General features: G+C 35.3%; 8 protein-coding genes across 10 annotated transcripts; 2 read left to right on the forward strand and 6 right to left on the reverse strand.

Annotated features, from left to right (window-relative positions):
* Positions 1 to 209: 209 nt before the first annotated feature.
* LOC120634273 (RNA-binding protein FUS-like) lies at positions 210 to 3546 on the reverse strand. 2 transcript variants are annotated; one of them, XR_005659239.1, is made up of 2 exons: positions 1674 to 2414; positions 210 to 810 (listed from the first exon to the last, which is right to left on the reverse strand). XR_005659239.1 is itself a non-coding variant. In XM_039904763.1 (2 exons), exons 1-2 carry the CDS (start codon positions 3236 to 3238, stop codon positions 422 to 424), a joined length of 1203 nt encoding a protein of 400 aa, XP_039760697.1. In that variant the 5' UTR covers positions 3239 to 3546; the 3' UTR covers positions 210 to 421. The 2 variants fall into 2 exon arrangements, 1 of the variants encoding a protein (XP_039760697.1); XM_039904763.1 differs by lacking the exon at positions 1674 to 2414 and adding an exon at positions 2425 to 3546.
* A 9500-nt stretch (positions 3547 to 13046) lies between these two features.
* On the reverse strand, positions 13047 to 19550 carry LOC120634386 (ubiquitin-like domain-containing CTD phosphatase 1). Its single transcript, XM_039904909.1, has 5 exons — positions 19332 to 19550; positions 18579 to 18760; positions 17563 to 17698; positions 15734 to 15945; positions 13047 to 13816 (listed from the first exon to the last, which is right to left on the reverse strand). Exons 1-5 carry the CDS (start codon positions 19501 to 19503, stop codon positions 13496 to 13498), a joined length of 1023 nt encoding a protein of 340 aa, XP_039760843.1. The 5' UTR covers positions 19504 to 19550; the 3' UTR covers positions 13047 to 13495.
* Positions 19551 to 21299: 1749 nt separating this feature from the next.
* On the reverse strand, positions 21300 to 27924 carry LOC120634385. The gene is made up of 12 exons (XM_039904908.1): positions 27919 to 27924; positions 27510 to 27609; positions 26934 to 27006; positions 26739 to 26799; positions 26279 to 26403; positions 25633 to 25662; positions 24985 to 25088; positions 24587 to 24694; positions 23818 to 24243; positions 23322 to 23362; positions 22242 to 22310; positions 21300 to 21351 (listed from the first exon to the last, which is right to left on the reverse strand). The coding sequence occupies exons 2-12, from the start codon at positions 27592 to 27594 to the stop codon at positions 21325 to 21327; spliced, it is 1149 nt and encodes a 382-aa protein (XP_039760842.1). The 5' UTR covers positions 27595 to 27609; positions 27919 to 27924; the 3' UTR covers positions 21300 to 21324.
* Positions 27925 to 29938: 2014 nt separating this feature from the next.
* LOC120634086 (DC-STAMP domain-containing protein 2-like) lies at positions 29939 to 40382 on the reverse strand. The gene is given in 11 exon segments (XM_039904479.1): positions 29939 to 30065; positions 31315 to 31428; positions 31571 to 31670; positions 32056 to 32199; positions 33163 to 33330; positions 34429 to 34597; positions 35067 to 35220; positions 35544 to 35757; positions 37366 to 37525; positions 39222 to 39372; positions 39958 to 40382. Coding segments are annotated over 11 exon segments (1926 nt in total).
* A 1693-nt stretch (positions 40383 to 42075) lies between these two features.
* On the forward strand, positions 42076 to 71653 carry LOC120634200 (rho-related BTB domain-containing protein 1). Of its 2 annotated transcripts, XM_039904662.1 has the most exons (21): positions 42076 to 42104; positions 42252 to 42286; positions 45466 to 45648; positions 47399 to 47502; positions 50475 to 50558; positions 52957 to 53070; positions 54567 to 54774; positions 55501 to 55593; positions 56210 to 56365; positions 56673 to 56758; positions 57037 to 57163; positions 57764 to 57901; positions 58670 to 58693; positions 60507 to 60620; positions 61901 to 62071; positions 63077 to 63264; positions 64187 to 64244; positions 67470 to 67603; positions 68529 to 68650; positions 69625 to 69724; positions 70928 to 71653. In XM_039904662.1, the coding sequence occupies exons 3-20, from the start codon at positions 45469 to 45471 to the stop codon at positions 69705 to 69707; spliced, it is 2184 nt and encodes a 727-aa protein (XP_039760596.1). In that variant the 5' UTR covers positions 42076 to 42104; positions 42252 to 42286; positions 45466 to 45468; the 3' UTR covers positions 69708 to 69724; positions 70928 to 71653. The 2 variants fall into 2 exon arrangements, with proteins under 2 accessions (XP_039760596.1, XP_039760597.1); XM_039904663.1 differs by lacking the exon at positions 58670 to 58693 and having other exon boundaries at positions 42090 to 42286.
* Positions 71654 to 78289: 6636 nt separating this feature from the next.
* Positions 78290 to 80018, reverse strand: LOC120634201 (H/ACA ribonucleoprotein complex subunit 2-like protein). The gene is made up of 2 exons (XM_039904664.1): positions 79668 to 80018; positions 78290 to 79080 (listed from the first exon to the last, which is right to left on the reverse strand). Exons 1-2 carry the CDS (start codon positions 79904 to 79906, stop codon positions 78849 to 78851), a joined length of 471 nt encoding a protein of 156 aa, XP_039760598.1. The 5' UTR covers positions 79907 to 80018; the 3' UTR covers positions 78290 to 78848.
* Positions 80019 to 80528: 510 nt separating this feature from the next.
* LOC120634294 (ADP-ribosylation factor-like protein 3) lies at positions 80529 to 84754 on the forward strand. Its single transcript, XM_039904785.1, has 5 exons — positions 80529 to 80588; positions 80745 to 81005; positions 82016 to 82148; positions 82920 to 83023; positions 84424 to 84754. Exons 1-5 carry the CDS (start codon positions 80583 to 80585, stop codon positions 84466 to 84468), a joined length of 549 nt encoding a protein of 182 aa, XP_039760719.1. The 5' UTR covers positions 80529 to 80582; the 3' UTR covers positions 84469 to 84754.
* A 4367-nt stretch (positions 84755 to 89121) lies between these two features.
* LOC120634289 lies at positions 89122 to 123472 on the reverse strand. Its single transcript, XM_039904778.1, has 8 exons — positions 123098 to 123472; positions 109002 to 109265; positions 107188 to 107355; positions 105954 to 106515; positions 93650 to 93839; positions 92821 to 93034; positions 92094 to 92221; positions 89122 to 89473 (listed from the first exon to the last, which is right to left on the reverse strand). The coding sequence occupies exons 2-8, from the start codon at positions 109255 to 109257 to the stop codon at positions 89393 to 89395; spliced, it is 1599 nt and encodes a 532-aa protein (XP_039760712.1). The 5' UTR covers positions 109258 to 109265; positions 123098 to 123472; the 3' UTR covers positions 89122 to 89392.
* Between the last annotated feature and the right edge of the window lie 5956 nt (positions 123473 to 129428).

Consider the following 129428-nt stretch of genomic DNA (forward strand, 5'->3'; position numbering starts at 1 on the left):
TTCCAACCCCATAATGGCCGACTTCGATTCCCACAACTGGAAAATGTTTGTGTGATGAACAAGATTGTTTTTTAGTGTCTGGCTGTCTATCTGTATATTATAAGTATTTATATGTATTATATTCATAAAAATATTCAACAGCTATCTTAGTACCCATAACACAAGCTACGCTTACTTAGGGGCTAGACGGCAATGTGTGTATTGTCGTAGTATATTTATATTTATTTTATTTATATAATAAATGAGGGTGAAGAACTCGGGCAATGTGCAATGGCTAAATTAAGGTAAAAGTCATCAACCATTAGATAATGCGCTTAAAACCTACAGTATAACAAAAAATACGGCTGTATGGATACGTGGTAATGGGCACTGGTCAAATGATAAATTAATTAATCCTATTTGGACCTGGCTTTAGCCATTTTTAGTCTGAACAGTCACAATCACAGCCCGTACAGTCACAATCGCAGTCACAGTCACAGCCACTGCAAGCTGTACATACTTCTGCTAAACACTCACAACATCCTGTACAGCAGCATTCTATACACTCTGCACAGTTCGCAAAGAACCATGAGAAACATTCGCAAAGAAAAAATATATTGCAGTTATCATCATCATCGTAACAAGATACACAAGTGTGGTCGCTATTTTTCTTTTTTTTCTGTTGATCATTCAACTCTTCTGCGACAGGTTCAATAAGTGTCTCTATGTTCTCTTTAGGTTCTAAATTCAAAAAAACATCTGCGGACTCGCTGCTTTCATTTGCCGCTCTTGATCCAGGTTGTGTGGTAATTGCATCGGACATTGTTGATTCTGTTGTATTGAAGAGGTAGTTTATTTAGCAGCTGGAAAGATTAACTCACAATATGGTTCATGGTGATCATATTAGTATGACACGTTTTATTCTCAAAGTTTATAGTCTGTGTTGCGGAGCAGGAAGATTCAGAGAATTTAAATAATTTATTAAGGATATTTAATGCTTTAAAATGAAGAACTCGAGAAAATGTTATTTGTCAATTTTTTAAATTCTGAACGAGCCTAACTTTAAAGTTACAGGACAAGAATAAAAAAAGTTGTTTGTCATTTGCCATTTGACATTATACCACAGGTATGGCTGTGGCACACCCAATAATAAAATTATTGTTATTATTACATAGATTTTCATTAGTTTCACCGATCAATCTCCTTCGTGCCTTCTTCATCTACAAGACATTGGCGAAGTACCTTGTGCCCAGTTGGCACAGACAAAAGCCATAAACAAGAATTGAATTGAATTGAATTATTACATAGAAATAATTTTACTATTGGATGTGACCACCTGAGCTTGACGCTTGTAATTATTTCACGGGGGATAAGGATAGTATACTATAGATATACTTCATAATAGTCTGCAAATTAGTTGAATTTGCTGACTATTATGAATTTAAACAACATTAAATAATGGATTGAATAAAAAGGAGAGTTTTTTTGCGATGGTTTTTGTAATAATAATAATAATAAATAATAAAGTTTTTATTTAAAGGCATATAAACCCATATATCAGCTTTTATATACAAACGTAATCACGCGCCCATAACCTAATACCATAATTGTAATGTAACTAAATAATTCATGTTAAGGGTCACATAACACCTAGAGGAAAAATGAAAATGCAAAGTAATGATAAGTAGTCCTACCTAGATATTTTACTATAGGTGTTTCTTTAGAACTTCTGAGTTAAAGTTTCTGCTGTCACGAGATGATGTCACGTTCTTTGACATTTCACAAAGAGTAAAGCATATGTAGATGCACCGTAAACCCATAACATTAATTATCAGTCCTACCTAAGTTTAAACGGACAATAGCCGCGCCCAAAACACGAAAGCCCGAAAAAAATCTTAAAGCAACAAATGAGGGTTAGTTCGATGCAACGCTCTCGTGGACGACCTTCCGTGCGCAACGGTGAGCGCTGTGAATTTAAGTAGGAAGAAGGTCCCAGGTTTCGTTTTCCGGCAGGGGCAATTTTTGAATTTTCTCTGTTCTGCTCTGGTGGGAAGCTTTAGGGACGGCTAGTTACCACCCTATCGAAAAAGACGTGCCGCTAATAATGTCGTTGAAATCGGTTATGGAGTATCGGTTATGTATATGCGTAATGAAAAGTTCTGGGCACATAACACACAAATGCATGCAGCGATAATAAAATTTGGCAGCAGTATCGTGTCCCTAGCGTCTCATCTTTTACTGCTGTAATATATTAGTTTAAGAGCGCTACGAACCTAGAATTACTATTCGATCTTTTGTGACTATTATCACCGATTTGAGTTTGTCTACATTGCATTTTTTAAAAATAAAGATTCAAATTGTCCGTTGTACATTAATTAATAAGACCAAACTATTACTAAGTAGTAAGTACATCATTTCCATTTGATAATCACTAATCATATCCACCTCCACCAGTGTCTCCACCTCCTCCACAATCACCCCCAGTGTCTCCACCTCCTCCGCAATCACCACCAGTATCTCCTCCGCCGCTATCACCCCAACCACTATCTGCACCCCCTGAGTGACCCCCACTATGACCACCAGAGTAGTCTACGCTCCCAGTGTGACCACCAGTGCCACTATGACCACCTGAGTGGTCTATGGTCTCAGCGTGACATCCACCGCCGCCGTGACGAACTGAGTGGCTAACGCCACCAGAGGAATCTTCACTCCCAATATGTCCACCTGAGTGGTCTATGGTCCTAGCGTGACATCCACCGACGCCGTGGCGAACTGAGTGGGTAACGCCACCAGAGGAATCTCCACTCCCAATATGTCCACCTGAGTCGTCTATGACCTCAGAGTGCCCTGCTTTTCCACTATGATCACCTGAGCGACCTTCCTCACAACCTGATAGCGCTTTGCCTTCAGAATCAACGATAGAGTAGCTATCATTATCATTCCGTCCGTCACCTACAGTGTAGTCGCTGTATGGCTGTGTAGGATAAGACTCTTCATTTAGGAAGTATGTTGTATTGTTGTCATCATTAAACTTATTATGATTATTAAATGCACTTCTTTGGGGTATTCTTCTCTTCCGTTTTTTATCATCGCAACAGCCAGAACAGCGGCACCAGCTAAAGTACAAATTGTAAAAGTAAACGAAACAACATTGGTCATCGGCTGGCACAATGCTTTCATAGCTATTTGACAAAGGAGGCTCTGCAGAATTAGTCTTTGCCTCTGTCCTTGGCTTTGACGTTACCACATATTTTGACATTGTACAGAGACAAATCTATTTTTGTTCATTAATCCGATTTTTACAGCCTCATTGTTATATTTTAACACCAAGTCTCTCAAATTTGATAATTTTATGCAGACAACTCCTTAACAAATAACAGGGCAGCACTAACAACACTACACTTTGACCACTTAGAACTAGTACGCTGTGGTACTTATCGCACATACACTAGCTTGATAATAAATAATATTATTGACTATAGCTTTTAATACCCAAACAACTGCAATAAAAATAAATCTTGAAGTATGAACTACTGAGACTGTTATCTAGTGTCTCGGAAAGCAAAATTAACACTATGTTTTACTCTAGCGAGAGCTTAACTCTATGCTAATAATTTATGTTATGGCTTCAGAGGCAGCTTAGTAGCGTCGTGTTTATATCCTCATCGAAGCAGACCGCTATAGATTAGTTAAAACTTTAACGTGATTTTCTTCCTGCTATGGCTAATCGCGTACCTATTTATTGTTTTTATCGTTTGCTGATTCCCACTTTCCTACTGCGGTATATTTTTTTGTACTTTGTACGTAGAAATAATAATACTATGGAGTTTGTATGAAATTAACTGTGGTACCATTACACTTACAAACCATTTTTTGTTTAGTTTTCATTTTGATCTAAAGGCATGTCGATCTTTAATTTTCTGTTTTTTAGCGGGAAGATTTACAGCAGTTCCACAAAATAATAGATTTCGTTGTGAATAAATAAACTTTCGTGTACTTTCGAGAAGAGGCTAAAACCAATTTAAATCAATAAACATTAAGAGCTTTTCATAGTTTTCACAGAGGTTTCTAAACCTATTTCTAAGCACGCCGCGCACAAAATAACACTCGAAGATGACGGCGTTTTTCACAACGCCCGGCGAGGCCCCGGGACCAATCGGGCACAAAATAATGTCACCTCGAGGTCTTGAGCAAATCGTCACGGCGTAACGTTAGGTGCGAATTTGAGTGGCCCTTATTTAGTCCCGATACCTCGGCGGGAGCTTCCAATGCTTTCAAATCTCGTGATCGCTAGAGTCCTTAAAAAAGCAACGTGACGTACAGGAACCGAACTTCCACTGGGCTATTGGCTTTTTGAGGATTTCTACGTCCCTTTTCGAAATGGCTTTTGGAAGCATTCTTCTTCATATTAACTAGTAAGTTTTGAGTTGTGACCTAAGTTTTACAAAATCATTTTTGCACGCCTCATAAGCGAAGCGTTGAGGTTGTGCAAAAATGACATTTCGACATTTCAAAAAAAGCAGTTTTCTCGAAACTGAAATTGATTTTTTGTTATTTATAATGCACTTACAGGTTAATTTGAGTACACTAATATAAAGTCAAATAATTTGTCAGGCACATAAAATACATTTCAATAACAATTTTTTTGTTTAACATAGTAAATAATAACATTAAACATAATCTTTTCTGGACGTCCGTGTATGGACGGGTGTATGTGGCATCAAAATTGGTCGAAAAAATGATCGTATCGGAATATTTTTTTTTTAATTATCTAAAGTAACACACGACATAATTTCTTAGTTAATATGAGCGTTCACTGTCGTTAAATTTCCATGTAATTATTCTAGCTAATATTAATCGTAACTTTCAATGTGCAATCATTATGACATTCCCGTGTCTTGTTTACAAAAAATGAATAATAATTAATATGAAAAAAAAAATTGTAATGAGCATTGAAAGTTTCAGTTAAAAAAATTTCAATTTTATTGTGAAAAAAATGAGATTATGAGGCGTGCACTTTTGGATTTTCCAAATTTTTCTTTTTATACTTTTTTGAATTTTAATCTTTTACTTCATCGCATAGATTCAGGGTAAAGTACGTATATAGTTAATTTCTTCCAACACTGACACACATTCAAAACTGTATATTCTACCCTAGATTCTTACCAAAATAGTTCCGATGCGATATCGCGTAGAAAATAATTCACCTCAATGTAACAAATTCTTTGTCAAATTCTCTTGAATTGTCCATAAAGAGTCGAATAAACCTTTAAATTGCGAACAATCATGAATTACCTCTTTAGACCGAGTTTTCAACTATCAATAAAAGTCATCACCGTCACCAAAGCTCTACAGCCCTGGGTGGGCCTTGGCTTGGTCAAGCAAATATCTCCATTTGAGGCAGTCAGAATCTGCAACTTTCCAGCTCCGAACTCCCAAAACCCTCACAACTTCACCGACTCCTAGGTTTCACTCCACCTCTACCCCCCCTAATTTGCCCTCCATCAACCTCTTTGGGGCTTCGTACCATACGTTGCACTTGCGCTGCCCATTGCATTCTTAACATTTTAATTGTTTTGACGACATTCAGTTATTTATAAACTTAGTACAGTTTGTGGTTGTACCGAATGCGACAAAAACCATTATCCTGGATAGCACCAAACACTCGCCTCAACACCCTTCATTCAGCGCCATTTATAAGTATTGGCCGGAGCAAGGTTATAGACCGGAACGAACCTTCCCGAAAGAAACTTCTCGACAAAATCTTGGATCGCAGAAAAGGTAAAAGTCCAATGTAACATTTATTTGCCGATGTAATTCTCATGTGAATTTCGTTGTCCGACGTGACGAACACCAAGATATACGAACTCCCTAACTGTGGTGTTCGTGCCAATTTACATTTTCTTCGAGTGGGGTCTTTTGGTCGCTGAAAACCGCGGCATGTACTGTCTTATCTTGGTTGACACACATTCGCGCTGCTTGGGTTGCACTCTCCAGTGCTAGGCAGTGCCAGATTAAGAAAGCGTGGGGCCCCTAGCAAATTCTTTCAAAGAGCCCTTGATCTGCTATGGCTCTGTATGTACGAGTGTGTTTGTGTGTGTTTATGTATGTATGTATCACCTCTTATAACTTTTAAACAGCTTGACCGATTGGAATTGAGTTTCGCCAAACTTTGATTTCCTGAAAATTTTAACCTATTCGAACAAGAAGATTTTGAGAATTCTCAAAAATAAAAACTTTAAAAAAATGTTTTTTTTTGGAATCAATTCAATATATCAAAATAATCATATGCAGCTATCCGTAAAAAGTATACAAAAATATGAGGAAGTATGGTACCATTGTAGAACTTGTGCGTTTACCGTATGAAATTATTCAAATTATATACGCCAAAGAAATAGTCGGGCACCGAGTGTCTGATGTGAATTGTCTTAGTAGGAAAAGTTGTAACGTTTCACGTTTCTGTGACATCAAATAAATTCAACATCCAACCACATCTTACTAAGTTTCACTCAAAAAATTACGCTCAGGCTAAGATGAGTGGGTGGGGGCCCGCAGTGCTGAGGCCGGCCACCGAGGGGGTTTTAGTGGGTAGAAATCCCACATAACCCAATTATTTACAATTCGGGTATCTCGTAATCAGGAGATTTCCCCCCCGTCAACAAAAAAAGGTACGCATTGTTCAAGGCTTACCGAGGTCTGCTTACAATGTCCAAGTCGGCCAGGAATCCTAAAACCTGAAAAGATTTTTAGAAAACTAGCTGTACTGCGCAACTTAGTCTGCACCAAATATCCTAAAAAACCTTGAACATAATTCCAGCGCCACCTACCGGGTCCAGTTTTATTTCCAAACTTATATTATATTTCTTTACCCGTCGTTACCTTATGCCTTTCCGGAACCGCTCCACTAATATTTAAAGTTTATGTTATGGTATTCAAGTTAAATTGACTTTTAAGCATTATTACGAATCAATGGTATAGAAAGGTGTTGTGTTTAGACTTTTCAGCCATTTTTTAAATTTCGTACTTCGTACTTCAAGAAATACTACAACATAAAACAGCGAAATCGGTTATCTGAGATTCATTTCTATAGTAAAGTATTTGTCTCGTACAATATTAAAAAGCAGGCAAGCATCACCTCGCCGTGAACCTTCAATTACCAGAAAGGAGACTCCAAAAGATCCGCTTGGATTTTTATTCTGCAGTCTGTTTTTACAAGGGTAATATTTGTAAAAGATATCAACTTCGATATGTTCATATCTTTCATGGTTTGCATTAGAAAGTTTCTATATACGTTAAATCAAAGTCTAACCGCTAAATTCCGTCTCGGAAAACAAGCGTCTATTATACGTATATATGCGAGTTATCCAAAAAGATTTTTTGTCAAAAGATAAGTTTACATGACGCTTGACAGTCCATGTGTGTGCTATATTTTATAAAAACGTGTAATATGCATGTTGTTAGTTCTTTTGATAGGCAGGAACCTAAGAGGAAAATCTAAATCATATTTATTGGGAATTCCACACCCATTTTAGTTTCGTTATTCACGAACTAAAACAGAGAGTGGAAAAATAATATAAAAGAGGTGTGAAATTCCCAGTTTTGTTTCTATTTTCCTCGTAGGAAAATCGAATACCGCATAATATGTTATTATTGACGGCCAAGTGGCGCAGTGGGCAGCGACCCTACTTTCGGAGTCCAAGGTCGTGGGTTCGATTCCTACATGTTTGTGTGATGAACATGAATGTTATTCAGTGTCTGGGTGTTTATCTGTATATTATAAGTATTTATGTGTATTATATTGATAAAAAAATATTCATCAGCTATCTCAGTACCCATAACACAAGCTACGCTTACTTTGGGGCTAGATGGCGATGTGTGTATTGTCGTAGTATATTTATTTATTTATGTTTTGCGGTAAAGGTACGATTTCGGTTTTTTAAACCCTAGAACCTTAATTGGAATGCTGTGGCACCCTGTTTACTGCGACCCGAAAAACAAACCCAGGACGTTGTGATCCCTTGCTTACCGTAATACCGTCGAGATGGTTAAGTATTTTAGAAATTAGGATTAACCTCACATAGTCAAAAGAGGTATGGATGTAATATTAAAAGCTTTTATTTATGAAAAACTTACTTCGATAAAATTATAAGTAACTTTATTAATAGGTAAATATTTATATCTAGTAAAGGCATTAATTATTTCGCTACATTAAATACATAAGTATGCCATGTTTTTCAGTCAAATAGGGTAAATTTGTTATTTTAGTGTAATTTTGACATTCAATGCAAAATTTTTAAATTTTATTGTAACCAAACAATTATACTGAAAATTCTCACTATTATTAAAGTAAATGTGAAAGTTTTTATATTTTTTCCGCTGTGAAGAGTTATTTAGATTATAAAAAGTTTTAGTTCTTTCAATCTTATATAGAAGCAATCAGCGTCTTAATGATGCCAGAGACAAACATATAGATATAACTTACCGCTGAAAAAAGTAAAAAAAATGTCTTTTTCCAGTCCTTTTTGCTAAGCAACTATGTTCACTATTACGATTAGGAAAATTCAGTCTCTATGGTCGAAGTATCTCCATGTTATGATATTACAAATGTGGGGCTCTGTGAATTATCGACATACGCCTGAATTGAGTAGTGCTACACTACTACTACCTTTACACTGTACACGGTAGTTATATCGATAACAGTAGGAAAAGTATAGCACTACTAACTCTAATCTGCTATCTGAAGATTTTGGATTCGATGATTGACGATTAATTCCATATACAGATTTTCTATTGAGTGTCAAAGTTTACATAGCAAAGCAATGTTACCCAATTTGAGATTTCACATTATAATTAATATTGTACCTACAAATTATTCATATAATTACTACTTACACAACCGCGTATAAAACAAATTTTTAACATAGCTACGTAAAATAATAATTTAATATCATCTCCATAAGTTTTAAACCGCATCATTTTCGACACAGTCTTTAGACGAATACATTATTGCCATCGTGAACGTTCTGTAGCCATAATAAAAGAGTTGCCCGCTCGCAAAATAGTCGTTTTCGAATATCAAACTATGTATCGTCAAAGTAAAATGCGCCAAATGTCACTAGATTTAGATTTATTAATCCTTATGTTTGTTTTACAAACGTTCTATCCAAAGGCCGAGCAAAAAAATTGTAGGGAAATTGGAGCCTTAATACAATGTAGATAAGATCCATTTTACTCCGATGTTGAAGTATTTCCATACTCGAAAACGTCTCCTCGATTGCGAGCGAACAATTCTTAACGAACTGAACGTTGAATTGAACGTTAATCTCGCCAAGGTTTTATTTACAGCAAAAAAATGATAAGTACCTATATTATGGTCGAAACATTTTTTTTTCTACCCTACAAATATAAATAGTATTATCTTTTTGCATAAATCGTTTTAAGTCATAATATGGTGAATATTGACATTTAAAAAGTGAACTCTACAGGTGATTTGATTGTGAGTTAGTAATTCAATGATAAAATAAGAAAAAAAAGTGTGACCACACACACCCGACCGACATCGAACGTTGTAATTGATCGAAAGATACAACAGACATACAACAGTGCATCTTGGTAGGTACCCTAGCATCCATCAACTCCATTATCGACGGATATATTGGTAGTTTTAATTCCAGCACATCTTACATCAATAAGTCCATTTAATTCTAAGTCGGTGAGGTGGGGTAACACTTAACAGCGGTGCCAATTTTGTTGTACACAAATATCTTAACAACACTCATTTTACACTTGTAATTAAATTTACTTTAGATTGGCTTACAACAAAATTAGCTAATTCGATTAGATAATTTAAATGCACATTCAATTTTTTCTAGCAAGGCACTACGAATTGGAGGTTTTCATATATCGCATACTATTATTGTTTGACAACAAAGCACAAGGCCGTAGCCAGGTTTTAAGAGGTAGGGGGGTAACGTAAATAAAGATTTTATTTAGATTTGTATTCAATTAATATTTTGTATTGAATACAAGCCCGCCATTTTTCTTTTTTTTTTATTATAAATAGATTCAATTTACACAAGAATCATACAAGGCTCACTCAGTCAGTTCTACTGGCGTTTGCCGTCACTTGATAGTAAAAACTAAACTTACATATTGGTATTTTTTTCGTTCATTCATGTTTATATTTTTCTTGAAAGCCTGAAGCTATTATGGAAAAAAGTACCTTAAAAAAATATAGAATGATCTGAAAACTGATCTCTTGTAGATCTAGACTAAGAATACCTACGTTAATTTCAGTTTCAATTTCAGCCGTTATTTTAGAATAAGAAACAAAAATGGCGGACAGTAGGTAAGCCGGGCGCCATCCTTCACCATTCAAATGCCTTTAAAATGTTGATACAAGCCCAAATTAATCCGGGATATAAGACTAGTTGGTTACTAACTGAGGCATCAAAGGTGGGTTATTCCCCCTCTTATTAATCGTGGCTACCTCCCACATATCTTATGTATTTTTCATAGAATTGTGTGTATTTTTAAAACATCCAGTAAACAGTAACAGTAAACAGTATCTTACAAACAGATTAGTGACTGTTTAAACCGTCCAATCACAATCGGTTGCCCGTGTCTATAGTATAGTGATAGTAGACTATAGACACGGGCAATGTTTGTTGTTATTAATTAATCGATCTACTGTTTAAGTAAAATATTACTAAATTGTATTTCCGATTATTTTAAACATCGACATCACTATTTAACTAAGTATACAAAAAATATTCCCAACACTATTTTGTGAACACAAGTCTTATCTTTATCTGCAGTCTTTTAAGCTATAAGGCGTAAACTTTATTGCCACCACAATAGATCTTTTCGCAGCCTGTACGACGACATTTAGTTGCGCAAACGCATGTAAAACCCGACGCAACAGTCTCTTTAGTTTTGCAAACGTACACAAATCTTATTTACAACTTAGTATACTCAGTTTTTACTTGCTATCAGAAAGTTTCGATACTCGAAAACGATTTTCCGTTTTCGAGTACCGAAACGTTATGAAGTTAAAGTAAAGTTGACCTTAATCGACTAATTTACGAGACGCTAATACTGCCAGTTCTGACCAGAGAGCTGAAGTATCTAAGAATATGAGAACTGAACACAAGTTTCATAAGTTCAATTGCACGCCTCATAAGCGAAGCGCTGAGGTCGGTATTACTGTCAGTTTACGCACACCGAGTGATTCTCCAACTTAAAATTACACTTTTTTAATTCTTTATTGCTTTTATAAGTGAGAAAAAACACTATTTTTAACACTCATGATATTTTTAAATCTCTTATTATTATTTAAACGAATTAAAAAATTGTTTAAGTTTTAAGTTCTGTCTTGGACGTCCGTATGTCTGTATGTGCAGATCCCGTATCTTGTGGTCACGATAACGAGGGTAATACTTCACTTATCGAGTTGGTTTTTTTTATAGGCTTCAGTATTTTGAGGAATAGAAGCCTGTTACTTTTCACGGTATAATTAGATCTAGTTTAATTATTATTTACAAATAATCTCAATTTTATTGTAATGAATGAGATTATGAGGCGTGCACTTTTGGATTTTCCAACTATTTTACTCTATATTAAAGTGTTTCGAAACGTATCTACGATTGTATGCGTACAAAGAACGAACGCAAAGTCCCTTGAATTTATCGTTCTTGAATTTATTTCTTGCAACTACTGATGAAAAAAGGTTAATTTATAGAGTGTGAACTTGTTAATGTTGTGTTTGTATTAATTTTGGTTTCTGAGGTTTTTAATGTTTGACAACCACTCATTGGTTGTCATTAGGCCCACTTTACTTTTTAGTGTCCTGACAAGAAAACCAAAGACACTAGCGTTTATAATTCCTACTACTGGGTACAGTTTCCTCAGTACGTGATTAAATGCCTTCGAGAGCTTCGATGGATAAACAGTTTTGAGACAATAACATGGCAAAATGGAATTTTAAATCCGTTTTTATTATGTCATTATCTTAAAAAGTCGTAAATTCCGTACAAGTAAACTTCCGATGAACGCCCTCGGCATATCTATATAAGGACGAATTCGGACTTTAAAATAAAGATCGTAACGTTTTACAATGTTGTTGTATTTCGATCGGAATCATAGGCGTAGCGTTTGCATAAATGTCGTCATGTGCAAAGGCTCTTAAGGTCTATTCACACAGAGTTTTATTCTACATTATGACTTACGGTTAACTCACTCCAGTGTACCCAGTTGGCCTAGGCCAAGGGTAGAAAAATACAGCACGCCGACGCTATAAGACTTATAAAAAGGCATATCTTAATTTCGGCATAGACGGCATGAGAGCCGTAGCTTCCTTGGTAAAGCGCTCAGGCCGCCATTGCCAGAGCAAGATTGAACAGAACCGGTCAATCAACCCGGTCAACTCTCACAAAAGATAACAGCTCATTGCCGGGTTAATGAATTTCATTACGCATTACTATGTTTTTCAGTTGTTAGGAGAAATTAATCTGTTTTCAAGTCGTGTAATAACTCTCACAACCGTCTGTAGTATCGGCACAAAGTAAGAAAGCATTTTTTTTCAATAGAACATCGGCCCGCACTCGGTTCTGTGTAAATAGAAATTTAGCAAACATACAGTTCGGAAAAGGCATATGCTATACATGTTAAAAAATGGTATATCGAAACACTCCGTTTTAGAAATATTGAGTCGCTAGAGAAAAATTGATATAATCTTATTTATATGTGCATGTAAGCAAGTTGCATAAAAATGTTTGAAAAACCAATTTTTTTTTTAATCCACTACAAGTTAGCCCTTGACTGCAATCTCACCTGGTAGTAAGTGATGATGCAGTCTAAGATGGTAGCGGGCTAACGTGTTAGGGAGTATTGCAGTAATATTAAACTCATACTCTTAATCGGCTTCTACGCGACATCGTACCGGAACGCTAAATCGCCTAGCGGCACGTCCTTGTAGGGTGGTAACGGTCGTCGCTTCCCACCAGACCTGACCAGGGAAAATTCAAAAATTATATTCCCAAATTGCCCCTGTCGGGAATCGAACCTGGGACCTCCCACTTCAATTCACAGTGCTCACCGTTGCGACAGGGAGGTCGTCAAAAATTAGGTAAGCAAACGTGAGCCGACATCCAATATTGAAGTAATTATATGATACAAAGAAGCTTATTCTGCTTTAACCGTTCAGAAGCTTCGGTATAAATTAATCTTGCAAACAATTTCTTGTTGTGAGGCTATTTTTCTATTTTTTTTTTTGTAAAACTAAAAAAATGTTTTTTATGTAAAATTACGTAAAAGTTTTTTACTTGGCAAGTTGGACGCGTTCGATTTATTGCTTAAACGTAATCATAGCGAATGAGCGAGTGCAGTTTTTAAATTCAGATTTTCACTCTCACAATATGCATTAAGATTGTCAGCTTATTTGGGCATAACAACTAAAAATATCTGAACTGTATGATTGCTAAACTGTGTCAATGAGATCTTAAAGCATCTAACTTCATTATTTAGGTTTCGACGGACTGTCTTCGGCCTTTCTTTTACTACCGGCGTGCTGCGATCTCTTATCGGGCTTGTATTTCTCCCATTTTTTATGATTTAAAGTATCGAAATCTTCACAGTAGAGTGCGATGTCCTTCAAATACGTGGCCAGATGTAACAACTCTCTGTCCTTGTCTCTGTTTAAGTGAGCTTGCCGGAATGGTCGTATCTTGAGACCACTTTTCGGGTTCATGATGAAGTTTCTTCTGATGTCATCGAACATTATCGTGTTTTTTGAGCCGTACTGCGGATACTTGCCCCATATCACGCCAAGAGGTTTAACCTACAAAAACATGTTTTGTATGTTCATTAACGGCCCACTACAGATCACAGGTCTCCTCTTACAGTGATAAGGGGTTAAGGCCGCAGTCCACCAGGCTGGCCCAGTGCGGATTGGTGGACTCCACACACCTTTGAGAACATTATGTGGAACTCTCAGGCGTGCAGGTTTCCTCACGATGTTTTGTTCACGGTTGAAGCAAGTGATATTTTAATTACTTAAAACGCATATAACTTAAGAGGTGCGAGCTCGGATTCGAACTCGTCCCCCCGAAAGTGAAGTCGAGCTTTTACCCGCACGCTATCACCGCTTCTACGTAATATACATAATCTATATATATAACAGAAAGTTGCGTTAGTTACACCATTTATAACTCAAGAACGACTGCGCTAAATTTTATGATATTTGATTTTTTTAATGACTCTTAGTTCGGAATAGGACAAACGGCCTACTTGAAATAAATGAATTTTGAACTTTAATAAGGCTTAACTACAGTAGGTACGGTGATAGCCTAGTAGTTTCGCCTCCCTTTCGGAGGGAACAGAGATCGATTCCCGGCGCGCATCTCGTAACTTTTTTATGGAAACAACGTGAGCAAACCTGCATGCTTGAGAGTTCTCCATAACATTCTCAAACGTGTGATGTCCACCAATCCGCACTTTGTTAGCGTGGTGGACTGTTGCCTAAACCTTTCTCTTCCTGAGAGGAGACCCGTGCCCTAAAGTTAGCAGTTAACGGGTTGATAATGAAGAAGATGACGATTTTCATAACATTTGTTACCATTGAATGAATGAATAAATGAATATACTTTTATAGCACACCACAAGGAGTACTTAGAACAAAAAGAAAAGTATAACAAAACAACATATACAATTTGGCGGCCTTATCGCTACATAGCGATTAATTCCAGGCAACCAATGGCGAAGATAAAAAACAGTTACAGAAAATAGTTAGGTTGTGCATATATACATTTATCCATAAAATGAATGAATGAATGCACTTTTATTGTACACCAAAGAAAAAAGTAGTTACAGAGATATAAATACATATCAAGAGAGTACAATTTGGTGGCCTTATCGCTACATAGCGATTTCTTCCAGGCAACCAATGGCGTAAAAGGAAAAAAACATAGAAAAGAGGTAGGTGGTGCAATAAATAAGATTTAAAATTATACAAATATAAAAATAAAATATATATTTCATTACTTAATACATATAATATATAAAAAAAAACAATATTTGTAACTAAAGAATCATACAATTTTGAGTAGGCTTCTTTTTGGTAGAATCTACCTTCTGAAGCTAAGGTAAAGGGCACTTCACACAGACCAACTTAATGTTTAAAAAGTGCTCTCGCAGTAGACCTTGAAATAAATAAATTCTGAATTTTGACAGCCGATTGGCGCAGTGGGCAGCGAGTCTGCTTTCTGAATCCAAGGCTAAGTTCGATTCCCACAGGTAGAAAATGTTTATGTGATGCACATGAAGGGTTTTCAGTGTCATGCCTGTTCTCCGTTATCTTAGTGCCCACAACTCAAACGCCGCTTACTTTGGGGTTTGATGGTGATTTGTGTATCGTCATGGTCTTAAAAAAATTGAATTTATCAATAAAACAGAAGAAAAATCCTATTATAATATTAAGGATTACTTCAACGATATAAAAGCTTGGGTGTGAATTGCTCTAGCTTCATAGCTTAATATAAATGAACTGTGAGATAGTCGTAACAAAAAAAAAAATTACCCTGCTGAGTTTGTTGGCTCTTCTTAGACCAGGGCGCGTGTGGAACCCTCGTAGCTTTAGGTTTAAGTACGAAGTTATCACCATCCCCTTACAATTATGTAAACATATATGTATAAACGCTTCATAAGTGCCTGTGATAGGCCTACATGAATAAATAAATTTTGAATTTGAAAAACTCACGTCAATAGTCCCATATTTCGCCGTGTGAACTGTGATCATCGCCAGGTAGTCCAGGTAAAACATGATTTTGTATTCCTGATGCGTCGATACACCCAACAACCTCATCTTCTCCTCTATCCACTTCATGCCGGTCGCAGACCATATCACTATGTCGTAGTGCTCATACGCAGACGTGAGGAATTCGTGAAGGAAGGGTCGCATTAGTTCGTAACCTGGAAGATTACATTTCAATATATAAAGTAAAAGTTATTACTTTCGTCATTCGAAAATTCCAGTGGAGTAAAATGAAATTAATTGTCTGGATAAACGGTTTACGGACGATAATTTTACGTGACAACTTGCGTCCGAAGAAAACAGAGAGACGTGCAGACGGCTCAAGCGTAACGTGACAATGAGTCATACTTTTTCGTCCGTGCACCCAGCGTTCTTAGATTTATAAGACGTTATAACGTCAAAAAAATAACCCTACTATCATTTTTAATTCAGAAAGGCATTCGGGGTTGAATGAGATTTAAACATTGAGCAAATAATATGAAATGGCCACTGGAGAATTCAATCTGTCATTACCTGCATCCTCACAAACTGTTAGTCATAAGTTAGATTAATTAATTATAATTTATTGGCTTTTAATTTGTACCGAAGTATGCTTGCTATGCTTGTTGAATAAACAGTTTATACGTAAGTAAATTCAAAATTCATTTATTTCAAGTAGGCCTAATATATGCACTTTTGAATATGTGAAGTCTCTCTGTTTGTAGTGACTCTACCACCGGTTCGAAAGGCAGATTCTACCGAGAAGAAGCTGGCGGGAAACTCAGCAGTTGCTCTTTTTCAACATTAGCTATTTACTATTTAAATATTAACAAGTCCATGAGTGATCCTAGAACTTGGAAAAAGAATTGGTTTGGTCATTCAATGGGGCAATGCTGCCAGCATCTTAGTCGGTGGTTTCAAAGGCATTTTAGATTTTATTTACTTTAATTTCAGCAGTTTTTTAGGTTATTTTTGTTTATAATATTTTAATGTTATTCATAAATAGATGTTTTGTAAGTTTATAATTATACAGGGTGGCCGGTCAGTTGACGTCGTAAAAAAAAATTTTGGTCCAGTATGTTGTATATTTAGACCAACATTTTGATAACTGCGAAAGGTGCAGAACTCCTTTGTGGGGTTGAGTATACGCTTTTACAACATGATTCCTAAGGAAATTCTTGACCTACCAATGCATACATTTAAAAAATGTGTAAAAACGCATCTAGTACAGCGAGGTTACTATACATTTGAAGAATTCCTCAATGACAAGGTAGAATGGAAGCAGCCAGCCTCGCTCTCATCTCCCGCAAGATAGCAAAATGATTGTAAATGTTGATGTTGGAAAAGAGCAACTACTGAGTTTCTTGCCGGCTCTTCTCGGTAGAATCTGCTTTCCGAACCGGTGGTAGAGTCACACAAACATGCATACTTGACGTTTCAAAAGTGCTTATAAAGTAGGCCTACTTGAAATAAATGAATTTGAATTAGAATTGAATTACTTGCTTGATGCAAGCTACGAAGCTGATTAGAAATTTTTTAAGATGGTCATGTCGAAATTTCTCAAAAAATCGAAACTCCAAAACTATAAAAAATCGCGGACGGGATGGGGTGATTTGGGTAACGCACAACATACCGGACCAAAATTTTTTTATGACTTTTTTACGGCCACCCTGTATATTTGACTATATTAAATTAAGTTTGCATTACACTTGTAAATGTTGTAGTTGTGATATAAGCTGAAGTCTGTACTTTGTGATGGTTTAGAAAATAATGCAGGGTGAAAAAAAAAAACTTACCCGTTTCTGCAACTGATCTGTGGTCAAACAGTGTATAATCTATATCCAAAACAAGTAATTTTTTGCCAGAACGGGGTTCATTCAGTATATTTATTTTGTAATCTCGCACTCGTTTATTTATTTTTGCTAAGTAAATCTGTAATTTAAATGTGTAATCTGTAAATCAGCACTGAAAAATAGTTAGTAAGCATGTAACATAACTTAAATTTTCCTAAATTATGTGAATGGTATCATAGAGATAAACTCAAAAGTGAAAGTTATTTTAAAACTTAATCTATAACAATGTTAGAAAACATAGAATGTATATGTTTTTTAGATATTATTTCTTCAACTTATGGTGAAAGAATTATTAATATTATTCTTTCACCATGAAAAACGGTTCACAAACTATTTTTTTCCATAGTTTCTACTAATAAGAAAGCTATCTATGTAAAATTAATTGATCATTAATAGAAAAAAAAGTAAGCTTGTTAAGGTAAAGTGGCAATGTTGAATAAATAATAATAAATAAATATTCTACGACAATACACACATCGCCACCAAGCCCCAAAGTAAGCGTAGCTTGTGTTATCCGTACTAAGATGACTGATGAATATTGTTATGAATTAAATATGCAATACCTTTACATAAGTTTAAACAATATATTAAAACACATTTAATAAATCATAGTTACTACACAATTGATGAATTCCTTAACAACAAGGCTGCTTGGAAGCAGGCCACTCCGCTCTCATCTCTCACAAAACAGAAAAATTCTAAAGATTGTTAAACTTTTAAAATGATGTTGGAAAAGAGCAATCTGCTGAGTTTCTTGCCGGCTCTTCTCAGTGGAATCTGCCTTCCGAACCGGTGGTAGAGTCACTACAAACAGACTGACTTGACGTTTCATAAGTGCTTATTAATTAGGCCTACTTGAAATAAATGAATTTTGAATTTTGAATATTTCAATATGTTATGTGAAAACTGATTTAACAGTTATATAAATGGTTTTTTGGGTGACAAAACAAACTTCTTACCTCTTGGTTCTCGACATCAACCTCCTCCTCTTCAATATCTAGGTCATTCACAACCTCATCACCTATATCTGGTTTCGTTCTAGCTCCTTCTATCGCCTCCTCTAATGAACCCATCATCATAATCTTGAGATTTGGTTTGAGATTAAGCTCTGACAACGCATAGTTGTCAGTTGCCACTTTACCTAGGGAAAAAATAGCAAGTTATCAATTCATTCAGTACAAGCATGTTAAGGTGAATTGGTGGTAGTGAGACCCATCTAACTTTGCACTCTAAAGATGTCTTTTTATATTAAATATTGTTACTTGTACAATTTTCTGAGAGAAAATGTCCATCCACCCTTGGATTTTTGTCTTGTTTGAAGTATTTTTGTTTGTGGAATACCATCTTTCGATTCAAAAGGTATTGAGCATATTGAGCTTAAAAACTAAAGTGCATTATTCCATTTAATGTAGGTAAATTAGTGTGTCTACAAATCTACACTTGGTGGGGTGACCATGGCCTTCTCATTTTAAGAGGAGACCCCTCTTTTTGCATTAATTAGAATGATGATGTATGGAACTTAAAAGTAGACACCTATCGAGTTGTAGTTCCTTTAAAATAGGGAGGTAGTGTTCGTTTTGTACGGTAAAGTAACAAATGTAATTTTGGGTGCAAATTAAAGCACCAAGGTATGTTAATAAAGACGGTGGAGTGCTTTTGTGTTGTAGATAAAGCGATAAGGGTGATCGTAAAGTAAACAAAGTTATATTTACCTTGTATTTTAACGTTTAAAAGCTTTTGTCGTTCCGGCCGGACACCAGTAGCATTTTCGATCGCTACTTTTAACATAGCCACCGAATCCGATGGTGATAACTCTGGTATTTCATATTCCTTACCGTTCCACTTAACGCTTAACTTAATTGGATTGTCATTTAAATCGCACATTTTCCCATTAAAACTAATAAAGCAAATTGGAAATGTGTTTCTCGAGAGTGACAGGTGACACATAAACAAAACAATTTTGACATTACACGACGTTACAGATTTCCTAACTGTAACCGGTATTTGAGCGATTAGTGATGTACTTCTTTCAATTTTCGATAGGAATCGCTTTTTTTAAATGAGCCCTTTGCTGGAATCTTGCTTCGTGGCTAATGATATCTAAGATGGTAGAAAATTGGCAGTTATATTAACTCCATACCCTTTCTACGTGGTGTCACACTGGTATGCCATGTCTTTATCGGGAAATTGGTAACTAACTTAACGAACCACGGCCAAAAGATTTCACTAGATAATCAAAGTTATTAAATTTACATGTCCAACTGTCGAAAGCTGTATAATGTGCATAGACAAATTCAGAATAATAATAATTGAAATAGACACATATATTATAAGGTTATATGTTATTTATTAAATGAAATAAATAATGTCTTAAAGTATAACACGTGGTTTTTCCGTTTAAAAAAGTTGTGTGTACTGTGTACTTATGTACACGCGTTAGAAGTCAAACTATAGTCAAACCTTATAGCTAAATTCAAGGTGTCGGTTCTTTGTGACGGTGTGCGCGCGCATCGTAAAAAATCATTTTTCCGTAACGGGCCAAAATATGTATAATTTCAAAAAGTTCAGTGATCACTAATCAAATGAAATCATCCGAGGCTGCTTTTCCCCTTTCTTTTTCTTGACTGTCCTTTTTATAAGTTTCTCTCTCTTCAAAGTATTGTTCTGGTTCGTAGTTTGGATCTAATATTCTTGATCGTACGATTTCTTTGTAAATAAAGGCAGATTTTCTTGGGGTGATCGTTTTATGGACTGTTAAAATCTTCTTCATACATACCTAACTTTTCCCTGTAAGTTCGGATCATTTATTGATTAAAATAATTGTATTGTCACCAAAATCCAGTGTATACAAAATTTCAGATTAATCGGTTGACAGGAAGAGGGTGAAATTTGAATTACTAAATTTGACCCAAGAATAATAAATAAAACAAACGGGGTGAGCTAAATAAAACCGTTTAAAAATGAGGTTGATGGAAATGGAAATGCCAAATGCCAATTTTTGGTAACAATGAATATTATGCTATTATGATAAACCCGTGTGTTCACAAGTTTAGAAGTGGTACCATCTCTGTGGCAACGGCGCTACTTTTCGAACTGTCAATTTAGTGTAAGACTTTTCATAATCGAGTTAGCAGTGTTAGCACTACTGATACTAAATCGGTAGTACATACTTGTTAGATTACTACTTTATTTAATTATAGAAACAGCATATTTGAAAGTAAATTTTATTGAAATACAAAATAATTCAACGGTAAAATTTTAATAAAAGTTCCGTATTAATCTCAATCTCGTAGGTACGTTTCCAATTATGCCTAGAGGCCGCATTTCAAGTTATGGCCAGAACTTTCTTCCGATCGTATTTTGTCAATATTTGATTTGGTTATCTGAAAACAAAAACAAATAAGTATGATGTTACTATATTATTTTAATATGAGGTTTGCTACTTTTAGAAGCTATCATTAATCGAACTGTAAAAAAACATTATTTTGGTGTTTTTGACAAAACTGAAATTTTTTAATTTAAAATAAATATTAACGTTAAGTTTAAAATTTGTGAAGGGAAATCTCAACCAATTTGTACGGCCACTGTCAGCACTGCCTGTACCTAGTATATGTTCCACATTAATAGACTGGTAGGTCTAGATTTAATCTAATAGGTTAGTAATCCAAATAAAAGTTTTCCTTCAAACGTGAGGAAGATTTTTATTTAACCTTTTAGTTGGCCTTGTTTTTCCTAGAAATAAAGTAAAATATAAAAGATTTGACACTGATCAGGATGCAAGAGTCAATGAAACTGAATGAAAAGTATAAAAACCCCTTCGTCGCAAGATTGAAGTGGATAGTAGTACCAACTGTTTCGTACATAAATATAAAAAAAGTAAATAAATCGACAGTATTCCAAAATCAGTTTTTTTTAAGTAGGTTAATACCAGTGTACTGTGTAATCGATGCCGTTACTTTTATTTGTCTTAATTTAGTTTACCTAGTTCAATCTGTTTTTGCAACATAATCAGCTTAAATGATTCCAACTACCAACTCTGTCGCACACAAAAATTTATCTCTAAACTGACTGGTCTAAAGTCAGTGTTGACATTTTCGCAAGTGTAAAATGTTAGCACTATTTTTAGAACAGTCAATTTATGTACCTAGGTTTATGGAGGGTAGCTACCCTCCATACCTAGGTTGGTACTTACGTCAGAAATGGCCTAAACCCGTTTAACATATATAAAAAGTTACATAAAAAAAACTCTTTTACTCAAATTAACAGAGCACGCTACGCTATTATGTACATTTGGTTTAAAAGTTGAGATATTTGCTATTTTTACCTTTTCTAGTTTTAAAGTCCTTCGAAGACCAATGTTTATCTAAGTTTTTCGAGTCCTATAAATAAAGAAAAGTTTCATACAAAAACAAATTGGGTAGGTGTATTTTACAACCATACGTTATACGACTATCGAAGACTAGGTACCGACTATACATAACTTCTTTTAAGAGTGTGCTAATTAAAGAATACCACGAAATAAAATGAAAGTGTCTGTTTATAATGTCATAATAACAGCTTTTTACTAAATGTAGTGTGGTAACTTAATGTAGTAGTGTCAGTAGGTAGGGAATCTGACAAACCTTTCCAGTCATCGGATATGAACGAATGTTAGAATTCGGAGAAAATAATTCGTTGTAGTACTTCTGTGACTGAAATTGACGAAAGTTAATACATGAACATTATAATTTCTATCATTTAATATTTTTCTTTTTTTTTTTTTTTAATTATTAACAATGCTTAAGAATAAATTAAAAAACACTATTAAAAATTGATATAAAAAAAAAAAAAAAACTTCCACCCTCCGCTTGCGGGGCTTTTGAATGCCCAAGCAACCGGTGGTCAGGGCTCCAGAGTGAGAAACCTCCTCACAATACGCGCCGTTTCAAGGACTACTGCCTGCTGTATCCGACCCTTGATCCAACAACCAAGCGAAAGCTTCTTGAAATGTTGGTCGAAGCTTTTCGCGAGAAGACCATTGAATGAAACGACGATCGGAACAACAACGGTCGACTCAACACTCCACATGGCGGTAATCTCGTGAGCAAGGTCCAAGTATTTAGATACTTATTCCTTTTCAGCTTTCACCAGATTATCGTCATGTGGAATAGTTATGTCAAAATAAATTAAAAATTAAATTTAAATTGATTATATCATTCACGCCGACTTATTGTATACATCGTGTAAACTAGTTTTTATAATTTTTCCTGTATTTTTATGTGCTGTACAATAAAAGTGTATTCATTAATTCATTAATTAAATTGCTGAAACATTACGACGGTGGTGACGACAACATGATTCTTAACCTAAAAACTGCAACTATTAATAAATAATTCCCATGGGCCATGCACTGTAGTGGGGCGGAAAAGGGTGTATATGATGATGATGAAGAATAAACTACACTTAAGCGACAGCTCTTAACATTGTTCCATACTTTTTCCCAGAAAACACATAAAGAATCTTAGTTGCTGTTTGCAAATCTCTAAACTAAACTTAATTGACATTTCTAAAAGTAGTCCTCTCATTTCAGTGTATCCCTAGAGATTTATTTACAACAAAATTTGCCCCTTTTCTATTTCCAATGGAATCTGAAATCAAACCACAGCTTACGAATATTCAAATGTTTACTTTAGTTAACTTTTATATTTTTTATGAGTATTTACCTCTAATAAATAACGCGATGGTGATAATATATCGCCTTTATCTGTAAGCGATTATTCATGATTAAAAATGGAATAACTAGATAATATAATAATAAGTATACGTCTACCCTATCACCGTAAAGTGTATCTATCCTCTAAGAATCTGCGTTGACGAGACAAGCAACCACATCAAAATCATTTTCAATAAAATCGAGAAGAGTAATTGTATTCGTTTGGTATATAACGACTTCTGTTTTTATATCGATAACCTTACTTAATCTTACGTACCTATATTGAGTTTACGTGTAAACACCGACAAGTTAACCACAGTAAAATCTTTAGTTCACAAGAAATACGATTCATTCCTTAGTCTACTTATCCATAACTAAGAAGAATGTGTAAGACGTTCCAATTTAACCTAATTTGAACAATCGCACTATTACACAAATTCAGCTATTCGATTCGATTCGAAAACCTCTTTAACTGTTATATACAGGTAACCAAATAATTCCCTTACCAGGAGGAATCATTTGAGCTCGACTCTTAAAAGTGACAATCTTTCCATCAGCAGACACCGATCTATCACTGTAAAGTCCACTGTGTTCTATGCTTTTGTACATTTCTCCACTGCTCAAGTGAACCTTGCCATGTTTTCTATCAACCAAAGGACTCCACCAATCACTTGTGATTGTGCTAACATCACATAACTTAGCTTTATCAGTAGCTGTTCCTTGATTAGCTTTAGTTATAAACTCTACTTTGATCTTTCTAACATTCCTCTTTGGCTTCCCACGCCGTGGTGAAACTTCGAAGTCTATTGCCACCCTGTTGCATTCTGTTGTATCTGTTTTTGTTTCATCAGTAAGGGAAATTGTGCTCAACGTTACACTGGATTCGGTTATGTCTGTGGAGTACTCTTCTATATTTGCTGTATCACCAAATTCTAGAGCAATAATACATAATAGGTTTCAAATGAAATAGACGTGCCTATGAATAATTTTGAAAAAAGAATTCGTTGTTATTTAAACTTGCACGGGGAATCAAGGGACTGTTCGATTTTTTGAATAGTAATAAATGATAGACCGTAAATGGCCATATTTTATAGAAGTTAGATCTAACTGATTTAGCCTATGTCTTATCTTATATTCTAGTAGTAACATTTTTCTTATTTGAAACTGGTAACATCTGTAGCCTCTAATTAAGTAGAAAGCCGACATCAAAATAGACGCACAGAGCTGCTATACACAAGTGGGACAAGAATGTTGAGTGTTAACACAATTAAATACCTTTTATCAGGTTTTTGTCTACTTTCATACAACTGCATGTCTTGTCACTAATCTGTATATATTGTGTAGCACATGTACAAGTTTGTGTAAGAACTTCCACTTCAGCATCTGTAAAAACAATGAAAAATAATATATAACAAAGAATATCTATCGGTTTTTCTTGTCAATCCGTCATTATCAACATCATCACTTCAACCTATTGAAGTCCACTGCTGGACATCAACCTTTTGTAGGGAGTTCCAAAATCCACGGTCCTGGGCCGTTTGCTTCCAGCGGCTCCCAGCGATTCGTTTCATGTCGTCTGTCCACCTCGGAAAAAAATAATTGTATGCTTCAAATAGTCTTTGATGATACGTACCTAGTGAGTATATATTAATTAAATACAAATGACAACACACCTGTTTCCTTGCGTGTATTTTCTTGTTTCCCTTTCATCACTTTAGACGAAGCTTCTAGCAACGTGGAATACAGTTCCCGCATCATCGGTAGTGGATTTTTCATTCTGCATAAATTTTGAAACGCCTTGATATATATTTGACGCTAATTCGGGAAATAAGTTTAGCTGTCGGTGCAGACAATTTGACAGAAAACTAGTGCCATACTTTTTCAACTACTACTACAAAAATATTAGACTAAATTGACAGGTTTAAATTTGAGATAGATAATATGTTTCAACATAAGAAGAAATACTAAGTTTAAAAAAGCGACACTACTTTTTAAACCTGCCAATTTAGCCTGCAGAAGCATTAGTCAAAGTAAGGCAAAGATGGCACTAGTTTCAGATCCTTCAATTTTGTTTAAAGGTCGACTATCGAATTATCACCGTGATTTTAATTAGATAAGGGGGTTGAGATCTCCACGAATGCTGATTTTTGCAAGGGGTCGAAAGTCGAAGTCTACTTGCATGATATTAAATGCCAAGAATTAAGGAAAAAAAAAAAATTGTGAACCTTTAATATTGGAATGAAAATTGTTTAACTAAATGTATGATAATTTGATAATAAAGAATTATAATTCAATGATAATTGTTAAGCTATAAAACTCACCTTAGATGTAGAAACCGTTCTGATATAGCTCTGAAAAAGCGAAGTGTATCATACAGATTTTTAGTAGCTATTCTTTTTATTATAAGCGTCATTGTTAGAATATTACGGGAGTAAAAAATGTTCTCGTAAAGGCAAGATAATTTGCTGGCGCGAGATTGCAAGCAAACATTTCGTTGATTTACGCTCGAAATTAATAATCCAAAATCTTATATAATGCTGAACAGAATTAGCACTAGTATAGAATTCGAACTTTAAAATGATTAATTCATGTGAATTAGAATTAAGAACATATAGAACCCTCATTCAGCCATTATTGCATGCAGTGCATTGTGTCCAAAACCGGTGAAAACATCCCGCGCACGTCACACTTCATACACGCGGAATGTTGCTAGCTAACAAACTTTTCCTATTTTTATATTTAGTTTAGATAATCAGAAGTAGAATAATTACTGTCAGCTGCTAAATAAAATGAGGTGACTAACCGCCTTTTCGAGAAACACTACAAATGTGGAGTTGTTTTCATGCTTCAATATTATGTATTAGTCTACGTTTGTCTACACGGTTTCTGTATGTTCTTTATTCTGTAGGTTAAGACTGCAAATCTGAGATTGAATTATGTTTGCAGTATGGAAAAAATTGTACATACATTTTAATATCTTTGAAATTCATCGATTTTAAAGTTTTGGTCATCCATTCTTTGTCAAAACTCCAAGAATTTGCATTTGTACTTGTTTTGGTCTTAGAAGAGCTGACGAAGTTGGAGACATCTGTCTGTGAATTAATGGTACAATTAATTTCTCTCAGAAATACTACAAAATAATATTCACTTTTTTGGAGTTAGTGCCAACGGCTGCCTTAGGTCACTTAAGCCCTTACTACACTGAAAAGCTTGGGATTTATAAGATTAGTATGCATTTTAATAATGCCATAGAGAATTCGACGCCGATTTCAGAGATACCCATAACTTATTTTGGGTAATATCGTCACATAAAACCTTTTTATTCCGACCCCTTCAGTTAGTGACGTTAGAATTTTTAAGAGCATTGTTTATCTTATATTAAATATTGTATTTTACTTTTATATGGAAATGTAATTGGAACCCTTACCAATTCGGTACATACATCATTTTTATTTTTCTCTGCCGAACAGGAAAAAACTGCTTCGGGACTGAAAAAACGACCACTAATTATAATTTATAATAATTATACCGTGTAGAAAGGCACGTGCTATTAATTGTTCCTCTATAATATTTCAACTCCAGAATATGCAAGTCTATTTACTGATAAGATCTTAATACTCACATACCAGGAATTGTCCCAAAATCTTGATTTCCTGAGCGAGCATAAAAGTTAAGCCTTCTTGCTTCTAGTGATTCTGTGGAAAGTGAAATATGAAACTGAGGTAAACGTATAAGTTAAATTAATAATGATGAGTGAAAAGACCGAATTCGAAGAAAAAGAAATCTAAAAGTATGTTCTTTACTTTACTTTAAAAAAGTTCTGAGGCAGCAAACAGAAAAAGAACATCAGAATTGAGAACCTCTTCCTATTTCTGGATCACAATACTGAAAAGGTTTATTTGTCATAGTTTAAAGTCTAATCACAGTTGCACGAAACTTTGCTTTAAGCGGTTCGCTACGCTTAACTGCGCCTATAATATACGGTAATTTCTAGCTTAGAGACTAATGTGTTCTCCTGTGGATACTTTTTGTTTTGTGTTAGACGATTGCTTAATTAACCAAAACCGGTGTAAAATAACGTTCCTTTTTATTAATATATTATTAAGTTCCGTTAATATTGTTTGTTTAACGGGCACTAAGAACTAATCCCTACTAAAATTGTTTTTATTCATCATGCAATAGCAATATTTCAACTTACGGTTCGGCTTATTATTTTCTTTCGGAATTTGTTCGGTATTGTACACATCAGACGGACAGCAGTATTTCTTTATTTTGTTCTTCATATCATTTTTAAAAATCTGAAACTCATTCAGATTATACATTATATGGTTCTTTATGGGTACTTCGAGTCAACTTAACATCACTAATCTTTTTACTTATGCTATCATACAAAAATGTAAAGCCTTACAATTACTGCTATTCATTGACAATGTTCACATTTGATAATGACTAATGAGTGTTCAATTTAGTTTCATGTAGTTTTTGAGCTAATTTTGTATCCTTGATCTACCAGATCTTGTGTCTATAACTTTCTACTCACGCTAGATTGTTAAAATAAACGAAGTTTAATTGGTGCTATTAAGTTATTTAATGTTTCAACTTCTTACGTTTAGTGAATAGGTTTTTTTAACTGCATCATTTTCTATACGGCGTGGAATAATGGCTCTTTTGATCTTAGCATTATCTTTATCGGGATCTTTACAGCTCTTTTGCGGTATCCAGCTTTGATCAGATAGATATGAAGATAATCTGTAATTTCTTGTATTCACGTCTTCCTCTTTAGGCAAACAATTTTTGTAACATTTTTTAGTTCTGCTTTTAATGGATATTTTTTTTCTACGTTTATAGTTGGATTTATCACTTAAACAACAACACCAGTATTCTTTCAGAATACCTTTTTTAACTGTGCTAGTCGTCAGACAAGACCAGCAGAGACTACAAAGTTTTTGGACTCCTTTAGAGATTTGTTTACCTTTAGTGATTTTATTGGATTGCTTTGTATTTCTGAAATCTTCTTTTGATACATTTTCATCAGCAAAACCTTTCTCCCTGTTGTCATTATTATGATTTCTTAATTGTTTATTAGATTTTTTATTATTTCTTGACGGTGTGTTCATCTCAATACTCTTTTGTTGATTTTTAATTTTTTTATCTTTATTGATGCATGATTTAAATTTGCTTCCAGCTAAAGATATTGCTTTGATATTTGAAACTTGTTTCGAAGATTTTCCTTTCCTTTTGTTTCTAAGCTTGTAAGAACTATATTGTCTGTGATTACGTGTATTAAAATGCATTAAATGTACTTTTATTTTTGATACATGAACAAATTTTTTTCTTAATTCAATATTATAGACATTCATACTATACAAAAAATTTAATAAAATTTTTGAATATGGGAAGGTCTTAAGGCATGAACCAACGGATGTTTTTTTCAATAGTCTATCAAATGGATAACATCCTTTATTTCTTCTTCTTCTTTTTCTACGGCGTAATTTAAACAAATCAAAAAGTTGATGAAAAATATTGAAAATTAATAAAATTAAAATTGGTCTACAATCTATATGATTATGAACTATGGAATCTTGACTTTTATTAAAATCAGTTAGTTCTTTAAAAAAAGGATTTGATTTATTTCTTATTCCAAGAATAAAGTATAAAAGCGTCTTCGTTTTGGAAGTGTCTTGATATTTTTTACTATTACTCATATCAGACTTATCATCTGTTTCGTCATAAGGTAATAACAGTTCATCCTGAGCTTGTTTGTTGCCTCCTTTATGAGCTGTTCTCGATTTTCTTTTATTACATGTATCAGGATTCTTTAAAAGTCTTTTTCTTTCATCGTCGTTACCTTTAGTTATATTAACCTGCAAAAAATATTTAAATATCCCTGATAATATCACAAATGTCAATGTAAGTTTCTTTGTTACGCTTTCACGCAAAAACTACTTAACCGATCCTCATGAAACTTTGTACACATATTCTTGGAAGTGTTAGAAGTGATATAGTATACTTTTTATCCTGACATTAAGCTCGGTTCCTTTGGGAGAGGGGATGAAAGTGTTTGAATTAAAAAATCAAATTATAACCGATTTAAATAATTATTTTTGTACTAAAGAGGTATATAGAGATATGTGTTTAATTTTGCCCAAACTATGTGTAGATCTGAATGTGGTTGGAGATAGAGGACAGAACACCTCAGCGGACAGCAGCAAACCCCTCATTTAAGGCTTAGCGATACTGAATACTTTAAATTTTTTAGAACTACAACTAAATTGAATATCACATCAAAAAAACAAAATCAAACGCAGACGAAGTCGCGGGCAACAGCTAGTTTCATAATATTTATCTCTCTCATTATAACTATCTATATACTATTATAATTAACTCGTCTTATTGTTCATTCTTACTGTATTATTGTTTTCGCGACTTGTATCGTTTTCAGCTTCTTGATCACTGCTATCATCAGATGAACCTCTAAGTAGATAGAAAATAGCAGATAAGTATGAATTTTTTTTTTAGAAACCAGGTAATTTTCAAGAATAATTTATACTTAACTATTTTACTAAAAAATATAATAGAATACTTTTCTTGATATTATTAAAGATGCTGAAAAGTCAATATATTAACTCACGTTTCTAGGCTGATATCACTCATATCGCCATAATCCTCGGGTGACAAACAAATGGTACACAAATGGCCAATATCGCAGTAGCATCTAGTGCAGTATACTCCGGGACATTTTGTAGCTTTACAACTAAACACACATAGAACAATTAACATCCATCTGGTAAAACATATGTTTCTTATATGATTATATGATATGTTTATTATATGATAATATTCCACTCATACAGAAACATAACTTCCAAACCAGTTTATTCCGGATTGCATGTGACTAAAACAATTATTAGGTATTTATTTATTTATTGTAAGTACATATACATCAGTTATACATTTAACCCACTTACAGCCAAGGTTATACAAATTAATTTATATAGGTACACGTAAAATTTTTACTGAATAAGAATAATGGGCCATATGTAAAAACGTACAATCTATGAAAAAAATATACCTAACCTTTCAAATAAAATAATTAAATCAAATTCCATGCTATTTCTTAGTGTTTTATAAAAACGATAATGGCAACTATTCAGCCCTCTAATAATGAAGATTCGATTAAATTGAGCAGCGAAGCGGTGAAAAATCGGAGACCTATTCAGAATACGCTCTATTTCAAAGACAAACTTTTTGTCCCTTTAGGTTGTTTTACAACTATAAGTGCACTGGCAATCGGACTTTGGAACTTTCGAAAAGGCCAAAGTAGACTTTCGCAGCACATGATGAAGATACGAATTATTGCACAGGGTTTGACTATTACAGCCCTTATAGGAAGTGTTTTGACGACAGAGAAAGTACTCAAATAGATACTAATGGTATATTTATAAACATTATATTGGTTTGATTCCTAGAGAGTTATTTTCAAGAAAATAATAAATAAAATAATAATTAATAATGTTTGGGTGAATATTTGTCTCCTAACTAGATATCTGTGTCTCATAATAAATCTACCAGGAACTTTCGGCTTATAAGTACTTATAAGTACTTATAAGTACTTATAAGTACTTATAAGTACTTATAAGTACTATAATAAGTACCTATTACGTGTATTTTTTGTTGTAGCTAACCTTAACATTTAGTTATGTATAAGCTAATGCGAGCACTAATTACCTATGTTGTACATAACATGATAGATTTATCTGTTATTAAAATACTTACAAGAAATTTTAAATATGCAATGACATTACAAAAATACCATACAAATAAAATTAATTATTATCATGCTTTGTCGTGCACAGGGTTTTTGACCAGAGTATGCATAAAGGAGGAAATTGGCAGAAAATGAAAAATCCTTCCCGTTCTGAGGTTTAGAAAAATTCTAGAGTAGGCAGTGCTTTTGTGCATATATGAAGTGTACGCCACTATCAATAGGGCAAAACTGTTACCTTATAAGTTTTGTATCTGTATCATTTCCATCATCTGAAGTGTTACATAGTAAACAATTGGGTTCTTTGGGCACTTTGCCCATGCATAACATATAATATCGAAGGAACCAACAACTAAAAAAGATTATTATTTGCAACTAAAGAACAAAAGGATATAAAGATCGTACATTAATGAATAAATTAAACTAAAAGCCTTAACTATCAATTTATTTTAAAATTATAGTTATTGTTTGCTATGGTACAAAACTTTACTTACGGTAAAACTGAATTTATCCAGTGCTGAAATGTGAGACTTCCTTGGTCCGCATATTTGTATTCACGATGGAGTTTTCTTCGAGCCAATTTCATAAAACTGCCTATCATCATATAAAAGCTTAATATTAAAATGCTTAAATGAGAACCAATTATTCAAGTATAGCAAGATATTATTTTTTTATAATTAATTAATATATATTATTTTTTTTATAATTAATTTCGAAAGTCAAAATTATTCTTTCACACGCAAATCTTCTAACTTAACAAAATTGGCAATTCTACACACAGATATTTCCCGCCAATAACAAATAACGACAATTGTAAGTTACTGTTTTTAGATTTGTTATTATAGTTAAGTTTAGAGATTTTTGTCCAACAAAATTGGCACTATTTTAGTTCATTTTAGAGAAACAGATATTGAGATTTGCATAACAGAAATATGGTTATACTGTGGACATTTGTTTACATTAAAAATTTAATACGCACCTCTGGTTCTCAAAATGTGATTGTAAAGCCATACAGCACGTGTTTTCGCACGCTCCGGTCTATAATGCCCCATTATAACGTGACGCAGTCGAAGACCGTATGGTTCAAATAATGAAAAGAACCATAGGAGCATAATTAATACAGCTAGAACATAAAATTTTAAATAATCAACTACAACCTTCTTGTGTTTGCCAAAGTATCAAACCCCGGTAAATCAAGCTTCGATAGATAAGTAAAAAAAAAAAGAATAAATAGGTTCTTTAGAAACATGTATGTTATACAGCGATGTAGCATCTAAAATTTTATTATTGATGATTTTTCCTTCCGCTATAACAGTTTAAGAAGCTTTCCTGGATCTATTCACGCATGAAGGCAGGCATTCATCATGAAGGCATGCGTTGAACTTCCTACGAATTATTTATTAGTTATTGTTGCACTACCTGGTTGATTCTTAAATAGTTTTAAGTGACAATGAGAAGGTGATAACAAAAAAAAAAACACCTAAATTTGTTGTGGTCTACTTAGACCAGGGCGCGTTCGGAACTTTAATTTTAAGTTGACGAATTTAGTTATCGCCAACACTCTCACTTTTATGTCATATTTTACATGTAATGTAACTCATCAAAAGTGCCATCTATGTGCCTATTTGAATAAAGAAATATTTGATATAACTTCAGCAGTAATGTATTTCATTCCAAAAATTAATAAATAGATTTAAAGTAAGCAACTAAGCCGAGAGCTCTTTGGCATTTTTTATTTTACCTTTTCCTAGTTCCTACTCCGTAACTTTTCTTCAAAAGAGAAATATTCATTAATATTTTCGGATAGTATATTTTCGACATCTTACGATAGCATATTTCTTTTTGTTCCAAAAACACTCTTTTATTCGTTTTAAATTTATGAATTTCATATATTCTCAAATAAACGCAATGGTTCCTACTAAATATGAACGCTACAGTCGCTATAGGGCTTATAAAAAGGTATATATTACATAAAAGTTGGTAAAACACTTAGACTGCGAAAGCCAGAGGGACGAACCATTCCGGTTTGGAAATTTTGATATGCATTTTGCAAAAATTACGTTGTTTATTAATTAGAATTGATTACCAATTTGAGAATACCGCTGCAAATCGGGTGTATACGGATTGGGAAGACAGGTCACAGGCGATGGCATTTTCGGCACCAGCGGAATAGTAAGAGAATTAAATATGTACCGGATAAAATCGGCTACTATCCCATGTCCCGATATATGAACACCAGCATCGGATGGTCCAGCTAGCAAACAAGGTGATTGATTATGAATTCAGTGGGTATGCAAATAGTCGCCATTATCGGCACACCATCAGACAGGGGTCTCCTCTTAGAATTCGAATTGTGCAGGCCGTAGTCCACCACGCTGGCCAAGTGCGGATTATCAGACTTTGCATGCATTGAGAACTTTATGAAGAAATCTCAGGCATGCAGGCTTAAGTTTAGGTTATAGTCAGTAATATGAAATGTTTCAACAGTGCATGCCGCGACTCGACCTCTGCTTTCAAACTGAATATTAATAACTATTTATCTTAGGCGTGTTTATGTGTTTTTCTGGTATAGAATAATTTGTAAATCTCAAGGACGCGGGTAGCTCTTTTAGAGCTCCGGTGAGGGCAATGAAGTTTATTTATTATATTAATCAATTGGCTCCAGCTTGGTTTAGTGGTAGAGGTGGGAGGTTTTGGCTGTGTATGTTACCACGCTACTGACATGGCTCTATCAGCCATGTCAGTACCCTGACTGATTAGCAGCAGTCTTGTGATTGGTTGCAAGTGGGACGCATTTTAACGCCAGCATTTCAAGTATGTTCTTGTGTGCTGATGGTAAAACTTAGACAAGAACTAGAGTTACCGACATAGCTCAAGCGAGTCGCGAAGCTGAAGTGACAATGGACAGGGAACATAGCTCGGAGAACCGATGGACGTTGTGGTCTTAAGGTGCAGGAATGGCGACCCCGCACCGGTAAACGCAGCGTAGGTCGGCCCCCGACGAGGTGGACAGATGACATCAGGCGAGTCGATGGGAGCTGCTGGAGGCAAGCGGCCCAGGACCGTGTATTGTGGAACTCCCTACAATTGACCTATGTCTAGCAGTGGACGTCAATTGGTTGAAATGATTATAATGATGAATTGTAGTCCACTCTTGGGCAGACGAGTTTGTGATCGCAATAGATGATAGCAGTAGCCCAGAGGACGCTGCTGCCTGTTTTTCGTTATATTCCCTTATTCTCCTCGTTCCACACCCGCGGAAAGAGGAGGTTTGGCGGGAACTGTATTATTCTGCCGTCATCACGCGGCACATGCCAGAGTTTACCACTAAAAAAAACATTATACTACTAACGTGGCAATATTGTTTGGGATCGTCCATTGCGGCGTATTGTCATAAGAACCCAGTACAAACTGTAGTCGGCGACAATGTGTACTAAAAGCTTGAAAGTCGTTATCGTCATGAAAATCATGGAACGTGTGAGGTAAAGCTTCTCGGTTGTTACCAAGCGGAACGATGTTACCTAAAAATTCATTTTGATTATCATCTCAAGCTATAGCCTATAGCTATATATATTTACAGTGCTAGATCGGAATTGTTAATACCCTCATTAACGTGGACAGGTGAGATAAAACGAGTCGCAGGGGCTCCCTGACCCATGTGGCCCGAAACCTTGGAATATAACTACCTAAGACCAGACGTATGTACTCTGACACCTTATCTGTTATTGCCCGGTGTAATAAGTGATAATAGCATGGCTTATATACGATACAAGTTGCAACGGCATATAAACTTTTGGCAAAGTTAGTGAATCGGGCGGCTGATGGTTCTTCGAGCAATAGAGAAAAGTAAAAGGGCAAGTTTGAACCGCCATAGCTTTACATTCATCGGTTACCTGACTTAAATCAACGTTGCATAATGATTCTGTTTTTTAAAATGTGCCACTGCCTTCTCACAGAGAAGAAATGGTTCAAGACCATTGATGAACTTACATTTATATATTTGGCTTGTTCCCTCCTATTCAGCGGCAGTATGGTCTCACGACCCTCGAGGTACCTCTTCAAATCTAATTCACGCAGCTCTTGAGTCACGTAGCGGTTATCGAATCGTGATCTTGTTTCAAACATATGCTGATAATATTTAGCTCTTAAAATAAAACAGAAATAACTTTATTATCTACGTCGAAAGAGTTCTTCTTGCAGAAATAACTATTTGAAGTACGTCCACTTCATCACAAACTTAAACATTTATAGGAGATCAGATTCCCAAATAAATAAAAAAGGCCCCAAAAATTTTATTGATCAGGGAAAGAAAGTCTAAGTCAGATAGGACAGAAATATAGGAATTGTGAAAATCAGAGGTGCAAGAATACCAAGTTAGAAAAGGCTCAGCTATGTTCTTTATTTCAGCAAAGATACCAGCCCATTTGCCAAGTGACAGACTGAAATATATGCTGAGCTATTGGCTACCTGAATATAATCAGCAATAGGAACAAGCTTGTGACACAGGAGCTCCAAGATAACCAAGTCAAGAGAGGGTCAGCTCTTTTCCTTATCTCAGTGACAATGCCAGCAGCGACTTGACTAACCGAGTCACTGACGTTGCTGGTGAAGGTATAAGTATGCTGGATTTCCACTTTAATGAAAAACATTTTGTTGATTCGGTCGGTAAATACTTTTAGCTCTGAAATAAAAATTTAAGTTAAAACTGATACACTCGCCCACTTTTTTATTATAATTGATTGTTGTATAAATAAAAAGCAATAAAACTGTACAAGCATTAAAAACGATCGTCAATATTGATGTAGCTACTTTTCTAATATGTGCATAGAAAACCAGATATAATAGAAAATGGTAAACTATATAAAATATACTATTTCGAAATTTTGCATATAAATATATGCAAAATTTCGGAAATATTGGTGGTACATAGGTACAGAAGGTTGTGAAGGTTTTAGGTTGAGAAGTAGTTATAGATTAAATGACAGAAAATCTTACTTCGCTTCATGGTTGCTGCAAATGACGTAGTGGAATAATCTGCTATAAAGCAAATAGAGTTATACGGTTTTACAGTCAAACAAGCTGACTTTGCAGAAGCAGAAGAAGCAGTGCAGAGCCACGAGAGATCTTCACTGAATGTCTTCCTACAGTTCATCACTCCTCGGTTAACAGCTTTCATACAATAATCATAAGGCGTTCCAAACTTTTGGTTACAAATATCGCCTACGGAATTTAACCACGATAAGGATGATTGGATAACGTCCGCTGAAATTTAAATGACCAAATATATGAGTCTACTAATATCTTTAGATACGATGCATTCGCCACAGTTGAAGAAACAAGTGCCATCTATTTTAAACGATGTAATGGTACAATTTTTGGATTAGTTCGCGTAGCAGTACAGATTGCGATCACGACCGCTTTCGGTGACATATCCAGCGTGACTAGTTCCACTTAAATCCAACTTCTATACTTTGGACACAGCGATATTTTCACCTTGAACGAGTTAAATGCAATTGTCCTTATCCCAAGTATTACCATTTGGGGTAAGAACAGCATTTCTTCTTCAAACTTGAAGACAGATTTGTTGATTTGGTTTTATCACAGTTTTATGACCAACTGAATCTGACGTTAACCTTCTTTGGGAATATTATATTTCTGTACTCGTAAAAACGTAACGATAATCGTAATAAATCCACCTCGAGCTGAGAACAAGTCTTCAAGTATCAGTCAAATTATATATTAGATCGAACTTCAGAAACCGTTATTAGTTAAGATCTAGTTGGTCGTTAATCTACTAATGTAACAAGTACATTTTCAGTTTTAATATCCCATGTTCGAATAATTGGCGTCCTTTATCTAAACTGCGGGTGCAAAACACTTCATTACCGCCCCGCGGTTGGTAAAGTAATAAAGAAAAAGAAAGTCGGAACAGCCTTTCATCTCATAAGTAGGTACTTCGCAATTCTCTGATTGTGTTGTTTTTGGTTCTCCCTTCAGGGCAGGTAAAGATCCGGGCATCAAGCATCAGCAAGGGCATCCTTGCTACGCTCGTGCGACTAAAATCTGGGGTGAAACTGGGGTGTACTTATTCCGTTAAACAATCTACTATTTCAGGTGCGGGGCTGCGACTCTAGAATCATGGCAACTAAACAGTCCATTGAGCTTGGCTTGCCATAAAGTGCTGATCATTACTTACTTTTGCTTTACATTCTTGCTTTCTGAACCCTTAGTGACAAATAAAATACTTTGAATACTGAGTAAATGTTGGTTATAAAACAGATTAACTTACAGATACTAGTGGTCAATACACTTATCTTGAATATAATCTCGTTTACAGTGGAGGTGAGGCGGTTGATTGTCTCAACCATTAGCTTTATACTGTCCTTCATCGCGTCAAAAGGTTTTTTCATTGACTCGTTTATTTGTTTAACGTTCGTTTTTATTTGTTCCTGGAGCCAAAAGTAATATTTTTTTTCTCTGCAATCTCACTGGTGGTGAATCGTCAACACAGTGCTTATTTGTCTAAACGATTAATTTACAAGAATTGTATTTTATCTATACCCTGAAATTTTTGTGCTCATTTGATTTAGGTCCACAGTTTGTTGTAATTCCTACACTGCCAGTGACCGTAGTGCTTAAGTGTTTACTTAGTGATGATGCAGTATAAGATGGTGGAGGTTAGGGGTACGGTAGTTATATTAAACTTATAACGCTTAATCGCTGGGCGGCGTCTTTGTTAGCATGCTGCTAACCACCCAAAAGACCAGACCAATGAAAATTAGGAAATTAAAAATTGCCCGTGCCCAGCGACCAACCCGGTTAAAAGACCACAGCGCTTAACATTGCGCTACAGAGATTGCAATATTATTTAATAAACCGCTGTCTTAAACAAAAGAAAAATTAAAAAGGAGTATTATTTATTTACCTATTTATATATGTTGTATATGATTGTTAGTAGTTTACATTAATTGTGGGTAATTTCATGTATGTTTATATTTTATTTATATATTTGTATAATTTTAAATCTTATTTATTGCACCACCTACCTCTTTTCTATGTTTTTTCCTTTTACGCCATTGGTTGCCTGAAAGAAATCGCTATGTAGCGATAAGGCCACCAAATTGTATTCTCTTGCTATGTATTTATATCTCTGTAACTACTTTTTTTCTTTGGTGTACAATAAAAGTGTATCCATTCATTCAATCATACTGGGCAATTGTTATACAGCCTTCTATTGTGAGGAATGAATATGACAAATAGATGCGAGCCCTTAAAAATTACTCAGATATGGAAATGTGTTTAACGACTTAAAAACTGGCTCTACATCTGCTAGATCTAATAGTAGTAGGGCTTTTTGTGATAGAGCTGTTGTATTGAGAAGGGTGATAACGTATCTCGCAACACGTTGGCGACAGGTGTAAATCTCGCGTCTTTGCTGTCAAACGTCACTTTAGCCTACAAAAAACTACTGCCGTTCTGAAGTGCGTGGATGCCGGAGTAATTACAGGAAAATGAGGAACCTTCGCTTCCGGTTGATGGACGCAGGGAGGCATCGTAACTTTGTGGGACGTGTTCCTTGCATGCCCTATAAAGTGTTACTCTGTTTATTTGCGACGATTTTCCACTTACCATCAGGTAGGCTATCTGCTTAGTGTGTCAATGATTAATATAAAAAGTCAAAGGTGACAAGACGTTGATTTAACAAAATCTCTTTACTGTTTCATCATAGTACATTAAATGCTTAAAACTAATGGTTTGGAAGAGACGTTACTTTTTATTATTTTCAATCTCGCGCCATTAACTTTAAGCATAGATACAGCGCATTTTAATATATTTAAATAATGACTGAATAACGTGCAGGCTGATTCTGTATCTCAGTTGACATCAAATATAGCTTAGCCACTATGGAAAGTACACTAACCTAACCTGTTAAATCCATATTTTGCATTTTCAGTTGGAAACCTAGGTTTCCAACTGAGTTGATTTCAACGCGGTTGGCAGATATATAACGTAAAATACCTACATATTATAATTTACGAGAAAATACCAGACGTGACGCGGTTTTGACTTTGAGCTATGGACTTGCAATCGATCGCACGCAAGCCGTAAATATGCACGCTACCCTCGATTAAGAGATTACCTCACCTGACTGCAGGCCATAGATTCCGATAAAACTTCCAAATTCTTGAATGTATTGGTGGCGGGTCCCGTCAATATCAAGACGAGGGCGTAGCAAGTGATCGTATACCGTCCCACGCGGGAGAATAATTGCGGAATGAGCAGGAATACTAAACATCTGAAAAGCGAGAATCTAGTTTTGAAAATGTGCTTTATTAATATAGTAACCATACGACCTCTAGGCGGGAATGTCCTGAGTTCAAAATTACTATTCAGAAAACAAAAACTTTTAGCTTTCTCAGATCATTAAAAACAAGTTTTGCAATCGCTGCTTATTCAGAAGTCGACGAATGCTTAACTAATCTGACAGCTGGAACAATAATCATTTACAACAGCGAGCAGTGGAATAAGGATGGCAATATTTGTAAGTCTGTTTTGTGTGGAATTACTAATATAATTGACAGCTGCCAAAGTAGTGAATCAACTCCGAGCTGGTACTTAGGCTTTTTATAGAATAACCCAATACCAAGTCTTGTCTATATCCGGAAATAAGATCGGTAGTTAAATACTAACCTCAACAACAATTAGGCAGTTGCTACGCGCTAAGTGAGCTACGACTTCTGTTGTACACAAATCTAACTAAATTGACTGGTCGAAACGCAAGTTCCTGTTCTTCTCACAATGTGTGTCATGGAAAAGTATGACACTATTTTTTAACATGACTTATACATACATAAATAATAGGATTGGCACAAATGCCTACCTGATTCTATAACTGAAGGCCAGACCCAGAGTGAGCAAAACACCTATAACAGAACTCATAATGGTCGCGTGGATCAGCGATATCGACAATTGGAACACAAAGAACATAAAGCAGAGATACGTGAGCACAATACCGCCGAGAAACCCGCCGACGCTCTTCAAAACAAAATTAGGAAACGCCTTGTCAGTTTGCAAGTAATAATAAAAGTTTGATACAGATGAACCCTCTGGGAACAATTTTCTCAATTTCCCAGTTATTCGAGTTTTGGTATCACGCCTGTAAATACGCCATGTTTGCATCACACTTGTTGTTTTCCGAGGAATTTTGGTGTTGGATGCAAGAATAGAATTAATTTTTTCGTCTTCATATTCCCTTTTGCATTTTTCTATTATCCTCGCCTTCCAAAGGGAGGTGAAATAGGCCATGTATGCGTATTTATTTTCAGGATACTTTTTAACTACTCTCTAGAAAATGCTCTCTGAGTTGGTTAATATTTGATGAATTAACCAATTTTCCAAGAGTGTTTCTATTTGTTCCCATAATAATCGCATTTTTTCGACGTAATGATATTTTTTCTGACTTGGTGTGTCAGAAGTCTTTCACTTCACAATTGTTATTTTTTTTAGGAATCTAGGTGCCAAAGAAGGTCTAGGTCGACCTTAATCATCATATCATCTGCCTTTGCGCATTTTTATTTTGTTTCTTTTACTGTTTCCTATAAATATGTAAAATGTATCCATCTATCTATCTATCATCATCATCATCATCATCATCATCATCATCATCATCATCATCATCATCATCACCATAAACCCATTACCGTCCCAATACAGGGGCACGGCTGTAGTTTACCACTCTGACCTAGTGCGGTTTGGTGGACTCCACACGCCTTCAAGAAAATTATATTTAATATTTAATTGCTTAAAGCGCACATACATAAGTTAGTGGTAGAAGAAGAAAAGTTAGTGGTACTAGTTTCGAACTCGCCCTCCCAATACTTAAGCCGAATTTCGAAACATATTATACTATCACAGTTTCTTATTTGGAGGTATCTAATCGAATCAATCAAATATAATTCAACCGACATTAAGATAGTTGTGAGATATCTATTTTCAAATAAATGTGGCGTTGGGTCGGAATAGTTGTAGTAGTATTATAAATGTAGTATTTTTTACGCTTTGCCATTTGACATACAGTTGAAGTGTGACAAAACACTGCTTAACTATGGCGACGTTACGTCAGATCATTTATAAGGCCATAGCCCATCAGGGTCAAAAAACTACCTCAATATGGGTTGGATCCTTTCATACTTATAAGTACGTCCAATTCAAAATCTTCAAATGGCACATCACAGATTGAAATTAGTATTGCTATCCCCTTCCTTTCATCCTTATTACTTCGTACTTTATCCCTTCGCACATATCGCTTCACTGTTAATAAGAATATCACTAGGTAGGTACTAAATTCAATCTGCATTCGAAAATGTTGGATAAGATTGATCTATCATTCAAAAAAAATTGAGTGAGAATCAACCTGTGCCTAAGATGTCCTATTATATTTTCTAAATTATACGGCCGAAATCTAACGGTGATATGAAAAAGCCTAATAAATAAAAACTCCATAAGGCAATGTTCTGGACACGTCGGTACCCACGAAATTGTTCGTTTGATTACTAGGCGTAGCAAAATCATTGTCATCCGAGCTGATGTAGTTTACATGAAACTACGCTTGTTAAGATAATGATCAATACTCAAAAGCCAAAACATAAATGGAACTAATTCTATTTTACTCAATCTTATATTTAACATAAAGCATAATTTCTGAATAAATCTTTAAAATGAACGCGGCAGTAAATTTATTAAAGGATGTCGTTTGCGATGTAGTCAATTTGAGCCAATGTGACCGAGAAATGTAATTAAGGGCTATTGACCACGCAACAAATGTGATATGAAGGCAATAACTCGAGTTCGGACATCGAAACAAAACTGCCTTTAGAGTTCATTGACTCGATGAAAATTGTCAATAGCAATATTAAAATGTGCTCGGCCAGCTTGCTTGCGGATCTGCGCAGGGGGTTCATTCATAAAACATGCGCAGAACACTGCATTGCTACAAAATCAACTTCACTCTGTAATCGCTCGGGATAGGTATCGGCTATATTTTCATTAATATTTAAATTAAGGATTATAGTGATGCCGCTGTGTTAATTCGTGATAAACGCGATTCTTGTTGTGAAAAATAAAAGTGAAAATGTTTAGATGATCTTCAAGATTCTTATAAACATTGGTTTTTAGTGCCTGGACCGATTCATTATTCACTGAAAATTCCCGTAAGTGAATTATGAGTTTTTTTCGGAGTACTTAACTTTAACTAATGTCTAATCGATATTATTACAGGATATTATTGATTAATAAGAATTTGTTGCAAATTTTTTCTTCGTTTGTCTAATAAGGTCCATATGTTTTAATTCCCAAACTGAACAGCTATGAATAACTTAATTGTATATAATATGTTTTACTTTAATTTCTTGCGATATTTGTGCTTATTATTCTTGAACGCATTGGAAACAAGACCGATACGAGCTTTTTTAATCGTTGTCAAATGTCATTAATATTAATCGTCTGTGTTTAACAGCTGATTTTATGAGCTTTATTTTGTTTTGACTTTTGAATTTTTAAAAGTTTATCATAGCAACTCAACTAGTCTTTCTACTTCCTTGCAAAAGGAAATCAAGTTACTTTCATAGATGTTTTATAATTTTTTTTTGATGAAGTACAACCGGTACAACAGAAACTTAAAACTTTTAGTCTCTATTCACAACGTAAAAAGTTTATTTGAATATATTGTTATATAGAAATGTTAGGTCTTATGTCCTTTAATTTGTATCGTTTTTCAATTGAAAAGATGTTAAGTTTTCGTTTTAAGTACTTGTTATTTGATTCTTACTTACCAGGTCAGTAGATCTATGGTTAATTTAATAAGTATTTTAGAAAGGGTAAGTGACAATGTGAGATTTATTTATTTACTAGAGCAGTTACAATTTATCACAATATACATATATAAAGAAAAAAGATTCCATCATTATAACATACAAGTGAAGAGAAAAGCAAATCTAATGTGTACATTTAAAATGAGAACACTATATACATTCATCAGATCAACTCATTACTGGCCCACTACGGGGCAAGAGTCTCCTCCCACGATAAAAAGGCCTTAGGCCATAGTCTACCACACTGGCCCAGTGTGGATTGGTTAACTTCATATGACTTTGAGAACATTATGGAGAACTTTCAGGCAAGCAGGTTTTTTCAATGTTTTCATTCACCGTTGAAGCAAGTGATATTTTAATTACCTACTTTAAATACACATAACTTAGGAAAGTTAGAGGTAAAGTAGTAGTCGAGCACAAAAGATCCTGGAGGGTCGAAGTGCATCCGCTGAAGCGGGCCTCATTACATTATAGATAGAGGTAGAGTGGTGTTGGGATTTGAACTTGGCCCGCAGGAAGTGAAGTGGACTAAAGTTAGGTTTTAAATAGCTTATATATATTTAATGATGGGACGCCTGCCATTGCCAGACAGGTGATCAGTTCTCTGTAAGAAACTTTTCTTCATATTTGCCATGTTTGAGTTTACTGGTGTCCCAGGAGCATCCTCCCCTGCAACCTACCAGTCTCTTTGGTGAACCTAACAATATCCCCAATACAGAGGTTTGCTAGGTCTTCTTCACTTATTCTACCCTAACCTTGTAGTTCCCACCTCACTGCACTCTGGACAGAATGGATCTTCTATAATTCTCATTATTGTTAGGTGTCTATTTAACAGGCAATGTCCTGTGGTTATGCCTGCTACTTTGTCGAATAACTTTTGAGACAATTTTGTTTGCCTATATTACGTTGAATTGTTTAATCTTGTGTTTGATTCTCTTTTTCCATAATGCCTTCTATCACTCTGTGATGTTATATGGAATGGGTAAACAAGGCGCAGGTCTTTATAATTCGATGCTTGTGCCCAATCTTGCTAGCTCATCTGCTTTTTCTTTGTCCGGACTTCCTAGATGACCAGGAACCCAGACAATCAACACTTTTGTTCTCTCGGCTAGTGAATTTAATGTATTTTTACATTCTTTCACTAGGGCAGAAGTGGTATCCTTCCTTTTGAGGGCTTTTAGTACAGCTTGACTGTCGCTGTATATAATAAATTTGTTCTCTGTACTTAGGGTGTCTATAAAGCTATTGGCACATGCCATGATGGCATATGTCACAGCTTGGAAGACACTTGCAAATTTGCCTAGGCTTATTATGTGTTTCTTCTCTGGCATGGTGCTGTAGAAGATTCCAGCCCCACTGAGCTTTATTGATTCCCGCCTAGATCCATCCATTTTAATAAGCTTAATAATATCTTAAGGTTTTTTCTTTTTCATAGTTTTCCCTGGGATCAATGTAAATTTTTAGTTTTACTACCTTCTGCCCATAACTTTGTCTGCGTTTTGTTTCGGTTTCTTAAATCCTACAGGAACCTTTTGTTTTCCAGGTAGACTTTCTGTTGTGAGGGTTCAGGACAGAAGGTATTACAAATTTTAGAAAAAAAATGACTTGGTTGTGATCCTGTGCTCAGGGAACAAAGAGTCTGTAATCCTTCTGGACTGTTCTCAGGGTGCTTTTCTGGGTCTAAAATTGCCAGCGGTATATGTGCCAAATTTCATCAATTTTGTAATAGGTATTATAATTTTGGATTATAATGACTAGGTAGATTAGAGAGTTCTGTCCGATCCTATAATGTGCATTACCACATAATTTTCTTGAGATCTGAGAGGTTAATATAAGCTATTTTTCCAAAAAATATATGACACTGGTATTCTAACATTAAAGATATCTTAAGATTTACTTATTAGGTTTTCAGGTTAGAACTGACGTTGCGAATGGTTCTATAAATTGTTGGTTATAATTTTGTGTATATCAAGCTTAGATCTTTTTAGTAGTTATAGTAGTTGTAGCCCTCTCTTTCATCTTTTTATAAGTCCCTACTTAAAACTTTAATTTTTTTGTCCTAGAAAGTCAATTCTAAGACGTCCTTCTCCACCATTTTTCTCTATTTTCCCATATATTATGTATGTGATAAATTTATCACCCCTTAGTAGATAAATGATCTCTCGTATACATTTACTTACTATATATTATATTATTAATTTTTGTTTCTTGAAGAGCAATAATGACTTTTAGGTTAGAAAACTCCAATTCACTCCAATGCCAGAAATGACACAAGACCGTATTAAATGTCTGACAAGTATCAGAACGGCCGACCCCAAATAGGGAAAGCGCCAGGAGAATGATAGCCCGACGAGGTCCTGGTTTCCAGACCTTGTGATCAACAGTCGAAAATGCTTACCAGTGTGAATCAGTTGATTGTTTAATTATTTATCAATCACATAAAGATACCACCGCTCATGGCGTCTCGCTGTAGGTACGTAATTTTAAGAGAGATTATTCCACAATTTGTTCCCTTTCAGATTATGGATAACGAGCAGCCACACCAGGAGTTGGTGAAATGTGTGGTGGTAGGGGATACAGCTGTTGGCAAGACGCGGTTGATATGCGCGCGCGCATGCAACAAACACGTCTCACTGTCCCAGCTGATGACCACGCACGTGCCAACAGTTTGGGCGATCGACCAGTATCGCATCTATAAAGATGTAAGTTTTTGACGTATCTTTTGACGACCTCTCTTGCCAGCAATAGCGTCTTTTATGTGAGAGTTCCCGGGGACGTCAATTTGTAAATCTATAATTTGGTTTGGTCTAGTGGGGGTGCTTCGGCCCTGGCTATTTACCACCCTACCGACGAATACGTGCTGCCAAGTAATTAAGCGTTCCAGTACGATGCCGCGTAAAGCCAATAAGGGTATGGGTTATACCTAACTGCCATATCTCTTACAGGTTAGTCCGCTAAGTACCATCTTAGACTGCATCATCGCGTTTGCATTACCACGGGCTAAATTGTGGGTTGCTAGTTTATAAGTATAAAAACGTCACATTGGTCAGCGAAAATCAGTCCTTTTGTATTAACGTGTTACCAATCAGGAATTAGCAGTTCCGTAGAAGTATCCAACCCGGAATAGCTGGGCGTTAGTTAAGCTAGTAGTGTTTTGGTTTTTACGATGTTCAGTTGTATTTATCGCAGACATAATCACTTTTTTAACTCTGCAAATTATATCGCGGAACGCTCATCAAGCTAACTTTCCATTGAAACTTTTTGGGCTCGCCCAAGGCCGTCCTTCAACCGATGATTTCACTAAATTTTATTTGACTTTCAAAAATAATGCTTTCATTTTAGGGGTTTGAAACTTTTAGCTTACCAACCCGTCGTTTTTTTTCTGCAAGAATACTTGTCATGGAGTTATCACGATCTGAGGATCGTCTGACTGAGGTCAGTACTCATTACAGACCCTCGTTTTGACGACTTCCCTGGCACAACCGTGAGCGCTGTGAATTTAAGTAGGAGGTCCCACGTTCGATTCCCGGCAGACGCAATTCGGGAATTTATAATTTCTGAATTTTCTTTGTTCTGGTATAGTAGGAGGTTTTGGCCGTGGCTAGTTACCTCACCGACAAAGAAGTGACGCTAAGCGATTTAGTGTTCTGGTGTAATGTCGCGTATAACTATCATACTCCTTAACAGGTTAGCCCGCTACCATCTTAGACTGTATCATCACACACCAGGTGAGATCGCAGTCAAGGGCTAACTTATAGTGGAATAAAAAAAAATTATAGATGAGATTGCAGACTGCAGTCAAGGTAAACTTGTATTAAAAAAAATAGTAAGACGTACTATTTCTATGAAGTATTTTATTACATTATAATGACTGCAATTTTTTTCTAGGATCAATATAAGTATTGATCCTAGAAAAAAGTTGCAGTAAAGCAGACATAAATAACTGTTAGTAGAGTATTTTATAACCAATTATCTACCCAATGAAATCATTGAGATGTCTTTGAAAAAGTTCAAAGTCTCTCAATGAAACGTAAGCTTATATAAAAATCCTAAAAATTGAATTTATAAAACAATACGCGGTAACAACCATAACATCAGCTGCGTTTACATTTAAAGTCAAACGCGTCACGAAGTCCTAGATAGTATTATATTAGAACGAAGAATTAGACGTTCATACATCCAGGATAGCATTATGATTTATACGCTCGGAATCGTAGATATAATTTCGAGTATCGAAACAGTATAATAACAGAGTAAAATGGATTTATTGACCTAGTATTAAAGCTCAAATCCGTTCACACTTCTACAGGCTTCTCTCTTGGCAGAGCTAGAATAGCGGCTTTAAACTGAGTTGAATAAGGTCCACTTTACCATAATAGCTTTTGTGTACAATAAAGTATTTCCACAAGAGCGATGCAAATGATTTTAAAACAATTGATTGTCTCTGATAAGGTACTGGAGCGCTCATGGGAAGTCGTAGACGGAGTCAATGTTTCCCTCAGACTGTGGGACACTTTTGGAGACCACGAGAAAGATAGAAGATTTGCTTATGGAAGGTAATTTATTTATGAAATCACTGCTAATATTATAAATGCGAAAGTGTCGGTTTATTTATCATTTTTTCATGCTATATCAGATTGACTTGAATGGATAGAAAGAGACAAATTTATAAGCCGTGGAATAACATATGCTACTTTTTTGACGTAAATTTGCACGGTTAAAATTATGCATATTAAATGCATATAATAGTTTTGGCAACCAAGTCATGGTTTTTGTGCTATCGGAAAACAACATGAAAACCGATACTGAAAACTCAAATTAAGTGATGCATAGCGTAGGTACTATGCGCGTGTCTGTCTTTTCTTTTCAACAGAGTTGTCGTAAGTTAACACTTAGAATGTGTAGAATTAGCTTGTATGGAAAAATTAGCCTCTGTAACGCCGCCCAGTGGGAAACGTTGCGGTTTCGATCAACTTTTCAAACATGAGATACATGGTTTTTTATCAATAGGTTTTACCTACAGTTGTGGGAAATTATAAAAGTACATTTGATACGTTCCTCCGAGAAAAGTTAAAAAATTACGTTATTATTTATTACCTCTTCATACTCACCTATGACCTAAGAGATTTTTATGAATTCTGTGTGTAATCTAATTAAAACACACGGTACTTTATATCTTGACAAATCTGTATCTGCAAATTTTAAGGTCAATAATATTATTAATTATCAATAATATTTTTATAAATTCATATAAGTAATATTATATTTTAACAACATGTTTTCTGTCCACACTCACGCTCGTTTTTTTGCATGTCAGAAGATTGGCTGGTAGAAAACACATTAGCATTATGTCCGCCCTTTTTATTACGTTTTATGTTTGTTATAATTGGAAAGAAAAAGTTAAAAATACAACGGTGGTTTTTTGACGTCCATTTTTGACGAAACAATTTTCGGCTTCATAAAATAAGTTTTAATAATAATAATAATAAATATACTACGACAATACACACATCGCCACCTAGTCCCAAAGTAAGCGTAGCTTGTGTTATGTGTACTAAGATAACTGATGAATATTTTTTATGAATAATATACATAAATACTTATATTATATAGATAAATACACAGACACTGAAAAACATTCATGTTCATCATACAAATATTGTCCAGTTGTGGGAATCGAAACCACGGCCTTGGACTCAGAAAGCAGGGTCGCTGCCCACTGCGCCAATCGGCCGTCAAAATCGGTTTAGAAATGCAGGGAGCACAGTAAACGTGAACTGTGCATGCGGGCGAATCTAGTATGCCACAAATATTGATTTAATAATTAAGGTAACGCTGGTTTTATTTATGTCACGTAACTTTTAAATATTTTCAACCAACTGCCAGAAGGTGGAGTTCAATTTGACTTGAAGGTTTCCGGCATTTTCAGTTAATATTTGGTTCATCTCGTTGTTCTAGTGCTTAGCATGTTCATCTAGGAATCACGAATCTAGAATCTTCTAGATTCGATAGCCGGGTCAGGCCAAAAATTTTAAGTAATTGGGTTTTTTTTGGTTGGAAATACGCAGTAAAATCCGTCCTCGGGCCATATCTTAAATACTCACCATCTTCATCATCAACCCATTAGCGGGTCTTCTCAGAATGAGGAACCACGCCGGCCAATGTAATAGACTTCACAATTTAACACTTCACAAGTTATAGAGAACACTTCTTTCTATATGTTAACAATATGTAAGAATAAACTTTAAAACCTAGCAACTCGCATCGAAACATCATGGTGGAGTCTATGCTATAAAACTCTCTACTCTCTCTCTTCTATCAGAAAGGATGATCTTCTAATCATAATAAGGATGATGACAATACAAACAATATAATGTAAGAGACTTGTATTTTCAACTCTCTATCAAAAGGAGTTTATCAATTTGATATTGGATAGAAATAGGCGTCACTTTGCGGAAATTGATATTATATTATGAAAATTAAGCTTGCTATACTCCGCGCAGTAGAATCTGTATGGTGTAATTTATAATTACTTCAATCCGTATACTCCATACCAAACAGATCCTCGGCAATGTACCATCTACGCATGTTTCGCTCCGAAACCGGAGCATCCTCAGGAGATGTTGAGTTTACAATGAATAATTGTTACTTAACAATTATTCCGGAACAATTAAACCGGAGCATCCTCAGATGTTGACTTTACAATGAATAATTGTTACTTAACAATACAAATTGAATCAAATTCATATATTATGAATAATTGTTAAGTAACAAATGAATGAAATGTTACTTAACAATTATTCATAATATATCAATTTGATTTAAATTTTTTTTTGACGTTGTTATTTCATATTTTTGACAAATTGACAGCCGACTGGCGCAGGGGGCAGCGACCCTGCTTTCTGAGTCCAAGGTTGTGGGATCGATTCCTACAACTGGAAAATGTTTGTGTGATGAACATTAATGTTTTTCTTGGTGTTTATCTGTATATTATAAGTATTTATGTGTATTATGTTCATAAAGATATTCATCAGTCAACTTAGTACCCAAAACACAAGCTACGCTTACTTTAGGGCTAGATGGCGATGTGTATATTACCGAAGTATATTTATTTATTATTTATAAATCTAAACATCATATGAATAGGTATGTCCATTCAGTCTCATCAAAATAGTACTAGGTACTTTCATAAGTCTTCATAGGACGCGTTATTTAAATTATGACAGTTTTGAGGAAAGGCAATACACACTTTCCGTATCATTTTATACAAAAACCGCATGATAAACCTGTTTATATTGTTAAAAATAAAGGTTTTCTAAACAATATTCATGATCACAAGATGCCAGGAAAAAGATCGCCAGGATACAAACCTACATGAGTGCCAAAGCCCAAATTTCGTCAAGATCGGTTCAACGGTTGAGCCGAATATGGGAAAAAAACAAACAAACACTTTCGCATTTATGATATTAGTTAGATAAGGTTACATAAATAATTGCTTTCCTAATGTTTTTATTGTCTATACTTTTAGGTCGGACGTTGTACTGCTGTGCTTCTCGATCACCAACCCAATATCACTGAGACACTGTGGAGCGATGTGGTATCCAGAAATAAGGTAAGTGCGTTGTTATTTACCCAGTTCCAACTTTTCAGTAACGAATACGATTTTGCACCAGAGTATTCTATTTTATACGACAGGAGATGAGAAAATAAAGCAGTTTTGATGCAGTGGCGATATTATTGGGTATGGAATTCCGGCCTGCGAGCGCCCAATGGCATCGAAGGCATGGTTCTTTTGATTGGTCGTACTCTGGTCGCAATCTTGGACGCTTATGAGTACGCAGACTAACACTAATGAAGAATGTTAGGTTTTTTTCTCCTTTTAAGAGACAGGGATGGACGAAGTCGCGAGAGACTGCTAGTAGTAGATCTAACTACTAATAACCTACTTTCATACTTAGTAAACACTAATCCGCAGCCTATTAACAGTACAGCTTAAAGCTCGACCACCACGCTGTTTCAGAGCGGGTTGGTAAACTTTAACGACTTTTATCATAAGTTAACGTGCTCTCCGATGCACGGTTTTTTACACCGAAACTGGAAATTAATTAACAGAATAAAACACAGTACTTACGTACCTTACAATTTTTGGCCGATCCGGGATTCCGGATTCGAACCAACCAACGAAGGCATTCGGGCCGACAAGTCATTAAGCCGAAGAGGCATTAGGTTTTAGCTGAAATGATGACTGTTAGTCCAGTGTGTTGTTTTATTTCTGTTTACCGCCGTCATTAGCAAATGTTTTAACTCCGCAAATTATATCGAAAAAAGTCCATTAACGAAGCGTTTCATTGAAACTTTTTAGGCTCGTCCAAGGCCGTTGGTATCGAACCGAGGTACATCCATTTTGCATGACCTTTAAAAAAACACTTTAAACTGAGATAATATATGATCAATCAACGAGATTTAGTTATATAAAATCCAGCAAGACGTTTCAAACTTTTTAGAATCGTCCAAGGCCGTTGGTATCGAATCGAAGTAGATCCATTTTGCATGACCTTTACTCGATGTTTTTACAAAATTTTATTTAAATTCGACAAACATCCTTTCATTTTAGGGGTTAGAAACTTTTAACTTACATTTCATCCGCCATTTTTATCAAACTTAATAGGGATATCTCATACCTCTCATAGTTCCTCAGTCAGTATTCATTATGGACTGTCTGAAGAGAGAGGGAAATTCATGCAAGTTAATTTCAATGTCTGAATTGCTGGATTTTCTCGTTCATTGATAATATATTATTTCAGTTGAAAGTGTTCTTTTTTATTCCACTACAAGTTAGCCCAATCTCACCAGGTAGTTATTGATGATGCAGTCTTAAGATGGTAACGGGCTAATCTGTTAGGGAGTATGGTAGTCATACCCCTAATCGGTTTTTACGCGACATCGCACCGGAACACTAAATCGCTTAGCGGCACGTCTTTGTCGGTAGGGTGGTAACTAGCCACGGCCAAAGCCTCCCACCAGACCAGACTAGAGAAAATTCAGAAAATATAAATTCCCCGTAAGGATCCGTAAGGATCTGCATCCCTACGTGGTCGATATACCGCGGACGCGTACGAAGCGCTTCGCATCTTCGTTTCTGATTCGCATCGCTTGGATGTGGAATGCCCTTCCAGTTTCCATTTTCCCCAGTTCCTCCAATAAGAGTACCTTCAAATCAAGAGTGAATAGGCATCTTCTAGGCAAGCGCGCTCCACCTTAGGCTGCATCATCGCTTACCATCAGCTGTGATTGCAGTAAAGCGCTCGTCTCTAAAAAATAAAACTTGCGTCTGCCGGGAATCGAACGCGGGACCTCCTACTTAAATTCACAGCGCTCACCGTTGCGCTAGGGAGGTCGTCAAAATTGATTGTACGTTAGATAAGTAAAAGACGGAAGTGGAATACTATCCCTATCCCTATCCCTACTTCCCTATCCCTATCCCTACTAATATTATAAATGTCAATGTAAGTTTGTTTGTTACGCTTTCACGCAAAAACTACTTAAGCGATCCTCACGAAACTTTTTACACATATTCTTGGAAGTGTTAGAAGTAATATAGGATACATTTTATCCCGACATTAAGCTCGGTTCCTTTGGGAGAGGGGATGAAAGTGTTTGAAGATTTTACACCATAATTCCGACAAATTATAACCGATTTAAATAATTATTTTTGTACTAAGTATAGAGGTTATAATATGTGTTTAATTTTACCCAAACTTTGTGTAGATCTGTATGTGGTTGGATATTTCTAAATGTATCATCCTGTGGCCTTCAGCCTGAGGCGTAGGTTCAACCTGTTATTAAACCGGCAACCATGCTCTTCAGATCGCATCACAGCAATGTTGCTTGGCGGCGGAAGGAATATAGCTCGGCGTAGGAAATAAGCATGGCGGTACTTACTTTACTGACGAGCTCTGTTACAACAGGTACTACTTAAAAAAGGAATACATGTTACATTGAATTTCCAGACGTTTCTGCCCAAACACACCAATATTGCTCGTGGGATGTAAGAATGATCTTCGCTATATGTACAGGGATGAAACCTACTTGAACTATTGTAAAGATCGGAGCCCTTTTATCAGGTAAGACCATGTTTCATCATCATAATCACCATCCTCGTCATCATCGGCCTTATATCGTCCTACCGGCCGCTCCGACTTCAGTGGCGTGCATATGCAGGAAGATCGTATAAAATTAAAAAAATCTGAGTTGTATGAAATTTTTAGGGTAGGCAGTGCATTTGTATATGCAGTGCACGCCAATGACGGGCCACCACTTTCAAAGTAAAAGGATTTTAAGAGCACCACGTGCTTCACGTGAGGGTTTGTGGGATTTAATCATTATAAGAACGAGGTTGTACATGGCTAATTTCGTATCTTCGAGATGGTACCTCTAACTTTTAAGCAGAAAAATTTCGAGATGGTACCTCTTACTTTTAAGCAGAAAAATGTAAAGCTTATTAAATCTTTGCTCAACTCGCGAGTCGCACTCAGAACCGTCCAGGAGGCAGCTCATCATTATCTTTAGTCTATGAATGTCCTAATTCTGGGCACAGGTCTCCTCTCATAACAGAGGAAATTAGAGACCCACAACGCCTAAAGCCAAGGTCTAAGTCGAATATTTCTTTATTCAAATAGGCACATAGATGGCACTTTTGATGCGTACATTACATGTAAAATGTGACCTAGAAGTGAGTTGATGGCGATAACTAAATTCGTCAACTTAAAAATAAAGCTACGACGGTTCCAAACGCACCCTGGTCTAAGAAGAAGCCCTCAACAAACTTAGCCGGTTTTTTTTGTTATAACCATCTCACATTGTCATTCAAAACTATTAAAGATGCAACTTGATTAGAGGAATAATTTACACCCAAGCATTTTTATCGTTGTTGTAGTCCTTAATACTAGAATTGGACTTTTCTATAAGCTTACGTTTAATACAAAGTTTAAGTCAGGACTACACCCGGTCTGCCATGACTGAGGTGACATCAGCTCGGCAAAAAAAGACCTTAGTTCGTTGAATTAAAATTTCCATAAATATGCTGAGTATTCGAAAAAAAGATGCAAACCAAATAAACTATTATTAATTCTATGAAAATGTATACCGCAAAAAAAAAAAATGTTATACTTGACCATATTTCTGACCAAGTGAAAAAAATGGGAAAGTGTATTTATTTACTTGTTTGTTGTTTGTCTTTCCTTAACGCCCTGACTTAGCAACGAATCATCTTGATTTTTGGCATAGAGTTAACTGTGGTACTTTTTATCCCAGAAAATCAAACGACTCGGATTTGTAGACAAATGTACTAAAACTCAGACAAGAAACACGGTCAACATCTAGTGGTTACCTATATAAAGAAGACAAACAGTACTTAAGGTGTCTACCTTTGATTTTATGGTCAATACCGACATGATTCAGATAGTGTCTCGACAGCGTACAGAGGCTATTTAGGTACCTTACTACTGGATCCATCCCGCTCCATCCCGTATTTACTGAATGTCTTCGACCTTCCTGTGACTTCTTACTCTCCTTATTCACTAATAAGTGCGCAAGATTTCTAATTCGCTTTTGTTTATAGGGCTCCTAGAAAAAGTGACCTTGTAATGCCAGACCAAGGTCGCGCATTGGCCCATGAACTAGGCATATATTACTACGAGACATCTGTGTTCACCTACTACGGCGTCAACGAAGTTTTCGAAAACGCCATCAGAGCTGCGTTGATAGCGAGGCGGCAGCAGAGGTTCTGGATGACGAACCTTAAGCGGGTTCAACGACCGCTTATACAGGTGAGCTGTTGCTATAACTATTTTAAACGTGCTAGTAGGTAAACGCAACTACCTGAAAAGGGATACCAAGGCATATTAAGGATACGTATCAGTAATCGAGGTGCATCCGATTTTAAAAAGCCTGCATTCGTTGTTTTACAAATTTTCATTAAAATGGCAGCATTCATCCTTTCTTTTCAAAATCCTACTAAAATTATAAAAGTGAAAGTGTGGATGTTTGTTACTCAATCACACAAAAACAAAACACGCTGTACGGATTCGGATGAAATTTGGCATGCATGTAGCCTTTGCAATGGAAAAGAACTACTACCTAGGCTACCTAGGTACCTAGGCTACCTTTTATCCCGGAAAATAAGAGAGTTCCTGTGGGAATAAAAAAAACTTTAATCCACGCGAGCTTTCTCCGACGTTAGTATCACAAATGTACTAAGATCCTCATACAGTCATGCTATTTGTTTACAAAATATTTTTTAAAAGTGACTTAAAGTTCCTGACTTTAGGGCGATCAAACATACAAACTTGTCAGCCTTGTTGCATTAGTATTAGTATACCATTCTAGAAGCCTTTTGCAACTTAGCCCTAGCTCACGTTTATTTAACCTTCTCTCAAAATTCTATGTTCCCAAGACCTCGTGATCCGTAGTTAAATATGATTACCATTGGACCAAAGATACAGTTAATTACATATTTATACTAACGGGTCTTATTTATATACTTTTTGTTCCAGGCACCGTTCCGGCCACCTAGGCCTTTAGAGCCTGATGTGGTCATCGTAAACAGCGTATTTTTGGAAAACATGACCACGTTATTACGACAGCAGGTAATATATCGCATCGGGCCTCTTAATTTTAAAACATTAAATATATCTTAACACTTATTAATGAGGAAAAGGATCCTTCTAAGAAATAGAAAACGGTTTATGTGTAAAGAAAATGTGACGGTAAAATGATGAGAATAATAATGATAATTTTCAATGACAACACTCGCATGTAACGGAAAAATTAGAGCGCCCTGTGGCACACCCACTAAAAGTTTAATAAAGTACTGGTGCCCAATCTATTGTACACATGTCTCTAAGCTAAACTAAATTGACATGTCTAAAAATAGAGCTATTCTTAACAAACGTTCCTCTAAAGTAATGTCTGTAAAATAGTGGATTTAAGTTAAGCTTTAAACGGCGTTAATTATGTTTATTTTATTCCGAGGTGAAAATGTTTCAAATGTCGAAAATAACTAAATTTGCGAGTGCGCAAATCTCTCACAAAGGCTAACTTACATTTTTACTAGGTGTTCCACAGGGTGTTCCACTTTATCAATTTTTTTTAACCATTGTCATTGGCAGTGCATAAATTACTACGCCTACAATTGAATTATTGCCTTGTTTGTCAGTTTCTAGATATAGAATGGAAGTAAGATAATATATATTTTTCCATCAGTATTTCTCGGATATGGTAATAATCTGCGGCGCGAAGGGATTCCCGGTACATCGTTTTGTTATGGCGGCCGCTTGCGAGGCGTTTCATCGTCTGCTCACAACAGATTGCGTCAGTTTGTCCGCGGAGCTTGCTAGGAGCTCCAGTGAAAGCAGTATGGTAAGCGTCATATTATGCTAATGGTGTTTTTCGACTTATTCATTACGAACCGTTCCCCGAAATTTTACCTGCTCTAACTACTCGTAAGTAAAGGCTAGGCTAATTAACGCATTTCTTTTCAAATAGGACTTATTTGCTGTTATTCTTAGGGACTTATTAAAATATTTTCGTCATTTCTCTGATCCATGATACGATAGTAGGATTTCACGGCACGAGGAAAATCAAAATGTCTGTTGTCCTTTCGCTAACTTGTCATTAGTATAAAGAAAAATCTTTGCTCAGCTAAATGTTGTTCGTCTCATTTAAGGTAAGCAGTATGGGGGAAGCGACGGCGGGTGAATTTAACGAAGACACAGAATATTTAATTCGACAAGATCAAGCCAAGCAAATGAGGTAAGGAAGACAAAACGATGACTGAACCAGATTTTTCAGTCACTTTTCAGAGGGTATCATGCCCAAGAAAAATTTCTGACTTATTTATTTTTGATCGGCTCCCAAGGGTCAAGAATTGAGCTGTCAAGTGCAAAAACGATGCTTCAAATCCAACTAATAGCTCCAGGCGCGTTCAAACGATAGAAAAACAAACACTTCAGCTTTTATATAAGTACAGTGGAAGGTTTTCGACGCATTCGAGTCCAGTGTAACGTAGGAATAATGTTGTCTTTTTGTAGAGTATGGGATCAGATCAAACGTCGTTCATCGTGTCAGATTCTACCGATTAGTGATAACTGTAAGAGACCGCCAGACTTATATAGAGAAGTGAACCATCCTGCCATTATTTCTATCCGAGTGGTTAAGGTAGGTTCATATTTACTAATTTATTTACTAATAAAAGTTGTTTGGTAAAGTTTTTTTTAAGTTTAATCCGTTAAAAATTATTCCGGCGATTGTGTTCTTGTCGCGTATATCTTTAGCAACTTTAAGGCGAGAGACTTCCAATCAGACATTCACTGTAGCCTAACGTATGCTAAAAACATAATTCTACTTTATAATCAAATCTTATAGATATTTAAGAATCCTCCTTAGGTTTATTTAGATAGGGATGTCAAACACCTAATTGAAGTAATGTAAAATAAACTGCAGTTTTGTATGAAACGTTAAGAAATAATAATGTCTTTACGATGAAAATCTAAAGTCATTATTTACATGTAAAGTAAGATGTTATACAACAGTTATATAGCTTTATTAAACTAATGGTTAAATCATGGGGGTGTTAAAAAAAATCTTGTAAAAAACTTAATGCGAAATGAAAAAAAAATCTAATAACGGTTGGAAATATTGAATAAAGTAGATCTTAGTTTTAGATAGTTAGTTAGTTAGTCAAGGACTCCCTATACAAAGAATGATTACAAGTTTCCTGTATTTTTATTGATGCAAATACCAAAACGCTTCTTTTAGTGCGAAAAAATCCAACATGCAACATCTCAAACTCAGACAATCGTAACTATGAGCAAGCTCATATCGCAGACTGTTATGCAAGAGATTATAAACTTCGTCTACACTGGCGTGATGGATAATACGGCTTTCAAACAACAGGTGAGTTGGAAAATGAACTTGAAATTGTTGTGATACAGCGTATTTTGGTTTGGCTTCTTGTTGCCTTGGATTTGGGGTGCACTGCGTTGGTGTTTTTTCTTCTTCTAGATTTTATAAGTGCTTTATATTTTCCGGTTGTTTTTTTATGAATTCCTGATTTAACTAAGTTCTATGCAATAATCTTGTTAGTGACTATTGCAATTTTTAATAGATATATTAACGGACTTAGTCCACACGGTGAGAGTATGTTTTCAAAACTGGCGTTGGAAGCCTTTAAGTTAGCTGAAGTTTTAAATGTATTATTACTACTTTGGTTGAGCGGGCTAAAAATAAAACATGTCAGCTTTGAAGTTAGGTTTTATTTCGTATGACTTAAAAAAAATCTAATTATAATCTTCCACGTCTTCAAAAATTGTATATGAAATGGTAACAAGAGGCATATCACTATATTACCTACTACTAAGTTTGTACTTATTGCCAGAGAAGTCGTGCAGATATGGGTTACTTAATTAGTATAGATTCTCTATTCCTCCACTAAATGTAGAGGTTTCGCTGTGATTATCGCAGTGGACTCCAGAACCTTCGCTTCGTTTTTATTAATATCTTATTAAATTTCGTAAATATTTTCCGCTGCTTTTATTCTTGCTTCTTCTAATTAGTCTCTATTTTCTATTGCTGTTTAACATGACAATTATTGTATTCTATGTAAAATAATTATTATAATATTAAATAAAAATATGATAATAAATTAATAATGGTCTTCTTCAGTCCGCTGCTATCGGAATACTACTGGTAACAACTATTATAATAAATAACTCATAAATCATGATTATTAATTTTGTCATTATTATTATTATTTATTATTAATAATGAAAGTTTAATACTGTATTTAGATAAGTTATTTTTTGTCTTTTACATCTCGATAAGCAATTTATTCACTAAAAGCTTCCTTTTCTTTATAGCACTTTTGAAATAAAGTATACAATATAATTTTTTTTGGATTTTTTATTTTCTTCGTTGCACGCGCATTAGTAATTATCAAGTCATGGTACATCACTTATTTTGACATAGTAAACTTTATTATTTTTATATTAAATGTCGAGATTATAAGAAGCTGGAGGTTTCATGATGAGTGCTCCAAAGCTCAGTTTCTAAGATATTCTCGATCCTATGGTTTTCCACGCTCCTCCTTCATAGTTCCGTTTAAATTAGAAACATAGAACGAATAAGTCCGAGGTTTTGAATTTACTACTCGGAAGCTGCAAGAATCTCAATCTTAAAATAGGAATGAAAATCTTAATACAATTAGCTTATTTTGACAGCCACTGTAATATTCTCACAGAAAATTTTGTATGGAGATGGATCGTTGCCATTAGTTAGAAGCTGACAAAAAAGTTCCTTAATTGCGGAGTAGGAGCGTGGTTTTTAGGATTATGGGACATCCTGTTAGCTAGTCATATATCAGGGATTTTTTGAACGACCGCCATTAATTTGATAATAAAATTAATAATTATACTTAACATTCGGCGATGTCATATAATACTATTTAATTATAATTGAACACATATATAGAACGTTATTAAGTCTCAATATATATAACTAAAGTGCAATTAATTAGATAATTACTCGTTGGTCTACTTTCGTACTTAGTATATTAAAAGATTCATGCTTAGTTCAAAAGGAAAAGTTAATTTTAAGGAAAGGTTAGTTAATTTTCTATCGGCCAGTTCTATTTAAATAATTACTGTCTAGCTACTCATAAATCTTGCTCAGATACTAAGCCCCTTGTGTCACTTTTCTAGCTAGCGAAGGTTACGTCATAGTTTCGTTAACCTGTCGAATTTGCCTTATTATCATCCACGGTCAGCTTATACGAGTACTTGGGCACAGGCCCCGTCTCTTAGATCAGAAAGGGAGCAAGAGCTCCACGATGTTGTCTCATCTTTATGGTAATCTGTACAAACATATCAAAAAGTATCGCTTAATTTTGGGAATCACTGTGTTTGGGCGATCTTGGTAGTGAAAGGTCACGGATGAAAACGTTAGGACAGGTTGTCTCTCACATCAGAAAGGGCTCAAAGTGTTCTACGATGTAATAATACTAGGTGTCTAATCTTTGTTTGTCATGGTAAACTTCAAGGTTATCACTCCAATTGGGGAATCACTTTGTTTGGATGACCTTGATCTGTTAGTTAAGAGATTGACTGCTGATATAAGTAAAAACTAAATTAATGTACAAACAAATCAATAATTTTAGAGAAGAAGGTTTATTTGTATTCTTTTTTAGTTTTGGTTCTTTTGGTATAAATTGTAATTTTCGGTGACGCTAATTCGTCGGTAAAGGCTCGATATATATAGAGTATACACATAGCTCATGGGAAGCGTGCGATGACTATGATGCGAGTTTCTCGCTTTTTGTACACAAGTTCTCATACATGCATAATATATCTATCTCATGGAAAGATTTCCATGATTTTTGTTCACCCGAAAAATGGTTAACGTGCCTAATAAAGTTTTCATTTCTAAAACGTTCGTTAACTTAAAAACTCGTATTAAAAATAATTTTTTCGCTACACATATACCAACTTGCTTAATTTTATGACAGGAGATACGCCAAGCGGCCGAGTTGCTCGGTTTCCACGAGCTGACGAAGTTGAGCCAGTTCATATTGGACCAACATTTGCTGTTCGACAAGGGGTTCATGCATCAGTTCCATACGGTGAGCCTCGTAAGATAAATCGTTTTTTTTTATTAATATAATTCTTTTCTTTTTATTTCCAAGATTAATTTGGCAAAGATCTGATGAAATCGATCTCGTCTGATCTGTAAATACCTTTCTTGTTCTTTATTTAATTATACGAAGAGTTTTTATAATTGAGTTCCTTGTGTAAGATCTATACTTACTTTATGCTATGTAACAAATTATTTTAGCTGTTTGTTTTCCAAATAAAAAATAAGATCTCTAGAGATGATACTTATACTTCTACTACAAATCCTGCGCAATCCGATTAATAGATAGTTCTCAACCATTCTATTACGACGTACCATTGTAAGCGACTGTTTTCTCTATAGTCACCTTTTACACACCTTTATACTTTCTATAATTATTTGTGTATCATTATCGTCTACGTGATTGATAGTTAATTTAATCATCACTGCTTACCACGATTGCTTACCACAATGATAAAAATAATCCACTATCCAAGAAGTTTGACCATCTCGAAAATTATTCCTGTTGGACAATAATAATAATAATATTATTTATTTATTTGCCCAATTGTGGGTACATAACAAGAACACATTTCATTAAACAGACCCTTCACAATCGACTGTCACAGACAGTGTGCAAATGTTTATAAAAATAAAATATAAATTACATTACAATTTAAAGAATAAAAATACAATAATCAGAAATAAATAGTAATGTCATTTTAAATTAATTAGGCAAATAATACAATTACAAATGTTTTATACAGTTAGAAAAGTTAACTTTTTTTTGTTGAGAGTATGAAAAATTGCTCGCTTGAATTTTACTAGTGGTAGATTTTTGTTACAGTCCGGAAGTTTATTGTACAAAGTTATAGCCATACAAAATGAATTGTTTGAGAACACAGCCAACCTTTTTGTTGGTACCCAAAGTTTATATTTAGGATATGGTCTGCCCCTCCTGTTTGGATAAATTTCATGTAATGTAGGAAATAAATTAGGATTCTTCCTCACAAATAGCAAATTAGTTTGACTGGCCTGCAAAGTGTTGCAACGACTGTCAACCTGAGGCGTAAGTGTGCCCATCACAGCGATGCTGCTTAGCGGCTGAAATAAGCTTGGCGGTTGTAATTCCCCGGACGAGATCTGTCAGAAAAAACTACTAAAACTTTGGTATAGTTATACTACTACTAAAAGTCCATATAGTAAATCTGACATACCCCTTCCAGATTAGCGCACTTTAAGACTACGTAGTCAAACTTGCAATGGAATAAAAGACATCTCTATTTCCAGCCATTACCACAAAGGATGCGTGACATTTGCGTGGAGCAGAATCTGTTTGCGGATGTGACGTTCGACCTTGACGATGGGATACACTTGGCTCACAGGTCCATGCTCATGGCGCGATGCGACCCCATGAAGGCGATGTTTCAAGGGCATTTCAGGGAGAGCACTTCTAGAGTGGTAACTTATACAAGCTTTTATTTAAAACTAACGATCGCAAATCCTTCTTGCCGGTTTCAACTTTATAATCCACTAATTGTTGCCCGCGACTACTATTATCCTGTGAGAATAGTTCCTGGATGCTCCCCGTTTATTATTACAAGTATATTATTTTGATATTAATCCCACCTTTGCACCAATGCTCGAAGAGTTGATAAAGCTGTGGAAGTATAGAAAATTTCGTACTTTCGGAGAGTGGAGCAAAATGTCTCCTGCCCATGTTAGCCGAGCTGTTATCATGCTTTCTGACCCTGCTTTCTGACTCCAAGGCCGTGGGTTCGATTCCCACAACTGGAGAGTGTTTGTGTGATGAACATGAATGCTTTTCAGTGTCTGGGTGTTTATCTGTATATTATAAGTATCTATGTGTATTATATTCATCAGCTATCTCAGTACCCATAACACAAGCTACGTTTACTGTGGGGCTAGATGGCGATGTGTGTATTGTCGTAGTATATTTATATTTATTATTTTTATTGGCAGGACATGTTAATTTTATCCCCTGCAAGGGGATATAATCGGGGGATATAACGTTGTTCTCCTGTCTGTACTAGCCATTGAGATTTTATAAAGATCAGCGCTGTGGTCGAAGCGAGAACCATAGGTCACAAATAAACAGACACACGCATACGCTTTACCATTGGTAATATTAATATGAATATTGCTATTATATCATCATATTAACCCATTACCGACCCAGTACCAGTAGAAGAGGTTAAGGCCGTAGTCCACCACGTTGGCCCAGTGCGGATTGGTGGACTTGAGAACGTTATGGAGAACTTTTAGGCATGCAGGTTTCCTCACGATATTTTATTTCTTTAAAATGGACTGAACATAGAAAAGTTAGAGGTTCGTGCTGGGATTCGAACTCTGCCCAAAGAAAGTAAAGCCGAAGTACCCACTGGTCTATCACCACATTTCTATTATTATAGAGTTACTTTTATTCTGTTTTTTATAATTTTCTAGATTGCATTCCCCGGAGTTAAAATGTACGCTTTCCACATTCTCCTGTGCTACATTTACTCTGACAAAGTGCCGACAGTTGAACCGGTTCGATGCTTAGAATTACTGGAGCTGGCAAATAGGCTGTGCATGAACCGACTCGTCAATCTGGTGGAAGCCAGGGTCATTGATACACTGCAGCATCAGGACAGGTAAGGACGATCTAGTTTTATTAACGCCTTTAACTATTAAGGCAAAATGAGTTAAAAGATTTTTTGCAAAATTTTATTAACAGATTATGTATGAAGTAAGTCAGAAAGTGTTCAGTCATTGTTTACAACTGGGGTTTTTACCTCCCGCGCGCTGTCAGCGCTGTGGTCATATTAGTGGGAGTTCAATTATGTTAAGTTTTCTCGTATCAGGTCTGGTAGGAGGCTCTAAGGTCATGGCTAATAATCACGCTACCGACGAAGACGGACCGCCAAGCGATTTAGAGTTTCGGTACGATTTCGAACGCGATATTGCAAGTTTTCTATTTTGTAAAATGAGTTTTATGAGTTTCTAACTTTGATGACGCAAAGAAAAAAACCAAAAGAGGAAAAAACAAATGAATTAGAGTTAGCAAAAACATGAGCATGGGTCAATCTCTGTAAAATAAGAAATTGGAATTCCTAAACCAAGAGGAGATGTTTGAAATCAAAGGAGCCAGTACGACAAAACGCCACAGATTTCATATGTAAGGACCTAATATAATATCGGAATATTTCCGACATTGGAACGAAAATCCGTCAGATTTTTCGCGGTGCTGTGGTTAAATGGTGATCGGAAATCGAATATCGCCCGATCGCACACTGTGAAATACATCCAATAAAACACTTATAAATTGGCTAACTTACGACGATGATCAAGTCTTTGAAGCTTAGGAAAAAGTGGTGAATCTTCAAAATTATCTGGTGGCACTTACAAGTCGCCATACTGATTTTAACTCTATTTTTTAATTTATCATAAATAGCCTATATGAAGGATTCCTAGAGGAAAAAAAAAAAAGGAAAGTTTTTGTCACTATCCAAGAACCGTGCATTTTTCTAGATATGTAGAAGAACCTAAATATTGATAAATTAAATTTAATTTCAGAGTTGGTGATGATGACCAGGTCGTCGAAATAGCCCTATCTTTACTGGAGCCTGTAAAGGTGAGAATTTTTGAAATTTATCGAAATCAAATCAAATCAAATCCTTTTATTTGCATAAAACATTGTAGGTATACATGTTTAGTCATAATATATGACATGCAAATCTTAATTTAAACAAATTCATTTATGTAATAATTAATAAAACATCAAAATAAATAAAATCAAAATAATCGGCTGAATATAATAAAATTTCATTATTTTTGCTGTATGGAACAATAAACTTGGGATGTCAAGTAAAAAATAACTAAACTAATAATTATATTTTATTATCCAAGAACTCTTTTACCGAGTAATAGCATTTATCAACCAACCAGTCACGTAATTTTGCCTTGAATTTCAAAAATGGCAAATCTTTAATAGCTTTAGGCAATTTGTTGTAAATCAAAATCATATTATGATAACAACATTTAGAACCGAGTGCTGTGTTACATCGCGGGTAGAATATTTTATTTCGGTAACGGGTATTGAAAGGTACAATGTTTCCGCATATTTCAAAAAAATCACTTCTGTACCTTTTTACGAAGCATGCTGATTCTAAAATGTAGATACCTGGCAGCGTTAGTAATTTGAGAGATTTAAAGAGCGGCTTGAATGATTGCATAGGACCTTTGTTGCATATGGCCCGAATACACTTCTTTTGTATTAAAAATATTCTATTGACTTCAGGAGCATTTCCCCAAAGCATAATCCCGTACCGCATACTGGATGCAACGTACCCATGATATGCCAGTAATGCTGTACTTTGATTAGCAATTTTTGAAATTCTTCTGAGAGCAAATACAAACTTATTGATTTTAGTGCATATAGTTTCAATATTAGCTCTCCAAGTACAAAATTCGTCTAATTGCATACCCAAAAATGTTATAATAGATGCTTGTTCTATATTCTCATTAGCACATGTCACAGTATTATTGTTTATAGTCATTTTTCTATTTCTAAATGTCATAAATTTAGTTTTTTTTAAATTTAAATTTAGATTATTATATAGAAGCCATTCATGTATGTCACCTAGAACTTTACTTATTTCTGGTGAATTGTCAGTTTTTTGTTTACATGGTACTATAACAGACACGTCATCTGCAAACATAACACATTTATGTTTAGTGATATCAGGAAGATCGTTGATGTATATCAGAAATAGGAGAGGCCCAAGAACACTACCCTGCGGTACACCAAAGGAATTTATTTCAAGCTCTGAGCAAAACTTCGTCAATACCTGTTTCTCATTTAGCCTTGATATTTCAACAAGCTGTTTTCTATCTTTTAAATAACTTTGTAACCATGAAATACATGGCCCTCGTAGGCCATAATACTCGCATTTTTTCAATAGCAAGCCGTGTGAAACATAATCAAAAGCCTTCGACATATCACAAAAAATAGTACAAACAGGATTTCCTTTATCGATAAGAGAAATTATGTTCTTAATTAACATAAAAAGTGCCATGTTGGTGGATTTCTCTTTTTGGAAACCATTTTGTTCGTTCCTTATAACTCTATGTTTCATCATGAAGCTACTAATTCGTTTGTGCATTGCTCGTTCAAATATTTTAGAAAAAACTGAAACGAGTGAAATTGGACGATAATTATTTATTTCCGTAAAACAACCTCTTTTATGAAGGGGTTTAACTATAGTCGTGGTGAGGTTTGAAGGGAATGTGCCACTTGTAAAAGACAAATTGATTAAAATACACAATATTGGCGAAATTTCAACTACTACAGACTTTAAAAATCGGTATAAATTCCACAAATTTGCCTTTTGCCATACCCTTAGCTTTATGCTCGGTGGGAGGAAACAAGCAAAATTAATCAAATGGATGTATAGGTTAAATCCGGATTCATAATTTCCTTTTCTTTCGAGCAAATTTTTATCGTAACAAAACTTAACGCGCGAACTTGCTGCGAGAATATCAAAGCCGAGCGGTCAATCAACCCAGTTAAAGCTCACACGAGATTCTTATTAACCGATTAATAAATTTCTTTGCCTAAGTATTGTCAAACAATAAGCGGTTATGGCGAACTTTTTTTTTACAAAAGATACTAGGTTTTATGAATTTTGTTCATGACATCACAGATGAGAAGCCTTAAAGGCATATTTTAACAGATGACAATTCAAGACATACTTTGCCTCACCTAAAACAAAACCTGCCTTTTCTAGAAGACAGTTCAATTACTTACGCCCGTTTATGTATAGATGCTTGAATAAAAAGACAAAAATTTCTCATTTCACTAAGCATAGACTTAAAAAATATTTAATGAAATCTCTTCATAGCATATAACTACAACGAAACAGAAAAAAATATTAATATATTATATCATATTTAGTTTCCAACATCATATAATCTTATAAACGGAAGTTCGTGCGCACACGCACGACATTCAATACTCTCACAACATTCAAGTAGGTACAGATGGGCGCACAGACCCATACACACACAAACATAAACACGCATACACATAACCACACACACATACACATGCGTTCCAGTCAGCATGCTATTCTCACTTAACCGTTAGAGAACTCAACACACCTTTGAAAGTTTCCTTTGTTAAAGTACACGATACATTATCTCAATTTTTCACAGATTGAATCAATGTTCGGGAAGGCACTGGCCCCTAAGATACGGGATTTCCTAGTTCAGGGGTCAGGATTCCAAAGATTTATTGTACTTAGTTTTTCTAATAAATATTTTCTATTTCTATAACCTTTTTGGCTAGCATGGGAAAGTGAATGTATGTCGCGTGTGTGTTATTACCGTTATGCTGTTTGGCGGTGTTTTTCCATGTTCCGGTCTAAAGTGGCGTAGTTGCCGATGTAATTTCAGACACACCTACGCCTTAGGTTAGTGGACACAGGGGGGCACTTTGAACCCACGTGCGGTGCCCTACCAAGGTTTGCTCTGTTTTGTTCTTACCAGGCCGTCTTCTTGTTCTGTCAATTATTTTTTTATTCACCTACAAGTTAGCCCTTGACTGCAATCTCACCTGGTGGCAAGTGATGGTGCAGTTTAAGATGGTAGCGGGTTTACCTGTGAGGGAGTATGGTAGACATCGCATCGGAAGACTGAATCGCTAGGTAGTAGTAGGGTGACTAACCACGGCGAAGCCTCCCACCAGACCAGATCAGAGAAAATTCTGAAATTATGAATTAACTCCTCCCGCTTAAACTCACAGCGCTCACCGTTGCGCCAGGGTGGTCGTCATTTTATGTTATATGTGTGTTAACAGCTGCACAACGCACACAACCTGTCGGAGTGGTGTACATGGCGTCTGTGCGGCGCGTACGACCGCGTGTGTCGCGCAAAACACCTCAGTCTGGCTTCCCGGGAGTACTTAGCCGACAACCGCTGGCCGCCCGTCTGGTGAGCTATAGACTTTTTGGCTTAAATAACGCTTATAAGGTAATTGTAGTCCACCAATCCGCACTGGACCAGCGTAGTGGCCTTGACCCCATCTCACTGTGGAAGGAGACCCGTGTCCAGTGGCGTGAATAGGCGTGCTTTAACCAGGGCAGGCATAAATCAGGAAGATAGCATAAAATCCACCTTCTATACAAGTTGTATTAAATTTTTGGGTATGCAGTGCATTTGTGCATATATGAAGTGCACGCCACTGCCCGTGCCCTTTAATGGGCCGGCAATGTGATAAAAGTAATTTCTGTATCTAGGCTTATGTGTGTGTTTATTCATACTCCAAACCAAACGAACGAGCTTAACGTTCATTGTATATCATGGAATTACGCATATTAACGCCTGCTTGTATCCAACATTTCATTTGACTCCAGTCTGAGGTCCGCCCGCTGAATGGAGTAATATAAAACAATAATTAACAGTTGATATGACATTGTAACAGCACAGTGTGGATAAGAAATTGTTTTCCTAGTTATTTAACTTTAAGTTTAGCGCAAAATTATAATTATTTCTCGTAAGTTGACATTGTAATATAGTTTTTAATGGCGATAGGGAAAATAAAAAGTAAAAATTTATATCGTCTAAGATGGTAACGTGCGTGTATGTATGGCAGTTATTTTTACCTCATACCCCTAATCGGTTTCTACGCGACATCGTATCGGAACGCTAAATCGCTTCGCTCGAGGCCACCATCGAAAGTTGACGATTACGCGATACTGGTGTGCCACCGAGCCAATCATAGAAACCCGGTACAGAAATGTCTGAATGATTGAATTTATGTAAACAGTGAATATATCGAAAAACAAGTTTGTTGATTAAAAAACACGTGGTGTATCTCATCCAGTATATCTGATGTCTTATTATAATCCTTTCTCAGGTACGTGAAAGAATTTGATTACTACCAAAAGTGTGTCACGGAGCTGTCGAAGGATCAAAAGGAAATCCGACCGACCACCTCGCTCCAAGCCAACCAACAAACTGGCTGTCTTTGTTTTACCAGTAAGTATTTTTATCAGCTTATTTGCATTTGTTAATATGAATGAATGTCTGCATGCATGAATGAATGAATGAATACTCTTTTATCAAAACTAGTTACAGAGATATAAATATAAAGCAAGAGAGTACAATTTTTTTATTCCTTAACATGTTCGTTAAAAATTAAAAAAAAACCCCGACTTTCAATATAGTGTAAAATTGTTCGAGCCCTTCCAATTGATAACCATATTGATGAAGTTGTGAATAAGTTTAATTCGCCATTTTGAGGTAGCGGTTTTTTTTTATATAGCGAAAATGCCTGACGCATTCGTTAGGGAAAGCGGAGTAGTTATGTGGGACCTATAAAAATAAAAATAAATATATTGATGAATATTTTTTATGAATTAAATACATAAATACTTATAATATACAGATAAACATCCAGACACTGTAAAACTTTCATGTTCATCACACAAACATTTTCCAGTTGTGGGAATCGAACCCACGGCCTTGGACTCAGAAAGAGGATCGCTACAAACTGCGCCCATCGGCCGTCAAACAGTGAGAGTACGGGATTCGCTTGCGTATTCACAGCACTAACGTATTCAGCTCACTAGGTGGAGGCCATCTTGGATTGGATTTGAATTTGTCACATTCTACTAGTCGCGCCAGAAACAAAAAAAAAACAAATCCATATTGCATAGTAATATAATAAATACGAACGTGTTTGTTTGTTTGTCCTTCCTTCAAGCCAAAAACTAAGCAACCAATCAACATGATTTTTGGCATAGAGTAAGTTTTTGGATAATAACATATGCTTCTTTTTATCCCAGAAAAACCAACTGTTCCAACGGAATTTGTTAAAAAACCTTAATTAAAACGGACGAAGAATGTGGTCAAAAGCTAGTTTTTGTTTACCCAAAAAGAAAATTTCACTACAATAAAACTTCGACAGGGAGCGTGCTTCAAATGTATTGAAATATGCATTTTATTAACAGGTAAAGGTCGCCGGGAAAGCGGCACGGTAGCCGATGCGACGACCGCATTGTGCCGCACTGAGCCGCAACAACCGCCGCTCTGACATCTACCTTACTGGAGGTACGCTTTCCGTAACAGCCGTCAGAAATTTGACAGAGTTCATAGATTAGGACTTTCGGATTTATACTTGCTTCGTTAAATTGGGTAGGCAGGCCTGCTTGTTTTAAGATGGGGTAAGCGAACTGCACGTTTTGTTCTGCTTATCGCACCACACGATTCCGCAGAAAGCGTTCCTTGATCTGTAACAACTAACGCTCTGACATTTGCTTTACTGGAGGCACAATTTCCGTAACAGCCATCAGAAAGTTGCGTAGCTACGTAGGGTACGCAGACCTTCCTGTTTCACCTGATAGGGTAAAACGAACTGCATGTTTTATTCTGCTTATTCTCCACACGATTCAGGAGAAAGCGTTCCTTGATCTGTACCAACCGACGCTCTGACATCTACTCTACTGGACGGACAATTTCCGTTACAGCCATCAGAAAGTTTCATGGATACGTAGGGTACGCAGACCTTTCTGTTTCACCGGATAGAGTTAACCGAACTGTATGTATTGTTCTGCTTATCGCACCACACAATTCCAGACAAAGGGTCACTTGAGCTGCAAAAAAAGCCGCTCTGACGTCTGCCTTACAGGAGTTATGCTACACACGGGTCTCCTCTCAAACTGAGAAGAGGTAAGGTTGCACTGGCGATGTTCGAGAACTGTCCGGCGTGATGGTTTCCTAACGATGTTTTCCTTCACCGCTAAAGCAAAACGCAAGCGATATTTATTTGTATACGCACATAATTCCGACCAGTTAGAGGTACATGATGGCCATATTCTAACTAGATTATCACCTCTTTAAGGTTTGGTTTTCTTGGTGAGCAATAATTTAAACATTAGAAGAACCAAATAAACTTGCTTTTCAACATACTAGACTTCATAAATGATATGAAATTAAAGAAAAGTTCTATTGTAGTACAAAAGACTGGGTAACGATAAAAAATGTTGGGTCTTAAATATTGCTCTAACCAGGTTTTTTTGAATAATTTTAAATGACAATATGAGGTGATGATAACAAAAAGAACACTAAGTTTTTTGTGTGCCACTTCAAACACCATGGCGCGTTTGGGACCATAGTAGAATTCGTTTTAAGTTTAAGAATGTTGTTATCACCATCCTCTCACTGCCAAGCACACATTATTAATGTAACGTACGCATCAATCCCATAAAGAAATATTTGACCTTGACCATGTTGATATGTGATTTTTTTTTCCAGATCGCTCCGTTTTGCGGTTCTCCTGCCAGTGTCAATGTGCTTCATGAGCACGTTACTGACTATACTAATACTGTTCCACATTTACACATAAACTTTTTATTATACAATTAACATCGCGTTTTCATTGCACAAAGTGGTGTGCTGTGTAAGAGGGGGTTGGGTTTTCGAGAGATTTTTGAAGTAAAGTTACATAGAACTATGCAGTGGAAGTTGATTTGGCTTTGTTTTAAGTACAAATGGTGGCACGAGGATCATTCAAGGTCGTTTTGGCGCGCGAGCAAAAGCCTTCAAAGGTTCTGTTTGGTTAGTTAAAGCATTATTTCGATGCGCTCGAGCTTTCGACTCGTAACTTTGATCTTTGCACAAAGTATCGACACGCAAAGTCTACGTGCTTACTGTTGGATTGTCTATAATATACGGATCTGTCAGTTATACAGGATATAAGTTCTGTCATTTGGCCGCAGTACACATTGAAGTTCTATTTATGTCAGACCTAGTGTGAGATGTTTTGCCTATTCAGTCCCATTAAAGTAGACTACGATTTGTATGGAATCGGTAGAGCGCCATCTAGGGACAATACTGGGAAACAGTATTTCGTTTTCATGTACATCATAGTTAACATTATATATAAGTATGAATTAATTTCACTTGTATAAACTGTTAAGTACATATTAATTATTTAACCAGAGCCTTAACAATTTTGGTCTTTATAATGTGAAAGTTTAGTTTAAGTAAGGTAGATGAAGTCGCTGTATTGTTGCCAAAAACTCGTAGTCGGTTCCCGGCAATTTGACGTCGCATATTTCTTATATAGTTCGTATATTTATTATATTATATCTAATATTGTTGTAAAGTAAAGGCTAACGAGACGAGAAAAAATTTGGAATTGAACTTTGACATTCCTGCGTTCGAGAACAGGTCAAACAAGATAAATCTATTCTTTTCTCTCACAATCAATAGTTTATTAATGACAGAAATTGTTTACTAGTCTTATTTGCCTTATAGCACCATATCAAACTACATGTAGGGTTGCCTGGTGTCAGAAACTCCACTTTGTAACCATACTGTATGTTTTTTATTATTATTATATTCTAATTTATTCTATTATATCATAGTTACGAAAATAAAGAATAAATTAATATTATTATTATTATTTTATAAAGTAAATTAGCCAAAACATAATCTTTAAAAGCCTTTTGATCTCAGCACCAAATTATTTTGCCTTTTTTGTTAGGGCGCAATTAGACTAAAAACTAGTCTAACGTGTATTTGTTTTGTCACTATCTGGCTTTTGAACTGTCACTGTGCAATACGTCAATTCATTGCTCCGCTGCTGCGTGAAAGAAGGTCGAACCAACCAACAAACTTTTTATTATGAATATATCACAAATACAGTCAACTATCTAAAATTAACCCTATATTAATTTGAAGAATGAATCGCATATTCGGAATGGATTATCAAACAGCGTCATTATTTTTAAACACAAATCAAATGTCAATAACTCCATTTTTATATGACACGTAAAATGTTAACGTACTTTTGTATACAATATGCTTGTATTACTAATATATTTTGTAAATAAATATAAGTAGATATTATTTGATATAGTTTGCTGTAAGCCTACATAAATATGTAGATAATAATCTGCTGTCCATTTATAAAATTCCTGTTAGGTATGTGGATAAAAAAATAACTGGTTTTAAGACAACGACACACGTTCGCGTTTCGAGTCAAGTCAAACCATAGAATTATTATAAGCAAATTAAGTACTGAATGTGGTTTTTAGTATGATTACAATAAGCACGCAGACAAAAAATAGCCTTTCGCTTTAAATTTGTATATTTCTACTGTCAGCCACTAATATTTCGAAATAACATAGTATTACTTAAATGGAATTTTCTAAATGAACGGTGTTAAAGTAGTTTGTGCTGTGATAGGTTAATATCAGATCTGTGATTAGAATGGTCAAACCATGCAATGGATGTACCAAAGAATTATATTTTTAGTCGGTTTTAGCTTTAATTTCATTTTCAACATTACCCTATTAAATATTGTATATAAGCAGGCGTTCCTTTGTGGAATTCCATGACATATTATGAAAATTAAGCTAAATTTGCTATACTCCGCGAAAAGCAGTAGAATATGGTGTGATTTATAATTTCTTCAATCTTTGTACTCCACCCCGACAGATCTTCGGCAACGTACCCTCTACGCACGTTTCGCTCCGAAACCGGAGCATCCTCGGGTGATGTTGTCTTTACAATGAATCATTATTAATTCATAAAAAAAATTTAATTAATTTTACTCTTATTTTGCAAGTTTGTCAGTCTTAACAAATATTTAATTAATTATGCTCTAATTTTGCAAGTTAGTTTTCATAAATACCCTATTATTTTTCTTAATTATGCTTCATCAGCAACAGTCGACAGTTCGACTAAAGGCGTCTGCCAATGGTAGGGTTTGCCATAATCACGGGTGCCATAAGACGGGTTTTTTTTTAAATATTATTTATATTTTATATTTAGGGATGGCGATCGCAGTGGATGCTAGTAGAAGCACAGAGGACGCTGCTGTCCGTTCTCTGTTATATTTATTTCCTTAGTCGCCTCGTACAAACCCCGCGGAAAGACTAGGGTTGGCGACACCTGTATTCTGATCCGCCGTCGCCACGTAGCATACTTACTGACTACGCTTATTAGCACTAAAATATGGTAATTATTATTAAAATTCGCCATTTTTCTTTTGGAACAATTGACGGACATACCAGACGGCCCATCTGTCCCAGAAAGCTGTACTACTACTGAAATGAATCGAATTAGATAGAAGCTCTAAATACTTTTAACGTATGAGAACCTATCAGTTGGACAAAAATAAGGTAAAGATGACGGTTTTTTTTAAGTACTAAATTTTCAACTAACTAAAAGCCTAAATGATTTTTATTTAGTTTTGAACGGCCGATTCCCACAACTGGAAAAATGTTTGTGTTATGAACATGAATGTCTTTCAGTGTCTGGGTGTTTATATATTATATTATAAGTATTTATGTATATTATTCATTAAAATATTGATCAGTCATCTTAGTACCCATTACACATGCTACGCTTAATTTGGGGCTAGATGGCGATGTGTATATTGTCGTAGTTTATTTATTTATTATTTAGCGTTAATTAACAAATACCTCTATGTCTAGATTCGATTCTCTCGTTTAGTTAAAACCGATTAAAAATATAAATAATGCTTGGGATTTGATTGTTACAGTAATTTTATAGTATTTAGCTTGCAAGCAAGGTACCCTATTGTATAAAAATTGTTTAATAATAATAATGTTTAATAATATGAAATGTATTGTTTTTCACTGTTAGCATATATTTTGCACTTATTAAATAAGTTAATATACGAAATGGATTTTGAAATCTTATTATGAAGCAAAGCCAACAATAAAGTTGTTTCTGTCATTTTCTTACGACGTCATAGCTTAAACGTTTATTTGATAGACCTCTAATAAACTAAAGTAGGTACGCATAGAGGTCAGTGGTTTATTTACATCCTTGGTCTTGTTTTGTTTGCTATGCTTTTGTTGAAACTATTAAAATTTTCCATAATTTTATTAATAAAAAAAGAAACTGTAAATTTTATTGGGTCCCTTAGAAGCGTAGCACTTATTTTGTAAAATATGAAACGTTTATTCATGTAAAATTAAATGGATAAAAATTATAATTCCAATACCACGAAAAAAATTTTGCTCACGCACAATAGCAAATTAGACATAGTGGATAATTTATGGGATTTTTTTATTATATTTCGGCGAAACATTTTTATATCCAGGTCCCGTAAATGTATTTATTGCATTATTTATTTAATAAATAATAAGCAACTTTATATTTGTCTAATCTAATATGGTGTTTAATTATAGTCAATATTTTTTGATTTAAGAATGGTATTTCTATATTTTAGGTGTAAGATATTGGTATTATTGTTCTTAAGGCTCGAAAGTAAATTTATAAAATCACCAAAAAATGTGTAACGTAAGAGATTCAAGTACGACAAGAAAAATAAATTTTAAAGTATAGTATGCGTATTATAATCTATAATATTATGATATTATTTTTTGCGTCTCAATTATTATAGCTTTGATATAGAAAAAAAGATTATTGATTTTATACCATTCACGTCCTTTTTCTATTTTTTCCATAAGTCTTGTCGACTTGTCTGGGTTATAATTTGTATTGTAATTTTGAATCTCTGTACGTTAAAAAAAAGTACTAAATAGGTTTATTTTTTTATTATTTAGTCTAGACCACCTAAGCAGCTGTATGAAATCCTGCTTAACCATTAATATAGATAAGTAGTTAGGAATAGCAAAACATTTCGGCTTCTAAGAAATTCGAAGTACAAAAGTTGTCACAAATATTCCCCCTTTCTGTAGTTAATAGCGTTGCACATTATTACAGCACGTGATTAAGACCTTGTGCACTAAAAATAAGAGCTACGTTTCAATAAAGATTTAAATATGTCAAACTACCCTCGCTTAAAAAAATAAGTTAATAATGTGCAATCGCTCCCAACGTACATTTAATTCGGCTCTGAGAAAAACATGGCGTATGTAAATGAAAGTCTTTACTATTTTCTTACACTTTATTGAATAAAAAAAATATAGTATGATCTTATTGACAGTGCACTGAAAAGCAGGGTTATTCTTAAGGATCTCCTAGACGAAACTATGTTTGAAGTGTTTAAACTTTCATTTTGTTCCAGATTTAGAATATTTGTGCTAAACGCCGTAATTTTTAATATTCAAAATAGATATAGTAAAAGTTTACTTCACCAGTGAAAAAACATTAATTTCTTTACAAATTTGAAATAAGCTGATTTGTTTAAACTATTTGAATATTTTCCGCCGCTCACAGCGCCGCTACTGAATATCGGATGCTTCTTGTACAGAAAACTTAATTAAAATTTCTTCTTTTTTTTACCAATAAATTGCAGAATTTCGGCCGAAAAAAGGCATCGTGTAATAAGTAAATACGTACGTGAGGTAAGTTTTGTTTCCGAAATAAAAAACTTGTGTAGTACAACTTTACATTGGCTAATCTGTGAAAAGTCATAAGAAAAAAAGTATTCGTAAAAGAAATTAAAAGATAGTCACTAGAGTCAGTAGAGTAGAGTCACTACTAGAGTCAAGCTATAAAGAGTCTTCTTTCCCCGCTGATACTCGCAGGCGCACGACCTTACCAATGCGAAGGTCTTCCTCCGAGACTGAGGTCCGACCATTCATCTTCGGAAGACGTATTAGAACAATAAGGCTGATGATGTAATTGTATTGATGAGTGATATTTGATAGATGCGGTGATAGCCCTAGGGGTAGGACTTCGACTTGATTTACGGGGGGCCGAGTTCAAATCCGAGCACGCACCTCTTACTTTTTTAAGTTATGTGGAGTTCAAGCAATTAAAATATCACTTGCTTCAACTGTGAAGGAATAAAATACCGTGAGGAAACCCGCATGCCTGAGAGTTCTCCATGTTTTTAAAGGCGTGTGGGGTCAACCAAGCCGCACTGGGCCAGCGTGGTGGGACTACGGCCTTAACCCCTGTGCCCTGTGCCCTTTAGACGGCCGATAATGGGTTGATATGATGATGCTGATATATTGAATTAATTTAGGCATTGTTTATTCGGCACAGTTTCGTTTAGGGGAAAAAAAATTGCTTCAATTACTAGTTGATAGATTCAGTGGAAAGATTTCAGTAGATTACTTAAGAGTGACAGTTCTTTAGATATGTATCAATAATTTCTTGAAATTATATTTCAATATTATGGAATTTGTATGCTTGCACTCATAGTCTGTATTTTTGAGTCGCTAAATACTGTAATGTTATACTGAAATGGACTTAATACAGCTTTCTTTAAGCCTTTTTTTTATTCGCACTTATATGCTACAGCCCCACACCTAGTGGAGCGTCTTTTATATAAAAATCAGTAGATTAGTCTTCAAAACTAAGCCATTATGTCCATTTCACTTTGACACATTTTACTGTGATTACAAACATACAAATTTATTTTGTACCTACTGATTTGAGCAGCCAACATTATTAATACTTAATATTTGTTTTAACACATTCATAATAATACAGACATCCATGAAATACCTACTGAAATCTTTTTTACTTAAAGGTAGTTTCACATTTACAGATAAATACAGTTGTTCACGAGTAACACGTTATTCAAATTTCAAAGCACTCAAAAAAAATCAATAACTTTGAAATATAATAATAAAAAAATTTAAATAGTTTGCATACCTACTGCAATTTTTATGTTCAGAGGAACCTAGGCATAATGTAAACTCCTTTTATTTCACCTGTGCAAAATATGATTTTCATGCAGTTTTATCAATTATGTAAACTAGAATAATCCTTATCAAAATTAAGCTTAATTTGCTATACTCCGCGAAAAGCAGGAGAATCTGTGTGGTGTAATTTATAATTTCTTCAATCCTTATACTCCACACCAAACAGATCTTCGGCAATATACCCTCTACGCACGTTTCGCTCCGAAACCGGAGCATCCTCAGGAGATGTTGACTTTACAATGAACAATTGTTAAGTGTAAAAGTACAATACAATTTTTTTTCAAGGCAAATACTCATATTATGGTTTACCTTCAAAGCAAGTTCTATCCTGTTAGTGAAAGGTTCTTTAAATTCCCCTGACAATTATTATTATTTGGATGGACTCTTTTAATATCATAAAGCTTTTTAGGAGAGGCTTTTTTTTTAAATCAGACACACTGACATTAACTGTTGGCCTGTGTTTGATAACATTTTTTTTTACAATTTTACAAGTTTTAAAAGCTGTGTGCACAAGGTTTCTGTGTATATGTATATTCTGTAAGTGTGAAACAACCATTATTATTAGTCTTAGTATTCTAGTGCATAATTAAAATACCTAATGTATTTTGCCAATCATCACTGTCGGTTAGACAATCTGCCATTTTTTACGTACCCTTAGATTTTAATAAGTGTACCTAATAAATCTATGTGTAATGGAAAACAGCTTTTATTTCCCATCCCTAACTATTAGCTGGGCTCAAAATTTGGAATAACATAAAGAAGGTAAAACTGCCAAAATATTAATTTTATTTTGGTTTCATTTAACACATATTACTATAAACAAGATGCTCGTCACAAATTCTAGGTTCGAGAGTTTTTTAATACGAAAAATAGTAATTTCAAAGCGCCTGGTTTTCAGTCCCATATTAATTAAGAAACATTGAACTGAGAGCAAGTTTTGGTCTTGAGCAGACTTAATGTTGGTTTAGCATAGAGAAATTGCTTATTTTTTAATAAGTAGAATAAAGACACTTTATGGTTGTTATAAAGTTTTTTTTATTAAGATTAGCGATTTCAAACATACTTTAAGAATAAGAATTTAAAAATACCACAAAAGCAGGAATTATCATATCTGTCTTCCAAAAACCAAAATCTGAAATCTTAAAGTGTATGCCATAAAAATAATTTTGCTGTATTTCCCTAAAACTTATTTACCTAACCATTTTTTATTATGACACTGAAGCTGTAGGAATATCAACCTATATTTTTTTTTAATAACAACTCAAGTCTGTATTTTTTCTACCAAATATGTTTGCAAAAATTTCAAATATTATCTCCTAAGTATTGGTGAAATTTGAACATAGAATCCACAATATTGTCATAATTTTTGGGTGTTGTGTAGCTAGTTACCTTTATGGTAAAGTGGACCAAATACTTATGTCATAATCATATTTGTAATATAAATTGTTAAGTTTTAAAATAATAGGGAACATTTTTTTTTTGCAGGCTTTTTCACTTTCAGACCAAAATTGTGTTTATTGTGAATCCTTTACTTACTTAACTATTTTGCTTAAAACTTAAATTACATTAGTTAATTATAATGGATGCCCCAGATGCTTAATTTCATCTCTTATTTCTTCATATAATTCCTTGTAGTCCTCATGTTCTTTTATTAGCACCATTATACAACCTCTCATGGTACCCATGGCAGCCCCTATGTCTTTACGGCTGGGTGTGTAACAGTATGGGACGTCTTTCTCTTCGCATACTGCTGGTAGGTGGCACATGATTTCTATTGGTGAAATGTCGCCCGCAAAGAATACAATTCTGAAAATATAAAACTTAATCTCACCAAACGTTGAGAACTAAGAAGGCTGGAAATACTAATCAATATTTCTCTGATACAGTAGAATGGAAAAGAATTCTTTAATAAATTATGGCACACTACTGTCAGTTTTTATGAATCTACTAGCCTAGAGCTTTGATGTCTCATTAGAATCATAGTTATCTAAGCTTATAAAGTTGAAAGATTTGGATTGAATGCCTTCTTTTGCCAATAGAAACCTATATTTTAAGTGAGTTAATCCCAAGTTATGGTATTATTAAAGCCACAAAAAAGGAAAAGTGCTACTACACTGCTTTATTTGCCAGCACAGACTTATCATCATACTTGATACTATTTTTAAAAATATATAGGTGTTCTTAAGTAGATTTTAAAAACCCCAGTTTGCACTTGGCATCACTAAGTGGTAAGTTCACATCTATGTGTCTGTGTTATCCCCTAACAGATTAGCCCGCTACAATCTTAAGACAGAAAAGAGCAACTGCTGCCGATAACTTGTTCATGGCAAAACGAAGTGGCAGGCACTCGTAAGTAAATAATAACCTCAAAAACTTAATATTCAATTACTTACCCTTTTTCACCCAATCTTAGCTGTTTCTGAACAATTTTCAGTCCGTTCCTTATGTAATTCTTGTGACCACTGGACTTTTTGATGAGTTTATATATTTTTTTGCTTAGTTTCTTTGGTGCCATGGGTTTTGCTATAACACTGCAATGTTCAACTTTGTCATCGTAACTTTGTGGTTCATCTTTGATGGTAACATCACCTTTGTCATCCTGCTCTACTGGTTCTTGTTTAACTTTGCCCATTTTGTAATAATAATAATAAAATATAAAGTTATTTTGTACACCACGTGCAGAATGCGAATCAAAATTCGATTCTCCAAGCGTGGCCCAAGCGAAGCAACATAAACAATGTCGATGTCAAACTGACACTTGACAAACTGACAGATAATCTTTTAATGGCTTGTTTCACTGCTCTGGGTTCAAGTAATATTATGAAAACCGTTCTTCCATTTTATATACATATACTTGGATTAAACATGTTTCTACTCCATACATACATAATCTTTTTACTGCAGCGCTCACAAAGGGGTTTATAATCTCATTCGAAATGGGCTCCGTAAAGTATCGCATTCTGTGGCATCAGAGCCAGCAATAAGAGCTATGCCTATTAATTTAAAGAGAGATTAATCAATTAAAACAAGTTCACGCAATTATTACGTTGATAAACCTATACCACAATGCGTGACCTCGTTTTATGATGTTTTTGACCACACTGTGATCACCAGAGGTCTAAAAGAGGTCTAAAAGCTGAGGTCTAAAAGAACGGTAACCATGGTAATTGTGTTATGTCAACAAATACTAGCAAACCAAATTACACAAACAATTATAATTGGAAAACACATTTTGTCTAATATCACGTCTTATCTGTAACGGATTCCGTGCATATAAAACTTTATCTAGCCTTCTCATATTTGCATCAATGATGGTATGTAGTTAGCTGGATGTGCCTTTATTGAATCATTTCATTACTAATGGTTTAACTAAATAAGAATGATAATAATATTTTATGGATCTTTCCTCATAAAGAACCATCATCTGTTATTTGAAATGTTCACATAATAAATACCTTTGTTTATTGCAGGGTCTACTGAATATTTTAAAGAAACTGCGTTCTAATCCTGAAAAAGAACTTCGTCTCCTACTTCTTGGACTAGATAACGCTGGTAAAACAACACTTCTAAAACAACTGGCTTCGGAAGACGTTGCTCATGTAACACCTACTGCAGGTTTTAATATTAAATCCGTCCTTTCCAACGGTTTCAAGTTAAATGTATGGGATATTGGCGGTCAGAGGAAAATAAGACCTTACTGGAGGAATTACTTTGAAAATACAGACATACTTGTAAGTAGGTAATTCGATATTAACTTAGAACATATAAATTACCACCCACAATTTCGTATGTGTAGATTGGTTAATTGATTATGAAAGCCATAACCGAAATTTTTTCTCTAAATCTATTCAGTCTTCTTAGCCATAAAAAGGCGGGTTAAGCAATATTAATAGACAAATTTTAGTTAATGCAAATCATCGTATGATGCTCGTATTATTTACGAAGGCGACAATAAAGCATTATATATTTGTTAAAGTTAAGAAACCCCTTGTAATACTGTGTAGTCGTAAGCAGAAACAATAAAATATAATTCCTTCTTGAAATAAACTTATTGTATGGAAACGTGATGATGTAAGTAAATAATAAAGCTACATGAATGTGTTTGAAACTTTTAAATTGTTTATCTCGTATTTCTAAGACTTTTGTGCATTCAGCCGTACCTCATCATCATCATATCAACCGATAAAAATCCACGGCCGGACATAGTATATTTTTTTCTGTATTAGTATGTAGAATTCTTAATATTTGTTAATATTTAGATATATTGCATATTCTTAGTAGTTGTCATTTAGTATATAATATAGTATATTACCCTTATGTCAAATAAGGTACAGTAAAATCATCATGGGGTAGCTGGAAGAGATCTCTTATAGAGATAAGCTTTCCTTTGTACACTTCATGTATCATATGTTCTCATTAACAATTTAGAACATGAATAATAAAAATAAAATAACATTTCATGGTTTTATGCAGCGCTCAGCGGCTCCATGGGTCTGTCCACCTTTTTAAGGGTTTACCAACGCTGCGTGTACGCCATTTCAAATCTCCCCTCCCACTGCTGCTTCAGTTTCGCAACACGTTGAGATATCTCAGTAGCTTTCGTTTTTCTACTGAGACACGAAGAGATACTCCGAGCATAGGTATCTCCATTACACAACCGAGCGACTCTGAGCCTTCTTATGAGGCACATAGTTAGAAGCCGTACCTTTGTTATATTAAAAATCATTTCTTCCTATTACAGATCTATGTAGTTGATTGCTCTGACCATCAAAGGTTGGAGGAAACCAGCCTGGAACTGGCAGAACTACTACAAGATGACAAGTTGCGTGGTGTGCCCTTACTGGTGTACGCAAATAAACAGGACTTGGCTACAGGTGGGAGGAAATAGGAGTGGGAGATCATATTTCTGATATTCTCGCATACCTACTACGATCTTCTATTAAAGTGTATTTTCCTAGGTTGACTGGTTGCTGTTCGACTATGGATCATGAGGCCCTGGTATTAGTCCCCGCGGTTTTTTTTTAATTCCACTACAAGTTAGCCCTTGACTGCAATCAGTAATCACACCCGGTGGTAAGTGATGATGCAGTCTAAGATGGTAGCCGGCTAACCTGTTAGGGAGTATGGAAGTCATACCCCTAATTGGTTTCTTTGCGACATCGCACCGGAACACTAAATCGCTAAGCGGCACGTCTTTGTCGGTAGGGTGGTAACTAGCCACGACCGAAGCCTCCCACCAGACTTATAAATTCCTAAATTGTCCCTGCTGGACCTCCTTCTTGAATTCATAGCGCTCACTGTTACGTCGTCAAAAACCAAAAGGGCCGACCCTTTTGGTTTTTGACGACGACAAATATTTTTACGAAAATAAATCGCCATTAGGAAACTGGCAGTGTCCGAGGTGTGACTTTAAGTCATCGGTCCCGATTATTTTCACTAACACGTGACAATAGTTACTAAAGCCCACCAAGCCGCATTGGAGCACAATGGTGGGTCTATGCTGCTCAACCCTCACTCCTATTAGAGACGGCTTGTGCTGTGCTGTGGGGCTTAATACGCTGATTTAACTGAAATAAATATTGGTTTGCCCAAAATTCGGTTTCAAGTCTTGTTCCCATAGTCTATTCTCCTTTGGTAAATTACAGCTTTGCCAGCTAGTGAGGTGGCCACACTCCTCGGCCTGCATTTGATCAGAGATCGGACTTGGCAAATTCAGGCATGCGTCGCAACTGATGGTACCGGCGTAAAGGTAACACTGTTTTATTTTATAACCCCTGCAAAATAAAATTAAAAATTAAAAAATTCTAAATTCACGTCATCACGAGGTTAGGTATTTTTATGCTTGCTTATAATCATTTAACAGAAAATTTACTGGACTGATTTTAATGAGATTTCTTTCACTTTGATATATATTACTTCTTGGTTGATTTTGAAATGCTATCGACCACAAAGGGATGCTGTAATAGCTTTTACACATTACTCGATTGACAATGCCTTATTATAAGACCCGTTCGTCATCATCATCATCATCATATTCTAATGACAATGTGAGATGGTGATAACAAAAAGAACACCCGGCTAAGTTTGTTGTGGGCTTCTTCTTAGACCAGGGCGCGATTGGAACCCTCGTAGCTTTAGTTTTAAGTTTACGATTGTAGGTATCGCCATCACTACTCACTGCTATGTACACATTTTGTATATAATAACGCATCAAAAGTGCCATCTATGTGCCTATTTGAATAAAGAAATATTTGACTTTGACTTTGACTTTGACATACCAACCCATTACCGGCCCTCTATAGGACACGGGTCTCTTTCAATAATGAGAAGGGTTTAGGCCGTAGTGTACCACGCTGGCCAAGTTCCAGGCTTCACACACCTTTGAGAACCTTATGGAGAACGCTCACACATGCAGGTTTCCACACCATGTTATTCCTTTACCGTCAAAGCAAGCACATACGAGTAGGTAACTACGAAATGTAATGTCGTGCGCGGTGGGATAGAACTTGGTCCCGCTGTAAGGTCGGCGAAGCTCTAACCACTAAGACCACGACATGGATGTGGATAGCAGGTACACATAATATAATAATTATGATTACCCGCTAATCTTAAGTAGTAGTAAATTAAATGCAAAAAGTTGGTAAGGAAGAGGGAAAAAAAAAATAGGATAATTAGTAAATCATGTAAAATTACTTAAAAGAAGTTGTTGGAATGGTATTTCTTTAAAAAAAAAGTAAACTATGTAATTAAACAAAGACAGAAAAGTCTTTGTAGTTTATAGTCATTCCGCTTTATCTGTCATCAGTAATTTGCACGCTTTACAATGTATTATCCATTATAAAGAGGTATTAATGATAAAAGATAAATTTATCGAAATTAAGCTTAATTTGCTAAACTCCTGCGTACCTACGCTGCGTTTACCGGCGCCGGGTCGCCATTCCAGTACCGCAGGACCCCAACTTCCATCAGTTCTCCGAGCTGAATGCCCGCCCCGCCCAGCTTCGCGACTCCCTGAGCAATATCGGTAACTCTAGTTGTTCTACGGATCTCCCCAATTCTATGATCACGTAGAGCTAGCGTAGCTCTCTCCATCGTCTGCTGAATGTCTGAAATCAATTTATTAAATTCTAATTACTCTTTTTTTTTCAGGAGGGCATGGAGTGGGTTTGCAAGAATATTCCGACTAAAAAGTAATATTTAAATAAATATACCTACTTTAAGAATAAAATCAAAAAAATATCGTAACAAGAAAATTATCTAATCAAAATGGTCATTGCTTCGACCATTGGTTAAATAATAAACAAATAGTTAAATAATAAATTAACAAATCACGAATATCTATACTCACTAGGTAGCCTACCTATGATATTATTAAAGTTAATATATTTCATATAACTTATAATTATGATGTTTATAAAATGACGACAAGGTTTAGATAGAAGCAGGCGTTAGTTTGCGGAAATCCATGATATATTATGAAAATTAATCTTAATTTGCTATACTCTGCGAAAAGCAGCAGAATCTGTACGTATGGTGTAATTTATAATGTCTTCAATCCTTGTACTCCACACCAAACAGATCTTCGGCAGTGCACTCTCTACGCACTTTAGAAACCGGAGTATCCTCAGGAGATGTTGACTTTACAATAAATAATAAGTGTTAAGTGACAAAATGAATGAATAATTCTGCGTAGAGGATACATTGCCGAAGATCTGTTTGGTGTGGAGTATAAGCATTGAAGAAATTATAAATTACACTGGAGGGGCGTATAAATAGCTCCTCCAGGGGGTTTGTGTGCGGAAGACAAATTTGAATGTGGCGGAGTGATGACGAACGCAATAGAAAGATTCCCAAGTATTTATCTATACCAATTACACAAGATAAGTAACGTTGACAGTCACTTACGACTTACCTTATATACTCGTTCTCGGGGGTGATCTTTCTTCAGGGCGAATCAGTCTCACAGCACTAACACTTCAAAGATTGTCGCGGCGCGTGGTTGTTCTCCTTAATTAGAGAGGGCAGCAATATCGTCTTTCTCAGAGCGGAGTTCAAAGACAACTAAACCGCCTAAAACGGCGATGCGTAGACGCATAGATCACGGGCATAGTGATGACCCGTAATTAGCGAAAATGAGTCTTATAAAGTAAACCATAAGTACTTATCAAAATTATAAAGCGTTTACGCGTAAATTGCATACAAACAAAATACGAGGGAAACTCGCTGTAACATACACCATACAGATTCTCCTGCTTTGCGCGGAGTATAGCAAGTCATGCTTGATTTTCATAATGACGACCAGGTTTAATGTTATATTTTTATTGAATTTACCAATTACCTCATTGTAGCATTTTATCAGAATCAAAATGTGGTAAATTCACACGAGCGCAATTTTTTTTTCCTCTACAAGTTAGACCTAACCCAAGATGGGATTGGAGTAAACTCCAATCCCATCTGGTGGGTGATAAGTCTAGGGGCAAGGGAGTTATATTAACCCATACCTCTTATTGGCTTTTTAAGCGACACTGCACCGGAACGCTAACGGAATACCAAATCACTGGGCCGCATGGCATTGTCGGTTGGGTGGTAACTAGACACGTCCGTAAACCTTCCACCAGACCCAACCACATCATCATCATCAGGAGATGACATTGAGATATCAACCCATTGCCGGCCCACTACAGGTCACGGGTCTCCCCCCACAATGAGAAGGGGCTAAGGCCCTAGCCCACCACGCTGACGCAGTGCGGGTTGGTGAACATTAACTATTTCCCAAATTGCTCCAGCCAGGAATCGGACTCGGAACCTCGCACTTATAAGACACCAGCACTTATCGGAGGTCGTTAAAAATAGGTAAAGCAGTGCGCACTGTAGATTTATTATTATTCTAATATTAAATCATTTTAATCATCTCGTAATTTTCTCGTATTTAACTCTCTTCCAATATACTTTTGTTAATCATTATTTAATTAAATAAAAGACAAATTCACAAAGTAAGTAAAGTATTTTATTTTAACACCCAATAAAGTCCCATATGAGCAATATTACATAGGAATAACATGTATGTATCAAATATATTTACATAATTTTTAATGTAAATAGGAATTTAATCAACTAATAAATAAACAAAATTTCCTAATTTTGCTACTCCCAAGGCTTTTCCAGTGGGTTCGCTTATAAGATTTTTATTAAACAACAATAAGTAGAAAAGGAATATATATTAAGTATCATTTTATTTTAGCAAAATTACAAAAGAACTTTTAGCACCATGTCCAGCAAAAAACTTAAAAATAGGTATATTAATAAGTGAAAAAAATCAGTCTATCTTAAAAAATACATTCCATAAAATTAATAAATTCAAACTCGAACGATCACATTATATTTTATTATAACATTTTATACATTATTATGTGAGAAGAAAAGTTGGACTTTCTTCGCGTGGTTTTCGGTAAGTCCGACTAATTACCTAATAATAAAATTTCACTCACGTTAAAATAATTAAAATTACAAATAAAAAACTTTAAATAGGGATCTTTTTTTACTTACCTAATTAAAAATCTATAAATCTTAGTCAAATGTAATACCTAATTAAATATAGAATTTGTAAGAGAAATTTAAGCCAAGTAAGATATCATAGACAGCTGTTTTTTCTTCTTATTTTCCTATTATATTGAACCGTCAAGATCATTTTTTATTATAACTATGAAATATTCAGTAATTTATGATAATAATACTTTGTAAATTGTAAGATAAATGTAATTCATTAAAAAACAAAATTAGATGAGAAAGAAAGTCTAATATATCAGTTATTTGGTAGCTTTGGTGCAACTTATTTAAACAGTTTGAGTTGGAAATTATTTTCATAAAAATCTAAATTCATATATACACACGTTAGCTTAACTAAATCTGTCCTTTAGCAGGACAAAAGCTTGACCACTCAATACAAAGAACATCATCTATTTTGGTCCAAACCTGAATGCCGGCTCCGAAGCGTACCTTGGTTTGTTATGCTTTATGTAAAACAACAAAAAAATACAGACTTATTTCTCTATTATTAAGAAATATACCTATTGTTTTACGTAAAACATCCGCGATTTCCTCATAAGTCGAGTTCAGGAAAAGTTGGCTATACAATTATTGTCTTTATCTCGTAAAAAAAATGTTTTAGTAAGAACAAAATCAGCACAATTATTTTCTTGTCCAGCAGTTCCAACTTTGGGCTAAAATTGTATGAATCGCTTCTGACGTCCTTTGGCTTTACAAAAAATGAAGAAAAATGCTGTCGAATAAATGTCTAGAATATTATTAATTACTGAGAGATGCGAATAATTTTATCTCTAAAATATCCAGTTGATTAATTGTGTCAAGTTTGAAAGCTATCATTTATCAATATGTCGTGGAGGCACTTTATTTAAATTAAGTTATTCTAAAGGGACACTAAGTAAGATTTACTAAAAAATAATAATTTCAAGATAAATAAGTTAATAATATACTATATGACAAATGCGTCTTATCTTTGTAGTTAGCAAATTCTACTACGGATTAGAATGTCTTGGGTTCGGATGATGGTAGGTACTCGGTACCCGTTCATATCACTAATGTGTGCTAGTAAAAATAAACTTAGGTACTGTCACAATATACCTATTCATAACAATACCATCGTATCGTATCATATCGTGGGTTCGATTCCCACTACTGGACAATGTTTGTGTGATGAACATGAATGTTTTTCAGTGTCTGGGTGTTTATCTATATATTATAAGTATTTATGTATATTATTCATATTATAATTATTCATCAGTCATCTTAGTACCAAGCCATGCTTACTTTGGGGCTAGATGACGATGTGTGTATTGTCGTAGTATATTAGTATATTATTACGTTATATTCCTAAGACAAAGCTTTGCTCTTTATAAACAAAAAGTTAATACATACAACTGACCTACTCGAAATGGACATAAGTTGCATCCGCGTATCGTCTGTGAAAGGTACATAAGTCATTTGTGGGATTGATTTTTCGCTTTTATTATATGATTCCTAGGTTATTTTGAACCTACTAACGTATGAATTGAAACAATGTGTTAAAACACATTTAATAAACCCTGGTTATTGATGATTTAGAACAACGCAGCTTGTAAGTGAATAAAAATCAAAAGATTGTGAACTGTAAAATTATGTTGAAAAGGGACAATCTACCGAGTTTCTTACCGGCTCTTCTCAGTGGAATCTGCCTTCCGAATCGGTGATAGAGTAACTACAAACAGACCGACTTTTATTTATTTTGAATTTAATAAATAATAAATTTTGTTTGTTTTTAATTTAATACGAAACCACCAACCCGCATTAGTAGCATAATATGTCACTTTTCGCTCCATAAACTATCTCTATGCTAAAAATTACGTGAAAGATCGATCGCGTGAAAGGTAACTAAGATTTGTAAGAAATCGAAAGAGTGCCATCTAGCTACAATTGATATTAATAGTTTTAGTAGTAGTAGAGCTTCGTGCTCGTCCGGGGAAGTACTTCAATTATAACACCAACCCGTTTGCCCAGCGTGGTGAACATGGGCAGGCCCTCTGGTGGGAGAGGTCGAGCAGTGGAATGAATTATTAAAGTTTTATAATGCTATGCAATAAGTTAATAGTCGTAGTATACATTTGTTTCAATATATAAACATAACGGAATTAACTAAATGCAAAATTACCTAAATATATTAAAATGAGGCCGTCAAAAGTATTCCTGACAGATCATGTATTACGATGATTGAATTTACGATGTATGTTTAAAAAACATTTTGAAAATGTCGCTGGAAAAAAAATATTATTGCTTTTCCCAACTAACCAATTATATAATTAAAAAAAAATATTTGTAGAATATCAACTTCTTATTTTTTTATTTTTAGTCTTGCGCTAAATTATGAATAAGCTATGATTTCTTTTTAAAATTCTTACTGCGCTGTTACAAGGTCACGTTATCCGGTTATTATTATTTTTTAACTAAATACTCGCAGATGTCAGGATCACTTCCTTTTAGCGGCCATATTATAATGAAATGCAATTTGTGTTAAAATAAATTAATTTTAATTAAGTACAATAATTATTTATTATCTAAATTTTATTTATAATTCGCTATGGTACACTTCTGTAGTTACTTTCATTTCGTGCTCGTGGAAAGCAGCGCAGTCCGCGGGATATTTGGCCTGAAATAACAAATAAATTGATTTTACACAAAAAAAAAATCTTTTATTTTACACAGGAAAGTAAAAAAAGTAATTAAAATAAATATAATGTTAATTAACAATTAAATATAATGCTTCCAGTGCCGAGCAGGCCAAGAGGCGTAAATATGAAAACCTGGATAGCAGCTTCATTTTTGTGCCTTTTGGAGTAGAGACTTTGGGACCGTGGGGTCCGGAGGCAAGAGCCCTTTTCAAAGAATTATCGAAAAGGGTTATCAAGTCTACCGGTGATCCTAGAGCGGGCAGTTACCTTGGCCAACGAATTAGTTTGGCCATCCAGAGGGGCAATGCTGCCAGCATCTTAGGAACTGTGCCTCGCCGCGGTGGTTTCGAGGACGTTTTAGATTTTATTTAGTTTTTAAATAGTTTTTTTTAGGTTATAGTTATGTATTAATAAAAATTATATTTTAGAGATAATCAAATAAATAATTAATTTAAGAAAAAAAAAAAAAAAAAGAAAATTAAAATAACGTTGTCATCGTCAATAGCGTATAACAGTCCTCTGCTGGACTAATGGCCTCTCCCCAGGGGAAGATTTGCCCATATCCACCACGTTCTTTGTTATATTTCCTTAGACGCCTCGTACGACACCCGTTGGTAGACGAGGGGAGGTGACACTGTATTCTGATCTGCGGTCACAACACGGTATATATAATCATACACAACAATAAGTCTTAAATAAATGATTTCGATGATAAAAAATATAAAATAAACAAATAAATAAAAGTAGGAAAACATTAATATACGAGTACTAAATTGCGAGTGGCTTGTTTTGGTATAAATTAAGAACATGTTTGTAATTTGAATGTTTCAAAAAAGAAAATGATTTGAAAATAAATATTATATCATTAGTTTAAAAAGTAAAATGTGATATGATAATAATAACAACAATAGTTGTATTGCTCTTATTGTCAGGAGAATTGTGTATTTGTCTCTTTGTAATGTATGTGAGGTACCCATATAGATTAATGAAGCTTATGTTTATAAGGAGGGAGATGTGGTATAATATGTACAGTTAATGTGTGTACTCAAATAATAATGTATGTGTATACCGGCGTGAACGAAAAATAAATCAGTATTGCATCAGCTAGCGTTTTTCACCACAGTAACTGTGTGAGCGATTGACACAAAAGTTAAATAATATTTTGTTTTATCGAAAATAATTATGCTTTACACAGAAGCAAATATCATAATAATAACTTTTTTATTTATCAGGAATTCTGCTCTATGTTGCAGATAAAGTACCGGTAGGTACCTTTTCCGGGATTAAAAAAAGAGAATATCGAAAGTCAGGACGGAATGGATTTTAAAGTTTTTTTTACCCTTTAGTTTAGTTGTCGAGACTTGAAGTCAACGTTTGATTTGGGGCAAATATAAAACTATCTTCGTCAATTATTTAAGCTAAAAGGGTCACAAGCTACACTATGCACTGGTTTAAGAAGAAATGCGCAACAATCTCAACTGAGTATTTCTTATTGAGTACTTCTTTAATGAGGGAATCAATCTTCAAATAAATGTGTAGATTGGCTAAGATCGCTAATCTTCACTTTTTTAAATGTTATATATTATGTAGCAGTGGCGTGCACAGGGTTTTTGACCAGGGTATGCATAAAGAAGGGAAATGGCATAAAATGGTAAAATCCATCCCCTTTATGAGTAATACAAATTTTTAGGGTATGCAATGCTTTTGTGCATGTAAGAAGTGCACGCCACTGATATGTAGGTATATCACTGCATCGTTGCGTTAATCTAGTTGTTACCATGCTCAAGAAAGGATGCTCAAGCCCAAGAACTGGGTAAAGAGGTATTGGGTTTTTCTGTTTCAAAGTCTCGGAACTTTTTTTTTATTTATTTATTTATTTTTATTACACAAACTCTTATTTTCTTATTAAAATTATTATTCTTCGCATCCTGAAATTCACATGAGTTTATTTGGACGCTGCACATTCCTCTAAAATCTAATAAGTTTAAATATATACAATATCATATTTTAAACATTAAAAAGCAATACAGTATACAGCAGGTAGTACACTATTAAATCCAGTGTAGGTAATTCTGTACTGCGAACCATCGCGTCGCTCAGTATACAGTAGGACATTAATGGTGTCAACCCCCGTGCCTCGGAGAGCACGTAAAGCTGTCGACCCTGGTTATCATCACTAACATACAGTTTTAGCTTCAGTATCGATTATGGAAGGTCCTCTAAAAAAATTCTCCCATGAGTGGTAGTGCCCAGTTTTGTGAAGTTAATAGACATGATTTGACGGCCGACTGGCGCAGTGGGCAGCGACCCTGCTTTCTGAGTCCTAGGCCGTGGGTTCGATTCCCACAACTGAGAAATGTTTGTGTGATGAACATGATTGTTTTTCAGTGTCTGGGTGTTTTTTTGTATATTATAAGTATTTATGTGTATTATATTCATAAATATATTCATCGGCTATCTTAGTGCCCATAACTCAAGCTACGCTTACTTTGGGGCTAGATGGCGATGTGTGTATTGTCGAAGTGTATTTATTTATTTATATTTATGATGTGATTATGAATGTGACAGTGTGAAGTGATTAACATTAGCAGCACTTACATCGCAGTTAACATCGCTCTGTATAGCTTTGTAGAGGTCCCAGAAACCGTTGCCGTGCTGGAAGCTTAGCGCTGCCGATGCTATCATACTGCTAAGCTTGGTTAATCCAGCTTTGAAGCCCGGGAGACCTGTAAATTAAATTAAAAATAAATAAATTGTTAAATATACTACGACAATACACACACACACTTTACACACACCTGTAAAGTGTGGGTAAAGTGTTTTTTTAGTACACAATTTTTTTCAACTTGTCTAATAATGGCTTAAAACCAGTGATCCGCTTTTTAGTATGCAGCTATACTGAGCCAGCTCCTCTGACACGCATTTTTATTTTACCTCCACTTATAAGACTAGCAATAACCAATACGCCAGGGAGGTCGGCAGCACAACATGAAGTATACAACCTCAACATACAATAGTACCCTTGTAAAATTTGTGCGCTCCTAATCAAAGGTTTATTTCGACTATCGATACTCTGTAACGTCAGAGTAAAACTAACTTTCTGCACCTTGTATACTACCGTTTGTATACCTTGACAAAATAAAAAACAGGATTACGGAATTTGCTACTCTAAAACCAGGTTTTATAGGTACATTTTGCTTTGATCGTACAGCGTTCGATATTTGAAATCTACTTCACGGTTGCGAGAATCTTGTTAATAGTAATAATGCAGATACAAATGCCTGTAATCAGTGTACTAGTTGGTAAATAGAATTTGGACACTCACCATGTTTGTCTTGATCGTGATGCTTATTCACGACGCACATGAGATGTTCCTGGCAGTGCGGCGCCTGGAGGGAGTGCTTATATGCCCTGTACACGCGGAGAACGGGTTCAATGACCTCCAAGTTGAGCGTGTCTGTGAGTCTGTCTGCGACGGCGTGGTAGTCGGCGCGGTTGGCGAACTTCTGCGAGGCGGATTGCGCCATCTTTAGGATTTGCTATAAGAAATACATAAATTCATAAAGTAGGTATTTATTATAATCACGACGCCCCCTGCTTGACATTATAATAATAATTAAAAAAAAACTAAAAAACATGCTTTATATAGAAAACCAAACTAAGAAATAGGAAAAAATTTAATAAATTTGAATTAACAATAGTGTTAAGAATTATAACAAATATAAATGAATAATAAATATATAGTTTTAATAAGGAAAAAATGTTTTATTAAAAAAAAAAAGCGTGCGGTGCATGGTGCGAAATGGTGCATAAGAAGAAAATTATCATTTCCTTAATATCTTAAAAAGATACCTAGGTTCTTTTTAAATAAAACATTTTTTTCTTAGTTTAGTAGTAGTTTCTCGAACTGAAGGTTCATTCCATTGAGCAGTCAACAGTAATTATTTTACCGAAAATGGGAAAAAGAAAAGTATGTAAGCTAGCAACATTCCGCGGGGCGTTTTTACTGTTTTTGGACACGCTACACTTCATGCAATCATGGCCGAATGAGGGTTCTGTATGTTCTTTATTCTATTGGATTTGAACAATCTGGTCGGTACGTCAATAAAAAAAACTATCAAATTCCTTATTCTAGACATTATAATTAAGTGTACCTTTATGTAGTCCATGGCGGGTTTAACATACTCCGAAACGTCTGTGTCCATATCGAGGTACTTTTTCAATACGTAGTTGGTCAGTGAGGTAATGGATTTTTCTGGATTATTCATGTTGAAATGAGTTGTCTTGGGTAGTCCTTGAGAGTCTAGGAAGCTGTTCATTATATACTGCGCAGACACTATGTACCTAAAGATAGAAATATTGTGGATTTAGTTGAGGTTACAATACAATGTATCCCTATCTCTACTAATATTATAAATGTGAATGTAAGTTTGTTTTTTACGCTTTCACACGAAAACTACTGAACAGATCTTCATTAAAATGTTTGACGTGACAACGTCTTATAATTCGATGGAGCCGGCTGCACGCACGAAAACACATGACGTATGCGGCGTTACCTCGCTCTGAGACGTTCCATTCAAGGCTTGAAGTGCATGCGAGAGCGCGGAACCAGCGACAAAGAGGCACAGTCGGCCTCCGTGTTCCACATCTGTCTCTCTCCTACTTGAGTGAGCGATGCGTCCGCGTGGACAGCTTCTATACAATAATACATTTACATGTTTTCGGCAAGGATGAAGTGCAGTGAAATGTGAATGTGGTGTCAATTGTTTATAGCAACGATAATATCTATCAAACAAATAAAATTAAAATTTTCTTTTGAAAAATGCAACCATTACATCAGTATTTTCTTACGACGTTGTCACGTTCAACTATCGTCAGTAAGCCGACTTTACAGACAACCAATTTTTATACATATTCTTCGAGGTATTAGAAATAAAATAGTATACTTTGCATTGAAAAAAAAATTACGTAAGATAAATAAGTCTCAGAATCTCATTTATGACTATAGGTGTAGACTATGTAGCAGCACGCTGCCTCCCAAAATTACGCGGGCGACGCCGCAGGGCACATCTAGTAACTAATATATGGATCATTTCATGTAGCTATGATAATTTTTTATTCAACTACAAGTTAACGACTGATCGCAAACGAAGGTAATATTAGATTTACCATTACATAAGTTTAAAGAATGTATAAAAACACATTTAATACATCGAGGTTACTATACTATTGATGAATTTCTTAATGCAAATGTTGCCGGAAGCAAGCCGCTCCGCTTTCATCTCAAACAAGATAGAACAATGATTGTTAAATTGTAAAATGTTGTTGGAAAATCTCAACTGCTGAGTTTCTTGCAGTCTCCTTCTCGGTAGAAACGGCTTTCCGAATTGGTGGTAGAGTCACTACAAACAGACATACTTGACGTTTCAATAGTGCTTATATTAGGCCTGTTTGAAATAAATGAAATTTGAATTTGACTTTGTAACTTTCGCTGGTGGTAGACAAGTGATGCTGCAGTCTAAGATGATAGCGGACTAACCCGTAAGGCGTATAGGCTATAGCAGGTAGTTTAAACCCGAACCCGGCTGAGTTTCTATGCGGTATCAACCGGAACGCTAAATAGCTTGGTGCTCCGTCTGTCGGTAGGATGGCAACTAGTCACAGCCAAAGTCTCCCATCAGACCAGACCATCCCCACATTGCTCCAATCGGAGCTCGAATCGAGGATCATCGTCAGTCATTATGATATCGATTAGGTCAATATCGATTACGATAAAGATTTAATTAGCGATTATAGTATCGATTACAGTAATCGATTATAATATCGATTCAAATATCGATTAAAATAAAGATTACACTATCGATTGTTATATCGATTATGATATAGATTGCAATACCGATTATGATATCGATTACAATATCGATTATAATATCGATTTAAATATGGATTTTAAAATCGATTATGATATCGATAACAGTATCAATTGTTTTATCGATAACAGTATCGATTGTTATATCGATTACAATATAGTATATTATTGGAGTAGAGACTTTGGGACCGTGGGGTCCGGAGGCAAGAGCCCTTTTCAAAGAATTATCGAAAAGGGTTATCGAGTCTACCGGTGATCCTAGAGCGGGCAGTTACCTTGGCCAACGAATTAGTTTGGCTATTCAAAGGGGCAATGCTGCCAGCATCTTAGGAACTGTGCCTCGCTGCGGTGGTTTCGAGGACGTTTTAGATTTTATTTAGTTTATAAATAGTTTATTTTAGTTTAGTTATGTATTAATAAAAATTACAATATCGATTATAATATCGATTTAAATATCGATTAGTGTATTGATTATGATATTGATTACAATATCGATTATGATATCGATTACAATATCGATTATGATATCGATTACAATATCGATTATAATATCGATTTAAATATCGGTTACAATATCGATTTGTTTATTGTTTATTGTTATTAGGTACACAAAACAGGTAATAACTAAAAGTAGATCTAAATATAAGTAATAACAAGTAATAACAAGTTCTAAGCTACAACCCAAAGTATGTGTACACAACTTGGAATTAAATTAAACAGAAAGTAAAGATAAAATTAAAGTTGAAACAAAAAAGAAACACTTGAATAATAATTATATTATATTATGATATCGATTACAATATCGATTAAAATATCGATTATGATATCGATAACAGTATCAATTGTTTTATCGATAACAGTATCGATTGTTATATCGATTACAATATCGATTATAATATCAATTTAAATATCGATTAGTGTATTGATTATGATATTGATTACAATATCGATTATGATATCTATTACAATATCGATTATGATATCGATTACAATATCGATTATAATATCGATTTAAATATCGATTACAATATCGATTATGATATCGATTACAATATCGATTACAATATCAATTTTAATATCGATTATGATATCGATTACGATATCGATTATTCGGCTTGATATCGATTCTAACTATCGATTTAAATAACGATTAAAATATCGGTTATGATATCGATTACAATATCGATTATGGTATCGATTACAATATCGATTATAATATCGATTACAATATCGATTATGATATTGATTACAATATCGATTATGATATTGATTACAATATCGATTATAATATCGATTGTTATATCGATAATTATACGGATTACAATATCGATTATAATATCGATTATAATAACGATTAAAGTAATCGAATACGATATAGATTCTAACTATCTATCAATTAGAATATCAATTATTATATCGGTTATGATATCGATTACAGTCATAAATAATAATATCGATTCTAACTATCTACCGAATAGAATAGACAATTATAATATCGATTTAAGGATCGATTTCAATATCGATTACGATAAAGATTTAATAAGCGATTATAGTATCGATTACAGAAATCGATTTTGATATCGATTCTGCCTATATACCGATTTGAATATCGATTACCTATTGATTACAATATCGATTTGAATATCGATTATGATATCGATTGTTATATCGATTACAATATCGATTATAATATCGATTTAAATATCGATTAGTGTATTGATTATGATATTGATTACAATATCGATTATGATATCTATTACAATATCGATTATGATATCGATTACAATATCGATTATAATATCGATTTAAATATCGATTACAATATCGATTATGATATCGATTACAATATCGATTACAATATAATTTTAATATCGATTATGATATCGATTACGATATCGATTATTCAGCTTGATATCGATTCTAACTATCGATTTAAATAACGATTAAAATATCGGTTATGATATCGATTACAATATCGATTATAATATCGATTACAATATCGATTATAATATCGATTACAATATCGATTATGATATTGATTACAATATCAATTATAATATCGATTGTTATATCGATAATTATATCGATTACAATATCGATTATAATATCGATTATAATAACGATTAAAGTAATCGAATACGATATAGATTCTAACTATCTATCAATTAGAATATCAATTATTATATCGGTTATGATATCGATTACAGTCATAAATTATAATATCGATTCTAACTATCTACCGAATAGAATAGACAGTTATAATATCGATTTAAGGATCGATTTCATTATCGATTACGATAAAGATTTAATGAGCGATTATAGTATCGATTACAGAAATCGATTTTGATATCGATTCTGCCTATATACCGATTTTAATATCGATTACCTATTGATTACAATATCGATTTGAATATCGATTATGATATCGATTTTGAAATCGATTACAAAATCGATTGTTATATCGATTAAAATATCGATTATAATATTGATTTGATTATGATATCGATAACAAAATCGATTATAATATCGATTTAAATATCGATTAAAATATCGATTACAATATCGATTGTTATATCGATTATGATATCGTTTACAATATCGATTATAATATCGATTTAAATATGGATTCCAAAATCGATTATGATATCGATTAAAATATCGATTATATTATCGATCACAATATCGATTGTTATATCGATTATTATATCGATTACGCTATCGATTATAATTACGATAAAAGTAATCGATTACGATAGCGATTCTAACTATCTATAGATTGGAATATCAATTATTATATCGATTATGATATCGATTACGATATTGATTACATTTATAAATTACAATATCGATTCTAACTATCTACCGATTAGAATATACAATTATAATATCGATTATAGTAACGATTTCAATATCGATTATAATATCGATTCAAATATCGATTAAACTATCGATTACAATATCGATTTTTATATCGATTATGATATCTATTACAATATCTATTATAATATCGATTTAAATATGTATTCCAAAATCGTTTATGATATCGATAACAGTATCGATTACAATATCGATTATGATATCGATTAAAACATCGATTATGATATCGATTAAAATATCGATTATGATATCGATAACAGTATCGATTACAATATCGATTATGATATCGATTACGATATCGATTACAATATCGATTATATTATCGATCACAATATCGATTAAAATATCGGTTATGATATCGAATACAATATCGATTATGATATCGATTAAAATATCGATTATGATATCGATTTAAATATCGATTATGATATCGATTTAAATATCGATTATGATATCGATAACAGTATCGATTACAAAATCGATTGTTATATCGATTTAAATATCGATTATAATATAGATTTAAATATCGATTAAAATATCGATTACAATATCGATTGTTATATCGATTATGATATCGATTAAAATATCGATTTCAATATGGATTCCAAAATTGATTATGATATCGATTACAATATCGATTATAATATCGATTAAAATATCGATTATGATATCAGAAACAGTATCGATTACAAAATCGATTGTTATATCGATTTAAATATCGATTATAATATCGATTTAAATATCGATTAAAATATCGATTACAATATCGATTGTTATATCGATTATGATATCGATTACAATATCGATTATGATATCGATTTTGAAATCGATTACAAAATCGATTGTTATATCGATTTAAATATCGATCAATATATTGATTTATGATATCGATAACAATGTCGATTATAATATCGATTTAAATATCGAATAAAATACAATATCGATTGTTATTTCGATTATGATATCGATTACAATATCGATTATAATATCGATTTAAATATGGATTCCAAAATTGATTACGATATCGATTACAATATCGATTATATTATCGATCACAATATCGATTATGATATCGAATACAATATCGATTATGATATCGATTACAATATCGATTATAATATCGATTTCAATATGGATTACAAAATTGATTATGATATCGATTACAATATCGATTTAAATATCGATTAGTGTATCGATTACGATATCGATTATTCGGTATGATATCAATTCTAACTATCGATTTAAATATCGATTACAATATCAATTACAATATCGATTATAATATAGTTTTTAATATTGATTACAATATCGATGACAATATCGATTATGATATCGATTACAATATCGATTAAAATATCGATTATGATATCGATTACAGTATGGATTGTTATATCGATTATTAAATCGATTATAATATCGACATAATTACGATTAAAGTAATCGAATACGATATAGATTCTTACTATCGATTATAGCATCGATGTAAATATCGATTATGATATCGATTTAAGTAATCGATTACGATATCGAACCTAACTATCTATCGATTAGAATATCAATTATTATATCGCTTATGATATCGATTACGATATCGATTACGATATCGATTACAGTCATAAATGACAATATCGATTCTAACTATCTATAGATTAGAATATCAATTATTATATCGATTATGATATCGATTACGATATTGATTACAGTTATAAATTACAATATCGATTCTAACTATCTACCGATTAGAATATACAATTATAATATCGATTCATCATCACATCAACCGATAGACGTCCACTGCTGGACATAGGTCTTTTGTAGGGAGTTCCAAGTTCCACGATTCTGAGCCGCTTGGATCCAACGGCTACCTGCGACGCGCTTAATGTCGTCTGTCCACCTCGTTGGGGGTCGACCAACGCTGCGCTTACCAGTACGGGGCTGCCATTCCAGCACCTTGGGACCCCAACGTCCATCCTTTCTCCGAACTATGTGCCCGGCCCATTGCCACTTAAGCTTCGCGACTCGTTGAGCTATGTCGGTAACTTTGGTTCTTCTACGAATCTCCACATTTCTGATTCGATCGCGTAGAGATACTCCGAGCATAGCTCTCTCCATCGCCCGCTGAGTGACTCTAAGCCTTCTTATGAGGCCCATAGTTAACGACCATGTTTCAGAGCCATAGGTCATCACTGGCAACACGCACTGTTCGAAGACTTTCGTCTTCAGGCACTGAGGGATTTCTGACGAAAAGATGGCACGGAGTTTCCCGAACGCTGCCCATCCGAGTTGGATTCGGCGGTTCACCTCCTTCTCGAAATTGGACCTACCTAACTGGATCGTGTGTCCTAGGTATACGTATTCGTCAACAATTTCGAGTGCAGTGTTCTCAACGATTACTGGTTGAAGCGGAACATGAGCATTAGACATAATCTTCGTCTTGCTCATGTTCATTCGTAGGCCAACCTGTTGAGAAGCTCTGCTGAGGCCATCGAGCATCGTATTTAGGTCTCCCAGAGTCTCTGCCATTATGACTACATCGTCGGCAAACCGAAGTTGAGTGATGTACTCGCCGTTAATGTTGATGCCAAGTCCGTTCCATTCCAGAAGCATCATTGAATACATGCCGTTTGGTCGACATGATGAAGTCGATCTCGTTTCTCGTGGAACCATCGGGGCTTATCCAGGTCCATTTCCTGTGTGGCCGCTTCTTGAAGAAGGAGTTCATCATATAAAGGCCCTCCTTCTCCATGAAGTCAGCCAACATTTGACCCCTGTGGTTCCGTTGCCCATACCCAAATTGCCCCACCCTCAACTCTGAACCAGTTCGCTCGCCAAGCTTCGCGTTGAAATCCCCCATCACAATATTGTAGTAGGTGTTCGAGGCATGTATGGCTTTTGAAATGTCCTCATACAAAACCTCTACATCCTCGTCTGGGTGTGCCGAAGTCGGCGCGTATACCTGTATGACCTTCAACGAATACCGTTTGGTAATTCTGAGTATAAGGTATGCTACCCTGCTCGACACACTTTCGACTTTTACAACATTGTTGACGAGAGACTTGTGGACGATAAACCCGACACCACCCTGTGACTGTTGGTCACCCTCCCGGTAGTAAAACAAGTTGCCGGATTCCAAGATTATCGAGTCCTCCCCCTCTCGCCGGACTTCAGACAATCCTATAATATCCCAGCGCAACTTGCTCACCACTTCTTCCAGCTCAATCACCTTTCCATCGGTCCTCAACGTGCGTGCGTTGTATGTTGCCAGGTCAAGTCGTCGGGGTTGGCAGCGGAATCTCTGCCGGAGATTCTTAACACCCCTTGCCCCGCCGTTACCATAACCGCTGCCAGAGCCAGGAATAGCGGGGCCGCCGGGAACTAGGGGCTGTGGTTTTTTTCTCCTTCCCATTAAAGATATGCCCGATAATGACCACGCTGGGCAGGCGGGTTGGTCATCGCAGGGCTAGACTGATCGCCCCGGCGTCGCTGCTGCCCGACACCGGTCTGTGCCATTTGTTCAGCCTAGCCAATTCGAAGTGGTTATACCGCCACTTGTCGGTCGCCAGAGCCTCGTCGGTTAAACGGCAGGGTGCACCACGTGCAGGTGAGGTTGGCAATTTGGGAGGCTGACTGGTACTAGCCACACCCACTTACACCCCAATAATATCGATTATAGTAACGATTTCAATATCGATTATAATATCGATTCAAATATCGATTAAACTATCGATTACAATATCGATTGTTATATCGATTATTATATCGATTACAATATCGATTATAATATAGATTTAAATATGGATTCCAAAATCGATTATGATATCGATTAAAATATCGATTATGATATCGATAACAGTATCGATTACAATATCGATTATGATATCGATTAAAATATCGATTATGATATCGATAACAGTATCGATTACAATATCGATTATGATATCGATTACAATATCGATTAAAATATCGATTATGATATCGATTACAGTATGGATTGTTATATCGATTATTATATCGATTACAAAGTCGATTATAATATTGACATAATTACGATTAAAGTAATCGAATACGATATAGATTCTTACTATCGATTATAGCATCGATGTAAATATCGATTATGATATCGATTTAAGTAATCGATTACGATATCGAACCTAACTATCTATCGATTAGAATATCAATTATTATATCGCTTATGATATCGATTACGATATCGATTACGATATCGATTACAGTTATAAATGACAATATCGATTCTAACTATCTACCGATTAGAATATACAATTATGATATCGATTTTAGTATCGATTTCAATATCGATTACGATAAAGATTTGATTAGCGATTATAGTATCGATTACAGTAATCGATATTGATATCGATTCTATCTACCGATTTCAATATCGATTTGAATATCGATTATGATATCGATTACAATATCGATTATAATATCGATTTAAATATCGATTGCAATATTGATTATGATATCGATTACAATATCGATTAAAATATCGATTATGATATCGATTACAATATCAATTAACATATCGATTACAATATCGATTTGAATATCGATTGTGATATCGATTATGAAATCGATTACAATATCGATTGTTATGTCGATTTCAATATCGATTGTTATATCGATTACAATATCGATTATGATATCGATTACAATAATGATTACAATATACAATACTATACAAAATTTTAAATTTACATTTCGATGACCACGCCTGGACTCAAGCCAGCCTTGCTGTTAAATACGGGGGCTTAGGCATACGCTCCATTACAAGCGTAGCACCCCCAGCATTCCTATCTTCCGCTTCTGGTTCTGCCCCACTCATCAGTCAGATCCTTAATCTGTCATGTCCGTCTGATGTTCTGGTGCAGAGTCTTGTGGATGCGAGGTCAGCCTGGAGTGCTTCTTGTCCTGGTGAGAGCTTTCCTTCGGCTGTGGAATGTCAAGGCCTTTGGGATAAACCGCGTGTTAACTTAGCACACGCGGGTCTCTTCGCACAATGCACGTCGGCATCGGATATGGCGCGAATTATAGCGGTATCCGAAAAGGAGTCAGGTCACTGGCTACACGCTTTGCCATCTCACAGCTTAGGGACGATATTCGACCGGACAAAGCTTCGTGTGGCCGTATGTTTACGCTTGGGAATTAAGGTATGCGAGCCTCATTACTGCCCTTGTGGCATTCGTGTGGTTCAATTGGGTCACCATGGGCTCAGTTGTAATCGAAGTGGTGGCCGTTTGTATCGTCACGGCGCTATTAATGATATACGTCGCGCTCTGGCCTCTGCGTCTATTCCTGCACAATAAACCTTACGGTATGACTATAGTACCGTGATCGATGGGGCGTGCGCTGGTGTGTGATGCGACCTGCGTTGATACGTTGGCAGCTTTTCACTTGCCGAGTACGTCCCAAAAAGCGGCAGCAGCTGCCGAATCTGCTCAAATGCTTAAGCGCCGTAAATACTCCGTTATTTGTAATGACTACGTTTTTGCGGCGCTTGCGTTTGAGACTCTAGGGCCATGGTCTTCGGACACAAAAAAATTTATTAACATAGTGTCAAAAAAATTGGTCCTTACGTCTGGTGACCTAAGAGCTGGCGCTTATTTAGCCCAACGGCTAAGTCTAGCTATACAAAGGGGCAATAGCGCCAGCATTTTGGGTACCATGCCCATAAGTGAACAGTTAGACGGCTTATATTTATTATAAATATTAATTTTAGTTTGTATCGATTATCATAATTGATTACAATATTGATTACAATATCGATTTGAATATCGATTATGATATCGATTATGAAATCGATTACAAAATCGATTGTTATATCGATTTAAGTATCGATTATAATATCGATTACAATATCGATTATCATATCGATTTAAATATCGATTAAAATATCGATTACAATATCGATTGTTATATCGATTACAATATCGATTTAAATATCGATAGTAGATATTTAGATAGTAGATTGGAGATTCTAACTATCTACCGATTAGACTATACAATTATAATATCGATTATAGTATTGATTTCAGGGACACGTCATATGCCTCATCTCTCATGGTTCAACAATTTAAATATGAAAAGAAAATGGACTGTACCAATATGAATATTAGAAATAAAAATAAACTCGTGCAGTTTACGAGGCTACATGAAATTAATAACTAATTCAAGGGAAATTGTATATTTATTGTATCAAATTACCCAATGAAATATTTGAGATGTCTCTCAAGAAGTAGAGTTAGTATAAAACGTAACCTTATAGAAAAATATTCTTATAATATTAAGGATTACTTATACCAAACCAAAGAGCGCGCGTTTGGAATTCTCCTAGCTTTAGGTTAAAGTTGGCCAACGAAGTTATCGCCATTCACAATTACGTAAGCATAATATATGTATGAACGCTTCATAACGCCTGTGATAGGCCTACATGAATAAATAATATTTGAATATAAATTAGAATTTGATGATGTAAATAACTGACGGTTTCAAATGTAAACTCAGCGTAGGTTTTTTTTTTAACGGAGACGAAGAGTCCTCCTCCGCGCCGGTCTGCAATTGTCAGAAAATTTACGGACAAGGTCATCTGACTACATCCCTTTTTTCTAATCTTAAAAAAAACATCCACATCCGTACGTGAGCAAAAAATAGATCTGTCAATTTTCCCCGGATGGGATCAAACTACAATTTATGTTGATGACTATCCGTCAGACGAGACGTGCGTGCGTAAACACGGAAATATTCCGGATTTTTCTCGTGAAATATGTCGCATTTGTTCCCGAAAGCCTTCGCAAATAGGACCTTGTTAGCCGGGATACGGGATTGACAGTACTATTGTTTCTAGACAGAATTTTATTATTAGGTAGCGTGCGTCGGTTTATGGGATTTTATCATGTATGTATGACACGACCAAATAAAACATTGGTAAATTTATTGAAATCACGAATCGATTGAAAGTACCATCGTTAGGTATGCCTGTGCTACCTGTAAGATAAAATGAGACGATTGAATAAATAAAACTGAACAGAACACTTTCAGCTTTTTACATTAAAAGTTGCTTTATTGTAACAGCTTTATCGTAAAATTCTTATAAGTTCAAAATTTATTTATTTCTAGTAGTCTTACTTTATAAGCACTTTTCAGAACGTTAAGATAGTATGTTTGTAGTTACTCTTCCACCAGTTAGGAAGGCATACTGTGTAGAAGCCGGTATCAGCAGTATTTTAATATCAACAATTATATTTTAACATACATTGTTCCATCTTTTGAAATATGGAAACGGTGCAGGATGCTATTCTTGAAGAAAACCCCAATATTATTCAATTTTTTGGCGTGGGAATTGAACGCAGAACCTCGTGATCCGCAGTTAAAACGCTAACTATTCGTCGGTGTACTCAATGAGTTTATCTCCAAATCAACGCTGGTTACCTATAGTACTTTTCATTCCACTACAAATGTTAACCCCTTCACTGTAAATTCACCTGTTTCTCTTTACTGTAAATAGTTAATGATGATGCAGGCTATGATGATATGGCAGCTAGCGGTTTGTGGTACGGCTATATCGATAGAGTGGTTAACTAGCCACCGCCTTACACCAGACCAGACCAGATAAAATTCAGGAATTATAGATTCCCAAATTCCCGGGACCTCCCACTTTTTGAATCACAGACCAAAGTTCCAATAAAAACACTTACCTTTGATACACTTCAGGTTTAGCAACATGCACCACCATATCAGTTAGATACTGCGCAACAGCCTTGATCCAGTGTCGTCTAAATGAGTGATTCTCGAAGTTCTTGAACATCAATTCGAAACTAAGTTTTCCATCTGGTCCTATGAAGGACTTTGTGGCTTTCTTAAAGCCTGACTTCTCCCAGATAGTTTTACCTAATTCCGAATTAATAAAAACATCCCAATATAAATGAGCTTTTTCTAAAAACGGTGGGAGGAACGACGCATGGTCTTTATGTTCATCCGCTCTCTTATTAGACTCTTCATCAGAGAATGAGCTTAAAGTGTTCATGATCATTGGCATTATTCCTGCTACGTTCTTATTCCCTAGCAATCCTGATGCCATGTTAATTATACTCCCCATGTTAATATCACCGGGTTCAGCTTCTTTGGAGTTGGCCTGTCGTTTCTCGCGCTGGTTTTCCTTGTCATTTGACGTCAGCTGTTGTGCGAACATTGATGCTACAGTTCCAACGAGGGATGGATCTATTTTTCCATCTTGCCCACCCAGCAAACCACCTAGTCCTGAAAAAGGATATGAAGACATGGTTACTAATATATCAAGCTGCAGAGTTTGTTTATTGTTTGTTTATTTGAACGCGGTGATCTCTGGAACTACTGGTCCGATTTTAAAAAATATTTCACTGTCGGATAGCACATTTATCGAGAAAGGTTATATATCATTACGACCAATATTAGTATATAGCATAGCACCAATGAATAATGTTTCAAGAGCATTTTGAGAGCTTCTGCTGCGTGTGCTGCGTCAACGGTTAATTTTTCGTTTAAAATCATGTATGACAAAGTACGGAGAGCAAAGGACCTCACACTCAAATTCACAGAAATTCAACTGGCCGAAGTTTTTATTAACAACTTATGCAGGATATAATGAATTTTACAGCAGGACTTTTTTCTTATGATGACAGAAAAGTCCTTCACTCGCTCGAGGACAAAGATGTCTAAGACAGAACAAAACCGCAAATCAAATGGCCTCTGCCGGGGACCGAAACCCGGATATCTTACTTAAAACAGCGCTCACCCATTCGTCTGGGAGGACGTCAAAAAAAGAAGTAGGCAAGCTGTTCTAGCTGCACAAGAGGATGTACCTAGTAGTGTCCTCGATACTCACAGCTCACTCATCACTAATTCTGGTCTGGTTGCGGATAAAACAACAAAAAAAAACTTAATTAAAATTACCTGACACCATACTAAGTATGTTCTCCATGCCGTTTTCTTTTGTTTCCCGTTTTTCACGCTTGGGCTGGTCACCGTTAGACGCCATCTGGTTGGCGAACATCGATACCATTGATCCAACAAGTGAGGGATTGATTTTGCCATCTTGGCCACCTAGTAAACTACCCAGACCTGGAAGAGAATGCAGAGTTTTCATTTATCAACAGCATAATTTTGGAACTAATGGGAGTACTGCAGACATTGGCTCTGCTAGTTGGCTATAGATTCTGTTGATTATCGAGCCAGGAAAATCATAGGCTAAGATTCACTGCAGGCAAATCTTTAATGATCATCGTCGGAAGCTAGTTGGTTGGTCAGTCAAGATATATTTCGGAGAGTGAACTTAAGTACTATTCAATCTTGTTTCCATCCATCATATTACTATAGCCACGTAAGACACCGGATGGGTTTTAACTCCTTTTTTTCAACAGGTCATACGTACTCGTATATCTCATTTGCGTGTCTCATACGCTTATGTATGACTGGGCTTTGGAACTGCCTCCCAAAATCAAGTTTTCCAGATTCTTACAACGATGGTACCCAAGTTGAATTCAGGGATCGAATTGAAACCTTTATATCACCAAACACATCTTATCTTAACACAGGAGGTCAAACCTCCTATAAGGTGAGATTTTGGTCATGTACGTGCCTGTGTTAAGTAAATATGAAATATATAATTGTAAATAAGGGGGTTCCCAACCTTATTAAGCTGTGATTGATAATAATATTTAAAAAAACATGTGTGTACTTATGTACACGCGTTAGAAGTTAAACTTCTTTAGCGTAGCAAGATAATTTTTTTTTTAAATTTTATCTTTCGCCTTATTCTACGTTTGTAGAAAAAACGACACTAACAATAGAAAAAGGTATTGTATGAATTATTGAAAGTCAACCTTTTTTAGAATAAATAAAATCTTGACTATATAGCTAATTTGATAGTGTCGGTTTTTTGTGACGGAGATGCGTGCGCGCATCGTAAAAATTTACTCTCACCATTTTTTCCCTAACGCGCCAAAAGAAGTATAACCTGAATAATAATAATAATCTTTTATTTCAGAAAATATTATTATTTATCTTTTATTTGGTGATCTCCACAAAATTTTTCAAAGCGTGGGACCGCTGTCACCGCTGCACAGAATCTATCAACAAAATATTTTCCTTCATTGCTTTGAAGTACAGAAGAAGCGCCTGGCGGTGTACTTTCTACCACGCCCAGGTTGTGAAGCCCTGGTATATAGTATTTTGCCGTGTTGTGACGTCAGATCACAACACAGTTGTCACCAACCCTCTTATTCTCCGGTGCCATGCAAGGCGACTAATGGAATGTAACATAGAAAGCGCAGTAGCGTCTTTTGTGCTACTACTACCAGCGTAACCGTGTGCTTAGCGTAATGATTATAGGCAAACCCTACCGTCGGAAGAGGCATTTAGTCCAGTACTGTAGTGTTATAGGCTATTGAATAATGATGATATTATGTTTTGTGCTGAATTAATTAACGTAAAAGTTTATTTCAAGTAGGCCTCAATACTAACATTAATATTTGCAAAAAATATAAGCCGTCTAAATGTTTACCATGTATTTGACCATGGTACCCAAAATGCTGGCGCTAATGCCCCTTTGAATTGCTAGACTTGCCGTTGGGCTAAATAAGCGCCAGCTCTTGGGTCACCAGACATCAAGACAAAGAAAGAAGAGAATATAGTACCTACGGTGGAATGATTTTTTTTTTATTTTTTTTTTGCTGAATAAATTGAAATTGAAATTAAGCAACACTTACCCGATAGAACATCGCCAGCGTTACCGCCATCTTGTCCCAGCATTGAGCCTAAATTCTTAGCGTTGTCTCCTTGCATCAATGTTCCAACAATGTTTCCTATAGCAGACAGTCCTTCCAATTTGTCATTACCATCCTCTCCCATATTCTGCAGGAATGACGAAGCAAGGTCCAGGAGAGGATTGTCTTCATTGCCGTAACTTAGTATCGGCAGACTTAAAATTTGGCAAATAAGCAGGACTAATGTTACTCGCGCCATTTTGGTACCTGAAATAAGTAAAACGTGATAAGTGTTTTATGTTTATTGTTTAGTTTTTATTGGTATAAGAGCTCGCGAACTGTTTGCATACAAAGTGTTGATGCGAACAGTACAATATTTATATAAACATGGCGTGAGACAGCTTTTAAAACCTTAAAAGAGATCCATCTGGATTTTTATCAGAATACGCTAACTACTAGATCAATATAATGAAGCAGTTGATAAATTTATTCACGAAACAAATCTTTCCAGCAGTTCTCGGCCTATGAAAATTTTAAAACAATTCAAAAGGTGTTTTTTTACCTATCGTGTTTAAACTTCTATTAAGATAAGAGCACCGCATACAACGACGTCTGTTAACACGTTTTTCAACGTCCCTACTTTAATATGCGATTTCGCTTTTAATTATAAACAGCGGATTCCAGCAGGCGGTAGAAGTGAAGCGTGAAGTAATTTTACCGATCTTTTATTCATCGCTCATCAATATATGAGAATGTATTTAGGACTCTCCTCATGCAATAACTGTAAGCGATAAAGCAGAATCCTTTTTCTCTTTTTCTTAATTCCACTACAAGTTACTCCTGCCAAGTTTTGATGCAGTCTAAGATGGTAACGGGCTTCGGTGAAACAGTGTTATTAAGATTTCTATATATGTAGCCTAGGGTGATCCAAAAAAAAAAAAATTTTTTTTTTCCGAACAGGCTCAAAAAAAAATCTGTGAAAAGATGAGCCATTAATATTAAGATTGACCGTATCGCATTTTTTAAATTCCCATAAGAATAAAATCACCCTAATGTAGCCAATACCCCGAATGGTTTTCTATATCGTACCGGAATGCCAAATAGCTTAGCGACATGTCTTGGTAGGTTGGTTGATAACTAGCCTCGGCAGAAGTCTCCCACCAGACCAGACCAGAGAAAATTTAGAAATTACGAATTCCCAAATTGCCCTTGTGGGGAATCGAACCTGGCACCTCCAACTTAAAACCACAACACTCACGCCAGAGAGACCGTCAAAACCTGGAAAACTACGCAAATAACTTTTTCTCTCGTGCGTGCAACAGAAAATATAATGAGATGGACATTTTTCATATTAAAAATTGCGCGTTTAGAAATAATACTTCTGGCACATGAAAGTAATAAGTTCAAAGTTTTTTCTTTAATATTTTTATTCTTTTGATCCCTTGTCATGGTTCATGAACGTTTATTTTGAATTAATTTGTAGAAACGTTATTGGTTTTTTTTAACGTATTATCTTTTATACTTATAAATTTACTTTTTGTTTCGATGGTTATTTATACTGTTTATCATTTTTCAGCTCATTATCAGCTCTCTACAGGGCACGGGTCTCAGAATGTGAAAAGTTTAGGCTGTAGTCCAACCACGATGACCCAGTGCGGTATTGGTAAACATCACACGTTCTTAAAAACATTATGGAGAACTCTCAGGAATGCAGTTTACCTCACGATGTTTTATTTCACCGTTAAAGCAAGTGATATTTAATTGCTTAAGTTGAAACGCACATAACTTAGAAAAGTTAGAAGTGCGAGCCAGGGATCGAACTCGGTACAAGGGTAGCCGAAGCCATAATCGCTAGGCTATAACTCATCATATTATTAAATAATTTACAAATTAATTTATCGCTATTGACAATAACCGCTAAAGCGGTGATAGCGCGGTGTGTAGGAGCTTGACTTCACTTCCTTGGGGCTGAGTTCGAATCCCAGCACGCACCTCTAACTTTTTTAATATATGTGCGTTTTAAGTAATTAAAAATATCACTTACTTCGACGGTGAAGGAAAACGTGAGGAAACCTGCATGCCTGAGAGTTCTACATAATGTTCTCAAAGGTATGTGGAGTCCACCAATCCGCACTGGGCCAGCGTTGGGGACTAAATAAATACATATAAAGAGAGTACAATTTGGTGGCCTTATCGCTACATAGCGATTTCTTCCAGGCAACCAATGGCGTAAAAGGAAAAAACATAGAAAAGAGGTGGGTGGTGCAATAAATAAGATTTAAAATTATACAAATATATAAATATAACTAATGTAAAGTAACAATACAATTTGTTACTAATTTAATTACTATAAAGGTAATGCTCGTGTGGAATGGTGACAAGAATGCTGCCTGCATTTCCGCGCTAAACAGCCAGGCTGATTCTTTGCGCAAAAATGAGCCATTCTTTTTGTCACTAGATGAGGCAATCAACTGCGGTGAATTGACTCTCACTGGTGGTTAGCTGGTGTTTATCTTTGTCTTGTTTTCCAAAATATATAATTTTATGAACTATTTATTTTGGAAAACAAGATAAGGTTTTATTTTCTGGTTTAAAAGATCAAGTCGCCATCAGACTGCAGCAGTCCAGTAACATAAGAAATGAATTTTAAGCTCATTTTTGCGTCTAATACTACGACAATAAACACATCGCCATCTAACCCAAAACAAAGTAAGCGTAGCTTGTGTTGTGGTTGTCAAGATGACTGATGAATATTTTTATGAATAATATACATAATTACTTAACATATACAAATAAACACCCAGGCACTGAGAAACATTCATATTCATCACACAAACAATTTCCAGTTGTGGGAATCGAACCCACAGCCTTGACTCATGAGTCGGGTCGCTGCCCACTGCGCCATTCGGCCGTCGAATCCAGCGGCTACCTGCGACGCGCCTAATGTCGTCCGTCCACCTCGTCGGGGGTCTAACAACGCTGCGTTTACCAGTGCGGGGCTGCCATTCCAGCACCTTGGGACCACTACGAACATCCCTCCTCCGAACTATGTGCCCCGCCCATTGCCACTTCAGCTTCGCGACTCGTTGAGCTATGTCGGTAACTCTGGTTATTCTACGGATCTCCACATTTCTGATTTTATCACGTAGTGATACTCCGAGCATAGCTCTCTCCATCGCCCGCTGAGTGATTCTGAGCCTTCTTATGAGGCCCATAGTTAGCGATCATTATATTTACTGTATACTCCTTGCTATTTCTTTTCCTGTATGTTATACGTGCAATAAAGTGTATCTCCTTCGTCTTCTAAGTTATTAATGAATAGAAGACAGAATTCCTAACTTTCTAGTGAATCATTGTTACCAAGTAAAGATCTTGCCTTTCCGGCGAGGTCTGATTCACGCTTTAATGAGACAATATCATTGTTAGATAGTAAACCTAAATAGCGCTCGTTGCGTTGATAGCCTAGAGGTTAGGACTTAGGCTTTACTTCGGGGGCCCGAGTTCTCATTCCAGCACGCATCTCTTAACTTTTCTAAGTTATGTGCGTTTTAAGCCATCAAAATTTCACATGTTTTCCATCACCGTTGATGAAGAAGGAAAACATAGTGGGTAAACTCACATGCTTTAGAGTTCTCCATATTGTTCTTAAAGGTGCGTGGAGTCCACCAATCCGCACTGGCCCAGCGTGGTGGAACGTGGAGTAAGGCCTAATCTCTTCTCATTGTAGGAGGATACCCGTGCTCTGTAGTCGGCCCGTGCCCGGTAAAGGTTGATACGATAAATACTAGATACTTTCGCGCAATTTTAACTATCATTAGTACCTACATTTCCTAACCCTTTTAACTAACCCCAACAAAAGGATTTGGTATATAAGAAGCATCCTATATCGAGTGCTATAGACGCAGTGCAGTGTCGGAATCATTTAAATGAATTGTAGTAGTTTCATGTATCAGAAAAAAAGTATTCAAACAAATACAAGTATTTAATTTAATTAGCTGCTTCCAAATTTCTCAGTGCCGAACTGTGCTAAGGAGTAGAACGGGTGTTCTATACTTCATTTATTTCTGAGAGTTACTTTAGATCGGATAGATCAAAGGGGGTGTCGATGATCAACGATAAAGTAACTAGTTTATACTGTTGTAGGTAACAACTGTATAAACTACGCGTACAGAGTTTAAGAGGAAAATCAAAGAATGGTCATAACAAAAATGTTTTTAGAATATTCAAGAATTTCTAACTTTATAGACCTCAAAATCACGACATGCATCTAATCGATTGTATTTCTTAAAAGTATAATATTAAATAATCGCCTTATTTCAATTGAATTTATGACACACCACCAGTAATTTTTAACATAATTCAATGACTAAACAATTTGCTGAACAATTATTTAATATTGTAATAGATTTATTAACTTGACGATCTTTAATAGTAACAAATTATTCTGAAATCTCATATATATTTCTATTAACACTATTTAGAATCCTGAAATCGTGCATTTGTAATAATTAAGAAGGGTCAAACTGTTTATTATTGCTACGCCCTGACAGGGTCTCATGACTATGTAAAAGCTTAGAAGAAAGTAAAAAAAAAAAAAAAACATAATTTTACAGGAATTTTATAATTTTAACTTTTACTCATTGAAACGCAGGAATAGTTCATCAATGGACAATAAAAGTCCAGTGATGGACTAGTTGTCTTTCCCAACGGGAGGGTTTGCCCATCACCACGCTGGGCATACGAGTTGGTGATCGCAGTACATGATAGCACAGAGGACAACTGAATTTGATGTGACGTCACCATATCGGTAACCAAGCGTCAGAAAGTCAACTAAATAGAGAGACAGATAACATAAAAAAAATACCTATGAACGTTAAGTTTGCTTTGACTAATGTATTTGGAATTTGCCATGAGGAGTGATTTTTGTGTTAAAAAAATATTTTCGCTGCGTCGTTTAAAAGTTTTTTTGATAAGGCGTAATGGTTTACAACAGAATTACGAACATACAGAATCCGCAATTGTATTTGATGTGAGGTCAACATATCGGTTACCAAGCGTCAGAAAGTCAACTAAATAGTGAGACAGATAACATAAAAAAAATACCTATGAACATTAAGTTTGCTTTGACTAATGTATTTGGAATTTGCCATGAGGAGTGCCTTTTGTGTTAAAAAATTATTTTTGCTACGTCGTTTAAAAGTTTTTTGATAAGGCGTAATGGTTTTCAACAGAATTACGAACATACAGAATCCGCAATTGTATTTGATGTGAGGTCACCATATCGGTTACCAAGCGTCAGAAAGTTAACTAAATAGTGAGACAGATAACATAAAAAAAATACCTATGAACATTACGTTTGCTTTGACTAATGTATTTGGGATTTGCCATGAGGAGTGATTTTTGTGTTAAAAAAATATTTTCGCTTCGTCGTTTAAGTTTTTTTGATAAGGCGAATGGTTTTCGACAGAATTAAGAACATACGGAATCCACATTACTTTTGATGTGACGAAACCATATCGGTTACCAAGCGTCAGAAAGTCTACTAAATTGTGAGACAGATTACATAAAAAAATATCTATGAACTATTAAATAATATACTATTAAATTTGCCTTGACTAATGTATTTGGAATTTGCCATGAGAAGTGCCTTTTGTGTTAAAAAATTATTTTAGCTCGTCGTTTAAAAGTTTTTTAGATTGGTAATAGTTTTTAAAAGAATCAAGAACATACAGGATCCTTATTCAGCCATTATTGCATGCAGTATGCATTGTGTCCAAAAACAGTGAAAAAGCCCTAACTTTTTCCCATTTTATGGTAAATGTTTAAAACATAATAGGTAAAATAATTGCAGACAACTGCTAAATGCTATAAAGTGTCTATTGGATAGAAGCAGGCGATACTTTGCGGAAATCCATAATATATTATGAAAATTAAACTTAATTTGCTATAGTCCGCGAAAAGTTAAAATATTGCAATAACCAAAGACCAACGAATTTGATTAAATATTTAATAATTTTTAATATTAATTATATTATATATTATTTTATTTGTGTAATCTAGTTTAAGTATTAGTATGTAGTTATTAGTAGGTATTTTTTTTTAATATGCATAACCTGCAGTATGTTATCCTTTTGGTCCTAAGGTTGCCTGGAAGAGATCGCTACAAAGCGATAAGGCCGCCTTTTGTATACTTCTTCTGTCTGTGTTTTCTTTTATTCTTCTTCTGTATTTTTATTTGTGTGCAAATAAAGAGAGTATAAATAAATAAATGAGGACTTGCGTCACTGGTTTACGGTTAGAGACAATTTGAAACTCCGTCTAAAAATACTTTACTCAGAACTCACTTTTCGCGAACTATAGCAAATTAAACTCAATTTACATAGTGAAGTGTCTAATCGTTTGTTCAAGAAACACTATTAAAGTGGAGTGGTTTTTGATGCTTCAATATTAGTCATGTTCTGTATGTAATTATGTGTGGTTTTTATATGAAAGTAAATAGCGTCATTTGAATATTAATATAAAAGTGATAGTATTATATAAAAAACAAAACTATTAAGTATAGCTGTGCGGTGATAAGATACAGCCTAGCAGTTATGGCTTTGGCTTTTATAATTTTCGAAATTACGTGCGTTTTTAATTTAAGTAATTAAATATCATTTCCGATAACAGTAAAGAAAACATGACGGAATCGGCGACGGCCGACTGGCGCAATGGGCAGCGACCCTACTTTCTGAGTCCAAGACGTGGATTCGCTTCCCACAACTGGAAAATGTTTGTGTGATGAACATAAATGTTTTTCAATGTCTGGGTGTTTATCTGTATTTATGTATTTATTAGTAAAATGTTTTTCAATGTCTGGGTGTTTATCTGTATTTATGTATTTATTAGTACCCATAACACAAGCTACGCTTACTTTGGGGCTAGATGTGTGTATTGTCGTAGTATATTTAATTAATTTTATTTATTTAACTTTTTATTTGTAAACCACGAAATAAAAGCTGAATATAAGTACAAAGACGGAAGTAGAATGCAAAAGGCGGCCTTATCGCTTAGTAGCGATCTCTGCCAGGCAACCTTAGGGTTAGGACAACATGAGCGAGAACACTCCACTTCTCTGAACAACAACAGATTGCACATAAATCCTAAAGGAGACAAAAATTATATCCCCCGATTATATCCCCGGACAAGGGATATAATTAACGTTTTATTTGCTATCACCATCTCACAGTCGAGTTAATATATTTAAAAAGAGGCGAAGTGGAAAACCATCGTCTATGAACAGAGCAACTCATCGTTGGGCATGCAGTCTACTTAACTACAGAGTTCCACTCCGTGTCCAAAAAGCTTGAGGTCTTAAGCCGCATGGTTTTTTCTCGGATTGTGTGTAGCTGATTAACCCTAACGGTTTTAACAGTGTAACGCGGGCTTGTTAGCGTGCCTCGGAATGGGGCTCTGACAGGAAGAGTTTGAACACTGGGGCTCGAAGAAGCAAAGCGTCGGCTTGAGAGCTCCTCATGTGAGGCCGAACCTCGGCGACGGTAGGAGTGTAAGGGCTACGGACGGTGATTAGTCCGCAAACTTCCGAGATCGTGGTGCGAGCCCACGGATGACGTCAGAAGTCGGGGAACTCGTCTTCGCCGGCGAAGACGCTGTGCAGAGGTGGATTGTGTGTCCTGATAGGGAGCATTGTAAGTAGTAATCTGATCGTCAGGGTAAGCCGCATGTGTAACCACGCCCGGCCTGTCAAAACTGAATACAGCCATGTTACTGAAGAAATACCGCCAGGCTTATTTCTTCCCCGGACGAGCTCTGTCACAAAAAGCCATACTGTTGTGTTTGTTGTTAAGAACCTATCTAGTTAGAACAATTTATCACCATAGCAACACCGCAACACGGTATATCAAAGTACAGCAAAAGCGGAAATTACCAATGTCTGCGCCAAGCCTAACAGGTAGCGGTATTCGTGACGTCACTATACCTCGACAGGTCATTTGCCTTTCCACCTGACCGCTATTCCATGTGGTGCCATCTTCAATAGAATTTGTAACTTTTTTGCGTAAACAAACCATGCATAGATTGCAATACAGGTAAGTATATTTATTAAAAGGTTGCCCGCGTTTTTCGCCGTTTATGAAGGTTTTTACAAATTCTGCGGGAACCGTTTGTTTCCTGGGATAATTATTTTTTATGGGCAATATATTTTTGTTCAGAGTAGTGGAGTGTTCTCGCTCGTGTTGTCCTAGTCCTAAGGTTGCCTGGCAGAGATCGCTACTAAACGATAAGGTCGCCTTTTGTATTATACTTCCGTCTTTGTATTTCTATGCAGCTTTTATTTCCCTAACTTCATCGTGGTGTTACTACAAAACGAATTCTTATTATGAACCCCGTAGAAACTCTTTATTTTCTCTTTATAAAAACTATACCAATTTCTCAGGAATGCATTTAAAAATAAAAATTCTATGCAAAATTTCATCAAGATAAATTAAGCGGTCGAATTCTATGCATCATTAACGAATGCAAGTTTTTTATTTGCGCGGTTATTTTTTACCAGCAGCTTTTCCGAGATAAAATATTATGCCATGTCCATCTCCAGGATGCAAAGTAAGTTTAAAAGCTAAGCCAAACCTGATTTACAAACAAACAGGCACACATTCACATTTCAAATACTATAGTTGGTACAAACAAATGTCACACTTTCTCGCATTTACCATATTATTAGTATGGATATTGGATAAGTGATGAATAAGTATTTGAATTGTTTAAGGCTTAAGAATTTCTAAGCGATACGAACTGACTTGCTATATATGTTACATATCACGATCTAGGTAAGTAGGTCTTGCATTCTAAGATGCATTGTTGCAAAAATGTATACAGTTCGATACAGACAATTATCATAGCATACGGCCCACATACACACGGCGATTTGCCTTTTCAGATTGATCGAAACGACGACAGAACGCTAGGGTATGACGATATCGTCAACGATTTACAGTATCGAGCAACACATCAGCAGGGCTAGTAGAGGCGTGTATACATAGTATGCACAGGGTATGCACTAAGCGGTCAGATGAATGAATGAATGAATGAATAAACTTTTATTGTACACGAAAGAAAAAAAGTAGTTACAGAGATATAAATACAGAGCAAGAATATACCATTTCATGGCCTTATCGCTTCATAGCGATTTCTTCCAGGCAACCAAAGGCGTAAAAGGAAAAAACATAGAAACAATCAAAAACATAGGTGCAATCAAGATATAATCAAATATATAATATATATATATATATAAATATATTACATATAAATACAAATAAGATTTAAACATACATGAATAATCATGGGTAATCCATAATGATTTGAAACTACTAAAAATCATATACAACATATATAAATATGTAATAGCCTGAACCGTAAATGATCCGCTGGAGAAGGAGGATGATGAAATGAAAAAAATCTCCAGTCCAAGTTATAAAAGACTTATGGATAGGCATTGGTAAAAGTTATAAAAAGCCTACCCTTAAGTTTTGTAACTCGTACTGAAGATTTTCTTCATTTTATATCATCTGCATACCCTGTGCATACCCTCTACGCCACTGAGGGCTAGTATATACCCTCTATGCCACTGAGGGAGACATAATTAGGAGAAATAATTATACCCCTACAAATTTTTCACCTGCCAAAGCGCGACAACATTGACTTGATATTACTTACACGTAAATTGTTTTGGCCGTACGCTCATGCTCGGGAAGTGGATAAAACTGTGGGAGAAGATAAACAGTTTGTCCTTCCCCGTGGAGAAAGTGTATCCTGCCCATGCTATTAGTGCAGAGGGTTTACTAGCAGTTTTAAATAAAAGTTTATATGACGTTTCATGTCCCTAGAAAAGGATTATATTTAAAATAATACGCCTAGTTAGGTAGTAGTGTGGTAATCTGAGATCGCAACAAATCTTGCAATTATGATTTTCATAAATATCAATCTACAATATTTATAAGTCCTACGCTGAATGATTCGATTTTGATATAACTCGATGCAGGTGTAAATGTTCAATTGCTCCATATATGATAGTTTTGAAGCGGAGATCGTCACAATTTTGCTCGCGATTGTTCGAAGCGATAGATCGTCTCGCGTAGAGTGCCCTTTAGAATGAATTTATTGTTATTGATGATAAGATTATTATTTATGTTTTATATTTTTGTAATGGTAACAAAATATAATCAGTCGGCAGTAAATCTGCAAGGTATGTTTTATTCGTTGGTTTTATTATTTAGGTTAGCCACACATTCTTCTTTATAATAATTTAGACAGCCGATTGGCGCAGTGGGCAGCGAACCTTTTTTCTGAGTCCCATACCCATAACACAAGCTACGCTTACTTTGGGGCTAGATGGCGATGTGTGTACTGTCGTAGTATATTTATTATTTATTTATAAGACTCCACCAGCCAGACCCTTAACCATCTATTCCGGGAGTGTCCCCGCTTCAGAAGTCTCTGCCTGGAGCATCAGTTCCTTTGCGAGTGTCTTGGGGCGTCCCCCTACAATCTAAAGTCACTAATCCTATACCGGCTTGGTAAACTCCATCCTAAGTTATCCCAAGTGGTTGAGTAATATATAAGCGTTATAATAAGAGTGCTAATAAAAATCCCTTTTTTTTTAAATGAAATGAAATGAAATCTTCAATTTGCTAAATAGTTTTAGGTGTTTCGTATATAAAGTTCCAACAATGCTGTTACATCAACATGAAATATTTAAACATTAAATTATATTAATAATAATCTTAATTGTTTTATTCGTTGGTTTTATTATTTAGGTTAGCCACACATTCTTCTTTATAATAATTTAGACAGCCGATTGGCGCAGTGGGCAGCGAACCTTTTTTCTGAGTCCAAGACCGTGGGTTCGATTCCTACAACTGGAAAATGTTTGTGCAACGAACATGAACGTTTTTCAGTGTCTGGGTGTTTATCTGTGTGACAGTGTGTGTATTGTCAAAGTGTATTTATTAATTATTTATTATTATTAATAATAATTATCGCATCTTCCTTACGTCTCAATACCTGGTGGAGCATAGGGCCGAGACTACTTATTTCAATCAGATCTATCCCGTGCTGCAGATTTACACGTGATCCAAGATAAATTTGAAGCCTTCCATCTTTACAGTCTACATCCAATAGATCTTCCGCATTGTATGCTCTAAGGACGTTTCGCTCCAGAACTCGAGAGCATCCTTAGGAGATATTTAGAATGAAAGAAAGAAAGAAAGAAAAATTTATTTTTTACATTTCATTGCGCCACACATTACAATATTCACGACACCACATATGTTATGTGTGGCACAACCTAGAAAAAAGGTGCCAGCTCAGCATTGTGCTGCATGCGCCAGTGGGTGCATACAGCGCTGATTTTCAGTTGGCACCTTGTACCAGGTAACACCACGGAAACACGTAGCCATCCACTGACCACATTTTAATATTTTAATTTAATAATAAACTAAGGGAAAAAAAAGCAAAAGTTAAAAAAATACAACAATAAAACGAATACTACCTACCTAAACTAACTAAATAAATCCAAAATTATAATAATAATAAATTACTTTACAATGAACAATTGTTAAGTCACACTCTTAATTCTACTAAGACATAGTGTTAAAAACAACACTGTAAAGTCCACATCTCCTGAGAATGCTCCGGTGTCGGAGCCAAACGTGCGTAGAGAGTCTGCGGAACATCTGTTTGGTGTGCAGTATAATGATGGAATAAGTTATAAATTGTATTCAACAGATTCTCCTGCTTTTCGCCGGACTATAGCAAATTATGTTCATTGGCCATGATTTCGTTTCCTTCATTGCTCGTATACGTCTAATTGAAGATTGGTTTCAAAATCCCAGAACCCAAATTAATTTTTTTTTAATCTATAAACTAGCGCTTGACCGAAATCACACCCGAAAATAAGTAATGGTGCGTCCTAGGACAGAGAGTGTTTGCATCTCCTACCAATGCCTATTCAAATTCCTTGATTTGAAGGATATTATAGGTATCGGGAAAGACGGAAGTTGCCTAGGAGATGCCTTTTCGCTCTTCTTCAATTTGAAGGAACCCATATTATAGGTAACGGGAAAGACGGATGCCGGAAGGGCATTCCAGATCTTTGCGGCGTAAATTAGGAGCGAGGAAGCACAACGCTTTGTACGAGTCCATGAGGTATTAACTACGTAATAGTGCAAATCCTTACGATGACTTGCAGTTCGATGGTAGAAAGGTGAAGATGGAACCAAAAGAAATAGTTCTTGAGAACACTCTCCGAAATATATCTTGAAAGGTACCGAGTTCTTTAGAAACAACAACCATGTTTCAAATTCCATCAGCCTACTGCCCTTTATGAAAGTTTCAAGTTACGACACATACAAAAATCCACAGGGACTCGAATGTTCTTACCAAAGACATGTATTCTCTTGGTGTTTCACGTGCGAATAACGTGTTTATGTTAGTGTCGGACCTTAGCAAGATTTAATAATAAAAGCTTTTTTAAGGCGCCGAGTCGAAATAGCGCTAAATTCGCTCATAACGTTTAAGCGATAGGGTTCAAAATTCTTTCCACTTGTTGTTAATGCGGATTGAACACTATCAATAAATAAATGAAAATAAAATCTTTATTAAAATTCAATTCCTTTCCAAAAGAAAACAGAAAGAGAGGCAAAAATAAGAATTAATAAAAAACCACACGCACACTATGGATACATGTGCCAGAACTATAGACAGACTCACGGACAGTGGAGTTTTAGTAATAGCGTCTCGTTATTCCCTTTGGATACAGAATGCTCAAAACTACACTTCATCGTCATCATATCAACCAATTGCCGTCCTACTACAGGGCCGCAGTCCACCATGCTGGTCCAGTGCGGAATGGTTGTCTTAAAACTACACTTAATATTATTTTAATAATTTCACATCATTTCAAAAGTTTTACGAAGCGGTGTTAGCACAGTGGCATGGACTTGGAATTCACTTTCGGGGGAGCGAGTTCAAGTCCAGACACGCACCAATAACTTGTCTAAGTTATATGCGTTTTAAGCAAATAAAATGTCACTTGCTTCAGCGGTGAAGGAAAAACATCGTGAGGAAACCAACATACCTGAGAGTTCTCCATAATGTTCTCAAAGGTGTGTGAAGTCCACCAAACCGCACAGGGCCAGCGTGGTGAACTACGGCCTTAACCCCTTCTGATTGTGGGAGGAGACCCGTGCCCTGTAGTGGGCCGGTAATGGGTTGATATGATGATGACGACGATATCATTCTGGTCAAACGGTCACTATGTATTGCAGTATGGATATATGTTATGCCATGCGTCTGGAATTGTGCCTTGGTGAATATCATAATCAAACAATCGCTGAAGGACTTTCAGTATCCGTTTTCCACTTGCCTTTACTAAGTCATTTAGAACCATCCTGAGCCATGACTCTGGCGTTGTGTCTTGGGAAATAAAGGGACCAAGCAATCGCTGAAGCACTTTCGGTATCGGCTTTCCACCTGCCTTCAGGAGTTCTGCTGTTATTTTGTCGTCACCTGGCGTCATGCCGTTCTTGAGCTGTTTGAGAGTCTAGAGTGACTCTCAAACAGCTCAAGATCTCGAATAGACTCATCTTCCCTGTGGCGTATAACAGTGCCCATAGAATTCTTAACCAAAGCCAAGATCTCGGGTTTCGAAGAAATAAGACTACCATGGTCGGTTTTCAGTCGCATTGACTGGCTTTTTTCGATAGCAGCAAGACTGTAGTGCCTCTGTTTTGCTCAAGTGGCATATGGAGCGAAGAGCAGATAGGTTTATTAACGCCGATCAACTCGCATTCCTACGCGTGTGGTGGGTCTATGTTCTAAAACTCTTTCTATCAATTTTTTTTTTCTAGTCTAGGTACCTAATTATTTGTCGCAGGAAAATTATGTAATCAGGGGTTTGATAGGTAAAACTCTCAGGGAAAATTTTATCTACCTTAACTAAATATCTTTGTATGTCAATTCAATACATCTTCTTATAGTTTTTTAATATTTTATATGATGCTTTGTCGAAGAAAACTACTAAAAATAATAAATTTAATACTTACCGACAGAGTCACAATTCCAAATTCAAATTCACGAATATTTTTTACACACTACAAATAACAATAACGTTAACTTATCAACTGAAAATATAAATGTCTTAATTACTGACTGATTTAATTATTGCGATAATTTTCCTGATAGCATTTATGACGGTAGCTAAACACCGGTTGACGCGCACCACGTAAGCGTATCGCCTAATAAATATTTTTTTTAATTACACAACATATCGTCAAAACAGGCGGGATTAAGAAGAACCTTCACTTTAAAATTAAAAAGTTGACTTGACAGCAATTTAAATTTAAAAAATCGAACACGGAACTTTCGCGGCGTAAGCGCAACGTCACGTCAGCACGCGTCAGTATTATATTTTCTTGTGAACAGAGCGACTATCTTGGTCTTTATCACTAGTGTAGCACCATCCCTTTCTTACACAGGTATGGGGTATCTCAGTGCGTTTGTCCTTGACTCTCAACACGGCGCTTCAAGAAATTAAAAGTCCCGTTGGGATCTCACTTCTCGTTTATATACACTGTTTTAGAGTTGAAGTGGAAAAGAGAGGGCTATATAATTATTAGTTGGGTGCGAAACGTGACTGCGAATGACCGAAGGCGGGAAGGATCAAAATAATAATCGATTTACTGTTATTTCCAGGCTATGCCATTGTTAGGTCCTTTGACCTCCTTTTTTGAAATAGCAGTATAGGTTTTATTTATTTGGTTTATCTGTCTTAGTAACAGCCCGGAGTTAGAAAAACGGCGTGACGATTTTATGATTGATTTTATCGTGGTCTCGAATTCTCGAAATTCGATTTTTAAAAGAAAACTCTTTTCTATGCCAAGGCTAAAAAAGGTTTACATATTTGCTAAATATTCAAAACTTTAAAAATTACTCGTTTGTGTACATAAATATAAGCAGGTAAGAAGATATTTGTTCATTGACAGTGAATGCGAACTCTAAAACCGTACAATTTGCTTTGGTCTGTAGCCACGTGGGCATAGAGGGTAACGAGCCGGCCGATGCCGCAGCCAAAAACGCGGCCGGGCTTACTGTCAATACCCGATAGGAAATATAATATAAGAACGGTAAACCTCAACACTTGGAAGAGACGATGTGAGAGCGAAGCGCAGGGCAGCACTAAGCGACAGCTGGCTACCATCATGGACATCCGCGAGCAGTTCAAGCTCACGGACATCTCGTTTACGCTCACGCAGGCTCTTACTGGATACGCGTACAACAAATACTCCATAAGCGATTGGCGCAGTGGCCAGCGACCCTGCTTTCTGAGTCCAAGGCCGTGGGTTCGATTCCCACAACTGGAAAATGTTTGTGTGATGAACATGAATGTTTTTCAGTGTCTGGGTGTTTATATGTATATTATAAGTATTTATGTATGTTATTCATAAAAATATTCATCAGTCACCTGTACCCATAACACAAGCTACGCTTACTTTGGGGCTAGATGGCGATGTGTGTACTGTCGTAGTATATTTATTATTTATTTATAAGACTCCACCAGCCAGACCCTTAACCATCTATTCCGGGAGTGTCCCCGCTTCAGAAGTCTCTGCCTGGAGCATCAGTTCCTTTGCGAGTGTCTTGGGGCGTCCCTCTACAAGCTAAAGTCACTAATCCTATACCGGCTTGGTAAACTCCATCCTAAGTTATCCCAAGTGGTTGAGTAATATATAAGCGTTATAATAAGAGTGCTAATAAAAATCCCTTTTTTTTTAAATGAAATGAAATGAAATCTTCAATTTGCTAAATAGTTCTAGGTGTTTCGTATATAAAGTTCCAACAATGCTGTTACATCAACATGAAATATTTAAACATTAAATTATATTAATAATAATCTTAATTGTTTTATAAATTATATAAAATAATGTTCTGAGATATATAGTGTAATATTAAATCATGATATTAGTAATTATGTCACAATTCTAAGTTTTAATGTCAAATAAATACAATTATGTGGTTTGTTTTTTTACTTGTCATATAGCCGAGTTGATGTATCAAATCGCAGAAGCAGGACGGTTTTTTCTCAAAAATTGTAGCTTTTAAAATATTAATGTAATAAATTATATAAAAATGTGAAAAAACTAAATTATTAATAATAAAAAAACCCATACTCACTCATTATTTTCGTAAACTTTTAGTGGAATATGTAAGCTAACAGTTTACGAAGTCTTATTAGGTATTCTTGTGTATCTGTTTACAGAAACATAACCATAATCGACGGGGAGTCATACCGGAACGCAAAATCCGCGTAGCGGAACGTCTACGTTGGTTTCCCCCCTATAAAAGTATGGTTGCCAACCCGATGAGCAAACGCATTCAGGAACTTCTATGATAAGAACACGCCAGCTAAGTTTGTTATGGGCTTCTACATAGACCAGGGCAAGTTTAGAACCCTCGTAGCTCTAGTTTTAAGTTTACGCATGTACTTATTTTCATCATCGGTCAATCATGAACATATTTTGTTTGTAATTAACCCATTAAAAGTGCTATATATGGGCCTTTTTAAATACAGAACTTCTCTCTTCTTCTTCTCTTCTTGATTCTAGATTGGGTCTTGATTTTAGATTTTTTTTATTTAAGAAATCAGATGTTTTTAATTAAAAAAAACAGCTCCGAATAGTTCGAGGTGCGGTTCGGGGATTCAACTCGGTCTCCCTAAAAGGGAGGCCAAACTGTTAAACACTATGCTTTCACCGCTTCTTAATGTAATAAATAACGTAATAATAAGTCAATGCTGACTAGCAATATTGCCACTATACTCAACTTTCAAAAGCAAAAGAAATGAAACATTAACGACGGTTAGTGACTCATACCGTACGGTATTTTGTTTATGATAACGTTCCATGTTCGAAAATTCATACTAATAAAGGAATGCAGACTGCATGCAACTACTCGTAACACGAAGCACGAGTGATATCTTACAGTTCAGAAACTTATTTCTCTATGAGCGACATTCGTCATCATCGTCATTGTCGGCCCACTCACTACAGATGAGGAAGGTAAACGTGATTCACCACGCTGGCCAAGCGCCGATTGGTAGACTTCAAACACCTTTGAGAATTTTAAGCAATTGATATTTTAAATGTCTTAATTTGTGAAAGCATATAACTCTGAAAAGTTAAATGCAAGTGCATTGATCTTGGTTATGCCGAAACAGAGGCCGAATATCCAACAATTCTAGGCTATCACAGCTTTATCTACTTTCAGAGCGACACATCTCGTAGTTTGTACACTCATAATTCTTCTACGAGCGACGTAGCCCTTACACGTATTCTTCTACAGCCACATAGTTATTACATTGTTGTTCTACAAGTTCGCACATTTATAAATTTTAACGAGCGATGCGACGTAGCTCTGACACTTATTCTTCTACTAGCTGGTACGCTTATAATTCTTCTAAGAGACATAGCTCTGTCAGATAAGAGTCTGTCTTTCTCTAGTGTTCTTTCTTAGGTTGACGTAGTTCGTACACTTATTTTTCTATAAGCAAAATAGATCACTGTTGTTCTAAAAGCAACGTAGTTCGGACACTGTTCTTTTAAAATCTCAGTATTGCGTATACTTATAAATGTTCTACGAGGGGTATCTAAGGCTCGTTTTGAGGATTCTAATAGTTTCTTAATTTTCTTTCACCGTTATCATAAAAATGTAGGAAATAAGCATTTTATTTCCATTATTTAGGAAATTTGTATAACGAAAAATATAAAATTAATATAGACAATGGTGACACTAAGCATATGTTTTGTATATAAGGTATTGCATATAATCATATTTATTAGGTTCTGCATTCTTGTAAACGTACCACCGCAAGCCGTTTTAGAGCTGAGCTCCGTCGCGAATTTAGGCCCCCTATGAGATACAGAGAGACAGATCCTGCTTAAACAAACGGAATGTTGTATATTTTTTAAATATATATATTTCCTTACAAGGTGAAATCTTCAGTGCACGAGTCTGAAACTTAGCCGGTTTTTTTCAACAAAAACTTGGTTAACTTTGGCTTAGTAGAATCCTAATTACTCTCGCTTCGCAGTTTGGCTAAATTGTTATTATAATTGTCACGAAGGCAATTGGTGCAATAGAATTTTTATTTTATAAAGTTTAAGGCCTAGGGGTCTTAATCTGGACTCTAAAGCTTTATTAGTGGTTGAGGTGGTTTTAATTGTATAAATTCAATTAATTTGCATAAACGTTTGGACCTATCTAAGATAATTAAGTCGACTGAGTGAAGCTTATGCAAGTAAAATGTATCATTTTACGACGGGATATTATAAGGCTGACGCGACTGTCTTTTGGTTCTGTCTATGGCATTTCCCGAACAGGTGAACAAATTTTGATGTAGTTTTTTTTTGTTTGAAAAGTGAATTCGTCGGAAATGTTCTAAGCTAAGTTTAACGAAAATCGGTCCAAGATGGCCGCAGCCACAAAGTATCGCATTACATCTTTTTTCACAACTATCCCAATATGGGTGTCAAATAAAACGGCTTGACTAGAAGAATACTACACAGTATGACAAATTTCAAATGCAAGATGGCAAAACACAAAATGGCAAATGGCTTTTTTTTCACCACTCCCTCGATATGGGAATTAAATGAAAGGTAGTAGAATAATGTACACTATATTTAAAGTCAGAGGTTTTTTAGGAAATAGAGAGCTTGCATCCTGGAGGCGGATATAGGACTTTATATACTGAGAAAACCGGTATAAAAAGCCAGGTTCCAACTGGATTAAGAACAAACCAAAATAAGTACATACTAATTTTATTTATTTTACCCTGCTTTCTGAGCCCAAGGCTGTGGCTTCGATTCCCACAGCTGGACAGTGTTTGTGTGATGAACATGAATGTTTTTCAGTGTCTGGGTGTTTATGTGTGTATTATAATTATTTATGTATAAGTATTATTCATAAAAATATTCCCCAGTCATCTTATTTTATTTATTTATTTAAACATCTTTATTGCGTAGAAAAGGAGAAATTACAAATATACTTAAAAAAGAGAAACAAAAGGCGACCTTATCGCTAAAAGTGATCTCTGCCAGGTAACCTTAACGATAGTACGAATAATACATGAGAGACGGGAAATCGCTATTACAATAAACAATACATAAATTTACACACTTAAGTACATACCACTAATAACTAATATAATAAATTATTAGAGATAAATAAAATAAGATATATATATATATATATATATACATATACATTACTTACATTGGGGCTAGATAACGATGTGTGTACTGTCGCAGTATATAAAAAAAAACAGTTATGTACATAAAAGACTTCCCAAGCATATCTCTCCAAGATAAAGCTGAATAAAAATTTAATAATTACAGAAATCAAAATTATCGTCATTATCATCTATAATAGCCTATACTAGTTCACTGTTGGACTATAACAGGCCTTTACCAACAGGAGGGTTACTTACGATCACCGCGTTGGGCAGAAGGATTGCTGATATGAGATGTAAATTGTTGTAGTAGCATAGGAGACGCTGCATCCCGTACTCTGTCACGTTATCTTGGGTGCCTCGTACGACACCCGCGGTTTAAATATATGCAAATATTATAATAATTTAATTAATACATAAATTCGAAATTCATGTAAAATAAACTTATCCGCGTTGAAAATGTTCAAAATAAATAATAGGTGATTTTGGACCTGCCAATGCATAAGTTTAAGGAATTTATTAAAACACATTTATTACAGCGAGGTTACTATACAATTGATGAATTTCTTAATGACAAGGTTGCTTGGAAACATCCGGCTCCGCTTTCAGCTCTCACAAGATAGAAAAATGAATGTTAAAATGTAAAATGTAAATTGTTGATGTTGGAAAAGAGCAACTGCTGAGTTTCTTGCCGGCTTCTTCTCGGTAGAATCTGCCTTCCGAACCGGTGGTAGAATCAATACAAACAGACAGACTTGACGTTTCAAAAGTGCTTATATTATGCCTACTTACTTGATATAAATGAATTTTGAATTGAATTTGAATATCCCACATTTCAAACAAGAACTTAATATTAAAAGTAAATACTAGAATGTTATGTTCTTTGTATATTTTAATGCGTACATTTTAATTAAATTAATTACGTATGTTAATAGATATCATGCTAAGCAGGTTAGTGATGTGCCTCTAACTCAACGTTAGTGTAACGGTATATCACGTGCTCTAGTAACGTTATAATATCTACGGATCGTTACGTAACCGTTATTATGAAAACGCACGTTTGAAGTACTACTTAAACTATTCTGCTAAACAACAATTATCTAGTGGAGGGCTTCCCCTTGTGCACCGTAAGAGTACAGAAGTCCTTCATT

Source organism: Pararge aegeria, chromosome 23, assembly GCF_905163445.1.
Source record: "Pararge aegeria chromosome 23, ilParAegt1.1, whole genome shotgun sequence".
Lineage (NCBI taxonomy): Eukaryota > Metazoa > Arthropoda > Insecta > Lepidoptera > Nymphalidae > Pararge > Pararge aegeria.

Coding starts and splice junctions, on each gene's coding strand:
- LOC120634386 (XM_039904909.1), bottom strand. CDS start 19,503: ATGTGCGATTTAAATGACAATCCAATTAAGTTAAGCGTTAAGTGGAAC. Junction 18,761..19,331: donor TTTAAACGTTAAAATACAAG/GTAAATATAACT, acceptor TTTTTTCCCTAG/GTAAAGTGGCAACTGACAAC. Junction 15,946..17,562: donor CAGATCAGTTGCAGAAACGG/GTAAGTTTTTTT, acceptor GTAATCTTCCAG/GTTACGAACTAATGCGACCC.
- LOC120634200 (XM_039904662.1), top strand. CDS start 45,469: ATGGATAACGAGCAGCCACACCAGGAGTTGGTGAAATGTGTGGTGGTA. Junction 64,245..67,469: donor CTTTACTGGAGCCTGTAAAG/GTGAGAATTTTT, acceptor GTGTGTTAACAG/CTGCACAACGCACACAACCT. Junction 67,604..68,528: donor AACCGCTGGCCGCCCGTCTG/GTGAGCTATAGA, acceptor ATCCTTTCTCAG/GTACGTGAAAGAATTTGATT.
- LOC120634294 (XM_039904785.1), top strand. Junction 82,149..82,919: donor TAAACAGGACTTGGCTACAG/GTGGGAGGAAAT, acceptor GGTAAATTACAG/CTTTGCCAGCTAGTGAGGTG. Junction 83,024..84,423: donor CTGATGGTACCGGCGTAAAG/GTAACACTGTTT, acceptor TTTTTTTTTCAG/GAGGGCATGGAGTGGGTTTG.
- LOC120634385 (XM_039904908.1), bottom strand. CDS start 27,594: ATGAAGAACAAAATAAAGAAATACTGCTGTCCGTCTGATGTGTACAAT. Junction 27,007..27,509: donor AGAAAATAATAAGCCGAACC/GTAAGTTGAAAT, acceptor CACTTTCCACAG/AATCACTAGAAGCAAGAAGG. Junction 21,352..22,241: donor CATATCCGATGACTGGAAAG/GTTTGTCAGATT, acceptor CTTTATTTCTAG/GAAAAACAAGGCCAACTAAA.
- LOC120634289 (XM_039904778.1), bottom strand. CDS start 109,257: ATGGCGCGAGTAACATTAGTCCTGCTTATTTGCCAAATTTTAAGTCTG. Junction 93,840..105,953: donor AAACCTGAAGTGTATCAAAG/GTAAGTGTTTTT, acceptor TTCTATCTTTAG/GTACATAGTGTCTGCGCAGT. Junction 89,474..92,093: donor AGAGCGATGTTAACTGCGAT/GTAAGTGCTGCT, acceptor TTGTTATTTCAG/GCCAAATATCCCGCGGACTG.
- LOC120634201 (XM_039904664.1), bottom strand. CDS start 79,906: ATGGGCAAAGTTAAACAAGAACCAGTAGAGCAGGATGACAAAGGTGAT. Junction 79,081..79,667: donor CTAAGATTGGGTGAAAAAGG/GTAAGTAATTGA, acceptor TTATATTTTCAG/AATTGTATTCTTTGCGGGCG.
- LOC120634273 (XM_039904763.1), bottom strand. CDS start 3,238: ATGTCAAAATATGTGGTAACGTCAAAGCCAAGGACAGAGGCAAAGACT. Junction 811..2,424: donor AGGTGGAGACACTGGTGGAG/GTGGATATGATT, acceptor TCAATACAACAG/AATCAACAATGTCCGATGCA.